This window comes from Cavia porcellus, unplaced genomic scaffold, assembly GCF_034190915.1.
Source record: "Cavia porcellus strain 051 isolate PalLab524CR breed Dunkin Hartley unplaced genomic scaffold, mCavPor4.1 scaffold_25, whole genome shotgun sequence".
Lineage (NCBI taxonomy): Eukaryota > Metazoa > Chordata > Mammalia > Rodentia > Caviidae > Cavia > Cavia porcellus.
The window spans coordinates 18,708,386-18,848,925 of NW_026947508.1; the positions used below are offsets into that span (position 1 = coordinate 18,708,386).

The 140,540-nt window shown below is 54.4% G+C and overlaps 1 protein-coding gene, 1 long non-coding RNA gene and 1 other non-coding gene across 6 annotated transcripts; all 3 read right to left on the minus strand.

Annotated features, from left to right (window-relative positions):
• Positions 1-17,942: 17,942 nt before the first annotated feature.
• Positions 17,943-18,079, minus strand: LOC111757270 (small nucleolar RNA SNORA2/SNORA34 family). The gene has a single exon (XR_002791642.2). It is a non-coding gene; the product is annotated as a small nucleolar RNA SNORA2/SNORA34 family (small nucleolar RNA).
• Positions 18,080-33,380: 15,301 nt separating this feature from the next.
• On the minus strand, positions 33,381-90,713 carry Runx3 (RUNX family transcription factor 3). 3 transcript variants are annotated; one of them, XM_063235786.1, is made up of 7 exons: positions 90,695-90,713; positions 87,329-87,417; positions 58,945-59,216; positions 56,926-57,082; positions 49,560-49,664; positions 40,059-40,217; positions 33,381-36,104 (listed from the first exon to the last, which is right to left on the minus strand). In XM_063235786.1, the coding sequence occupies exons 2-7, from the start codon at positions 87,384-87,386 to the stop codon at positions 35,572-35,574; spliced, it is 1,284 nt and encodes a 427-aa protein (XP_063091856.1). In that variant the 5' UTR covers positions 87,387-87,417; positions 90,695-90,713; the 3' UTR covers positions 33,381-35,571. The 3 variants fall into 3 exon arrangements, with proteins under 3 accessions (XP_063091856.1, XP_003471371.3, XP_063091857.1); XM_003471323.4 differs by lacking the exon at positions 90,695-90,713 and adding an exon at positions 87,698-87,870; XM_063235787.1 differs by lacking the exons at positions 49,560-49,664; positions 90,695-90,713 and having other exon boundaries at positions 87,329-87,876.
• Positions 90,714-133,741: 43,028 nt separating this feature from the next.
• Positions 133,742-137,534, minus strand: LOC134472963 (uncharacterized). 2 transcript variants are annotated; one of them, XR_010043022.1, is made up of 5 exons: positions 137,366-137,534; positions 137,109-137,172; positions 136,368-136,504; positions 135,443-135,765; positions 133,742-135,112 (listed from the first exon to the last, which is right to left on the minus strand). It is a non-coding gene; the product is annotated as an uncharacterized LOC134472963 (long non-coding RNA). The 2 variants fall into 2 exon arrangements; XR_010043021.1 differs by having other exon boundaries at positions 136,368-137,172.
• Between the last annotated feature and the right edge of the window lie 3,006 nt (positions 137,535-140,540).

The window sequence follows — 140,540 nt, forward strand, 5'->3', positions numbered from 1 at the left end:
CTGTATTTCGCTTTCTAGCTGGACGCCGCATGGAAATGGCTTGTGTCGCGCAGCCCTCTTTCATTCCTCTTGCAGGACAGTGTACTATATGCTGAAATGACAAGCTTGAATATTTAAAAACTGCCCAGCACCCCTGCCTCCCAGCCCAAATGTGCCGTTTTCCCGTCCTGCCTTCCATGTGTGCGTGTGGTTTATGGGGCTGCAAATCATTCATGCGGTCTTCGCCGAGCATCTGCTGTCTTCCCTGCCCGGAGCCTGATCCCATATGTCTGGATTTTACACAGTGAATGCAAAACAATCACTCAACAGCACTTTTAAATTGAAATGTTATTATTGAAATGCACAATATTTAAATATTTCAAACATTTTTCAATGAAATATGTGATAGCCTCTGTGGAGGCTGTACACAAATTGTGCTAGTGTAATGTGAGTTTTTTGCTAACTAAGCACAGGTCAAGAAAGAGGACATTCCCAGTGCCTGGGGCACCTTCTTATCCTGTCCTGCTGCTCATCTCCCATGGCAAAGGTCACCATTGCCCTGAGTTCTAACTACGTAGACTAAGGTTGACTGTTTCTGACTTTTGTATCAATAAAATCATAGCATCAGTTCCCTTTCTGTTGATGACATACAAACTTAAAGGGGACAAGTTTGTTTTGGCTCATGGCTTCAGAGGGTCCAGTCGATGGTCACATTGCTCCAAGGCAGAAACATCATGGTGGATGGTTATGGCGGTAGAAAGCTGCTTAACTCATGGCAGCCAGAAAAGCGGAGAACAAGGAAGTGCCAGAGAAAGGAAAAAGTGGCAGGACCCAAGAATATATGCTTCCGGATCATGCCCTAGCGACATATTTCTTCCAACCAGGCCTCAACTCTAATAGTAGATTCAGCTATGAACTCATCAGTGAATTATTCCATAAATTATTTGCTGTTGTTGTTAACACTGACATGAACATCTCTTTGTATGTAGCTTATTATTTCTAAAGTGTTTCTTAGAAATGCATCTCTGTGAATGAAATTCCTGCATCAAAGGATCTCAACCTGCTGTGGTAACTGCTTTCAAATAGGTAGTTGGAATTGTTTGTTTTGGGACAGGGTCTTGCTATGTAGCTCATGCTGGTCTTGAACTCACTATGTATACCAGGCTAGCTTCAAACTCATAGCGAGCCTCTTGTCTCAGCCTTCCAAGTGCTGGAATTACAGGTGTGAGATGGTGACTATTGTCCGTGCTGCTGACCAGCCAGTGGGAGGTCAAGTCCGCTTCGGCTTTATCTCTTAGACATTAATGCTGCACACGGAACTGAAAGTGGCCCTCTGTCTTGAAGAAAACACCAAACAGTAAACGCTGGTCACCATTCTGGGCTGCACTAGTGTGACGCCCGAGGGAGCGCCTGCGTCATGCAGAGCCGGGGACTCCACAAGGGCCCACATGGTGGAGCCTCTGGGTAGCTCCAAACCAGACACGCTTTGAAGTGGCATTTCCTGCCCCCTTGAGGGAGGACAGCAGGGTGAAGTAGAGAGGACAGGCTTTGTTCAAGATGATCTTGAATCCAGTTTTAGCTCGACCCCCTGTAACCGGCTGGCTGAGGTAAGCTGTCCTCCTCTGTGCGCCTCAGTATTCACATTGCGCCAATGAAGAGAGAGCGCCGAACTCCAGGGCAGTCGTGAGGGTTAGAGAGCTAATGGATGAAGTGTCCCTGGCACCACATCCACCCCAGGATAGGCACTCCCTAAAAGTTGGTTCCTCCATCCCTTCTCTCCCATTTCCCTTCTTGGTTCAAGACTGACACACTTAACACACACTGGGTATCGTTTTTCTTAGAAGAGAAAAAAAAGTATTTTTTCTGTTTATAACAGTGATATATATTCACCGTAGAAAAATTTGGAAACTGTGGGAAAGTATAAAGAAGGAAATAAAAATTACCCACAATTTCACGCCCCAGAGCTGCCACTGTTCACATGTGGGTGTGCTTCCAGGGCGTTGGGCCACTTCTCATTTTCAGAGTCCTAAGGCGTGGCTCCAGGGTGTGTGGCAAATCCATCTGACTCCAGCAGTGCTGAGATGGGTGGGCCCCAGTGACCCCGGGCCAGCAGGGATGGTGTCCCCGAACAGAGCCTGCTTTTGCCGCATACGTGGAAGCAGATAAGATTTCAAGGCTCGGTCCTCCCTCCCTGTGAAGGGCGGACTGTCTGTCTTCCAGTCCTCCACAGAGCCCGCACCTCCAGGCCCGCCACCTGCTCATACTGACACAGCCCCTTCCTGTCCCTGTGCCTCACTTCCCCGTGTGTTAACGAGCAGCTCCTTCACATCTGAGTCAACCTTGTAGGGCACCGAGGCGTCTGTGACAGGGATCTAGGGGTGTGTGGATCTTTATTTCTCCATCTAAGAAGAGAAGAGGGCGGCCACCTTCAATTGGTTCAAACCTGAGTCATTTCCTGTCAGCCTCCTCCCTGCTGTGCTGGTCAGCTTTCCCTCACTGCAACAAACACCCGAGAGAACCAGCTGACAGAAACAGAAGGTTTCTTTTGGCTCACAGTTTTGCAGGTTTCAGCGCGTGGTAAATTGGCCTCGTTGCTTTTGGGCCAGTGCTGAGGTAGCACATGGTGGCAGAATCTTACACCTCACAGCTGGGTTGTGGAAAAGAAAGACAGAGACACTGGGGTCTCGTGATCCTTCTCAAGGGCACCACCAATACCGACAGCTTCCTGTTAGGCTCCAAATCCTGAAGATCTACCACCTCCATGAGCGCCAAGCTGGGGTCAATCTTCAACACACGAGCCTTTGGGGGAACATTCTAGACCCAGACCATTGCGTGGGTCCGTAAGTGTCAAGAGATCTGTAGTGAGGCTCAGATCAACATCGCATGTAAGGCCTGGGAGATATGGAATGGAGCTGTGTTGGCATCATTAAGAGACATGGCCAGGGTGGGACTGCAGTGTTACCAGTCACAGCTGGGGGACCCCAGGCAGGTCACTTAGCTGCTCTGGACCTTACTCATCTCTTCACTGGAGTCAGCTAATGCTGTGTTAGACACTACCGCTGTGCTCTGAGATTTATACTGCCAGAATGTACAGATTCCAGAAACGTTAGGCATGATGGGAAAAGTGGACCTGTTCTCTGCCCCTGCTGATCTCTAGAAGTCACTGTAAGTAGTTCAGTCACCTTCCAGATCATTCTCTAGAAACACATAATGGTCATGTGTGGTGGCACATGCCTGTAATCTCAGCACTCGGGAGGCTGATCCCAGAGTTCCAGGTCAGCCTTGGCTACATAGTGAGGTCAAAACCAGCCTGAACTATATAGTAAGACCCTATTTAAAAAAAAAAAAGACCTCAAAATAAAATAAATAGAAATCTACAATGGTCCTTATACTGATAGGTAGAGAGCTGGCTATACTCTTTCTCTCCTCAATTGGCGCTAAGCATTGCACATAAGGCTGGCTGAGGTGCTGCTGTGTAATCTCTAACACCATCAGTCTCCTGTTTCCTGCAATAGTGCTCTCTCTAGAAGATATGGGCACAGTGGGATGGCAGAGCCATCGGCTCCAGGAATGTCAACTGGATCTGAGCCTCAAGGTAAAGACGCTATGACTCCCCAGAGCACAAAAATTTACATATCAGAAACCCAATCAACAGTCTCCTAAAACAATTCAGTTGCTACCTTAATTGAATTATGCAAATTGACCCTTCTGCATATTTTTATCTCTGCATTTTGCAGAGATGCTTTTCTCCCTACCTGGCCAGCCAGCTCAAGTTACTAGCGTAATTCCTGCCATCTTCATTGTCACTCATGCTCAAGTCACCCCCTTCTTCACAAGATAATAGATTCTGGGAGAGGCCTAGGATCAGGGCCTTTGTCCGCGCATCCTCATGACCCCTCGGCTGCCTTCACTTGGAATGTCTTGTTGTCTTTACTCTCTCTGCATTGGAGGTGGTAGATTGGAATTAACTTGCCAGGATTCCAATAACTTCTCAATGGGATTACAAATACAACTTTTTGAATTGTGAGAAAGACTGGAAAAGGGATTGTAATACTTGGATTACAGTACTCAATATTTGGGATTGCAGTAGTCACACACACAGAGCATTTTCTTTTCAGTCACATGTACACACTGTCCCTCAACTCACTTTGTCACATATCACACTTACAAGCCTGGATGTACAAATCCCTGGCACCACACACCTGCTGCAGACCCCTACGGAGGTACTGGTGGACTAGTTCCGCTTTTTTCTTTATGATTTTACCGAGTCGGAAAGACGCCTTCTGGAGAGTGTCTTACTGTGAAAGGTTTCTTCCCAAGGATGAAGGGTGAGGGGCCCTGAGCTCCCTTTTGAGGAGCTGGGCCCTTGCTGGCTTCCACGGTGGCCCTAGCAGAAGACTTAGATGACCCTCAAAGGCCCTTGTTAACCAAAAAGGATTTTAATATTTTATTTAAGGATTTTCAGCCATGCAGAAAAGATGCAGGGAGAGTCCCCCAAATATCTCTGTCCCCACACCTCGCTGGATTAACTACTGACTCTGGGTCCTATTTGTTTTACTCATGTAATATATAATGCACATACTCACATGTGCGTGCATGTGTGCACACATGCATGTGGGCTACTGCAAAGTGAGCTGTACCCCTAAATCATTTAGCACTCATCTCCCAAGAGTATGGCAATTCTACGAAACCCGATACTTAGGGAGACTGATGATCATTGCTAGTATCATCTAATAATAAATCGATTTTCAAGTTTCCCAAATTATCGTCTAAATAGATACATATTATACATGACTTTAAACCCAGGTCACAGTGAGGATGGCTGAGGCTGGGGCTAGATGACAGTACCTGGCCACACTCAGTGCTGTGCAACCATATGTGGCGACCCTGATGAGCTCGAGTAATTTGATCAATCTAGTGGGGCAGAGACAGGTTCCTGCCTGAAAACACAAGGAGCAGCTACCGCTGAGTGCTTCCTATCAACAACAGCAAGACTACAGCGGGGCTTTCCCGAGCGTTGAATCTGTATCACAATCTGAACTGAGTGACCTCAGTCCTTCTTCATGACCCCTACAGGACAGGTGTCAGAAACTGCCTCCTTTTGGGAATATGACCACAGGCTCAGAGAGGCTCAATGAGTTTCTCAAAGATGCACAGCTCATAAGGGCTCCATCCCGCATCTGTTGGCCCTTTGGGTTTGTCTGAAGAGCAGTGTCCCTCATGGCAAAGGTTAGAGGGCAAAGGTTAGAGTTTGACTCAGGCCAGGGTGTGGGGATTCTGACGTCCTGATGTCCCCCGAGTGGGATCCCCCAGGTGCACCTGGGAGGCTGAGGTGGGAACACTGTGAGTCTGAAGTTAGCCTGGACAATTTAGAGGGACCCAGCATCAAACAGGACCACCAGAACCCCAGGCCCTGTTGCAGGCACTATCAGTGACGGTTTGCTAACCCTCAAGTTCCCAAGGGCAGAAGTTGTGTCATGTGGGATGCATGAAGGGGTCTGGAAGGCACTGGGAACCCTGTCTCGGGCCACACAGGGCCGGCTCACCTCTCATCCTCCCTGAGGCTGTGGACCCAGAGTGAGGCTGGCGGGGAGGAAGGCGAGGCCAGGCAGGGGCCCGCACTGTCACCCGGCCATGCTGGCTTCTTCGGACAGTAGAGTGAGGGCTATGGGGTCTGTGGTCCTGGCATCTGACGCCGAGGCTCATGTTCCCCAAAGGAACAGATGAACCTGGCAAGTGTCACAACCTGAGAACAACAGGCCCCAGGCTGTCCCCATAGGCCCACCCTCCCCATCCTCCAACAGTGGACAATTACCACAGCCCTGCCCCAGTGGTGGGCTCAGAGGCTGAAGCCAGGGTTCAGGCCCAGGATGGCCTCTCTCTGGGGTAAAGCCTGGGGTCCACTCTGACACCGCACCCTGAGGCGTTACAGCTTGGAGGACACTCAGGCGGCTGCAGGCGTGGCCTCAGTCAGTGCAAAGCCGAGCTCTCCAGCCCAGGACTTGCCTCTCCATTTCCTCAGAGTGGACTTCTCCCTGTGGCCCACCGCTGGCTGCTGGGTCAGATCATATTTTTGCACCCCTACGCCTCAGAAAAACCAGGTGGACTTAGTGGAGATTCGGGAGGGATCCTTGGCTGCTGCCACCGTGGCAGTGCCTCACAGGAGAGGGGCGGCAGGAGGGAGGAAGACAGCACGGGGAGGGGGCTCTCAGACACTGGGGGAAACTGAGGCTCCCGGGGTGCCTGGTGTGCACGGCTTCCACACTTGGCCGAGCATACGCTGGGTATCTTCCCAGGCCACCTGTCTTCCTTCCTGTGCCAAACCCACATCTGCCTCTGCCATGCTCACTGCGGATGCTCTGACCACACTCGGGGGCCTGGGTGTCTTTTTGTTTTCCTCCCACTTCCTGTCACTCTGGTGATCAGTAGTGGGCTCGGGCTCCACCGCACCCTCCCTGGGCGAGGCCTCCAGCCAGCCCTCATCCCCGAGCAGGCCTGGCTGCCTGAGGTGCTGCTGACTCGGACACTCTCCTCGCCCCCCCACTCTGGGGCCACTTGCTCAGCCCTTTATGCCTTCCGCTCCCCTCTCACAGGTCCCCAAGAGCCTCCTTGGGTCATGGAGGCTGGGAGAAGTGACTGCTCCCAGGCACTGTAGGGAGAGCCCTGCAAGGTTCCCGGGGTGCAGGGAGCTCCCTTTGAGCCCTGGAATGAGGGCAGCCATTGTGGGAGACAGGGAGGGTCACGGGCAACCTTTAGATGGTGGCTGGAGATGTCCCCCAGAGGAAGACATTAAAGTGGGTGCATGCAAATGCATGTGCACAGGAGTGTGTGTGTGTATGTGTTCGTGTGGGCCTGAGCACGAGCCCCTGTGTGTGTGCACATGTGAGTGTGAGTGAAAGAGGCCGCGTCTCATGCTGGTCCCAACTTTTAGACCTTAGGGAACAGCAGGGACAAGGAAGTGGGGCCCAGAGGACCCCCTGCAGGTGAGCAGGACCCTGAGGAGTCTGGGAACCGAGCTTAGCACCCACGGTGGCAGTGTCTCACCCTGTGGCTGAGGCTCCGCACTGTGAAGGCTGTGCATGGCCCCACCTGGGAGGGAGCTCAAGGCTCAGCCCGCAGCTTATGTGTTTTTTTTGTGGGGGGGGGTCTTTTTCCTTTTTATCGGTACCAGGGATCGAACTCACAACCGCCTGCTTGCAAGGCAGGTACTTATGCCGCTGAGCTAAATCCCCAGCCCCAGCTTATGTGTTCTTCCCCCACCTTCTCAGGGCACCCACCTCTCTGTGTGCCTGGGTGTGCATGTGCATGTGTGTGCAAGCCCACACGCGCTGCAGCCACGCCCACCCCACCTCCCCACCCTAGACTTTCCGGAGTCGCCCGTGGTTAGCGCCGCGGGTTCATTGTGTGACGGGATTTAAGGCCGCTCATAAAACACCACTTCACACTGTGTTTTCTTTTTTCCCTTTTATTTCCCGGCCCCCCTGCTCTCCGGTCTGCTGTGTTTGGCCAGATCTATAAAATAAATACATGCACGGCGCAGGGGGAAATGACCCTCAGGTTTGGGGGCCTCTTTAATGGGGTCTGAGCGCTGTTGACAGTTCCACGCTTCCCCTCTTTTACCGTTTCCCTGTGCCCAGGAGCCAGGCGCCGTGGGTCCCAGGCTTCTGCGACCCCCTGCAGAGCTTTTCCAGCAGGCAAGGCCAGGACCCAGCTGCCCCCCAGCTCTTCCTCACCTGGCATTACCTGTCTGGGCACTCCTAATGGTTTGGGTTTGTATTACTTTTTGGTTACAAAAGCAATGTACATTTCACTCTGAACTATGAACAGTAAGTACAGAGGTGGAGATCCTTTGTTCTGTCCCTGTCCTAATCTCCTTACATTTTGGAACTTCTGCGAAGTGGGGGTGTCGCCTGCCCAGTGCACGTCATGAAAGTCATGAAGGTGGAGCTGGGTGTGGCACAGGCCAGTAATCACAGCTCTCTGGGAAGCTGAGGCAGGAGGAACACAAATCTGAACCTAGCCTGGGCAACTTAGCAAGATCCTATCTCAAAAAAGAGTGGGGGTGTAGCTCAGTGCAAACGCCCTGGGTTCACTCCTCAGTTTCACATACACACTAGCACACACACACACGGTAGATGGCAGAAGGGAAAACCCTCCACAAAGGTAAAGTGTGGAGATGCCTCTGAGGTTAGGACCAAGTGACGCAGGGTGACGATGCCCATCTTACTGCCCTTTCTGCCTTCTCCAGATGAGATAAAAAGACCTGGAAATCACTTACCACGTCATTTGTCAGGCTATTGATGGTGACCTTCTTAGCCATTTGAATTTCTTGTTACCAGAGTGTACTGAGGATCTGATTTTGCATTGATGATAATTTTTTTTGGTCTGTTTCGTTTTTATCGGTACCAGGGATCGAACTCACGACTGCACACTTGCAAGAAAGGCACTTATGCCGCTGAGCTAAATCCCCAGCCCTGCATTGATGATAATTTAATAATCCTGTATCAATCAAATAAGATGACTAATAGTCTCCATTTATTGTACTCTTGCTCTGTCACAGATGGGAAGATGATAGGAAGATGATTATTGTGCCCAGGGAGGGGAAGCGAGTTCCCCAGGCTGGTGTGGAAAGGCAGAAATAGATTCTACTGGGCCCAGCTGGGAGCTACCTGTTAGCCCCGAAGTGGACCCTGGTCACAGCCACAGCAGGCCAGGCAGGACAGGGACTCAGGGCAGCCCCCTCACACAGGGGAGGCCTGGCAAAGGTGTTACCAGGGAGAGCGCCCAGCACACCCTGCGCAAGAGCCAGCATCCCAGCTCTGCACTTTCCAGCAAATCCCTTCACTGGTCCACGTTTGCTCACTATGAAAGGGGCGAGGAGCCGCCCATCTGCCTCGCAGGCATTTGTGGATGGTGTTTTGGCTGTGAAAAGGTGGTGTAGCCTCAACTGTGCTGCTAATGCATTCAGGACACGAGCACGGGTGATGTGTTCACTGTCACGTCACGCCCCTCCCTAGGGTGGTACACAGCAGCACACAGCAGAAGTCTGGAGAGCACGATTTCCAGTGCGTGGGGCCAGACAGTCACCCCGAGCTGGATCAGATGTGGGGTAGGGGGATGGAGCCACACTCCGGGGCCACCAGAGGCCTAATGGTGGGAAGTCAATGTGGGATCCCCTGTAGGGGATGCACAATGATTCAGGCTGGACCCCGGGGAGGGTGGGCCCAGGGCAGGTGAGGGGCTGTTGGCTGTGCCTGTGTCCCTGCTCCCAAGAGTGAGATGAGCTTGGGACAGCACAGCAGGCAGCGGAGGAGCTGTGAAGGGGTAAAAGGTGAGAGCTGATGGAGGCCAGGTAGGATCAGGGCTTGAGCAGGATGGGCGAGAGAGGAGCAGAAGGAAGCCAGGGGCTGGAGGAGCCTTGATGGCTACAGATGTGGGACCACGTGGCCTGGCCCAGAGGGGGCTGAGATGGCCACGACAGTGACCTGGAGTGGGGCTCACGAAGGCCCAGGGACTTGTTTCCAGGAGAGACTCAAAGGGCCCACTGGCAGAGAGAGGGCTTTGGGCTGAGTGTCCAGGGTCTCCCACCCTCAGAAACCCCTAAAGCCCAATTTGTCCACTAGCTGTGTCTTCTCTGTTGGTCATTCTCCAGGGCCATCCCACACTTGGTACTACAGAGCTGGCTTCATCTTTACCTTACCACGGTGGGGAGGTGAGCTCCAGTCTGCTGGTCTTCCTGGCTGTGGCATGTTGGCCAGGTCACACCGCCTCTCTGAGTCTCCACCACTTCGCCTAGAAGACAGGAAAGCTAACAGCAGGTGGCTGAGTATAGTCCCTTGATCATGGTCCCACAGTGCCAGAATATTCATCAGCAGTCTGGAGCCTTTCCCCTGAGGGGTGTCTGGGGCCTGTCCAGAAGGCTAGCCAGATGGGCCCTCCCATCTGGGTCACAGAAGGGAGCCTTGCGCCCCCTGGGGTGCTGCTTCTGTGTTCCAGGCCTTGCTCATAGTGTGGGGAAGAAGGACCCGAGACAGGGCGGCAGACAGCCTGGGCCTTCCTGGGAGCACTAGCAAAGAGGCAGCCATGTTCCTCTTGGACTGGTCACATAAATTCCAAAGAATCAGCAATTAGTCTCCTGGCTTCAGCCCCTTCCCCAGCAACAGCAAAGCCCAAGCCCTCGTGGGAGCAGATGCACAAGGGACTCAGCTCTGCGCCTCACAGAGCCCCTGTAGCTTGGCTGCAGGGCGCAGTCCAGGCAGCGCCGTGAGGGGCGCAGGTGGGATGAGGGCCCCTGGAGCTGCAGGTGTGGCGCCAGGTAGGCAGGGAAGCCAGGTCCACGGTGCAGGCGGGAAGTCGGGACACGTGGGAAGCTGGCAGGGAGCGGGGAGGATGAGCAGGAGAAGCCAGTCGGGTAGCACAGGCGGGAAAGTGGCATAACGACAGCCAGGGATGCCTGTGGGACGGAAGCAGTACCCTATTGGTGGTGACTCTCCAGAAAGCCATCACTGTTTCAGGGTGCATCGAAAGTCCTTGTTCTTGGGGTGGGGTGGGCTGCAGCATGGAGAGGTGCGGGGAGGGGGGAGCACCTGCTCCGAGGGCCCAGCAAGTAACATGAAAACGGGCACTGGAGAGACAGCAGCGCAGAAACTCCAGCAGCTGGAGGGGTTGGGCAGGAGGGATGTGGGAGCTGGTTGTGTTTCTCTTACCATGATTTTTAAGGGCTTAAGTACTTTTTTTCCGTAAAGTATCTGGGCCTAGTGGGGCACGCCTCTTACTAATCCTGGCACTCTGGAGGCTGAGGCAGGAGGATCACCTTGAGTTTGCAATCAGCGTGGGCTAGAAAGTGAGTTCAAGGCCAGCCTGATGGTGGACAGAGGAGACTGAGCTGACACTGGGTACCCCACAGAGGACAACATTTCCTTAGCTCACGGTGTTGCAAACCCACATCTCAGAGCTGCCAGCAGCCGCCAGCAGAGCCACCAGCTCACAAGGTGGACAGAGGAAGTGTGCCCGAGAGTGAACTTCGAAACAAAGCCACTCCCGAGATCATCCATGAAGTCATGAATCCTCAGATGGAGTGATCCACCCGAGAGGGCAGAGGCTTTCCAACCCTGTCACCTCCCACAGGCCTGAGCTCCAAACACCACCTGTGTGTGACCCCCCAGCATGGGAGGTTTGGGAGACCCTCTGAACTCCAGCAGTGACCCATGGATGGAGCTCAAGGAGTGTGATTAACGCTGCCCACTGACCCTGTAGGCGCTGAGTCTGCCTGGTGACCGGCTGGACAGTGGCCCTCTCACCCTCAACCTCTTTCCATACCTGTAACCCAGGCAGGCCCCTGGCAGTTTGTTCTCGGCCCTGTGTTGCCAGGGCTCAGTGTCTCTGAAGACACAGGGGCCATTACTATCACTACCCCTGTCCTGGGTCATCCAGGCAGTCATAGATGCTCAGGGTGGAAGGGACCCTGGAGATGAAGAATCTGTCTCTATGTCCTACGACTAAGTAGCCTCTAGGGTATCTCTGTGGGCAGTGTCCAGTGTCAGTGTGATGGCCCCTAGTCACCGGGCTCTCACTCCCAGCTCCTCAAGGCAGCTGGTGTCACCCTAAGCAGGCGTATGGGCAGTTCCTTCTGCTTGTACACTGAGGAGTTTCCTGTGGATTCCAGTCCCCTCTTTGGGAACAGTGGGGAACACATCACATTCCATCCACCCGCAGCTGTTGGGGGTCCCCCTCTGGTCCCTCCAGCCATTCCCCTGGGGATGTTCTGGGGCTCTCTTGTCTCCCACCCCCAGCCCTTTGATTTGTCCAGGTCCTTATTCTACAGAGGTCTGGGAACCAGGATGCTGACATGCTCGCTAGGGGGCCTTGGGCGTCCTTGTCACGCAGGGTGGGTTTCACGATGCCCTTTCTCGATCTCCTACTCTCTGGCCAGCTTAAAGCACAGGCGGAGAGCTCAGTGACATGCCAGAGGAGCCCAGGCTGCACCAGCCACGTACCACGAGGCCTGAGAGCCCGGCCAACCGTGGGGGGTTCTTTTTTTTTTTCTCTTTTCTTTCTATTTGACTTCCTTCCCCCCTCCCTCCTTTTTTCCTTCCTTCCTCCCCCCCCCACTCCCTCCCCTTTTCCCTTCCTCCCTCCCTGCCTTCCTTTCATGTTAGAGCACAAAGCCAAGCCCTTTCCATCTCTCCAGTCCCCGGAGCTCAACCTCGGCAGCACCCCTCCCCAGTGGGACTCTGCACTTCCATGTCAGCACATGTAACTTACCCCATTCACTCCTTTCTACACTACTAGGGCCTGAACCCAGGGCCCCAGCATGCTAGACAAGCACTCTACCAGGCTGGCTTTGGACTTGTGGTGTTCCTGCCTCAGCCTCCTGATTAACTTGGATTACGGGTATGCACCATCATGCCCAACCTTTATTTTTGAAAGCTTTTAGTATTTCAAAAATTTTGATTTTGTTTTTAATTATTTTTTGTCTTTTTTGACACAGGGTTTCACTATGCAGTTCAGGCTGACCTTGAACTCACTTTGTAGCCCAGGCTGGTCTTGAATTTGCGGTGATCGATCTTCCTGCTTCAGCCTTTGAGTGCTGGGATTACAGGCATGCACCACCAGGCCCAAAGGCATTGGGAATTATGGGTTGACTGTTCTGGGGAGCCATAGATAGGTTGTTGGGCTTTACTGGCCGTGTGTGTGTGTGTGTGTGTGTGTGTGTGTGTGTACACGCATGTGTGTGTGTATGTGTATGTGTGTGTGTGTGTGCATGTGTATTCCATTCTGCTCCCTGACCTTCGGATGGACCTGACTTACTGGCCCCTTCTCCTGCACTTCTGGAAGTCACCTTAAGCTACGCCCAGAGTGTCAGGCCAGCATCAGGAAGAACAGGGTCCAAACAGGAAAAAGAAACCCTAGGTCTTCCATACAGGATCAAATGCAGCTACACAGGTTATGGGAGGTCACAGCAGAGAGGGGTCATTGTGGAGATCAGCCACTCTGGGAAACCATCACTCTCCAGGGTAGCAGGACCAGGGGAGCCAGTGGGATTAACAGAGCCCAGGGTTTGGGGTCCTTGGTACCAGCTGGAACTGAGGAGCTGCGCCACTGCTGGGGATCTCCGGAGGCAGGAGGGACAGGAGGATGCTCCAGCTTCTCTCTTCCTGGGTTCCCACCTCCTTCCCCAGCTCCTCACTGTGGCCAAATCTCCTCCAGCCAGCTGTGGAGCAAACCTGGGGTACAGCTTTCAGGTGTTGGGCCCGTGTGGCACAGGGAGGGCTGCATATAGTGAAGAGTGCCAGACTCCACCCTGTGACAATTTCTATTGATGCTTCAGGTACCTAGGAGCTCACTGTATACCTGCAGAGGAAACAGCTACAACCATCTGAGCAGGAGCTTTTAATTCAGCAAACAGAATAGCTACTCCTTTTTTCTGGATTCCTGTTGCATGCAGTATTGTTTTCCATCCTTGGATTTTTAGTCTGTGAATTTCTTTCTGAATTAAGTGTGTTTCTTGTATGCAGCATATTGTTGGATCCTGCTTCTTGATTCATTCTGCCAGTCTATTTCTTTTGACTGATGAATAGAGACCATTTATATTGATGGTTTTAACTGATATGTATTGTGAAAGGGTTTTGGCCCAGACAGGACACTGTAGCCAGGAAAGCCTCAACTGGAACCTTCCCCGCCCCTAGAGATTTACCTGTGACTCTATCTCCCCCCACCCTTAGGAATCTGCCCTTGGCGCCAAACGTGTGCCAATGAAATACCTGTGCATCTCTAATGGCCCTAGGACACTACCCTAAGCTTAGGCTACTTATGTACCCCTCCCCACGTGTCCACCAAATATCGCCGGCTCCCGCAGTGGGGGGGGGGGTTGTTGGTTATCTCTCTCCATGTTCTCAGAAAAAAGGCCTCTTTTGTTTTATACTTCACATCTTTTGGAAATAATCCTATCATATTGATGTATCCTTGTTTTGTTATTTCCTGTTGTTGGTTTCCTTTTTCCCCCTCTGTTTAATTATTTGCCTTGCCAGGTGGATTCATTCTGTTGGGATTCATGGATTTCTAATTCTTGTTATCTCTTTCTAGAATGGCCTTCAGGGGGCTGGGGGTTTAGCTCAGCGGCATAAGCACCTGCCTTGCAAGTAGGCGGTTGTGAGTTTGATCCCTGGTACTGATAACATTACGGAGTTCTAGTTTGGTGATTATGAATTTCTTCAGGTGTTCTTTCTCATGGAAGTATCTTATTTCTTCATCAAGAAAAAATTTTTTTGAGTCAGAGTCTCACTATGTGGTTCAGGCTGGCCTTAAACTCACTATAGTGCACAGGTTGTCTTTAAATTCATGGCAACCCTCCTGTCGCAGCATACTAAGTGCTGGGATTACAGGCATGTGCCACTATGCCAGGCTCCATCAATTCTGAAATACAGTTTTGTGGGGTACATCAATATAGGTGGGAGGGTGTTCTCCTTTAGGGCTGAAAGTACTTCAAACTCTCCTTGGCTTGAGAGTTTGTGTTGAAAATTCTACTGTGATTCTGATGGGCTTTTTTTAAATAAGGGATTTGTCTCTTTTCTCTAACAGCTTTTAATATTCTGTTCTCGTGTTGAATTTCTGGAATCTTGACTGTTATGTGCCTTGGTGTAGATTTTTTGGGATCATGGCTAATTGGAGTCTTATATGCCTTACTTATCTGCAGGTCAAATTCTTTTTCCATGCTTGGGAAGTTTTCTGCCATTACTTCTATGAATGGGTTTTAAGTTGTTTGTGATCTTGTTTTTTCAATTGACTCCAGTCAGTCTTATGGTATTCTTCTTTGTATCATTTAGCTGCTGTTGTATTGATTTTTCATGGTCCCTTGCTCTTCTTAAGAAATCTTTCTTTTCCTCATCACTAACTACAATCCTGTCTAGATCTGATATTCTGTCCTCACCTTGGCTCATCCTGCTGTATATACTTTCAATGGAATTTTTAAATCTTTTTTAAAAATTTGTTATTTTTTAATCTCTTGGATAGCTGTTTGAATCTGTTTTATGGATTCCAATGCTTTTCTATGTTGGGCATTCATGGTTTCTAACCTTTTCTTAAGCTCCTCTATTTTTTTTATCTGTATCTTCTCTACAGTCACTAAACATGTCTTTCACTATGGTTATCGGTTCTGTGGTTATCTGAGAAATTATTTTTGACTTGATTTTTTCCTAAAGCTTCGTGCATTTGTTTTATGACTTCCCTGACACCACTTCAGACCGCCCAGGTGTGTGGCTCTCAAGTCGCTCCAGTTCACTGCCTCCAGGTTTGCCTTTGGTGAGCGAGAAGTCTAGAGTTGCATCTTGCTTAAATGTCTTCTCATTTTCTGTTTTTTTTTTTAGTTCAATTCTTGTGTTGATGCTTGTAAATTGCTTATGGCAAGTAGCTTTATTGCTAGTATTGAGAAACCTTAGGAAGTGACTACTTCTCAGAGATGTCTTCCAGGTGTAGCTGACTTTTGGGTTTTGAGTTTGTTGCAAGATCCGACCTCTTCAATTTATTGGGAACGGAGAAGTTGCTGCCTGCTTGACCCAGCCCCTGGTTCTTTGGCGCTTGTCTGTAGTATTGTTTATGATCCCTAGGCAGTCTCAGTGTTGTCGTAACAGGAAGAACTATTGATTAGAGTAATTTTGTCTCCTTGCCTAAGCAGTACAATCAGCAATAACAATAGCATCAAGCACAGCCTGGAAACTATGGTGATATTCATTTGCCACCTTTAACTGTATGAGCTACATTTGTGGCTATATAGCAAAATCTAAAACAAAAACTATGTACTGTAAATGGGCCCTCAAGATGGTGATTTTACCCTAAGGGGAGAAAATTTAAAATGAGTTAGGGGGAAAAAAGAGAAATAGAAGAGGCAGAGATTAGAAGCAGGCTGGAGCACAGAGGAAGACCATGTGAACCTTGGAAAATTGGTGAAGAAGAGAGGAGGGAAAGAGAGAAGAAATGAAGACAAGAACAGGACAGAACAAGAGCAAAAGACCAGAAACAGTGCTCAAATTAATATAAAAATAGAACAATCAAAAAGAAAACAAAAAGGAAAACAAGAAAGAAACAAAAGAGAGGAAAAAAGAAAAAAACCTCCATTTCAGGGCACGTCTCTGTTGTCACCGGCAGACAAAGTGGGGAGACAGAGCCCAGATCCCTGGCAGTTAACCCAGCAGGCCACGTGTAGATGCACGTACGGGTAGGAGTGGGAAATCCCAGCAAGCCTGACCTTAGTTCCACTGAAGTTCAGGCTGGTTTCTGGCTCTGACGCTGAAACCTGACTTGTTCACCCTGCAGCATCTGTGTGCCTCCTTGACTTCAACCCACCTCACCCTGACACCGCACCGAGATGGAGCCAACCCTCAGCTGCCCTGAGTTCTGAGCTCAGCCGGCCCCTCTCCAGGACGGCTGCTGGCCAGCCACCCTCTCCTAGTTGGCATCTAAACTCAAATAACTCTTACAGTCCAGTGTGTCCACTGCTACGTTTCACTGCTGTGTTTCTCCATGGAGTCCCCAGTAGCCACTGTGCACGTGCAGGCTCTTTTTATTTTATTTTTATTTATTTATTTATTGGAACTCAAAAGTTTATTTAGGTGAGAAAAGCAGTGGGAAGGACTGAAGTCTGGGATTTCTTTTCTGTCCTGAGATAATATATAACTAACTTCCTGGGTGTACATGCACCTCTAAATAATCATTTCATCAAAAGATATGAGTCTACCATTAATAACAACAATGCATTCAATCTTTTTCTGAGCAACTCTATGTATTTGCAGTCACTGTAGTATTAAATTTATTTATAGTCTATTTTCAATGTGGTGATACAGTATTAAGTATGCTTCAGAGAGTACTTCTTCACTGCTAAATTCTTTGTAACTAGTTATTTATTATTTATTTTCAATGTAGTAAAATACAACAGAACAAGACAGAACAAAGCCAATTGAGTAGTGAAATTGGACAGAACTTCACAGCAGGTTACTGGAATAACAGCAATAGGTATCACAGTATATCTTGCTATCATTACAATAGTTGTTCTTTTAATCACGTATAGCAAAATAAAATGAAGTACAGAACATTATAGAACTTATCAAAACAGAATATTGAATACAGCAGTACCATTAATCAGAATAAAGCAAAACAGTAGTAAAAATATTTGTCTTCAAAAAGACAGTAGAAGAAAATCCCCCTTATTTGCTATATTGCATATGGTCAACCTCCCAAGAGATGCTCAGATCTCTGGTTCCCACTTGCTAAAGGGGGGCAGGGGAAGTGGGATGTTTGACTCTCAGCCTGTGCACCGGTAGGCTCACTACCGCTTGGCAGGGAAGCAGGCTAGTTGCTTGATTTCCCAGCATCCTAAGATCCAACATGGTGCGGATCTCAGGAGACGCTGGTAGTTCTCCCCCTGGGGCTGCTGAAGCCTGCAGGCTTTTTAAAAATAATTGTTTAATTTTTATTTTAAAGGGGGTAAAATTAAACACAAAAAAACAGAACAAAATAGGACATAAGAAAGCAATGTAAGAGATACAAATTTCAAAGCTAGACGACCTGAGATCTTCACTATCTATCATATTGTCTCTTGTGTTCTTTCAAATAGTTGTCCATGTCTTCACATACAAAGAATTCATACAAAACAACATAGTATAAAACTGATCTGAACAGAATGAAGAAGGTGTTTTAGGTCTTCAAAACCAGACAATAGGGAAGTCACTGATGGCTGTCGTAGAGTCTTACTGATGGCTGTCGTAGAGTCTTTCGTTCTCTTCAAAGTAGCTGTCCATACTTTCATGTATATTGAAGTTCAACAAAACAAAACAGGTAGGGGGGAGGGGGGAGGGATTGCTTGGTTTCCCGGGCACTCCAGGCCCCAGTAAACGCTGTTGGCTCCCATCCTGGGCCACCACAGCCTGCCACATTCACAGCTGCTCATGGTGGGGGGGGGCGTTGCTTCAAGCTGTTTCTTTCTAATGAATTGACCATTTCACTGCCCAAGTTCTGAAATGGCCAACAGGACATAGAAAGACATCTCTTTAGGCTCCTGCTTGAAACCAACAGTGTCAGGAAGCTGCTGGCCTTGATTCAGGGCCAGGCACCTGCAGGCTTGAGCCCCTCCTCCTCCCATGCAGTGAGAGGGAGAAAGCACCATTTGCCACCTCCTCCTTCTGCATTCATGTCTCTCTCTCCACTCTCGGTGGGCTTCAGACCCCTGCTGCAGCCCTGGGACTCGCTTCCCTCCTCCTTCTCTTCCCCGTGTCGCCATATTCTAGTGTTCAGACACCAAATCTCAAAGAGGCTGTTTCTGTGCTGCTCACCACTCAGCCCAGAAGTGTCCTGAAGCATTTAATTTACAATGAGGAAGAAATACTGATTCCCCTGTTATCCCAACCTAAAGATGAGGGGTTTGCCTTTGGTACAGGAGGCTTTTTGTGTGTGGCTCCACGTCATCATCTTCCAGAAATGTCCACACCTCCACCAGTCAGCTCACCTTTACCCATCAGAGGAGATGTGCACTCCAAGGAAAGGTCTTGCATCCCATGTTGGGTGACAGTGTCCTGTATCCTTTTATCTACCCACTCTCCCTTCTCCACTTAGCATTGATCACTGTATTAAACATGAACTTCCCTGCCTGTCTTACCTGATTGGTTGGGTATGGAACTTGGCAAGCTTGACTTTGCCTCCCTGGTATTAATACCAAGCCACAGAGATGCAGCCTGCTGGGCTGCTAAGTGTTTTGTGTGCATTGTTAGTTAACATCATTCTCTTAACATAATGACCCTTCTCACTTCCTAGCTGCAGAGTGTGAGGGCCAGAGGAGAGAGTCCCAAGGCCACTGGACTAGTGAGGGGCAGTGCTGTGATCTCACACAACCTCTCTGACTGGGAGGCCATGTGGTCTTGCCACAGGGCAGCTGGGCAGTGGCTGATTGCATGAGATGCCTCACGGGAGTGTTTCCAGCTCAGCTGCTGCAGCCTGGTCCCTCAGCTACTGTCCCAGGCCCTGTGTCAGCCCCCTACAGTTGACAAGGTCATTCCCAGGGCCACTTCTCCATTCTGAGGGGCCAGGTTGGGAGACGGGTCTGAGTGCGATGGGCTGATGTTTCCACATGTGGAAGTGGGCTCAGGCTTTGAGCGCCCAGTCATGGTCTGGATGGCCTGACGTGCTGCCTGTGTGTCTGTCTTGCACCACCTGTAGACTGTCCCTAAATCGGCAGAGTGCTTCCCAGTTTCTGAGCATTAGTTCAGTGCGTCATCCCAGTGAGCCTGGGACTTGGGTCCACTGTGCAGAGAGGGACACAGCAAGGCTAGGTAGTGACAATAATGACATTAGCTGTGCAGGTAAAGCACACGATAAATCACTCTGCACATAGAGGCTCACTGAATCTTCACAACGGTCCATAAAACAGATAAGACTATCCCTATTATAAAGCAGGGAAAAGAGACCCAGAGAGGATGATTGCCTTGTTCAGAGGCACACAGCAGTAAAGCAACACAGCCTGTCTCTTGGTCTTGTCTCCTGGCTCAGTTTGCAACCAGTTCTTGAAAACACCCATAACATTTAAAAAAATATATATTATATTCCAACGAATCTATGACATCATTGAACATAGACTCACAGTCCTAAGCACACTGTAGGAAATACAAATTAAGATGCAATACTTTATCACTTAGGTTTTCTTATTTTGTACTTAAAGAATTCCTTTAGATTTACATGCATCATAGATGTGTGCACCTGTATATAATCTCATTCTTGTCGACGCATAAGAGGAAAATTTGTATGAAAATAGGTTTGTGTGAAAGCAAGTTTATGTGAAAATCAATGTCACACTAACCTTCAGAGTCTGCCTCGGTAACCAGACCCTGTGCTTTTTCATAGTATTGCACTCTGTGCCAGCCAAGTGCTGGTGACAAAGCCTCTCTCTCCAAGTATTTTATTGAGGCAGAGCTTACATATAATAAAGCTCTCAAAGCATAGGGCACTTGATACTCTACCCATGTGAACGTGCAGGTCCACAATCCATGGTGGGCTGGAGCCAGCTCACACTCGCTCAACAAAGACTTATTGTTAGATATTCAGGAATTTTGCAAACCCATTTTTAAACCATTGGCTTAAAATCAGCTATCGTGAGAGTATTTACATGGTGGAAATTGGCCAGCACGACACTGGCTTGCCAGCACACGGTTGTGGTGCTCCGACTGGGTCAGGAGAGTGATTTGGGGAACCCCACAAGCTCCTCTGAGCTCCTGGCACCTCTTGATTCAGTGTTTCCTAAAAAGTTCCCCCAGCAAACACAAAGAGCCACTGGCACTGGCTGGGCCATTGTGTGGCAGGGTCTATGAGGACCACTGCTTGACGTGCTGCTTCCAGCCTCCCTGCCTCCTACCCACAACCCCACGCCCACTGGTTTCTATACCTAGAAAGAGCACTGTCCTGTTGTCTCCAGGGGTTCTTCCAAGCCACGGAATCCCCTGCAGACTGGATGTCTAGCATGGGCAGGCAGTAACAGCTCCTCCAGAGAGCCCTGCCAACAATAGCTTCAACGGCTATGGACGACACACCCTAACGCCAGAGACCTCAAAATGTGAAAAATCAGCCCCTGGAATCACCGAAATACGGGGGAGCACCTTTGTGTTATGAGCAGTTCTCCTCAAAGCAGCTGTCTTGATAATTAAGCCTCTTGGAGAAGGTCATCTCATCCCTTCAGGTGTCTGTGCACCTGAGGGCGAGACAAAGTGGGAAACTTCTCTAATGCAGGCTGCCCTTGAGCATAGATACAGAGTGGGCGGCGCCCTCAGGGGCCAATCAAAGGGCAGGACCTTGGACACACCCCCCAATGACTAGAGAGCCGCCTACTCCTGCATGTTCCCTGGGAGCTCCTGCAATTGGGGTTTCATCCCAAACTGTGTTTCCAGAGCTCAGAACACACTGGCACGGAAAGAATGTCCAGGTAATCGTTGACCGAGAAGCTTTGAAAGGCCAGGGGAATCGGAGCCTCGGTTCTGCAGCCTGCCTTTGGGGAAACCACTTTCTGTACAAAGGCCAGCAGCAAATGTGACACCAATGGACAGTGGCTTTGAGTGAGCTTTTCGGGGTTATTTGTGAGCACATCTAAGGAATCTCTTTACAGACCTCAGGACTTAGCCTTCTGTGAACTGGTTCAGGCTGTTCTATCTGGACCCGACCTGCTGGGGCTAAGGCCTGGGACCCAGAGCTGGGCAGGGAGTGGCAGCAGGATCTGGCCAGCTTCAGAGGGAGCAGGGGGCTGCCTTGGGGGGGGGGCAGAAAGAACATCGAGAGGAAAGTGAATCCAGGGCCAGGCTGCGCAGGCCTGGATGCAATATCAGAAGGCGCTGGGAGAGAAGATGTTCCCTGGGAATGCAGTGAGAGGCGGGATTCAGGGGGCAGCGGACTGGGCTAGTCCCATGGAACAGCCTTCAGCCAGTGGCTGCAAGACCTGCGTTCCCAACTCTGCCATGTCCTGACCTTCTCTTGACATTCAGAAGTTACTATTCTATTTTGAACCTCAATTTCCCCACTTGGAAAATAAGATAATGTTCCTAGTTTGGCAGATCATGATGGCAGGTTATGGGAATAATTGAACCGAGCTTGTGTGGTATTCAGCTTTTGCTTGGGGCTATGCATAGAGGAACACCTCACGTGAAATAATTCACAAAGTCTGACCCAAGGACTAGAGCATCACTTGAGAATTTAGAAATGCAAATTCTCAGACTTTACTCAGGAAATCAGAAACTGCGCAGGGTGTGGTGGCTCACACCCATAACTCTCTGCATGCCAGGATGCTAAAGCAGGAGGATCAGGATGTTGAGCCCAGTTTGGAAAATTTAGCAAGACTGTCTCAAAAAAAATTTTGGCTGAAAACTAAAATTTGAGAATGGTGGCACTAGCTCATTGTTCTGCCTATGAGCCAGAAACTCTGCTATCATGCAGAGTAAATGTCTCTGTTAACCCAGCTTGGCTCCGTGTTCTCCAGACTTCAAAATGATTCTTTTTCAAAACAAAATTAACTCCTTTATTGTGTGCAGTTCAATGACTGTCTTGGTTACTTTTCTCTATTGCTAAGACAAAGTATTTGACACCCAAAATGAAGGAAGGAAAGGCTTATTTAGTTTACAGTTTTTGGAGGTTTCAGTCCATATTCAGCTGGCTCCAAAGAAGGGTGACGTGGCTGAGGGGCAACCGTCATGGCGGCCGCAAGCCATAGAATGGAAAGGGCAAAATGGAAGGCATGCCTCCTTCCCTCTCTTATACTGTATGCCAGCTCCCTGCCCCTGGGCAAGTGAGCGCTCACACCACCAATCCCAGCGGTAGACTATGAACCAATCATAAACACTAGATTCAACCACCTCCATGATTGCATGAGGCTTTGGGGAGACATTTAAACACAAACCATAACTGTGATATTCCCTATAGTTACTAAAAGGTCATGTGACCATCACCACTGATTCTAGAATATTCTCATTGCTTCCCCCCAAAAATCCTTTGCAATTTTTAGTAGTCACAGCTTATTCCTTCCCTTTGTAGCAATTGGTAATTTACTTCTGTCTCTAGATTTATCTATTCTGGACACTTTACATCATGGAAGCTCACAACATGTGTAGTTTTTTCTTTCACATAGAATATTTTTAAGGTGTATCCATGTTATTACATGTACCAGTATATATTACATTGATGACACAAGCATACATTGATGTATCACGTTTTATTCCTTTAAAAATTTTTTGGTTTTTTTGGTTGGTACAGGGTCTTGCCATGTAGTTTAGACCAGCTTTGAACTCACTATGTAGCCCAGGCTGGCCTTGAACTCATGGTGCTCTTCCTGCCTCAGCCTCCCAAGTGCTGGTATTATAGGTGTGTGCCACCACATTCAGCATTTATTTATTTAAAACATATATGGGTGTCAGATTTTGTCCAAAGAGTTTTTCTTGGGGCTGGGGATTTAGCTCAGCGGCATAAGCACCTGCCTTGCAAGCAGGTGGTCGTGAGTTTGATTCCTGGTACTGATAAAAAGGAAAAAGACAAAGAAAAAAAAGCTTTTTTCTTCATTTATGTAAACGGTCAAATGATTTTTCTTTTTTTAACATATTGATGTCATGGATTATACTAATTGATTTTCAAATGTTAAATCAATCTTACATACTTGGGATAAATTCTATCTGGTCTATTCAGATAGTCTACTACTTCTTTTATGAATTTAGGCAGATTGCATCTTTGAGAAATTGATCATTTCACATCAGTTTTCACATTTATGGGCATAAAGTTGTTCATAGCATTCTTTTTTACACCTACTGTCAATGAAACCTGCAGTGGCATCTCCTGTCTTTCTGATATTAGTAGCTTATATCCTCTTTTTCTCCCCAAGTCTCTCTAGAAGACTTTCCATAGTATTGATGTTTTCAACAAACCAGTTTTGGTTTATTGATTCTTCTCTAGTGGTTTCCTTTTCCACTTTCACTGATTTTCGGTCTAATGGGTGTACACGGTGCTGTGTGACCGTCACCTCTATTTGTTCTAAAATGCCCAGAGGAGAGCCTGGAGCCATAAGCAGTCACTTTTCTTCTCCCTTCCCACAGCCCCTGGTAACTGCGAACCTACTTTGTACTGCAATGAATTTAACAATTCTGGATAATTTGTATAAATGGAGTCACATAATGAGTGGTCTTTCGTGCCTGGCTCTTTCACTTCCAATGCTTTCAGGGTGCATCTCTGTTGTGACTTCCGTTTTAGTGGCTGAGTAGCATTATTATCACACTGTGCTCCTTAACCCACTGGGTGGACATTTGGGTTCTTCTCTCTTTTAGCTAGTGTTAACAGTGCTGCTGTAAATGATTGTGTACCAACGCTTGGGGGTTACATGTTTTCAGTCACTTGGGGCGTATACCTAGAAAAGAGAATTGCTGGATTTTATGGTAACATTTTGAGGACCTGCTAAAACCAAACAAAATACAACAAAATAGAACCAACCAAAATAAAGCAATGAAAGTGATACAGGATTTCAAAACAAGATAATAGGAAATTAACAATGCCTCTTGTTATCTTCTAAATAGTTGCATAGACTACTGGTTGAGGCCTGCAAAATCAAGCAAACAATGCAAGTGACAAATTGTTTTACTTCAGTTGCTATCATCTCAGCCTGTGTTCCTCTGAATCAGCTGGTTGCTTATGGGGGTGAGGGGCGCTCTTCTTTCCTGCTCCCTGGTGCACTGGCTGGCTCCCGGGTGGTGGTGATGGTGGTGATGTGTGATTTCTTGGTTCTCCTCTGGCCAGTGTGACTTCTGCTGGCTCATGGCAGGCTTGGGTTCCTGGACCTCCCACAGCTGGCATGAGTGCCTGCTGCTGACTCACAGGGCAGGATGTGGCTTCCTGGTTCTCCCCTGACTTCTGTTGGCTCACAGGGGGCTTTATTTAAAATTTTTAGCCTCTTTTTTTGAAAAATTTTTTCAGTACTATAGACTGAGTGCAGGATATTCACACTGAGCTACATTCCCAGTCCTTTTCATTTCTTATTTTGAGATGAGATTTTACTAAATTGTTAAGTTGTGCAGGATTTTCTTCAACCTCCCAGAGTGTTGTCTCAAAATAAAAGTAATTAGGAATGGGGACATCTGGAAATAATTTTTTTAAAAAGGCCAGTGGATGCAGCATACTGGTAAAGCACTTTATTAGTACATAGGAGGCCCTTGGTGAGAGAGAGACAGACAGACAGACAAACAGAGACAGACAGAGAGACAAAGAGAGATAAAACAGTGCTTTTTTCCTCAAATGTTTTCTTTTCTTTTTTTGTCTTTTTCCTTTTTATTGGTACTGGGGATCGAACTCACGACTGCCTGCTTGCAAGGCAGGTGCTTATGCCGCTGAGCTAAATCCCCAGCCCCCAAGTGTTTTATTTGATCTGGGGAACTACTCTATTCAGCCCAAGATGCCAGTGCTGATGAGGAAGAACCACTGGATGCCGATCCAGGGGTCCAACGAGGCAGGACCCCCCCAGGCTCCCCTCTGCCCCTCCCACATGCATTCATGGCCAAGGGGTCTCTGGAACCAAGGAGAGGGACTCGCCCCTGTACCCCTTCATCCCACCACCTCTTCTCTGGTACCAGCTGCTCTCCTCTCTTCCTCTAACTGGGTTCAGTCCAGCTGCTGGGCTCCTCGATGCTCCCCTTCAGCCAGATGCAATTCCAAAAACAACCTCCGGAGCACCTGGGTGTGTTTTCTAGCCTAGACTAATGGCGCTGCTGCCCACACCTGGACCTGGTCCTTTCCTCGGTGGGATCACAGCTTCTCACCACAAGGAACGCTGTGGAAGTGTGGTTTTCTTTCTCTCATTTTGCATTTGGAGCATAAATGTCCTTCTGCATCTTTCTGGCCAAATGTCCATGGTGCCAGCTTGTCGGCCCACTGTCCCAACACCCTGCCTCTTCTCCCTCACCCAGATGCCCCCGGGTCTATTTGCTTCCTAGGGCTGCCATAACAAAGTGCCACAGCTGGAAGCCCAGAACAATACAAATGTGTTATCCCACAATTCTGGAGGCCAAAAGTCCAAAGTCAAGATGTTGGCAGTTAAAAACTGGGCATGATGGCGCATGCCTATATTCCCAGTACTCCAGGGGGGCTGAGACAGGAGGATCATTGTGAGTTCGAGACCACCCTGGGCTACAAAGTGGGCTCAAAACTATCTGAACTGCATAGTGAGACCCTGCTTCAAAAGACAAAAAAAAAAAAAATTGGCAGCACTGAACCCCAATGGCGTGATCCCCAACATCACAAAGTAGGCAAGCTCAGCTTAACTAATCACACCCACACTGACCTTTCCCTAAGTAAATTCACATTCTGAGGTTCCCAGTAGGATGTGAATTTGGAGGGGACATTCTCCAATTCAGCCTACGAGGCAATGCTAAAGATACTGCTTCTCTGTGAGTCCTACTTTGGGTCGTCTGTGACCTTGCATCTGAGGTCCCTTGAAGGATCTGCTCTGTTCCCCCCACACATACTGCTCTGTCATTTGTGTCCCCTTGGGGCTCCCTTAGCACGGTGGTGACCAATGGGTTCACATGAGCTCAGTGCCTGTCCACAGGGAAGATGAGAGCTTTAAGAGCCTCATTTCCCTCGGGAAGCACCCCTACCACTTCGGGCCAGGCTGGGCCATGTCTGCATTGAAGACAAAGCCCCTATCTCAGTGCCCTCAGCTTCTCCAGGTGACTGTCTTTTTTTTTGTTTTTGTTTTTGTTTTTTTCCTTTTTATCGGTACCAGGGATTGAACTCACGACTGCCTGCTTGTAAGGCAGGCGCTTATGCCGCTGAGCTAAATCCCCAGCCCCCTCCAGGTGACTTTCTGACATGCATCTGAATATCATGGGCCACGCTGTGTGAACCACGTGCACTGCAGGCCAGCAGCTCTGAACAGGAAGGCTCAATTCAGGCATAAAATGCCATTTTGGGGGCCAATGTGTGGTCCCAGCCATTTCCCAAAGGACCTTGCAGGGAAGAGATGTTTGAGTCATTGTCAAGGTGTCCACTAGTTTCGGTGTATTGACCAAAGTCAACTTAGTGCAGAAGAAGGAAGGGAGGGAGGACAGGAGAGAGGACTAAAGGAAGGAGGGGAGGAAGGAAGGGAGGAGGGGAGGGATGCAGGAGGGCAAGGAGGGCTCCCACTCCCAGGAATCCTTTCCTCCCAGCCTGAGCTGGGTGCCCCCGCATGCAGCCCACTGCAACCAGGACAGACGCAGGGACTCAGGACTCAGCCCCAGGGTCTCTGGGAGGACTCACCTGATGGGAGTGTGAGGGTGGGTGTCCTCGGATGGAGAGTCCTCTGGAGCCCTGGACAGAACTGTCCCTTCTTGGCCAGCTTGGCCCATGTGCTGTCTCAGACCCTGTTCCCAGACCACCCACTTCCCCGCTCACGAGTTACTGCGGACACCAGTGAGGCCCCGTCCTCCTCACAATCAGAGATGACTACTCCGCTGATGTCACACCACACGCTACCTCAGGAGCTGGCCCTGAGTCCTTATCCCTCTGCTGACTCTGTTAGGGGTCTGAGCTGTGTGTTATGGATTCAGAGCTGTAATCCTGAAAAAGACAATCCTGAGCACCATAATGCTTAATGTTCAAATCTCAAGGCTCAGCCAGGCACAGTGGTGTACTCCTGTAATTGTAGCACTCGGGAGGCTGAGGCAGGAGGATTATGTGAGTTCGAGGCCAGCCTGGGCTACATAAGCAAATTCAAGGCCAGCTTGCACTACACAGCGAGACCTTGTTTCAAAAACAAACAATAAAAACAGAATAAAATCCAACATTTTCTCCTAAAACAGCCTTAACCAAAAATATGACATTTAGCAAAATATGTCAGTGGTATAGACACGGAGAGTGGTGCAGAGGTGTCCACAAGAGCCCAGGTCATTAAGCATATGCACAGCTAGTTTCCCTTGGAAACGTGTCAGGTACATCCAGAGTTAGGCTTTCCCTGGTTCCTGGGCGTTTGATTCTCCTTGCGTGATGCCCTGTCCTGTGCGCTGCCGAACACACTCATCTTTTTGCTCAGAATTCGATTTTCTATAGGAATTGTGGTTTTGAGATTTTGTGGGATTTTGAGGTTTTGAGGTTTTGAGATTTTGGCTTTTAGGAAGTATCATCTGACATCACCATCTGCTGATTCGGGGATTTTGGACTAGGGATCTCAGCATCCGGGATTGCAGTGTTCAGGAGTGTATCTTTCTGGATGGGGGCTCACAGTGCTGAGAGACAGGTACAGATTCCACAGAAGTAGGTGCCACGTGGCTCTGGTGCCTTTGTGTCACCTTCTGCACCCTCTGCACCTGCGTAGTCCTGATTCCAAAGGCCCTTGTGCCACTTTCACAGCTCAGACATCCCAGCTCACGATGGGAAGCCCAGCCAGCGGAGAGTCTCGGGGTGGGGGTGCAGCAGCCGTGAGAAACGGCTTTCCTGAAGACAAGCTCTCGCTGTGGAAGACCCTGGGGACCCTCCTCCTGGGGTTTGTCAAGCTTCACTATGCAGCACTGTGGAACCTTCTGGGCATGGGCTGAGCAGCAGGATGCCTTGCAGAGAGGGAATTAGTGGCTTGCAGCAGCATCTGTGGCAGTGTCCTTGATCACCTTGACATCCCACAGACCAACTTGGGTCACCTTAGAAGAGGTTGCCTAGCAACCCTGGTTTTCCTTCATCACTTCGCCCTGTTTAATTTTTTATACAATGGGAACCCTACCTGTGATATATTCGTTTGCTTCTGGCCTTTCTCCCCAACCACAGGGAAGGCTCTATGGGGCTAAGGATGTTGTCTGACTTCACCCAGCTCCATCCTAAGCACGGAGCAATGAAGTAAGCAGATGCTTAGTTAAACACTCTGACGAGTGACTGAAAAGCAGATTAATGTTCTTCCACTTGGAGCAGACAGAGGAGGGAAGAAATGAGATTTGCCTTGGAGAATCCAGACAATAGGCCATTCCTGGGCGTCACTGGGCTGGGAGAAGGCAGGTCAAGGGGTCTGTCCTCTGGGTAGGGAAGGTCCTCCAGGCCCCTCACTAGCTGGCCTTCTTGTTGGGTCTGACTCAGATCTCAGGGAAACAGCATTTTTAATAAAAGCCCCAGCATCAATAAAGGGGAATGGTCTTGGTGGCCTCTCCTGCCGGGCCCAGCTGTTGACTTTAGAAATCAGGAGGTTGGGGTGTTACCCAGTTCCCCTGTAGTCCAGGGAGATATAAGCTGGAAGGGCCTGGCCCATTTTACATGAAAAAAACAAAACAAAACAAAACTCACCGGGCCCTGGAAAGAGGCCACCGCCAGCCAGAATCAAAGGTCCATTCAGAGCCACAGAACTCCTCACATTTGCCGTTAATGAAAACCAAATTTCTTGTCCCTCTGAGCATTTCCAGGGGCCGTGACTGGGAGGGGTGGCTGCAGAGCCACCCAGAGGGCCCCGCTGTGTTAAACTCATTTTATGATAATACAGCCCTCGTATTTTTCTAATTTCAGGCGTCAGTGATGTAGGACTGAGTTATTTTCATGGGAAAGAAAATAGAACCAGTTTGAGGTTGGAAAGGCTGGGCCTCAGCAGATATTCCCAGGAGTGCTGGGAAGCACCCAGGACTCTCAGGGAGGTCTCTTCTCCATGCACCCCTGGGGTGGGACAGGCCCAGGGGGTCACTCAGGGATACACAGATAGTGACCCGTTTCCTGCTGTGTGAAATCCTAGAATCAAGACTCAGAAAGGTAGGCAGATGCCTCTCAGCACCAGAAGGACCATAAATGGGTGTTTTTGCTTCAAAAAAATGTTTTTGTTTGCAAAGCTGGAGGTGAAGTCCAGGCCTCCTGCCCCACCACTGGGCCACGCCCCCATTTCTGTCTTTTGCTTCTGGTTTTGAGCAAAGATATTCTGGGCTGGGACTGTAGCTCGGTAGCACAGGGCCTGCCTGGCAAGCGTGAGGTCATGAGTTTGATACCTGCTTTAAATAAAAAGAAAAGAAAAGACATTTCCTCATTTCTTTCTTTTTCTCCCTTGATGTCATGAGTCACAAACACAGGAATGTGAGAAATGTCACCGTTCCCTCTAAAGCCAAATTTAGTCTCACTTTGAGCTTCCAATATCTTTATTTACTTACTTATTTTGGGGGGCTGTGGATGGAAGCCATTGTCCCCCATCTGCCTAGCACGTGCTCTACTACTGAGCTTCACTCCAACCTGCTTCCAGTTCCTGCGGCTGGTGGGAAATTAATTAATTTTGAGACACGGCCTTGCTGTGTGGCCAGGCTGGCCTCAGACACACAGTGATCTCCTGCCTCAGCCTCCCACCCGAGCACTGCTGGTATTACTGGTGTGCACCACCACACCTGCTAGTGGGTAGGAAATTGAAACTCAACCTTTCTGGCTATTGCTCTGCCTTTATTGGGATGAGGGTGCAGTTCTGTCCTGGCTCCTCAGTTTCCTCATTTGTGAAATGGAGATCATGGGCTGATCATGGCTGAGCAATGCAGGGTGAGATAAAACAGTTCCTGGCATCCTAAGCCTTAGCTGCTATCATTACAAAGAGAAAGGTAAAGCAGGGGCTGGGGATTTAGCTCAGCGGCATAAGCACCTGCCTTGCAAGTAGGCGGTCGTGAGTTCAATCCCTGGTACCGGTAAAAATGAAAAAGACAAAAAAAAAAAAAGAAAGGGCCCAGCATGTGGGTGAGTACCACACAGGCCACCTGGAGGAGGCGACACTTCCGTGAATGACAGATGTATTGGTGCCAGCATGATCTTGAACTCTGCTGCCTGTTTTTGTTTTTGAGAAGGGGTCTGGCCGCTCTGCTAAGTCTGGTCTCAGACTCTGAGGCTCAAGTGAACCTCCTGCCTCAGCCTCCCAAGTGCTAGGACTACAGGTATACACCATCAAAATCTGCTAGGATATTTATCAGCCTAGGAATTGCCGGGCACTGCGGCACACCGTTGTGATCCCAGGTCCTTGGGAAGGTGAGGCAGGAGGTCAAGTGTTTGAGGTTGGCCTCTTTTACACGTAGTGAGACCATGTCTCAATGAATGAATAAACAGATAAGAAAAAATGTCTAGAAGCTAAGTTTGTTGTACTCCTGACAGATGTGTTTGGTTAGAAAACTTGGAAATTACAGAAAGACAGAAGAAAAGCAAATAGAAAACAGCTACAATGCCATTTTTCCAGTGGTTTCATTCTAGGCTTTAAAGTCTTTAAATTATGTTAATTAATAAACTAAATACAATATGAATCTGGCTAGAAAAATGTTTATTCCTAAAAAGTGTTTATAGATTTATAAAAAGGAAAGTTTTGAATATAGGGGAAAACCCAAACTATTGACAGTGATTGGTTGTCTTTGGTGGGCTAGGATTATCAGTAATTGTGTATTCTTCTGGAGATTTTGTATCATCTATTATTTCTTTTATGACTATGCCTTATCTAGTGTTAAAATGTTATTAAAATGTAATATATCTGGTCATGGTGGCGCACGCCTGTAATCCTAGCACTCGGGAGGCTGAGGCAGGAGGATTGCTGAGAGTTTGAGGCCTGCCTGGGCTACAGAGAGGATTTTAAGGCCAGCCTGAACTGCTTAATGAAATCCTGTCTCACAAAGACAAAAATAGATAAATAAAAATAAAGAAATAAAATGCAATACATAGAACACAGAACGCTTAGACTCACAACCTCTACAGCTTTAGACCCCAGGGGACAGTGTGCAGCTGGCCCAGTTGTAAGCCTTGGGCTTCTCTAGGGTGCTTGTGACCACCTATGTGGTCAGAGTGCTATCATGGGGAAACTGAGGCACGGCATACGGTTTTGCTAAAGACTTGTGGAGTGGGGGTCAGGCTTGGACTAACTTCATAACAACAAAGGCTGTGACTAAGACCCTGTCCCCAGCGACTCTGTGAAATGCTACTAGCTCTGTGCAGGTGAGAAATGCTGAACCTCAGTGTTGCAGCACCAGTGGTGTCCTTGCTGTGACTTTGGTGCTGAGCTGTCTGTCAGACTGTCAGCTCCTCCTCCCATGGCTTGAGAACACCCCTGCAGCGCACGCCTCACTCACTGGGCCCTTGTTCTCTCCATCCCCACCGTGCTCTGCAGCCTCTGCGCACTGACCCTCTCTGCTTTGAAGGCCCAGTGGGTTTCTGCTTCCCTCCCCACCTGCTAAGGGGAGGGCGCTCCGCTAGGGTCTCCTAGGCTGGCCTCACCCCACCCCACTCCTAACTGGCCTTCACGCCTGCCTGCGAGCCCTGGGTGCCTGGGGGGGCGGCTGAGACTTTCATCCTGCCCTTCCTGGTGTCAGCACCTGGGGTTGTGGCTGGTGAGGGACTGAATGAGGTCTGGCTGCCGTCTGGAAGACACTGGCCCAGCGCCCCAGCATCCTTAGGATACAGAAGAGTCTGCTGCGAGCTTCCAAGCATTTAGGGTGCCATCAGGGAGGTGGCCGCACAAAGCAGCTGGTACCTGCCCACCGTTTACTTACAGGGTTCCTCTAGCCTGGGTACAGACAGGCTCCCCATGATGGATATAAATACATAAATTGTGTGCACTTAGCTGCCAAACTCAAAATAGGAAACATGGAATCTGGGTCTCCTGGCTTTCCCAGCTTGGAGCACGGGTGCAGCTGGGGAAGGGGGATGCGGCCCTCATCTGGCTCTCCAAGGCCTCAGAGCTTCCCCAGGGCCACCTACCCCATTTAATGGCTCATTCCAGGTAGGGCTCCAAAGTGGATGACCCCTGAAGTGTGTTCCTCATTCCAGGCGTGGCCTAGTGGGATGTTTGGTGCAGTTGAGAGTTGAACCCAGGGCCAAACTGGGGGCTCCAGGGGGCTGTTTATGGAGATGCAGTCAGGGACAAGGCAGGGGTCCAGATCGAGAGGAGGCCCCTCCCTCCACCTGCCGCTGGCTGAAGCCTGCCCCTGCTGCCATCTGCAGGCCACTTCCTCTCAGTGCAACATCTCTGCCAAGCCTGGAACTTAGGGAGTCCAAGTTTCTCCTTGTCCAGTGGGGTACAGGTGATGCAGGCTTAAGTCAGAGGCTGTGGAGGCCACAGCTCTCGCCCACCAGCCGTGGGAGGGACCATCATTCCCTACAAAGTGACCCAAAGTAAACAGGAACAGAAGCAGAGTGATCAGCTCTGCTCACTCAGCGGAGGACACGCCTGTGGGGGAGATGCGGTGTGTGTGGGGGGCTCTGGAGGACCCCACTCCTCAGGAACTTGCCACCCTGGGGGCCGAGTCCAGGAGTCCAGGCTGGGTGGGGATGGTCAGGGTGTTGGCTGGGAACTTCCTGCTAGGATCTGGGTTAGGCTGAACAGGGCTGAGCCTGGGACTAGGTTCTCAGTACATGTCACTCAAACACAGTCTACGTTACAAAAATTCCCCTTACACATCCCGATGCCCAGGCCCAGGTCCACACGTGGGTGTGGGTGTGTGTGTGGGGTTCCCTGCTGGGGTGAGAAGGGGTTTATCAGGCCAGGTCCCCACACTATCACCCTGCTGTGGTCCCATCTGTCACAGTACTCCAAGGAAATGTGGAGCCCAGGCCCCCAGTGCTGTGCCTGTCCCCTCACCTGTAAAGCAGGGGTGCCTAGTGGCTGCCTGCTCTGGGGCTCTCACGGTTGCCAGCTCGTTCCAGTGTTCATGCACACCAACCCTGGCGGGGCCCTCCCCAGGCCTGGGAGCAAGCTGGGTATAATGCTCTTCCCTGGGCCTGGGTGAGCCAGGACTTGTCTGCTGTCTTTGGGCCGGGAGGTGACAGGGGCATTCCTGACAGCTGGATGAAAGCAGGCCAAGTGGGGTCTCCCCAGCTGCAGCTCGGCCCTGCCCCCTTTTCTTGCCTGCACAAGGGCAGGAGGGCTCCCACCCACTGGCCCCACGCACAGCCCGAGTCTGGGAGATCATTCAACACATCTGTTATATTACTCACAAACCAGTCAAAATTCCATTTTACAGTTAAATAGTACAGAAGACAGACAGTTTACTGTACAAGCAGATTGTGCACGAGACACAAACACACCAAGCAAATGATAGTGCAAAGCGGCTCCACCCCCCACCCCCCGGCTTGGGACGCTTTTCTGGAAGATGTGAGCACAGCAGATTTGGGTACCTCAGCATGACAATATGTCACAAAGGGTCTGCACCCACCACAAACAGGCTTACACAGACATCAAAATCCTGTTCTTTTCTTGTGCTTTCTACCTCAGTGTGTGTGTGTGTGTGTGTGTACCTTGCAAATCAGGACCCATTCTCACCAGCCTGGAAGTCCGTGCCCCCTCACCCAGCCGCCATCACTGCTCACCAAGGGGATGAGAGAGGGCAGAGATCCATTTATGTCCTGTCCTGCCCTGCTCAGGGCTTGGGCATCAGGAAGGGCTACAAAGTACTGGGCACACCAGGGTGTATCCCTCGCTAGCCGTGGGAGGGAGTGAAGCAGGTGGGAGGGATGTGGATTCTGTGGCTACTTCCTGAGAAGGGGCAGAGGCCCCCAGGGGCAGGGAGTTGGCAGGAGCCCCGCCACCGCTCTTTTGGGAAGGTGGCACATTTTGTTTTCCAGTGAGGACAAGAGAAGCTGCAACAGGAGAGGTCTGAGCAGGATCCCTGGAACTTCCTGGCCCGCAGGGGAATGCATCTAGCTGTTCCACAGCTGGGGTAGGCTGGTGAGACATTGGCTATGACACAGACCACCACGATGGAGCACTAGTGGGGGCATTTCCACATCCACAGAGGATGTGGATGAAAGCTATGAAATCACATGGTGTCCAACCTTTTCCACTCAAGAGCTCAGCTCAAAGACCCTTGCGTTCCCATCTGCAAGGTGCAGGGGAAACATCTGGCCTCTGAACCGGGGTCCTGAGCCAAGGCTGGGGCCATGACACAGCCTGCACCCTCCTCCCACATCCCACCCAGCCCAGCAGTGCCCACTCGGTCTCTGGGACAAATGTCTCAGAGCACAGACATGGGGTTCCATATCTGTTCCCCCCTCTCCCGGAGGAGGTGGTTTCCTGACAACTGCACATTGGCAGGAGTGTGTGTGTGTGTGTGTGTGTGTGTGTGTGTGTGTGTGTGTGTGTGTGAGATCTGTGTGTTCACAAGCCCAGAGCACTACCTGCTGGAGGCCTCAGGTTCAAAAATGTGTAACTGAAACTGATTTCTCTAAAATCACTTTTAAAAACTGGTTTTGGTTCAATACTGTTTGGTTTAGGAGAGCAGACAGGCTAGAGTTATGCGGTAGGGACTGGAAGAGTTGGCTGGGTAATGCCAGCAGGTGGGACAGAGCCCCACTGGACCTAAGTGACAGGGCACAGACCTGACTCATCAGGCCACACCTCAGTGCTTTCTGCTGGGACCCGAGGGATTTCCAGGTTCTCTCAGCAAATGGGAACAATGAGACTCCTCCCTGAGAGCAGAGGGGTCACCACGAGCTGGACACGTGTGTGGAAGGTGGTCTGAAAGGCCCTTTCCTGTGCCAGGGCACTGCCACCACAGCCAGCTGGCTCTGGGGCCTGGTGCCCCAGGCAGTTGAGATGGGTCAGGGGCTTCTGAGCCACTAGCAAGGGTGGGGAGCAGAGCTGGGGGCCTGCTCAGGTGCATGCTCAGGCCCCGGCCAGCGGTGTGCTGCCCCATCTCTCAGTGAGGGGACCCCTCTCAAGGGGTGCTTTCAGATCTGACTCAATGGGTACAAAGCAGACTGAGCTGCCCACAGGGCAGGGCAGCTGAGGAAGGTGTGGTCTGGGGACCTCTTCCTTGGGGCTGGGGCTGACCCCCAGGGTGAGACCCCTTCTTGGGATGAAGATGACCCTGGGTCTAGCTGGAGACAGGAAGGTGGTTCAGGGGAGGTGACAGGAGTTTCCCATGGGAGTGTGGGATGAGATGACCAGCATACGGGCTGGGAACAGGGTCCCCATCTGTACAAAGATGTGGCTGGATGGGTCCTCTCTGAGCCACTGCAGTTCTGGGGCTCCGGGGGCCCTGGCTGCACGGGAGCAGAAGTCCCACTGCTGCCTGGAGCCTTGCAGTGGGCCAGTCCTTGTGGGAGCACTGAGTTGCCTCCTCGGGGCGTCAACCAGCCTCAGGTGGGCAAGCGGGGTCAGTAGGGCCGCCACACGGCCTCGTCCACGCGGCCCGGGGTGCCCAAGGCTGTGGGTGAGTTGCTGTGACTGCCGTCAGCCTCCACGCCGTCACCCTGGCCCAGACTGGGGTTCATGAGGTTGCCGGTGGCCACGGGGACGGTGCTGCTGGGGCAGGAGGTCAGCATGCGGGTGGGTGAGCGCTCACCACCGCCACTGCCCCCGCCGGCCACCATGGAGAACTGGTAGGAGCCCGAGGAGGCGCCGTAGTAGAGGTGGTAGGGCGCTGGGTTGGCCTGGAAGGGCCCGTTCTGGCTCTGCGTGGCCCCGGGGTAGGGCGGCGGGAGGTAGGTGTGGTGGAAGCGGCTGGTGGCCGGCATGCCTGTCACGCTGAGGCTGCCGATGCTGGTGCCCGAGGGCGTGGCGCTGTAGGGGAAGGCAGCCGACATGGCGCCCGGGTAATGCATCCTGGGGTCAGGGAAGCGGCTCTCCGTGAGCGTGAAGGAACGGTCAAACTGGCGGGGATCGGAGAAGGGGTTCAGGTCCGAGGTGCCTGCGGGACAGCAAGGAGGAGGGTCAGTTGTAGCAGCAGATGACCCCAGGGCCAGAAGCGTGACCCTGGGGTTCTGTCTCACACCCCGACCATGACACTGGAGCTTCCTGGTGCCCTGCTCTTCGGGCCCTGATGCCAAGACACCCAGTACAGCCCCACTCAGCAAGCAGGTTCCTGGGAGACCACACCCTGATGGAGACCCCTCCTCTGCGGGAGCACGGGGTCAGCAGAGCCTAGGCTGAGGATAGGGTTACTAAGAGAAGACCAGGACGGTGCAAAGGTGGCAGTAGCCCTGTGGGCCTGGGGGCTGGACTCTACCTCTGCAGATCAGGAAACTGAGGCAGAGAGAGGCTGATTCTCCTGATACTGCACAGAAAGGACCGGAACTCATCATGAGGTCTTTCTACTCTTCTGGGTTTCGTGTGTGCCATGGCCACGCCTCTCCTGCCCAGCTACAGCTACAGCTCAGGTAGAATCCTGGCTGGCACTTGATGTAGGTGCTAGGGCCACATCACCTGCCTGTCTCCCTTGATCCCGACCTATGTCACTGCGGCTGTCCTGCAGGCTGCAGTCAGCTGGCCCTGCACTAAGCAGAGTCTACCCTCACCCACCCCAGCAGCAGCATGAAAGACCAGCCGAGGTATTGGGGGTCCCAGAGTGCCCAGCCAGGGCTTCTCCAGGAGTCTGGTTCCTTGGTGGGTTCCAAGACCTAGGTGCTCCAGCCTCTACCATCAATTTCTGTAATCACAGTCCCCCAAATCTTGCCATTTAAATGGACTTTGGGACTGAATTTAACTCTTTTAGATTAGAAGATGGGAACATGGAGACCCAGAGAGAGTGAGGCGAGAAGGGCCACATGGCACAAACCCCCAGGGTTCTGGTCCTGAGCCCCAGCATATATTCAGTAGCTGTATAACTACGTGGTCTCTGGAGCTGGGCAGCTATCCTGGTTTTGACACTTACTATGGATGCCATGTGTCCCTAGACAGGTCACTCAAGCGCTCTGTGCGTCAGTCTTGTAGGACTGTAGCAGTCTGTAAGGACTGAGTTGACTGACACACTTGAAGAGCTCAGCAGGGAGTTGGCACAGGGTAGGCTCTCAAGGCTTTGCCTGTTGCTATAGCTGTGATGCTTTCTGCTCTGGGTCCCCAGGATGGGTCCACTTGGGACCTAGAGAGGCAAGGCCCTTACTCTGGGCCTCCCTTGGACTTTGGCCAGGTAGATGAGGGCTCAGGAGGAGACTGGCCCAACCCCCCTGTCTCGGCCACCAAAGAAGAGGGGCTTGGAAAAGTCCCAGGAGAGCAAGCTCTGCCCTGGCCATGCAGGGTTGGAGCCACCTACGTCTGGGGGATGGAGGCCTGGGTCTCTTGATCCTCCTCTTTCCCAGAGGTGGAGGTGACCCCAGGTGAGCTGTGTTACTTCCCAGAGCTCTGGGCCTGATGGGTAAGCTGGAGCCTGCTCCTTGGCAGGGCGCTGGCCTGGGGGACCACAGGTGTGCTGCTAGCTACGTGGGGAGAGAGTGCCCTCTAGCACCCTCCCTAGGAGGTCCCAGCTGCTCCACCAGCCTTGGAGCTGCATGGCAGGGCACCCACACCCAAGGACACAGGGTAGCGGGTACCTGAGCCAGGCAAGGAGGAGGCAGAGGCTGAATGCTGGGCAGAGCGCAGGCAGCGCTGTCACCTGCCAGGAACCTAAGCAGGGAGTGGGAGGGACAGTGGGGCTGTGCCCTGGGAACAGGAGGCCCTGGGCCTAGTGTGTGGCCAGCTGTCAGAGATGCCTGGCCCTGCCTTGTCCCCTCCTGGGCTCTCCCTCAGGCCCCCAGTAGCTTCCTCAAGGCCCCCCACACCTCACCCCAGGAAACCTGAGCTGGCCGGGCCCCTGCCCAGCAGCCAATCCCAACAGTGGAAGGAAATGTTTATTTTCTTCTCCAAATTGCCCAGCAGCTGCTGTGGTGGCTGAATGGGCCCTTTGAGCAGTGAGAAGCCCCCATTGTGGGCGACTGCAGCCAGGGGCTGTAGCCTGGGATATACAGGGGCTGGGGTCCTGGCACTGCTTGCCAGTGACCAAAGCTGGGGGTGGGGATCAAAGGGAAGTGGTCGTGGGGCATCCTGAGGGCAACCTCAGGATGGGCCCTGAACGCAGAGCCTGGGCTCATCAGGAGAGAAGGCCAGGGAGCCAAGCCCCTCACACCTGGGGCTGCCCTTTGCAGAGGGACTTCCTGACAGACGAGAAGACTGAGGCTCAGACAGGTTAAGTGATTTGCCTACAGTCACACAGTCAATGCAAGGCAGAGCCACAGCTCCTGACCAGCAGTACCCGGCTGCAAAGTTCATGCTTCTCCCTGGCCTGGGTGTTAAGGGATCTTTCTCTCATCTCAAAGGGAACAGACCTAGATAGAGGTGGGACTTCCAGGGGCCAGGGCTGCAGGGTGGCTAACAGGGGTGGAGAGCTTATCTCAGGATGCCCAAGCAGGAGGACTGGGTCAGCTCCATCCCCGGGGACTGGACCTCCTCTCCTCACTGCCCAGGTGGAGGCTTGGGCTCTAGCTCCCATGGGCACTGACCGAACTATCCCTACCCAACCATGAAGGGGAGGATGTGGCTTTCCTTCTATGACAGCTGGTGGACAGGAAGCTTTGCATGGCCCTGCTGGACTTGGGCTTCCCTGGCCTGGCTCCAACACTGTTAGTCTGGCGTGGCTAAAGGCAGAGAAAGACCCAGCATGGTGGGCTTCTTTAACTTGACTGATGCTGGTCTGTGGGGACAGGAGCAGGAACTACTTGCCACCCAGAGGTGCTACTCCCAGCACCTCTCTAGGCCAGACTCCCCAGAGCTCCCCAGGGTTCAGGAGCTGTGTGTCTCAAACTTGCTGGCCATGGATTCAGAGGCTGGGCTGGGCCTCTCTTTCCCTTGGGTCCCTACTTCCTGAGCCTGGGTTACTACGGAGGGGCCTTCTCTGCATTGTAGGGGCTGTGTCAAGCCTGGCACATGGCAAGGGCCCAGACCAGCCCTCCCTGAGCAAGGTCCCAGTTGGCCCAGCTCAGCACAGCAGGTAGAGGGGTGAGGAGGCTGGGGACAAGCAGGAGCCATGCGCAACTCCACCTGGGCTTTTCCTGACCTAGGTCTCCTTCTCAGGCCTGCAGAAGTACAGAACAGGAGGGGGACTCTAGACCCCGGCACTGACAGGCTCTGTGACCCAAGGGTGGATGTAACTCATCTGCCAAATGGGCTCTGGCCAGGTCCTGGTGAACTGAGATCGGGCCTCAGGCTGTGGCCTGGGCTGCAGCTGAGAGCCCCACAGCAGCCTGGCCCGAGTGCCAGCTGCGCACAGCCCCTGCACAGCCCCTGAGCTTTGCTCAGTAACCACTGGCATGCCTGACCTGGTCAGGAGCCAGGTGTCTCTTGCCCGAGGTCAGCCTTGGCCATGCCCACTGCCTTCATCCAGGCCATGGGACACAAACCCAGGCCTGGTGCCTTCCTGCCTCCGTGCCTCCCTGACGGTTCCCCAGCGCTGGCAACTCTTTAAGTGTCTCCAGTTTATCTGAGTGCAGTAATGTCACTGGACATGAACTCCGTCCTGGGCAGGGACCCCAACTCTCACTCCACTTCCTGACGAGTTCGTGGAGGCTGGGGTGGGGCACTGTGTACAAAGTGGGGACGCGCTGCTTCTGCCTCGTGGACCATCGGGCCTGGTTTCCATACAGGTGCTGCAGGACTCACCCCACCTCCGCCAGGAGGGGTCAAGCTCAGGGGCAAGGGCTCTGTCTGCTCTGGCTTATTACTGGGGTCCAATGTATATGTTTACAGAGTGAATGAATGAAGAAGGTCTAGACATCTGAGGTGGGAAAGGCGTCAGCTGCCTTTTCCATAAAACAAAGGCAGTGAGTGATGTTGGGAAGGAGCTCTGGGGACACACGGACCACCCTGCCCCCCTGCAGTCCCCACCGTTCCTTACCTTGGATAGGGGTCTGGGCCTGGCTGCTGAAGTGGCTTGTAGCGCTGATCGAGCCCCGGGGGCTGGGCGTGCTTGGCGTCATCCGCATGCGCAGTCGGTCCAGGTCCCCGAAGCGGTCAGGGAACACCTTGGTCTGGTCTTCTATCTTCTGCCTGTGCCCTGTGGAGCACAAGGAGCCTATGAGCCACTGCTTCTGAGAGCTTGCTTCAGGGGATGCAGAAGTGCCACTTCCTGCTGGAAAATTCTTTTTTTTTTTTTAATGGTTTTTTTTTTTTTCTTTTTTTCCGGTACCAGGGATTGAACTCACAACTGCCTGCTTGCAAGGCAGGTGCTTATGCCACTGAGCTAAATCCCCAGCCCCTTGGAAAATTCTTCTCGAGGTCCAACCTTGGGCCTCCATAGGGAGAACCCTGGGTCACCACTAGCAGCTACCCCTGAGGTTCTCAGGAGACCTCCTGAGAACACAGAGTGGTAGCCATGTGCCACAGTTTCACCCCAAGGACACAGGTGGGAACAATCATTCTTATACCATAGGCGGGACCAGGTCACTCAGCCAGTAACATGTAAAGTCACGATATGAACCCAGTGGTACACCCCTAAATTCTAAGCACTGTTGGGGGGGCCAATGCAGGAGGATTGCATGTTTAAGAGCAACCTTGGCAACTGAGTAAGACCCTGTCTCACAATAAAAAATACAAGAAGGGATGGAGTCTGGGTGAGGTATTGCATACCTGTAATGCCAGCTGAGGCAAGAGGATTGCCACAAGTTCAAGGCCAGCTTGGGCTACAAAGCGAGTTCAAGGCCAGCCTAAAATACACTGTGAGACCCTGTCTCAAAACAAACAAATATATACACACACACCAAACCAAAAATGGCTAGGGACACAGTTCAGTGTGAAGACCCTGGGTTCAATGCTCAGTACCATGATGAAGAAGAAGAAGAAAAGAAAAGGTAAGAGATCAAGATTCAAATCAAGGCCTGTGACCCAAACCTCCATAGCACACTGTTCAGCAGAAGGGGAAACTGAGGAACAGTGGGTTAAGCAGCTCTCAGAGGCAAGCAGGGACAGAAGCCAGTGGTGCAGCGTGCACCGCTTTTCAGTTCTCAGTTTATCACACTGCATTCCGTCAGTGGCACTTAGGAATGAAATTTGCAAAGACCAATGCATACTATCCAGGCTCTCTGACATCCCCAGGCTCCCCAGAAGTCGCCCCTGTGACTAGCCCGGGAAACAGAGGACTCCTGGGAGCTTCCAGGATGCTCTCAGCCTGGGTGCGTCCTTGTCACTCTGAAAGTCATGTCCCTCACAGGGGCTGTTTCTTTACCCCCACAGTGGAGAGTAACCAGCCCACGGGAAGACGGCAAGCACCACCCGAGCCGCGGCTGCCCTGGTGCCTGGGCGTGCAGCTCCCTCTATGTTCCTCTCCTCCAGGAACATTAGTGTCTTCCCAAATGGCCTCTTTTGGCCCAGGGAGCAGCCCTTTTCCCACCCCGCAAGCCCAGGGTTTCCCCAGGGCAGATGCTGGAACACACTGTACCTGTGGAGGGCTGGAGGGCGGCACACTCCTGCCTGTGCTGCCACCGTTACAGTGGCCCTCTCTGATACACAAGAGAACTGCGAACTAGAAAAGCCTGGAGCTTGGCTGAGGTCACGCAGCCAGGCTGGTAGTAGAACTTCTTGGACAGGAGCCCCTTTAGAAAGGTGTGGGAGGAGGCAAAAGGGAGAAATTTGCTTGAGGACTCTGGTTTGGAGGGATGTGTGATTTTTAAAAACTGACTGTTATGGATTGAGAATTGGTGGTCAACTTAATGCCGGCTGGATTACATCAGCATGGCACTGAGTGAAGATGCTCTATCTGAGGAAAGTTGCCAGCATAAACAGGTGGAGAAGGAGAAGGAAGGTGTTAAGGCATTATTGCCTTGTTGTGTTGAGGCACTGTGGGTTCTCTGGTCCTCACAGCGAGCACTGCTTCCTGGCTCCGGAGGGGAAGACGTGTGCTGCCTGGTCTCCAGGATGAACTCGTCACGCTGCTTCCTGGCATGTACCCGACTGTGCTTGTCATTGGAGGAGCTCAGGGCCTCCATGTCGCTGAGGATGGCTGTGGTGCTTTGCAGGACATCCCTGGTCTTTGTTGTGAGTGTGACTTCTCAGTTCCAGTGTAGAATCCTCATCCCACCAGCACAGCTCCTTCACCCCGCCGGCATGGACTTTCTGGGTCGCTGACCCTTGGGTCTTCCCAGCATGGATCCGTAAAAGAGACTGGCATAAGTCCTTGTGGGTTCTGGACCTCCAGCTGGACTCGTGGGAGGCGTTGTCATGAGCTCTGGGTCTTCATCTGCACTCATGGGACATTGCTGTGGGATTTAGGCTCTTGACTAAATATTCTATGTCTCTGGTGTTGAGGATAGATTTCCTGCATTTTCTTGTGTTAACTCCTGGTGACCATTATAAAAATATTATAAACTCCATGACCTGATTCTAATTGTTCTCTGCATAACCCCTGACTACAGCCTGACAGAGGAGACAAGTAGGTGGGACTGAGAACACTGAGCCTCTGGCCAGGTCTCGATACTGGACTCTCGGCAGCAAGTGGGAAAGCATGGGCTGGGGACACTGCTGGAGCTGGAGCTATGTGATGACCACAGGGAGGCAAGCGGCACAGATGGCAATGGGGCAGGTGGGCAGGGTGTGTCCTGGGGTGGCCACTGTGCCAGAGCTCCCTGGTCGAGGCTCAATCTTCAGCCCCAACAGGCCTCAGGGGAAATGAACTTGTCACTGCTGAAGACACTGGAAATGGCAGGGAAGCGTGGACAGGCCGGGGGCCAATGAATTCACAGCAGCCTCAATAGTCAGGCCTGGCTGATGGCCACAGAGACATCAGATTGCACTGACCGCAGCTTGAGTGCGAAGGATCTGGGTGTCTTTGTCAACCACAAACTTGAAATGAGCTAGTGGGGCTCACCAGAGCTGGTACAAAACCTCGGGATTTGTCACTGTCACTGGTGGATAAAGTCCCCTGTTTCTGAGTCACACCTCGTAGTAGAGCATTTACAGACATGCTTGTGGCCAGCGGAAGGAGGGCGGGGTTCACAGCCAGCCTGGGGCTTCCCTCAAGATGCGCTCCCTTCCCTGCCCCAAGCTGTGAACATGGTGCTGCCCTCACAAGTCTGGGTGCTGGCCCATGGGGTCTGCAGACACCTCCCACCCCAGGAACCCCAGGGAGGCAGGGTTAGGGCCGGGGCACTGCAGCTGGGGTGGTGACCTGTGGATTCACACCCAGCTCCCGGGCTCCTTCTCTGACTTCCCTTTTTGCTCTTGTTGTTGAGATGGGGCTGCTGAGGCTGGAACAGGAGCCCACTGCTCAGAGAGGCCTCGGCCTCAGGCTATGCACCAGGGACCCCAACCCACAGCAGGCACTCCCCACTTGGGGATGCTTCCTTGGGGTTGCAGAGCACTGAAGCCACTGCCCAGGGGGGAGTAGGGGAGCCCGGGCAGCTCCACGTGGCCAGGGCGCCAGAGAGTCTCCAAGCCACGGGACCTGGTCCTCACACGGGAGTGGACGGAACGGAAGTGCCTCTGCCTGGGGAGAAGAGACGGCCCACAGAAAAGGCCTCTTTCATTCAGTTTCCACACTGAGACCTGGGCGGGGCCTGGCCCTGTTTGCTAGTCACCTGGGGCCCCACCTCAGTGCCTCAGTTTCCTCTCCACATAGCTTGCTCACTGAGGCTCCCTCCCTCTGAAGGTCCCTGACTTAAGACTACAAGAATTTGCTGCTGGTCAGACACCTCCCACCCGGCCACCCGTACCTCACAGAGGAAAGACGGCAAGGCCCATACTTCAGCTACCTTGGTGCTCAGGTTCCAGAATATTCTCTGCCCCCACTTCAGAGCCCCAGCTCAGGACCATCTCTGCCAGGAACGCTCTGTCCTGTGAGGCCCTCCCCAGAGCTCCTCTGCCAGGAAGCCACATTTCGGCCACCTCTGAACCCCAGTAGCTGCAGGAGCGGAAACACTCAGACTGCGGCACTGCTCACTGAGTGCTTCCTCCTCTGCGGTGCCTGAGAAGCTGACGCCACTGCCTGCTTACCCATGCAGCCTCTTCCTGAGAGGCCTGTGCCGACTTCACAGATGAGGAAACTGAGGCTCGGGGATGCTCTTTGACATGCTCAGGGCACACAGAGGGCGTCTGGAGCCCATCTCTCAGGAAAAGGGCCTGGATTTTGAAAAGCAGCTTCAGCTGTGGCCAGAGCTGTTCCCTGCAGGGCCAGGATGGGGCTGGAAGAGGAAGATAAGCGGCTTCGGGGGGCTCCCATCCCACTCTGGAGCTCAGGGTTGTGAGTGTATGACTGCTGCACCCTGCTACAACCACCAAGTCCCTCTCCTGCTCAGGGCCTCCGTCTCTACATCTGTCAGGCGGGTATTATCCTGTCCAGCCTCCAAGGGTATGGAAGCTCTGGAGACAGATCAGAAGGTTTTGAAAGTACAGTACTGAGGGGCAGGGGCTGGGTGGGCAATGCCCAGGAAATACTCTTAGTCCCAGGGGCAGTCTGGGCAGTGGGGCTCACATCGCACACAGCTCCTCCCGCACAGCTTTGCTGAGTGACCAACACCCTCACCCAGGGGAGGGCAGACCCAGCCTGTGTGTCTTGAGAGCCCAGCATCCCCAAGCCCAAACCTGGGCACAGCCAGTCCCTCTCACGGTCCTGGGCAAGTCCTTCTCTCCCTTCCATCTGTCAAAAAGCAGCTCTGGGGGTGAGGGAAGGTGTGAGAATTAAACATCCCCAGGCCTCTATCTTCATGGCAGGTGCCCAGGGTCCCAGCTCTGGCTTGGCCACCTGCTCCTCTTCAGCAAATCGACTGGCATGGCAGAGCCCCGGATACGTGATGAGTGTCAAAGCTGGGGGAGGCATGGGCCCTTCAGGCTGGGTGACACTCTCTATTCCAGGCTGTAGGCTCCCTAACTACCGTCTCCAGGACATCCCTCAGTATCCCTGTCCAGCCAGCATGGGTCCCATCTGGTGCCCGGTGCCTTGGGGAGAACCAAGAGGCCTTCAGGGGCAACCCCTGCTCTGTGCTGCCTGACATGCATCCATGGAGAGAAGTGTGACCATTCCAGCAGTGTCTATAGCGTGACAGGCACTGTGCCAGGCCGGTCATGTGTGTTATCTCCAAGGGCCACAAGCGTCTGAGATGCTGCTGTCCTCGTCCCCTTTTGTGGACAGGAAAGGGGAGGCACTTAGTCAAGGTCACACCAGGGAATCCAGTCCTGGAGTGGCCAGCTGGCATAAGGTCTGTGCTTCTGAAGACCTCCGAGGGAGGACAGCCAAGTCACCTGGCCATGAGCTCCACCTGGCAGAGGCCCAGCTGAGCAGCTGACATCCAGGTGGGGAGAGCAGGAAATAGAGAAGGAGACACAGAGATGGGAAGGACCGGGGCACGGAGCTGCTGGCCAGGCAAGAGGCTGAGCCCAACGACCGACCGACCGACCTACCGACCGACCGACCGACCGACCAGGCTCTCCCCCAGCTGATGCCACCTCTGGTGAGGCCGCGCCCGACAGGCAGCCACTGTCTACAGGGCTGCGGGAGGGGCGCCAGCCCAGCGCTCTGCGGCCTGTCAGGAGATTTACACCGGACTCGGAACAGCCGTGCAGCCGAGTGGCAGGCGGGTGCTTGGCCCAGGGTGGTCCACTGTGAATCGGCCCCCTGTGAGCAGATGAAAGCCCTCGGTGGCTGGGCAGGGAAACAGGCTGGCAAGGGGCCAGCAGGCAGAAGGCGCTCCCTCCTCTCCGGGGCCTGGCCTGGGCTTGATTAGGGGAACCAGGAGGTCTGAGATTAACCCCTTCTCTCCTGCTGGGCTGAATCCTCTGGCTCCCCTAGGCCTGTGCCCAGCTCAGGGGACACTCCTGGGCTGTAGGGTTCTTGGGTCCCAGGGGCCAGAAGCAGTGGGCTCTCCCCAGCCCAAGCCCCAACTTCCCCACAGCTGTAGCCCAGGGCAAAAGTGTGGCAACGCTAGGGACCTCCAGGCCACCTGAGAGCTCTGGTCATTTCCACACCACGCCAGGTCCCCTAGCAAATAGAGATGACCATCCCTGCCCCATGGAGCATTTAGAATAGTGGAGGGATGCGACCAATAAATGAAATAAAGTGGAGAACTATGTAGCACCCTAGGTGACAGGGCGATCAGGGCACAGTTAAAGCCGGGCGGATAAGGAGAAGCAAGGGTGCTGTGTGCAGCCAGAGGCAGGGCAGCCACTGAGAGGGCCGAGCCAGCGAAGACGGCAGGGTGGGAAGGAGAGAGCCACGCACCCGGGGAGGGGCGCAGCTAGGGAGGAGCAGCAGGGCAAAGGCCCTGAGGCCGGAGTGTGCCTGGCAGGAGGCCAGGGTGCCCAGAGTTGGGAGAACAAGGAGGAGAGTGTAGGAGAGTCAATGGCACAGATTGCGCGGGCCTTCAGGACCACAGGGACAGCAGGACATGTTTTCCTCTCTTCCCTCTGGACTTCGAGGCCCAGGAAGGTGAAAACCCACTGGGCTGGATTCTTGCTGGCGTCCCCAAAAGGTGGAAGAGTGCCTGGCACAAGGCAGATGCCCAGGAAAGTATTTGTGGAAGTCACTCCATGTACATTTTGGGGAATAAAGAGGCCATGGGAAGGATGCTACTAGTTCTCTTCCCCTGGGCCTCGTGAAGGATCAAGAACTGGGGTGTGACCCTTTCAATACCAGCACCTGCTAAGCTGGGTGGATGGGGTCAGCTGGTCCCAAACTGTGGTCACCATGGGTACTGCCAGGCACCGCACCACCTCCTGCCCTGTCTTGCATTTGGCTCAGCAACCTGCATTTTCACCAGCCCCTGGCGACTCTCAGAGACACCAGCATCAAGAACCTCAGAAACCGAGGCCACACAGGCAGGAAGCCACCAAGCCAGCCTCAGACCAGCTGGCCACCCCACTGGAGGCCGGGCATGCTCTGCAGGGCACCAGAGGGGAACGACCCAGCCACAGAACCCACAGCCGGGCCTCGGGGAGCTACAGACCCTGCTCCTGTGCTCCCGGCGGTTCCCCCTGCGCCGCCCCACCTCACACAGGCTCAGACCTCACAGGGCGCAGACCTGCAGAGCAGAAGAAAAGCCCCAAAGGAACTCCTGAGGGCAGAGGCTTGTGATGACACGGGAGGGCTGCTGGCACTTCCTGGGGCAGGCACCGGAAGCTCACTGAATGTCACAGCCCCTCAGAACAAACACCATCCCTACTTTATAGACCTGCACACAGGGAACTGGGGGCCGCTCTGAGCCCCTGGTGGGAGCCCCAAGAGCCCTAAAGTTCACTGAGCAAGTGCTCTGTTTTCCTGCCTCCCCCTGGGCTTGCTGAGGCACAATTCATGGGGATGCAGCCGGCATAGGGGGCCATTCATCGACCTGCAGCTGTGGAGCTGACTGCTTCATTCCTCTAGATGGGTAAACTGAGGCCAGGAAAGGGAAAGGATTTGTCTTCAGTCCAGGCTGAAGGCCAGGAGTAAGTGGGTCCTAAGTGGGATCTGGAGGAAGTGGCCCCTCACCGCTTCCGCTCATCTCCCTGCCGTCAGCTTCCTGTCCTGTGCCACCCCTGCCCCTACCAGTTCACCCCCTAAAAAAAGCCATACAGGCCAGGAGGACCCCAGGAGAGAAGCAAAGGCGGAGGATTCCTGAGGGGACTCTGCAGGGTGGGGCTGAGCCTCCTTAGTCACACGGGGGCCTGGGGCAAAGGATGGGCAGCACTGGGCTGGGCAGGCTGAACAGGAGGCTGGGGGTACAGCGTGGCTCCCTGGGGCTTTCCTAGCACTCCCCAGGCCCCCTGTCATGTGCCTCTGTGGCTGGGGATGTCTCTTCCTGGAGTGGATGTCTCTTCTTGAGCCCAACTGCAGCTCCTGTCTAGCCTGGGCCTCAGAGCACGCATCCCTCCCTCAGTGACCAAACCTCTGTGACGAGGCTGTGTGCCAGGGGCCACCCTGTGACTCCCTGGGGAGACTGCCATGGACTATGATGGGGCTGGGAGTGTGGGGGAGGGTGGGGCTCCAGGGGCCCAGTGACTTGTGAGAACCCACTGACAGACCAATCACATGCTGCCATACTTGCCAGGCCTGCAGGGCACCGGTGTCATCCCACTTCATAAAGAAGTGGTCTGAGGTCCAGAGGGGCCAGTGGCCTGCCCAAGGACACAAGGGATGAAGTCCTGGCTAAAGCAACGGGCCGCCTTGGTGTGCAAGGTGCTGTAAGCACTTTACTCAACAGCATATGAGGTGGCTGGTTCTGGAAAGCCATTTTTCAGACAAGAAAAATGAGGCATGACAGTGCCCCTGCCAAGGCCCCTCAGCCAGGCAGGCTGGCTCAGCACCTGCTCTCTGTACCCTGGTAGCCCCAGTCATCACCATCTTGACTGAGACTGCTAGGCTCACCCACCCAGCTCAAAGATGATTACATTGAGGCCACACAGCACACAGCACTGGCCTGGGGTCCTAAGCCGAGAGCCCAGAGCGCCGAGCAGACTGTCTGATCCCAGGAGAAAGAAACAGGCAAGAATTTGGCCAGAAGTCCTGGCTAATCTAGGGTGGGAGCCAGCACAGCTGGAGGAGGTGGCCCTGAAAGTCCCTGAGGGACGCCCTCCCAGAGACCCCTGGCCCAGCTCCCCGCCTCCTGGGCACTGGGGAAAGACTCACTGAGTAGCAGGACACGCTTCCCCCACAGGGCCTATGCGAGACCCCGAGGGTCACAGGGCCAGGTCCCCTCCACACTGCCATGAGGGAGTGCCTCAGCCCCATGCAAAAGCACGCACGAAAGAGTTTTCTACATTAAAGCACTGCACTTGAAAGGGGTGCAGCCCAGCCCTCGACACGCGGGCTAAGCAGTCCTGGGGTGGGGGCTGTGAAGAGAGGAGCTCTGGGAGAGAGCACGACGGGGCCGTCCCCTCCAGCTTCTCCAGCCTTGTCTGCGACTGCAGGGCTGGCAGCGGGCACAGGAGTTAAACCAAACTCACCTCCACTGAGCGGGCCTCCCTGTACACAGGGGTGCTCAGCACCTCTCTGCAGAATGAAATCTGCTTTCCTGGTCTCCTTCTGGAGGTGTGGGGGCCAGAGTGTCAAGGGTTCTGTGACTGGAGCAAGTCACATGCTAAGATCCAAACAAAGGGTTTCCAAGGAGGGGGCCTGGCCTCACAGCTGGGCCAACACACATCATCCCTTGGCCACCACTGGCAGAGGAAGCTGGTGTGGAGAGTGCACCCGACCTGGCCTCCACCCAAACACACCCTGCATCTGCAGCTTTCTCCCCGAAGTCCATCTCCCTACAGGGAGGGATCACCCAGTCTCAGTTCCCAGCTGGCCTCAGTGGGAGCTAAGCCCAGAGGGTTTGGCGCTCAGGACGGCAGCCCTACCAGGGCTCCAGGGACCCAGGGCCATTTGTCCAGTGTTCCCGCCTGCCTCCCCTGCCTTCCTCCCCGGCCTGGAGCTTGGGGGCTCAGCGGCACTTACGTCTGGGCTCCCGGGGTCCATCTACAGTGACCTTGATGGCTCGATGGTAGGTGGCCACTTGGGTGGGGTTGGTGAACACAGTGATGGTCAGTGTGAAACTCTTCCCTGGGGAGATAAAGGCAGTAAGTTGGCTGCTGGTGCTTTCACAACACTCTGGCCTCCTCCGTGTACTTCCACTAGGAACCCCTTACTTTTCAGAAGAGCAGATTCCTTCCCTTTGAGCTTGGGGCTCTGGGTGAAGTTTAAGCTGGTGGGCTTGGCATGCAAGGGTCCTGGGAGTCAGGCACCACCCCATCACCCCTGTTCCCATGTTTATTCCTTTCTTGCTTCTGGACCTTCTTTGATGCTATTCACACTCTTTAGAGACACACGTAATTTTGCAGTTCAGAGCAAGGATGGGGGTGGGATGTAGCCAGGCGTGGTTTTGCACTCCTATGATCCCAGCACTCGGGAGGCGGAAGCAGGAGGATTGCTGCAAACCAAAATCAGCCTGGGCTACAAAGTAAATTCAAAGCCAGTTTGAACCACATAGTAAGACACTGTCTCAAAAAGGAAAAAAAAAAAAAAAAGGATAGGGGTGTGTGTGTATGCTAACATGCATGTAATATATATACCCATAGGTACGTGTGCATGCGTTAATACCATTTCTCTCAAAGTAGTAATCTTTGTAAAAAAAATTTGAAGACACAGAAAATATAAAAGAAGAAGAAACACCTTCCCACCCACAGTTCCATGAGCCAGAAATAAACATCATTACCATCTGGGCATTTTCTCTTCCAATCTTTTGTGTACAGGTCTGCCTATTTACACAATTCCAGTGGCACTAAAAGATATATTTTTATGTCCTTTTTAAAAAAAATTTAACATGATATCAGCAACACTTTTCTAAGTTATTAAAAGTTCTTCTTGAACTTCGTTTTGTTTGTTTGTTTGATTTTGGACACAGGGTCTCACCACGCTGTTCAGACCAGCCTTGAACTCACTGTCTGGCTTGGGCTGGCCTCAACCTCATGAAATCCTTCTGCTTCAGCCTCCCAAGTGCTGGGATTATAGACGTGTGCTACGGTGCCGTTTAAATTCCATTTTTAAATGTCTGCAAAATATTTCAAGTCATAGAAGCCTCATCTTTTATTTCTCTACCTCCAAGCCTTAGGGTCTCCATGCCAGTGCTAGTTTCCGACTGGCGTGTGTAGCCCAAATTGGGCGAAGACTGATCTGGAAGCTGCAGACTTTTCATGTGCAGACACAACTGTTATTTCCAGAACCCTGTTCTATTTTTAGATAGACTTTTGGCTCCAAAGTCTCCATTCAAAATTCCTGAGAGGGGAAAAAACTTTTAAAATAATAATTTTTTTTACCACTTAAAATAAAATGAAAATGACCTTCTGTTTATAAAAATCTTTGTCTGCATCTCTGCTCATTTCCTTGGAATGGATTTGACGAAGTGGTGAGTGATCACCTCGCATGCGAGGGCCGGGGTGCCGGCGTTGCTCTCTGCTGAGATGACTGTCAGACTCGAGGAGTCACCGTCACCGTCACCAGCAGCGTCACCCTCGTGCCCTCGGCTCCCCACAGCAGTCTATCAAGATGGAAGATCTTCAGACTCTGCATTTTCTTTGCTTTTCTTCTATTATTGGTTAACACTTGCCATGCTGTCTCGGTGACCGTGACAGTCAGCTCCCGGGGCTGAGCTTGTCCCCGTCCTCAATTCTGTCTCTCGCTGGCGACTCCGGTGTTTAGGTGGAGACAGGTCTCCTGCATCGAGAGGCTGACTTTGAACACAGCATTCCTTCTGCCGTCCGCGGTAAACTGGGACTGGCCCAGGCGCTGGCTGGTCGGTGTGGGTTAAGTGCAGGGTTTTCCCCGTGTGGGAACCCAATTTTTCTAGCACCTAAAATAGGTGACATCCTCTACCCACTTACATCCCGAAGCTTTGCTTTATTCCTATCGGGGGAGCTTTGCTGATCCCCACGTCAGACTTCACCTCCTTCCTGTGTGCACACCCCGGACCCCTGCCTCTGAGCTGTCACAGGCTATTCCTCTGGGGGCTGCAGAAGGCTCCAGCGCCAGGCGTGGGGTGAAGCTCAGGCTGGGGCACAGTCCCATGGTTCCCTGTGCACAGCTAGGAACTCACTGGCTGAGAGATCAAGTGAAAATTCTAGTCTCAGAAACAGAAGAAGCCTGAACAAAATTAAACTAGCCAGGAACAGGGGCCAAGCCAAGCACCCGAGGGCTTCTGAGACGCAGGCGGGTTTCAAGCTAAAGTGTGACAGAGCTGTAGCTCCACTGGGAATGAGCTGGCTTCTCTGATGTCTCCTGAGCCAGCGCTGGGGGCCAGGACAGAAAAACTGAAGCACTTGCTCCTGAACAAACCTGAACAAACCTGGCCCCTCACCCTCAGGGACTTATCAAGACTCGTGGAAACAGAAAATGCGGGTCATCCAGAGAAATGCAGGGCAGGTGGCTTCCAATATGCTGTGACACACACCCTGGATGCTCTGGCCCTCTGCTTCCTTCCTTCCTCTGAAGTCACTTCCCTCCCAGGTCTCTCCCTTGAAGCAGCCAGGCATTCCCTGGGGGTGCAGGTGGAGGTATCCCTGACTTCTGAAACCCCCCCCCAGTCCCACCCCGCTTTCCAGCCCCTCTTTGGCTCTGGGCCAAGCTGATGGGGATTGTAGGTACCACGGGGCCCTAGTAGCCTGAGTCTAGACACGAAAGACCAAAGTGTGTCCACTCCCTGTAGCAGCGGCCTGGTCACAGCTACACTTCTGGATCTGAACTGAAAAGTCCCCTCCAGCCTTTTCCTGGTCACTGTATTTCAAGGAGGAAATTTTAGGACTGCAGGTATGGCTGAGTGGCACAGAACTTGCCTGGTAAGCACCAGGCCCCTGGGTTCCATCCCCAACACCAAAATAATAAAAACAATGATAAAGTAGGCATTTGAAACTTGACCTCCGTGGGGAACCCTTGGCAGGCCAGTGTCGGGAATAGGAAGAAAACCTGCAAGGGCACTGCCCCCAGCCTCGAACTGAAATGCTGCCTGTCTTAAGCAGGAGCTCAGGCTGCAAACTGCACAGGTGTTCCAGGCTGCATCTGGGGGAGGGACAGACATTTACACCTGGTGGTCCTTTCAGACTTCTCTAAATACCTTTTATGCTTGTCATGGTCATCGTTAGGAGCCATTCTTAGATCTTGTTACTTAGTAAGTTAAACAAAGCAGCACATTTGCCACAGCTTTTTATGCATTCTGCTGTTTAATGGAGCTTCTTCGCACACTGCAGTCGTCTGGGTTTTATTTCTGATGGAAGCGGCTCAATCCGTAGCTCACAGGGCTCCCCTCTGCCTGCTTTCTCCAATCCCTGCGCTGCGTGAATTTCTCCCTTAGTGCCCATCATTTTTAATAATCCAATTTATTTATTTTTCTTTGTCTTCCTCTACTAGGCTCCAAGCTGCGTTGGGGGCCAGAATTTTTGTTGTGTTCATTGTGTCCCCAGTTCAGAGAACAGGATCTGGCACATAGCAGGGACTCAACAGCTATCTGTTAACTGAATGGAGAGCAGAGATGACAGCTCACTTTTTACAGAGGAGCAGGGAAGTGACGAGGTCATACAGCGTCCAGGTAGAGCCCAGAGGGGTTTAGAATGTGTGGTAGGCTGCCTAGAGACCTGTTCCCTCGGAGCGTGAAGCCACCACCCCTATAAGGTAACAAACCACTCACCACCCCTGAGGTCACCAGCATGCCTCAAAGCTTCCCCCATTCCCAAGTACCTGAAGAGAGCGGAGAGGGTGTCAGGAGGACAAGGTGCCAGGAGTGCAGAGCAGGCAGGCGGGAAAGGTAGGGACCCCAGGAGTGGGAGAAAGCCTCGCTTCTCTTTGCCCACCACCCCATCTCTCTTGGCCTCTTGGAGCAGGAAGTTGAGGACAAAGGAGGTGGACATCTCTGCAAAGAGCCTGGCAAATGTGTCCTCAGCCCCGAGTGGAGCCCAGGGACTTTGGACCAGTGGGCTCTGAGGGCTGGTCCTGCTGGAAGGAAACAGGTGCTGCCTGGGGCACAGAGCAGCCCCAGACATTCCTGCAAGGCCCGGGCCTGGGCCAACTGGCAAGCTCAGCTAGGTCAGAAGGGGTGGCTGGGCCGCTATGAGACAAGCACCACCCACAGTGCTACACAGGTCTCAGGGGACCTCTGGGCTTTCTCAACATTGGCCAAGATGCCATCTAACACTCCCCCAAATAGTGGTTCCTCTGGCCTGCACTTCTCACCTACAGTACTAATGTTCCTTTCTACTCAGTTAATGACAGTTCAGGTGCTCACACGATTTGCTTAGACTGGTAACCATCTCCTACAGGACAATTTGGGGGTTAGAGGTGGTGCACTGTCAATGAAACACTGGGGTGGCAATGTTGGTGTTAGGGTAGCCACATGGCAGGGGGCAGGGAGGTACAAAAGCCCAGGGCTGCACAGGGCCAGCCAGAATTCTTCCTGGGGGGGGGGCTGGATCTTATCAAAATTCTCTAATCCATGATGAACATAACTCAGTTTTATATTACAAATGGCAAAGTTTTTGGCACTTTTAGTATCTATTCAATTTTCCAGCAGGAAAGACAATTTTACTTAAATCTTGGGGCTTGGTAGGGTCCACCTTGGAGAAGTAGTCCTGTCCTGATGTGCACTATATATTAGTCTGCTTTTTCCTCCATAGCAGCTACAGAATCACATCGGTTTTGAAACACTAAGTAGGTAGATTATAGGACTCTATAAATGTCACTGTTGGGAAGTAAAGGGCAAAACAGTCACAGTGTGAAAAGCGCTCTGGCCTGGCAGGGTGGGACCCTGGGTCCTGATCCCTAGGGAGATAGCCATGACTCAGTTTCCCCTCCACCCCTTCTTAGCTCACACACAGTGTCACTGTAAGAACCCTCTGGTGTTCCTAGGTGTCTCTGTTGGAAAGCCATTTGCCTGGAATTCAGACAGAACGGCGGAGGGAGGTAGAGGAAACAAGCAGAGGTGTCTCCCTAATTTTTTAGTACCTGTCAAAGAGTCAGAGGAGGGTCGTGAGTCCCAAACCCTGACTTGTCTCAATGCTTAGTGTTCTCAGGTGGGACTTTCCTGCAGCAGGACCACACCACAGATGGACCTGCACCCTCCTGCCCACTGCCAGCCTCCTCACCTTCCCACTCAGCACCTCACACCTTCTGGGTTTCCCCCACCCCCGCCCAAACCGCATCTGTAATCAGAGAATCAGTGACTGTCACCGCTCAAAGGGACCTCAAAGGCCTCCTCCAGTCCCAAGCATTTGAAGTAACAAAATCTTTAACTTGTATCCCGGTTTCAGTATGTGCCACCTGATACACCTTAGCTCTCCCCAAATCTCATGAGGGAAGTACCATGATCACCACCACTACCGGGTTTCACAAACAAGAAAACAGGGGCGGGCGCAGAGAGGTTAAGTCATTTGCCCAGTGTCTGTCATCCAGCATGCCACTAGCAGAGCTGGGGCTCAAACCAGGGGAGACCAGTTCTAGAGGTCAGACTCTTATTGGCCGCTCCTGAGTTCAACAGGCACTGGCAGCCCCTCCCATTTGGTCTTCTTGCTGCTTCCCAGGCCCAGTGAGACTGCTGAGTGCTGGGATAGGACGTGGAATGGTCTGTAAACTCAGTCCCTGCAATCCCAGCGTCAGCCTGCTAGCTCTGCTTTAGGGGACGCTTTGGAGACCTAGCTCCCTCCCTGGGGCAGTCGGGATGGGCGCGGGACTGTGGGCTTGCAAACCACGAAGAAGGAATCATTTCCAGGGCTCAGCCAGGCCATAGGAGGTCTCGCTAAATCAGAGAATCTCATCTCTTCTCTTTCTCCCATCGCACTCTTCCCAGGAGAGGGGGTAGCTGGGAGGGAGAAGGACGCACGAAGTTTCCCGATGCCTTGCAGAGCTCCTGGGACGCTCTTTGCCTTCTGCCTGCCTCACTGGGCTCCTGGTGACCACAGCAGCCCCCAACACACACCTGGGCCAGCCTCACCCACCTACTGTCAACCTGCCACAGTGACTCCCCACTGGGGCCAGGGCTGAGATTAAGTTGCAAAGAGCCGGAGAGATTGGGGATGACAAAAGGGGCTTGCAGACTAATTAGGAGCAGCAATGAAAGCTTAATTCATAAAAGCAAACATTTTCCATCCATCAACCTGCAACCAGTTAAGGGCACCGTTTGAAAGAAATCTGTGCATGGGGAAGGGAGCCAACAGGAACAGGAAATGTTTGAAAGAATGTAAACTATTTCAGTTTCATAAAAAGTAACAAGTAAACAGTTATTACATGCAAATAATGCCCTGGTTTTAATTAATGCTGAAAAGTCAAAATATGTTTGACATTTGTATGTATACACTGAGCGGCTGGAGAGGACACAATGGTGCCCAGATGCCCGTTAGGCAGCAGGCTGGCGGCTCCAAGGGAACTAGTGCCTTGAGAAGCCTTGTTTATTGGTGATGAAAAGTACAATTCTGCTCCAGCCGGCAGCCCCAGCCCTGAGTGCAGTCTGGAAGCCAGGGCACTCAGCTCACTTCTTTAAGCCAGGCAGAGGGTGTCTGGCGCTGGGGAAGGGCGACTCCTCTGGTTGGCCACTTCTGGCTGGTCTTAAAGGGCTAGTGGACCCCAAGCTTCTGTGCTGCCACTGGACGGGGTTTCCAGGACTCCTCCGCCCAGGAATTGAATGATGATGGGTTTTGGGTCTCAACAGCCTCCCACTCAACAGCCCCTGGCCACAGCCAGTGTGGCGTCTGGTGCTGCCTTCCCGCTCCTGCGGCAGCCGCTGCCGCTGCGGGGAGATCAGACAGGCGGGGCGGCTACCAGCTTGCCTCTGGGGCAGGAGATGGCAGCCCTAACACAACCCACACTGCATTCATCTCTCTTCTGAACCACATTAGGGCCTGAAGGGTTTCAGGAGACCACAGCTGGGGGAGGAGCCCTCAAAGCCAGCAGAGATTCTGCCCCTGGGAGAGAGTGGCTAGTGTGCTAAACACCAAGGGTTCATTCTCTGAGCCCTCGGCCAAAAGACTTTCAAGCTCCCCTTTCTGAGCTTGTTAATTCATGATCTTCTCCCAGTATCTTTTGTGAGACTAGAGGTGCTGAACTGGGAAAGGGGCAGCACGGAAGGCATCTGCAGTTTCTGGACCTGGGAGAAAACTGTCTTTTTCATGCAAGAGATTATTAACTGCCTCACATCCTCAATGAAGTCAGTAACACTCTAAAGGATGACAAAGTGCTATTTTAGAAAGATCGGGATCTAAAGATCTGTTTCTCGACACCAGATTCCTTTGCCCACCTGTGCCATCACCAAAATACCAATGTCCAGGGGCCAGGTCTCCCTCCCACTCACCTCGCCCACTGCGGCCCACAAAGCGAAGGTCGTTGAATCTGGCCACCTGATTCTTCATGACGGCTGAGGCGTTGCGCAGTTCAGCAGAATAGTTCTCGTCATTGCCTGCCATCACAGTCACCACCGTGCCATCTGGCACATCCCCCAGCGCCACCACCTGAGGACACAGGGAGAAGGGGACAGCTTAGAAAGGCAAGAGAAAGAGGGGAGGGGCTGGATGGGCAGTTCCCCTAGGTCCCAGGCGCACTGCGGATTTTTCAAAGGCAGGGAGAGAGAGAGGCTTAAAAACAGTGAACATCTTCCCAAAATAGCACAGAAACAAGACGATGCAATCTCTACCTTCCATTCCCAAGTCCTACATCAACTAGTTAGACTGTGTCCCAAGAAATCGTCCTTTCAATTAAACGAAACTAAGGGCAGAGCAGTGAATTAGCTCAGTCACTCAGAGATGGGACGCAGTTCCTCCGTTCTCCTCCACTACCACAAAAGAGGAATCAACATGCTCCTAGCAACCACGTCTCCAAGTAAAAAGAATATCAACAATAATAACAGGACTGCCCCTTGAACTCCATTCATGTAAGAGCCCTGTGGCGTATGAAATTTGGCCCTGAAATGTAGCCCAGGCCCAGTTTATTAGCCTCTGCGGAGCTTGAATTCGTTATGCAGAGAAAATGCAAAAAAAAAAAAAAAAAAAAAAAAAAAAAAAAAAAAAAAAACCTCCTGTTTTGAGAGAGGTCAGTCCAGAAAACCCCGGTTAAGTAGGAGGGAGCTTCTGATCAGGAGAATGCACCTGCTGAAAACTGCACAATGGGTGGAGATGCCCTCCACCCGCCAACATCATCTCCCCTGGCTCCTACCCCAAGGAGCATGAGGCAGATGCCTTCTGAAAAGAAATCAGATTCTAAATAGAGTCACAGCCATTTAAACGTGGCCACCGCGTGCAGGGGCTGGGGATCCAGATGGTAAAAATTTCAAGGAGAAAATGTTTGGGGTCTGATTAAAAAGGCCAGATTTCCTGTCAACATCCTGTCTTCTTTTAATTTCAAAGATTCCTTTTAAGCTCCAAGTGACAGTAAAACCTCCGATCTGACGATTACAGTCACACGGGCTTCCTCCCCTCCTCCCCGGGAGACACCCCCCTCCCGCTGGTATTTTAAGATGTCACCCGGGGAGACCTCAAAGAGCCACTAGTCCTTTTTTTTTCTTTTTAATTCAGAGTCGTCTTAATGGGGGCAAGGTCGGTCTCAGCTGCCAGCAGTCTCCTTTTCCAGGCACCTTGAGCACACCACCTCCCCAGCCGCTGGCCTTTCCTGCCCTGCCCTTTCTCGCCGCAGCTGTGAGGTTTAGGGGAAAACCAAGGCGTTTTTCGTTTCATCTCGCTGCCCACTTTAAAAAAATGAAAATGAAACGCTCGCGTACTCCTTGACATTGAGAAAACTACTCGTTGAATGACTAGGGGCTGCCAAGAGTGAAAACAACCATAATCTCAGCCTGTCATTCTGGATGCAGAATATCCTGGCCGCAGCCTTTCGGAGTGGAGTGCGGTGCCACCACCCCAGCCTCTGGTGGCTCCAGGGAGCAAGTCAGAAGCTGGAGCTTGAGGGTGTGAGCAGGAAGTGCTGAAGCTGCGCAGGAGAGGTGCAGCAACGGAGGCTAGGCCCAGTTCACCCTCTGCACCCCACCTTCGCTGTAATCACTCTGCTCCCGGGATCTTCCCCTGGGCTGCTCCCAGGCCTGGGACCGAGAGAGCCTGGTTAGGGGAAACGAAGCCTCATCCTTCCGATTCCGCACCAATTTTCCTGTCTAGGGCTCCACGAAACCCAGGTGGAGGGGCGCAAAGCCCCTCAAAGTTATAGGTTGGGGCGCATCTAGGAGGGAACTTCGGAATCCGCACTCAGAGCGCGGAGTGAGGCCGCAGCAGGGAATCAAGCGCGTCCTTTCCACAGTCCGCCGAGGCCCTGGCTGCTGCAGCTGGGACGCCAATGTGCCCGCCATCCCCGCCCGGGGCCCCGCACTCACCTTGAAGGCGACGGGCAGCGTCTTGTTGCAGCGCCAGTGCGAGGGCAGCACGGAGCAGAGGAAGTTGGGGCTGTCGGTGCGCACGAGCTCGCCCGCGTGGTCTGCCAGCACGTCCACCATCGAGCGCACCTCGGGCCGGGCGCGCCCGCCGGGGCCCACGGCTGCCTGCGCGCTCAGCGCGCCGCTGTTCTCGCCCATCTTGCCGCCGCCGCCGCCGCCGCCGCAGGGGAAGGCCGTGGAGGGAGGTGTGAAGCGGCGGCTGGTGCTCGGGTCTACGGGAATACGCATAACAGCGGCCGTCAGGGCGCGGGCGGCGGCGCGGAGACCTCCTCGGCCGCCTACGCCACGAGACGCGGGAAAGCAGAAGCGGCGCGGCCGGGCCTCGGCGCCTTCGCAGGGGGCGGCGCCGGGGACGCTCGCACGGGCTGGGCCCGCCGCGAGGCCGCGCTGCCCCGACGGAGTCGCCCGCTAGCCCCGCATCCCGGGCGCGCGGCCCTTCGGCGGCGGTGCCGGCCCGCGGTGTGGCCCCGCGGGCTGTGCCGCCGTCGCCCGCTCCGCAGCCTGCGCGGCCGCCCCACCGACTCGGCGGCCGCGGCCCGAGAGAAATCCCGGAGAACCGAGTGGCGGCGCCGCGGCCGCCCGCGCGGGGTTAGTACCCCGGGGCCCGCGGGGCGGGGCCGCGCGAGCGACGCGGGGCGCAGCCAATTGGAACGCCAGGCGCGGCACCTCCGCAGCCCGTGGGGGAGGGCCACGCGGAAGGTCCCGCCCCTCCGAGGACACCCGGGGTCTCCGGCCCCCGCGCGGTGTCCGGGTCGGGTCCTGGAGAGTTGAAGCAGCCCGGGCCAGTGGTGGACACGGGTGTGGAAGGTTCCCTGGCCTTTGTCCCAGGATCGCACCTCTCTCTAGGACAGGGCCCCCACCCTTCCTTCCCTTCCCCTCCGGCAGCCACCGGTCTTCCAGAGCGCTGGCTGCGTTGGGCGAGACATGCTGGGACCCTCAACTGGGCACCGCAGGGCCCCTAGGCCGGTGACACCGCGCAGGGGGCGGCCCCAAAGAGTTCTCTTGCTTCTTTCACCCCGAAAACTATTTTGACCCCAGAGCCTCGTAGGCGCCCGGATGCCACGTGCACAGCCCTTTGCCGCTGGGGTCGCAGCGCTGATGGCCCCCTGCGTCAACCTGGAGGCTGATGGAAGGGAGTCCCCCGCGGGCCTGCAGCCTGCTGGGCTGGGCTACCCGGTTCCTCTCTGCCTTGCCCTCAGAACGAGTTTCGGGATCGTGCAGGCCTCGAGGGAGGGATCATTCTTCGTGGTCGCGGCCCATGATTGTTTGAAACCGTGGGGAGGCCTTCAATACGCGTGCCTTCTGGAGTTTTTCGCCACGCATATAACGATTATCTGGGTTGGCTTTTTTTCCCCCTCCACACATGTAGCCGCCGTCCTGCATCGTGGAAGAGGACACAGACAAGCAGAAAACTGCGGAGTGGCTGGCATGTTGACTCCGGCTTCCAAAGACAGAATTCTTATTCTCCATGTGGATGACAAGTGGTCCCTGGGCGTCTAAGCCCACGTCTTTTTGGACCATGCGTTAAGGCAGCGCTGCAGGGACCTGAAGACTCTGCTGGACCCTGCCTGCTGCGATCTTGGCTGCAAGGCCCAACCGTTTCAGGCTTTATTACAAACAGCACTCCCCTCTCCTGCTTCCGAGTCGCAGGAGAGGAACCGGAAAGATCAGACTCCTATTCACCGGGAATCTTGGGAATCTTCGATCCAGATGCGCTCCCTGGATGCAGGAGAAACGAATGCAGCGGTGTCTCCTCCCACATTGGAGTCTGGGCTGAATTTTCGTTACGGAGGTGTTCGACAGGTGCCCAACAGGGAATTCCAAGGCTGAGGGGCAAAAGCAACCTAGGATCCGACGGTGTGGGTGAAGTCTCGCCTGGATTTCACCTCTCGCTATTTCCAACGAAATCAGGCCCCAAGTGCACACCAAAGGGTCAGGCTCGGGCCCAACCCCGACCACCCGGAGAGCCGGCTTTACCCAACGCTGGGCGCTGGGCGTAGTGCCAGCCTCTCAGGTCATCGTGCAAGCAGGGACAGGGAGTGCTCCTTATGGCCTTTTCAGCAAAGCCTCCTCTTCAGAGCTGTCGCCCCGCGGCTAAGGCCCTCAGAAGCGCTGGCTGGAGCTGCAGAATCTGAGAAAAGCAAGGGACTCGGCCTCTGTGTGCACTGGCTATGGGAGCTTTGCAGGGAAAAGCCAGGCGGGCAGGAGCCTGGGCGGGCCACCCATGCTGTCCTGGAGCTGCTGTGTGGCGGTGACTTGCGGTCTGTAGTGTTTGTAAGTTCGATTCATTGAGTGGTTTCTGTTTATATCCGCGCCCTTTCCTTGTCCCTCCGCCTGATTTCTCCCTCTGCCTGATTTTTTTCCTCACCCGTTTTCAAACGGGTTTCCAGGATATGGGACTCTTATGGGCCCTGGCACCTGGCAGCCCTCGGGAAAGAGCCCGCAGTTCACGGTCGCCAGAACCTTGGAGACCCAAAATTCTCGACCTTTGAGCCCCCAGCGGGGGGGTCGCGTGGCTGCTGGCGAAGGAGGCTTGGTAGCAGCCACCGCTAGTTGGCGCCCTGAGTCCTGCCAGCCGCGGAGGTGCCGGCCGTATCCCATGCACAGATGTGCGCCAACTGCTGCCCCGCTGTCCTGGCACAGCGGGCCAAATCCTAGGAGTTGCGTCCCTGTCCGATTCCGGGACATCCGTGCGGCAACTTCTCGGACAAGCAGATGGCTTGGTGTCAGACGAAAGGTCGCCCTCCCCACTTTGAATGGACAGGACTGGAGGGACCTGCACCCTGCCACTGGCACTACCTTCTCCCCGCCAGGAGTGCAGTCCCTTTCTCCCATTCTGGAGGCAGAGTAGGACCCACAGAACTGAGCAGCTGGTAGTCAACTTCCACTGACACCCCGTCTGCTCCCTCCCGCTCCTGGACAGACAGCCAAGTCAACTGAGGAGGAGCGTGCCCACCATCCACCCTGGGCAAACACACTCTAACCTACTCACTCTCTGACTAGCTGGCTCCACGGCCATCTCCCGTGTCCCTCTTGTGCTGCAGGGATGGACAAACAGCCTCACCTAAGAGCATCCCAGTGAGTCTAAGGCAGCTGCAGGGGGATGGAAGGTGAGGACAGTCCCCTCTCCTGCCTCGGCCCAGAGCTGGGTACAGGGGACCCAGCTGAGGTCAGGATAGCCAGCTCCTTTGATGGTGGGGTGGGAGTGGAGGATTCATCTAGCAGTGCCCCCAAGTGCAGTCTTTACTCTGCCTGAGAGCTACCAAGGGTAGGTGTGATTCCAGGTAGTCCCCATGCCTGGAAAAGGATGGGGATCCCACAGCAGTACCTGACAGGGGAGAAGGAAGCCCAGGAGAACCTTCTAAGAGGTTGGTGGGCTGTGGAAGGAGCTTGGGTCCCTTTGACAAGCCTCTTCCCCTCTGTGGGCCTCACACTTCCCACCTGTGAAATGTCCAGCTCTCTTTGGGAGCTGCCAGGACCCAGTGCCTAGTCTATGGCTGGAGAGGGCTAGGACCTGCCTCTAGGTGGAGTCAGCTCCAGGAGGTTCCTTCCAGTCCCCCCTTTCCCCAGCATCTCCTTGTCCCCTTCCCTTAGGTGCTCAGGCTCTCACCTCCCACACCCAAGCCCCACACCCAGGCAGACCCTTCCCTAGGTAGCAGCTGGGCCCCCTCCCAGCGGGTGTCTGTTTTCTTCTTCCCTCAGTCTGTCTGCAGCCCAGGCCAGGACTGTTCAGGACAAGTGTCTCCAGGCCAGCCTCTACTCCACTCTGCTCAGCACCCTAGAACTTGAGGGACTCTGAGCCTCAACTTCTCTTCTGTCAATGGAGGGCTTTCCAGTGCTCCAGATCGCCAAGGAGAGGACGAGGATCCCCCCTGGGAGGGAGAGGCATTGTGATTCAGTGCATTAGCATCCAGCAGTGGTTTGCTCCCTGACTTCAGATCTGTGTGTACACGTGCATTCGGGTATTGTATATGAATATAAATCACAATAGTATGTAACACATGGGTGGGCGAATATCTTGACATTGATCAGGGCAGGGTGGGAACCCAGTTCTGGGATCAGGATACAGAATGGATGGGGAAAAAAGTGTGGGTGCAGCAACTGTGCTTCTCTAATTACCGGGGGTTTCGTTTGTTGATTTAGAAAGAGCCCGACTTAAAGGGGAGAGAGAAGGGAGGGGGAGTGTGATGGTTGGCCCTCAGCTACTGCCACTGACTGGCTGTGTGACTTTCGCCAGGATCTGTACCCCTCGGAGTCCCAGCCAGGGCGGATAACTGAGCTGTGACCACTCACAGGTGTAGTGCTCAAGCTTTGCCCAGATCTGGTCCTCACAACAGTCCTCTGTAGTGGACTTTTACCCATTTACAGAAGGAGCGACTTTAGCCAAGGTCTGCTCAGATCTGCCTGGCTGGGGAGGAGCCAGTGAAAAGCCTGATTTGACTCACAATATGGGGAGCAGAGGATGGAGGGATCCCGATGTATGTATGCGCATCCCCAGCGCTGAAGCTGGTACATTGATGTGGGAAGGGCTCAATAAGCGTAGCCTTTATGCTGCTGTGGAACCAGAGGCGGTAAATGGTAAAATCTGTTTAGCAGCCGTGGACTTGGAAATGAGCAGACACTTGAAACCCAGTTGAAAGGCAGGAAGGGGTTGTCAGGGTCAGTCAGACCTGAGGTCCACCTCAGGTCCACCAATACTGCCCTCTCCTGCTCAGAGCCACCCTGATGAGACAGCAGGATCTCTGCAGCCCCCTTTTACAGATGGTAGCACTGAGCCAAACCACTGCCCAGCTGGAGCCTCAGATGGGCTTGCAACAGTTCTGCAGTTCTGAGGTGCGGGATGCCACCCCCCTGCTTAGCATCTCCCCACAGGCCTCTGAGTTGCCTTCCTGCCCTTGTAGAGTAACTTCCTGCCCCTGGAAGCTCTCTGGTGCGCTCCAGACAGGTTTCCTGCAGCCTCAGATGGGAACCCAAGGACCCCTGGGTGTGCTCAGGGCTTGGCTGCCCCCACCACACTTGCAGACCTGTCCACAGCAGGGGGTTGGTCCTGGGACCCGGCTTAGGGAGGAGAGGAGAGGAGAGGGAGGAGAAGGACAGAAGGAAAGAGAAAGTGCACACTCAGTTGGGTCTTTGTAGTATGCTCCAGGCTCCTCACCTCTTTCATTTGTAAATCGGGGAAATCTTTTTAGTGGACAATTGTGTAGTCTGTGGCTTTGATCATTATTCTACAGCCAATGAGTGCCCTAATACTCTGGATGCCTGCGGTGTTGCCGAGTTCCCCCTCAGTTGTAGTTCAGCTTTCTGGTGCTCTGCAGAGCAGAGATTGCACCTCTCCATTTTACAGATAGGTATGGCGAGACTCTGAGAGGAAAGAGCTTCCCAGAATCCAAACAGAACTCTGGACCTGCCTCGGCCTCTGCTGGCTGCTCACAGAGCTCTGACATCAGCAGCAGCAGCAGCAGCAGCACAGGTAGCCTACTCCGCATCACAGAATTGGAACTACAATCTGAGGACTCACCCACTGGGGGATAATGGGAGGGACCTCGGCACCTTAGACTGCAAGGGGGATCTAGGGAGGGGGCCTCAGCCCTGGCAGTCAGGGAGAGAAAGGCCCTTTGAATGGTTATCACCCCTCCTGTGTCCTGTGCTTTCTATTCACTTGTGCCTTATGATATTCTTGTGGGCTTGGTAGAGTTATCAGCCCTCCCCTTTTATAAGTGAGAAAACAGAAGCATGGGGAGGTTAAGTAACTTGTCCAAGGTCTCACAGCTGGGAAGCCGTGGAGCTGGGATTTCAACCAGGCAGCGGCCCCAAAGCCCACGTTCCTGGGCACTCTGTTCTCATGGACAAGAATCAGAAGCTTGAAGTTACCATCGTGGAACAGAATTGGAATCCTGGCACAAGAATCATGAGCAGGATTCAGAATTTTATAATGTCAATCAACAGGACCTGAGTTATCAAGTCTAAATTTCCACCCATCAAATGACAGGACCAAGGCCTAGGTGGGGAAGGATCTCACTCAAGGCCACTGCCTAGGCCAGGTTCAGGGTCTAAGGCACCCCACTGCAGGCCATCTCAAAACAACTGGTCCTGGGTGCCTTCCTGTCCTCTCCTCTCCTGGGCCGGCCCTCCTCTCCTCACCACCCACCCAGTGGCTCCTGGGCCCAGCCAGTCCCATTAGAGATTTTCCACCTCCCCAAAAAGGTCCTAATGACTGTCAGTCCTTGTGAAGCCGTAATGAATCTCAGAGGCCCATGGCATGGAAGAGAGCGGGCCTTGGCCTTATGCAGAGGAAGATTACGGCTGCGTTTCATGTGGTGGTGGAGGACCGCCTCACACATTCCTGCCAGCAATAAAAGCCACATGGCTTTCCAGCGTCGCCCTTGGAAAAGAAAAAATCGCAACCCTTTGCGGAAAGAAATCAACTATGTACTGTATGCATGGCATGAGATAAAAACGGAACAGAGTGAGGTGGAGAACAGTTGGTCTTTCAAGCTGTCTCAACAGCCACCAGGACTGGCTGAGCCCTGAGGTCGGGATCCCAGCTGCAGTGCTCCCCTCAGCCTTCCACCTGCATGAGTCTGAGTTGCCCTAGCAATCACCAAGGCAGGGCCAGCTTCCTGGGCATCGGGCCTTGCACACAACCCCAGCCCTCACCAGGATCCCAAACTTGGTCTGACACTCTGCCATCGCTGCCTTGAAATTCTTGGTATTTGTGGACAAAAGATCTGTATTTTCACTTGGTGCACCCCCACTGCCCGGTTACCATGTCTCTCTGGGTGCCTCCCCTATGCCCAGGCTGGGAGCAGGGTTTGCTGAGTACATGGTGCCTGCTTTGCAGAGAGGAACTTTAAAACAACCTTGTGAACTGGGCAGAAGTGGAAACTGAGGCTCAGCAAGGTGTCCATGTGCTAAGAGAAAGCCTAGATTTTAACTCAAGTACCCTGGAATCCAAAGTGAGTGCTCTTGACCGCTCTACACTCTGTGGATTTTGTCCTCATCATGCTGCAGGGGTGGCCCTGCAAGGCCAGGTCTTCTATGCCCAGACAGAAGGCACGGCTGAGGCCAGAGATATGAAGGCCCTCAGGGCCTCATGCAATCAATGGCAAATGGACAGGGCAGCAGGGGACCTGGGCCTGGGGCCACAGGGCTGGGAGTGTGACTGAGCTTTCTAACTGTTTGTGTCACTTGTGGATTGGTCAGCGCTCTGTGTACAGCACTGTCCTGAGTCCACACCCCACCCCCCCTTCATCCTGAATATCTGGAAGTCCTTCCTTGTGTCACTTCCGCTGCTTTGTGCCCCATTTTCTTCTGGAATCCTTGTCAGTAGTGATGCGGTTGCACTTTGTACTTTGATGAACTCAGAGGAGTTCAAATCCCCAATGAATCTAGAAAGTTCCACCTGAACAGACCCTAAGGACTGTCCTGCCCTGTAACCAAGCTGGGACTGGCGCTGTCTCCAAGGGCTGCTCCTCTGACCTTGCTGGGTAAGGCTGGGCAGTCTCTTCCCTCTCTGGGCCTCAGAACCCCCTTCAGGGAATAAGCACACTAGGAGGCCTGGCTGTCTTCCACATTCTGGGATTCTGCTCATATTCCCATCAATGGCTGGGGAAACTGAGGCCCGGAAGGGTTAGGGACTTGCCCCAGGTTGCACAGGTGTCATTGATACTGGACCCAACTCCAGGTCCCCAAGTCCAAGTTGACTGACTGAGGCTTAGGGGGAGGTCCGTTTCCCACCCTAATGTTCCATGGGCCTCTGGGAGCCCACTCAGGACAGTCAGATGCTCAGGTAACAAACACCACTCTCTTGCTAGGGAGAAATTCATGCCAACGGCAAATGATAAAGAACACCCAGTGACTCACTCAAAGGCTCCTGCCCACTGGCCCAGCTAGCCTTTGTCCTGCTATGTACCAGTTACGATGGCCCAAGGTTCCCTGATTGCTCAGGTTTAGAAGTTACCACAAGCAAACTGGGTATAGTGATACACAGCTATAATCCCAGCACTCGGGAGGCTGAGGCAGGAGGATCACTGTGAGTTGGAGGACAGCCTGAGCTACATAGCAAGTTCAAGGCCCATCTGGACTACAGATCAAACTCTTGTCTCAAGAAACTAAAAACAAAGTCATCACGAAGGGTCCTTTGTAGTTAAGTGAAATTCTCTGCTAGGTCTTAAAGGTTTCCCACACTTATTTGTTGAGACTTGATGCTTACTGTGGTGACATGGAAGGCAGGACTAGATGGTCCCCACTGGATCCTGGGCACAGAAGCACACACATATACATGCATGTGTACACAAGCACACTCACCCAGCACACATGCTCTCAGGCACACTCACACTCACTGGCAATGTGTGTGCACATATGCGATAAACCCACGCCGCGGCCCGCCTCACTGTGGGAGCTGACTGTGTAAACACAGGAACGTGTGTGTGGAGATGCTCAGCTGCTCAGAGCCGCGCCAACACGCAGAGACTCACTGGTGTAGATGCACACACGGCTGGGCACACAGACATGGGCACAGACAACACTAGTGTGGATAGTTCTACCCATGCGGAGCCAGGTGTCCAATCCGGCTCCGGGCTCCGGGAAGGCCGAACCTCGGCCATGGAAGTTTCCACTTCTCTTCAATTCTGAGTCACAGACTTTCCGTATGCCTAGGCTGCCTGGCTTCCAGATCCTTCTCAAATATCTAAGTTTTAACGTCATGCTAACGTCCCACGGGGTGCAGGGAACCTTCCCTCCTGGGGCGAAAAGGGTGGCTATGATTGGAGAATGGCAGGCAAGGTCCCCCAAAGAGCACTCTCCTGGGGCCCAGAGTCTGGGTTTGGGTTGAGACAGGAAGGCCCTGGGCCTTGCACATCCCCTTCTCTTTATCCCCCCACCTGTAAAATGGGGCAAATGTTCACTGCTCGAAGTGGGTAATGCGCTCCCAGATGCAGGGGGAGCTCAGAAACAGGAGCTGTCACAGGCATACAGCAGCGTCGTGGAGGCGGAGGAAGCCTGGGCACCCTCTGTGAAGGCCCATGTGACACCCGGAGGGCCCTCAGCCTGGGAAGAACATTGAAACTGTGTCACATGATGAGCTATTAAGGCAACTGGCAACCTTGTCCTGGAGAGCAGGCCTGGGGGGTGGGTAAGAGCCTCACTTGCAGATGTGTGAGGAACTCTCGGGTGGCAGGGACCGCGTGGGTGCTGAGGATGGAGCTGGGGCCGGTGGGTGTTGGGCTCCATATAAGAAAGAGAACTATTGAGAACCAGCCAGAAATAGAATGTGACAGGGCCTGGAGGTAGAGAGCTCCCCATCATGGGAGGTATTCAAGTTGAGATCAGGATATTATAATAGCGGCTCAAGTGTCAGATAGGACAGGAGGCTGGACCAGATATGCGTGCTTATTGCAAGGTCAGGCCATGACAAGGACTGCCTGAATGAAGGAGAGAGAAACCCTGAAGCTCCTCTTCTGCCCTAACCGTCTGTGGCTGAGTGGACTGAGGCTCTGCGTTTCAACCTGTGTGTGCTGCCCAAGGCCTATGCAAGCCTCCGTTTCCTCATCTATAGCTGGGACAAACATGCTCTCACCTGCATTCCAGCTCCTTCCACAGCTTGGAGTGCTCATGTCCCCGGGTGCTGGCTTTTCGGTTGTCTCTAGTCTTTCTGTTCTTACCAGTAGAAAGCTGGTAAATGGAGGCACACAGCCAAGCAAAAGCTCGGGTCATGGAGAGCAAGTCCTCTCCCCGCCCCACCCACCGTGGCAGGTGATGCTGCTGGGGAGGAGGCTCTGGGGGAGCCCGAGGTCTCAGCAGGCCTTTATTTTTCTAAGCCAAGTGCTGGGTATAGGGTCTCTATTTTTGTTGTTGCTGTTTTTCTCTTTTTAAACAGTATTCATATTTTGCACACATTTACATTTTGCAGAAAATATTTTCAAGAAAAGAGAACTAGAGAAAGTCTCCTGCCCCCCAAAGCTCTGGAAAAAAATAAAGATAAATTTGTGCAGGGTCACACACGTTGCACAGGAGGCTCCAAGTCAGAGTGTCTTAATTCTTGGCCAGATCACTAACTGTCTTGTCTACCAGCTTGCGATCTGCCAAATCACCTGGTGGCCCCCCCCCCCATGAGCAAGGCTTGTCCCCAGCCCTGCTGAGCACAGCCCCTCCCCCTGCCTCCTATGCCGCCTCTGGCATCTGTCACCAGCTGCACAGGTGAGGGACCGGGATCACTGAGTCTCCGGAGCCCAGCTGGGGATGGGCGCAGCTGGTGCATACCAAGTTCCACTGGTGTTAAAAACTGTGCCCTGCTGCCCCTGGCAGCCTCGCTAATAAGGTCATACACTCACTCATGAACCTGCACAGCTGCCTCCCTGCGGATTAGGTACCATTATCATCACCCCTGTTATTCAGGAGGAAAACTGAGGTGGAAAAAGGTCAGTAACTCGTGCAAGTTCACACTCGTGCAAGTGGGGCAGGGCTGTGGCCCTGGGGCCTACCTCGAGCCCCAGCGACCAGAGGCCAGCAGATGTGGTGGCTGGGGCTGGGGTTGCTGCCCGGGAGGGGCGATGCTCCACGTCCCCTTCTCCTTACTGGGTCCTTGGGCCTTGGAGAAGCCCGCGGCTAGGACCCCGAGTGCTCTTCGTGGTTTGCTATTGGCTTGAGTTTCTCACTAGCAGGAAAGTGACATTTATCACCAGGGTGTCTGGCTGTCCTGAGCGGGCTCCCCACCTCTGTCTTAGGGAGCTCTGTGCTTAGGTGGACGAAGGGCGAACCGGAAAGGAAAGGAGGCCTCAGAAACAGACAAGAGGGGCCGGCACCCTGCGTTCACACCGTCCACAAACATGTCCCGAGCTTCTGCTCTGTGCCAGGGGCTGCCTTCGGTGCTGTGGTTACAGTAAGGGGCAAGATGGCTACAGGGGGAAGAAGAAGACAAGGAAAAATCCGTATGTGGAAAACAGATGGCAGTCAAGGGATGGCACAGGGGAGAGAGCCGTCACTAACGCGGTAGCCAGGTCAGCCAGGAGGGCTGACCCCGAGCAGAGCCTCAGGCCACTCAGGGAGCTGAGAGGGAGCTGCGGGAGAGCCCCACTTTCTCATTCACTTCTGAGGTCTTTTTTCCCCCCACAGCAGCCCTGACAACCAGGAGGGGAATTTACATAACCTCCGTTGCATCTGGGGAAACTGGGAGGCTGCTTGGTTCTCTGCTGGCAGCCACCACCGAGGGCGGGACATTAGCTTGGCTGTCCCAGCCCCACACAGCCACCACGACCACTGAGCCACTGCGAGTTGAGTCGGGCTGTGGGCACTGCTCCGGAGAGGTCACAGGGCTGGACGCGTGGGCAGCTGGGCAGGGGCTGGGCGGGGGTCCCGAGAGAGCGGAAGGCGCCCAGCCCTGATTGGAACAAGGTGGCAGCCCTGGGAGCCCAGCCGGGCAGCATTGATCTTGCCCGGTGTTCCAGCCACTGGGCGGGGCCAGAGCCGGGCAGACTGCCGGCTTTCCCAGGTGTGGGGACACCCCGGGGGGAATGGCTTTTCATGTGGTCGTGGGCCAGGCATACCACCCAGCACGTGGGGGAGGCCAGGGCTTCGGGGGCACAGTGGCTGGTAAGTGGGGGGTTGTTTGGAGACTCAGAATCCCGAAGCCAGCAAATGTCAGGCTCCTGGAGACACAGTCACTCACCAAGGGAGGCTCTGGACCCTAGACCATTAGATTGTGTTGTCATGACAGCACTAGAGCACTTCCTATGCTGTGACCTGGGGATCTTCCTCCTGCCCACGCCCAGGTCATCCTCACTTATGTTGGGGAAACTGAGGCTCAGTACTCACACTATCTCCTTGAGTCTTTGACCTAGATCCTGAGATCCCTAGAATCAGAGCCCTAGATATGAGAATTACAGCTGGTCATTGCAGCGACGGGAGGCCCCTGGAAGACCCTTGAGTTCAGTCACCTTCTGTGGGAACACAGGTCTGCAGAAGGGCGAGAGCTGTGGGTGTCACTGGGTGGTCAGCCGTCAAGGGGAGTCCTAGGCCTGGACTCTCCGCTCCTCTGGGTCACCCTGGGCACCCCTGAATGGGAGGCCTCCGGGGGCCCTGCCCTCCTTGACTCTCAGTCAGGACTTGGACCCGGAGATGTCCCTGACCTAGGGTCGTGTTGCCTGCACACAGGAAGTTCTGTCCAACCTCTAGCCTGCATCCCTCACGCAGCAGGGAGCCTCTCTTCTCACCTGCAGGTGCCTCTAAGAATAGTTCTGACTTCAATGCTGGTGAAGGCTGGGGGTGAGGGAGGGGAGAGTGTGTCCCTCCTTGCTCTGAAATACGGTCTTCTCAGCTGTCCCTGTACCCGGGACATCGTAGCAGAGTTTTCTGTTAACATGTGAAATCGGTAATCTGGGCGGGGATCCGCTGATGCAGGGCCAGGGGATAGCTGAAGGTCAGGGGGATCACTGATTGTCCCTTTTTGATTAGCCTTGATGGGAGAAGACATGAACTGCCTCCCTTCTATCTGTCATCTTCTGTTCTTTCCTTCCCTCAGCTCACTCTAACCACACAAGCTTCCAACATGCCAATCATCCTCCAACCACAGGGCCTTTGCACATGCCATTCCCTTGGCCTGGAAGGTCCTTCTCATTCTCTTTGCGTGGCTAAGTCTCTACCTCTTTAGATCCCTGCTGCCTCCTCTGAGATGCCTCCTCTGAGTCCCTGTGGTAGGCAGAATAGGCCCCCAAGGGTGTCCACATCCTAATCCCCAAACTATGAATGCATCACTTTATATGGCTGAAGAGATGGTGCAAATATGATGAAGTTTAAGGATTTTGGGGGGCCTAAGGCCCTTCCAAGCAGAAAGGGGAGGTGGATGGACAGCGGGTGAGTAGAAGTCCAGGGAGGGCAGCAGGAGGAAGACTTGACCTGACAGTGCTGGAGGGACAGGAGGTGAGGAAGCCAGGCAGCCTCAGAGCGCACCCCGGAGCCTCCAGCGAGAAGACCTCCCTGCCGACACCGCGGGCCTCTTCTCAGGTGGGCTCTCTGGTCCCCTGAGCCGCACGAGGACAGACGGGTGCTGTTCTGAGCTCCTGACTTGGTCTAACCCATGACGGCGGCGGTGAGGACCCTCAAGGGCTCCCTTCCTGGTTTCTAGCTCTCCAGCATTTGGCTCACAAAAACTAATACCTTTCCTCAAAGCCTCCTCTTTTCCCGCATGGGCCTGCTCTGGGCAGGCAGAGAGTTTTGTTTGCCTGACACCACATTCCCAGACACAGCCATCAGATGTAGTAAACTGAATCACAGAACACTCGGTTACACTGCCCTTTAGGCAGCTGGTGAATACATTTTAGTACAAAGCTATCCTGAATGTTGCTGTTATTCATGGATTATCTGAAATTCAGGCAATTTAGGGATTCTGTACTTTATCTGGCAATGCCAACCCTAGCACCTAAAGCTGGGTATGTACTGACTAAGGGCACTGTGAATGTCTGTCACATGAGTGTAACTAATAAATGAATGTGCTAACGTTGATTCCAGCTTGAACATCTACACTGGCTTCCAGACCCCAACAGCATAAAGTGTCAACAAAAGCACTTGACAAAAGCGAGCAGCCTCCCTTCCCATGTGCCGGGTATGATGCTGGGTGCTTTACAGTAATCAACACACTCAGTGCTTGTAGTATCTCAGTGAGGTCATTAGCCCATTTTCCAGACAAGCAAACTGAGGCCTAGGAGGTTTATTAACTTGCTCGGTGACACAACCATAGAAAGGCAGAGCCAGGCTCCAGAAGTTCCAATTGTATCTCACTCTCCACTCCTCCCTCACACAGTAGATCTTCTGTTGGTTCAGTCTCTTTCCATTCTCTGCCTGCCAAACTCCTGTTCATATGCCAAAGCCCTGTCCTAACTGTCCCTTTTTGTGAGACACACCCAGGAGCTCATGTCCCCCTCTCCTCTCCTTCTGCAGATTCTTGTCCAGCTGAACTGTGAGGACTCGCTGCTAGCCCTGCATCCCCCGGACTGGGACTGTGGCTGCCCTGGGGTCATGGAACTTAGAACCGAGCTGGTTTGGGGGCGGCGGAGAAGCATTTCAGAATGAATGACAGAGGGACCAAGGACATGAACGAATGTCTTTCCCACTCTGGGATCTGGATTAGAGTCCACAGAAGGGGATGAACCATTCCCTCAGCTCTTAAAAACACATATTTTTCTGAGTATGAAAATAATACACATTCATTAAAGAAAAATTGGAAAATAATAAAATTATGAAGAAGAAAATTAAAACCACCCATAATCCTGCCACCCAGAACAATCGCGGGTCTTTCGTTTCTAGCTCCTGGTCTTCCTGCTCGATGTATAGCGCCCCCCCCCTTCCTCCCTTTATAATGTTGGGAACATACACGGTACGTGCTGTTTGGAACCTGCTTTTGAAAGTAACCCACATGCTGTTCCCTGGCGTCCTGAGTCCCCTCCCTGGTGGCAGCGGCCGGCCGGGAAGCTGCTGAGCGGCACAGGGGGTGGGGTGCGCAGGGCCCCCCAGGCAGGACCTCCGCGGCGCTCCCTCGGGTGAGCTCCCGCCACCTCCAGGGTGTTGCTGGGTTTGTTATGAAGAAGGCACGGCAGGGAGCACCCTCCACTGGCGCCACTGCCTCCTCCTTGCTCCTCCCTACGGATGAATTCTGGCCCAGAACCCCGTAAGGCCCGGAGCGCCCTGCGGCCCCATCTCCAGCCCAATCCCATGGGCAGCCTTGACGGCCCAGCGTGGCAGGGTCCACCCACACCCGAGGCTCCCTGGGTCTGTCTGTGGCTGAGCCCCGTCGTCCAGCCACACGTCTGGTTATGGTCTAAGGCTCCTGGTTTCCATCTCAGATGTGCAGTTCCCATGGAGACAGCCATGGAGGTCACCACACCTGGTGACCCCAGGCCCATGCAGGCCTTGTACCTGAGCTTGACTGTTGCCAGACCCTGCATGGTCGCAGGGGCCCTGGACAGTAGGGATGACTGTCCTGCAGCTTACGGATGCCAGCACTGAGCATCCAAGACGCTGAACGACCTGCCCGGGGTCATGGAGGATCGGCCTGCCCTGGGAGAGAGGCTGACCCTCCTGCCACCTACACCCACTCCCGGAGGCTACTGTTAATGCCGGGGAGCTGTGGGCCTGGGCCTTGTGGTCAGAGGGCAGCGTCTCTGCCCCACTGTGCCTGCTGCGTGCTGCCCACTCGGCCTCACCGGTAAGCAAGCACAGGCTTGCCTCATTCTGCCCTACGTGCACCCTAGAAGGTGGGTTCCTATCTTGTAACCCCCCTGTGCTTTGGAGAGCAGGTAGTTGGACGCCAGCCTCCTGGGCTTACCGCGGTTCCGAGCATCATGCACCGTGACACCAGCCCTGAGTCAAAGGGTGAAGAGCCCTGCCAGACAGATGCCTCACCGCAGCAGACAGGCCTGGTCCTTAGGGGACGGAGCGGGCCGGGCTGGGCCCCTGGCAGGCCTGGGAGGGGTCTGCCTGCTCCAGATGGAGGCCAGTTCTCTGGGCTCTGGCGGATGACGGGCTATTTTTTAACTAACCCCACAGGAAGGAGAGGCCAGAAATGAGCTCAGGGGGTTAACCGGGGCCCCTGGGGGACCCTGCTATTTGCATGCTTTCCCTCACCAGCCAGGAGAGCAGCGGCCCTGACACGGATGCTCCCCGGAGCTCCTCCACCCTCTGCAGCTCAGCTACTGCAGCTGGAGGGGCTCGGGCAGCTCCTGGTGAGGGTGAGGAACCTGCAGAGGCCACGCTGACCAGGACTGGCCTCCTCACTGTCCCCTCACGGCTTACGCTGGAGCACTGCTGTCCCATTGTCCCAGCACACAGGGGCTGGTAACAGGTGTCCGCCATACCACGATGACAAGGGATTTCCTGGCCAGGGAAACCGGACCCAGCCAGGGTGGTGGCAAAGCAGCCTCCCCGAGGCCACCCCCGCAGGTGTCTCCTGCTGCACCAGGCAGGGCCCTGCTGCAGTGGGCACCGGCACTGAGGTGCCTATGTTCATCTGTGTGATCACCTGTATGTGGGCCTCACAGGCAGGGGCTTAGGTGGGGGGCCGAGCTCTGCCTGCTGTGCTAGGGCAGCTGGTGACAGAGATGGGGCCCCTCTGGGAACCCCTGGGCTGATGCTGGGGGATTGGTGGGGGTTGCAGATGGAGAGGTGAGTGTGGCAGGAGAGGGTCGAGGCTCGGGGATCGGGTGGTACTGGGGCAGGGTGGTATAATGCCCAAATGCTGTCAGGGCCTCCAGGCAGCTGGAAGCTAAGTGAGGACTTGTGGGGAGCTGATGCTGACTGGCCTCCTTGTTTATTGTCTGTTTAAACAATAGTTTAATAAATAACATTAATTGAATCCCTACCCCCCACCCTGCCTCTGTGATACAAATAATATGAGCATAATGAAGAAACTCGGAAAATACAGAAAAACACAGAAGATGGCAGTGCCTGAAATGCTATCACCAGGGTGACAGCAGGGGCGCCTTGGAGGGACGGGATGACCGGTCTGCACTCAGGGGCTCCTTTCCCCGAGCCCTGAGTCGCTGGTGGGCCGGGTGGAGCCAGGCTGCGGCTAAGTGTGCTGCTTTAGGTGCTGCCTGGCTCACTTTCTAGCGACCTGAGAGAGGGTCAGTACTTTCTCCTCCCGCTCCAGAGAAACTGAACCAAAGGGGGTTCAGTTTCCTGCCTCCCCCACAGTAGGTGGCAGAGCCAAGATCCGAATCCAGGATCCAGGCTGGCATGCAATCTGTTCACTGAGCTATTCCTCCCTGTTTAGGTGAACAAGACAGGTAAGGCCCGTGCTTCATACTGTGGTTCCTGGTCTGGGATTTCACCAGCCCCAGGCCTGGCCAGCAACTGAGCTACAGCCCCTCGGCCTTCCCTCACTGAGGCCTGTAGCAGTTTTCATTTATAGCCATGTGTCCAGACCCAAGGCCAGGAGCTATCTCCCCAGGCCCGTGCTCCTCGCGGGCAGGGGCAGGAGTGTGCTGCCCACCTCCAGTCGCTAGGGTCCCCTTCTGCCTGGAGAGGCGAGCTGGAGTGTGGCCAGGCCAGGGAAACTCATCCTTCCGGGGATACTGGAGGGGCCTGGAAGCCCAGCTGGCCTCTTGTCTGAGGCCCCTGCTCTGGGCACAGCCACCCCAGGGCCCAGCACAGCCCAGCTCCGCACAGCCAAGTGCCTGCACCACACCGTCCTCTTTCTGCCCAGGCCCTGAACCTCTGGGAGACCCTCAGAACTGCTGCTCACTCCTCTCACTTGAAACAAGCCAGAGGGTGAGAGGGGCCCAAGCAGAGCTGGGTCGAGCCAGGCTCAGCCTTCCTGAGCAGACTGACCAAGTTGCTCTCCAAGCTCGACTGTGGCCTTGTGCCTCTGTGCCTCAGTTTCTCCACTGATTCTCTGCCCTCGTGAAGGATAGTGCTGCCACACCTTGAACGCCTTCCATGGGGACATGCATGGGGTTCCAGCCTTCCCCCTCACAGCCCCCCAGTGACGGCAGGCGTGTTTCTCAGGTAGGGAAGCAGAAGACGGGTAGCCTATCCAGCAAGACAGTGCAGGGCTGTTCAACCTTCTGGGACGCCTAAGCGCCACTGGCTCTTTCCAGGAAGGCAACCTGCAGAGGTGGGGGGAGGCACCTCCACTTGGGAAAAGCTCGATTAACTCAGAGTCACTATACCATGGCGTGGGACACAGGTTCCATTAGCAGGATGCCTGGGTTGAACCCCAGCTGGGTAATCTTGGGCAGGTATCTTAGGCTCTTTGGGTCTCCGTTTCTTCATTTATGAAATGATCTTCATAACAGCATTAGTATCAGGGGGTTGCAAGGGTTAGTAACAAAGACATGAAAAGCCCTTGCTTGTACCTGGTGGGTAGAAAGCTCAGTTAACAGCATAACTATTTACAAACTGGGTCATCATGATTTATATTTCCCAGGCAGTCAATTACACATTTCTTAATTTCAAGTATGTCCTTTTCCCTTTGTAGGATCCAAATTTCCTTTTAACTCTAGTACGATTTCCTGGGTCCTTGGACAGATAATTTCCTAACACCATAGTGCCTTTGACCTGAAGTAGGTGCCTCAGCTGTCCCTCGAACAGCTTATCCCAAAGTGGGCTGCAGGGGAGAAGCCTTCCGGTGCCTCTGTTCATCAGCACACAAAGGCTCGGAGAGTCCAGCAGCAGACCCTGTGTGCCGCTGTTAAGACCACCGTTCACAACCTCGTTTGGGCTCCAAGCACCTTTATCTCTGCTCAAGGCTGAGCACTCGGGGAAGATACCACCTGTTTCCTGGTTTCTAGAAACTGGGGGGTTAGACCAAGAGCCGCAAGTGACATGGTCTCTGGACTCCCCTCCACTGTCTGACTCGGGCCCCACAGCGCAGACGAGGAAATTGAGGTTCATGGGGGCTCCGTGGCCATGCAGCCAGTCAGGGGCAGATCCGGTAGACAAACCAACGGCTGCTGATTCTAAACCCACTTTTTTTCCTCCCGTATATCCATAGGAAAAGGAAACAGACCCCATCCTACCAGGATCGGCTTTGCCCCATGACCTGTTTGTAAAATATTAAAATCTGTGCATATGTTGACTCTGTGTTAAAGACTTAAAAGCCTCCACATCTGTCTCCTGCCTGCAAAGGCAACGTGGGCTTGCTACGTATAAAACACTTCAAATGTTTTGATTTGGAAAATGAGAAATCCATAATCTTACCCCAAGAGCGAACCCAGTCAACGGCTGGCTCATGCTCTTTTAGATCCGCATGGCCAACACAGTAGCCATTGCTCTCTGCAATTATGGAAGTTGTTACAATTAAAACCCCGGAGTAAGATTAAAACTTTAGTTCCTCCATCATCACCCTGAGCTATTTTTTTCCCCCAGTACGGGGATTTAACCTAGGACCTTTGCAGTAAGCTGTGTCTTTAATCCTTTATATTTTTCGCTTGGACACAGGGCCTCCCTGAGTTGCCCAAGCGGGGTCTGAACTTGTGATCCTCCTCTCTGGGTGCCCTGCCAGGGCCCTGGGGTCACAGGCACGTGGCGCCATGCCTGTCCCAGGCCACATTTGAAGCGTTTGATAGCCACAGCCAGCTGGTGGTCACACGGTGGGGTGGAGTAGGAGAGACACACAACTCCTCCCACCGCACCGAGTCCTCGTGGACTCTGCTCTTCTAGATCCTGCCTACACGTCCTGACTGTGCGCCTGATGACTAATAATATTCTGGGGTGTGTGTCCGTGCGCGGGCGCGCATGCACGCTGGGGACAGAACCCCGAGCCTCGAGCATGCTGGGCGGGGGCTGCACCACTGAGCTGCACCCCAGCTCCTGAAATGTTCGCGGCTGCGTCCGTGTGCAGCTCGCACACAGAGGGGAAGCGGCAGAGGCGAAAACAAGGCGCAGGAGAGAAACAGACGGGAAGGAAACACGCCGCGCGATAGCGGTTTTCTCTGGGTGTTGAGATTACCGCGCTTATTTTTAAATTTCCTAGATCCCTCAGGTGTTCTGGCTCTCCAGGCCCACAGGGTGGAGGTGTGGGTTGGAGTTCTCTTTGCTCTTATAGTCTTACTAATTCTAACATCCTTGGGGTGTCATCTCACCCAGAGGGTTTTAAAAACAATTATTATTTTTTAAAATTGTGGATCCACGAAGATCAGAAGCATGCACAGCACAAAAGAAGGCAGTAAATTGGGGGACAGGCGGAGGGGTGTCTGTGATTTCTAGGCGCCCCTCCTCCCCCGGCCTAGCGTCACCCCTGGCGGGCAGCCTTCACAGGTGTCGTGAGCCCGCCAGGTCCCTTTCGTGGAAGGACCCTGGCTTGGTTGAATGTTCTGCAGTTGCCAGGACGAATCCCTAACGATTGCTGACCCGGCGTCCTGGGGTTTTGCTCTGCACAGTGCCCCGGAGGGGCAGACACTGGTCCGGGACCCCCGGGTGGCATCTCCTTCTTGGCTGTTCTGAAGCTCTACCCTCGGCCTCTGCAGGCCACAGACGCCCGCCCGTGGCGCCCCCCACGCGCCTGAGAACAAGTGCGCCCGGCTCCTCCGCGGCCTGGGGAGCAGGGGGAGATAAACGTGGGGCTGGCGAGCAGGCGCTGGAGGGGGAGGCCCTGCGGTCTCCGGTCACACACCGCGTGCGTGCGCCCGAGACGGGCGTCTGCTCTCTGGCCTATTTCGGTGAGCTGCCTGTGCATCTGGGGGTGCTTGGCCTGCGTTACTGCTGCCCCCGATCCACCCTGGACTCCTCCTGCATGGAAGCCACGTGCAACCCCAGGCCTGGCCGCTTTCCTCCTGCCTCCGCTTCCCCCACTCCCTCCATGGGTCGTGCAAGCTTCTATCCCTGAAACGCTCTCCACGTGATCCTTTCCCCTACCCTTCACTCTGTCTGCAGAGCCCCTTTCTAGGAGGCTTCTGAAAGCACTTGAGAAAGGCCTGGAGGTACAGAGAAGGGTATAAATCACCTCACCTGAGGGAATCAGGGAGGGCTTCCTGGAGGCGGTGTGTTTGGGCTATAGGAAGAGGAGCCATTTTTCAGGTAGGAAGGAGAATTTAATCGGCTGGCTTTGATGACAGACAGAAGACCCTGGCATGAATCTGGGCCTTATCAGTTAGTTACTTGCTACATGAACTTGGGTGAAAGTCACTTTCTTTTGCCGAGCCTCAGTTCCCCATCTGTAAAATGGGTTAATAATCGCAGTCAGTACTACTTGAGTTATCGTAGAGATAAAGCGATGCTTGTAAGGGACCCACCACAGAGGCTGGGGCACGGGGAGCCTGCAGCAGCCCTGGTTCCTGCCCTTCTCTCTCCCTTGTTGCCCTTTCTCTTCCTGAGATTTCCTCTCAGCAGCTACCCTGGCTCTCTGAGGCAGCGGGCTGTTTGTCTCCACATTGTCCCCACGATGCCACATTCAGCTGTGACAAGGATTTTGTGGGGGTAGTGGAGCATTAGAGAACCCACAGCAGGTTCTGCAGAGGTGGAAGGACGTGGGCCAGGGGTGTGGGATGCTAGGGTGGGCGAACGTCTAGGCTGGCTCTCAGGAGCCTGGTGTTTTAGGCAGATTCTCTGGCTGGGGACTTGGGCAAGGGCCACCTCCTCTCAGGGCCTCAGTTTCCCCATGTGTAGACTGAAAGTTGTGATGCCAGCAAATGGCAGAGTGTTGTCTGTTGTGTTCATTCCCGTGAGCCCAGTACCTGGACAGTGCTTGCATATAGTAAATGCTCAATAAATGGCCACTGAATGAACCGGCAAACTAATGAGGCCACACCTGCTGGCAAGTCCATCCGGACTACGAGAGTCTGAGGACACTGGACCTGCCTCCCTAGGGACACTGTCACCGGACAGGGACCACACTCAGGCCACAGAATTTCCTGAGTGCTTGCGGTATGCGGTGCTCTGCATTGCCTGAGGGAGACCTCAGTCTCTAGCCTGAAGAAGCAGTGTGGGGCGAAGCCCAGGAGAGACGGGCGCTGAAGCCAGGGGCCTCGGTGAGGCCGGAGACTCCTGCTGGAGCCCAACTGGCTCCTGGGAAGGTGGGGCTGCCTCTTCCTCTTTCTTTCTTTGAAAGAACAACCAAAAGCTTCCTTCTAAACCTCTAAGTAACTCATGTTTGACTTCAAGAGGATGGAATACACTCAGTTACCAGGAGAACTTCAAATACAGCTTCCCTGCACAGGGCCACTGTGCGTGGGGTCTGAGCCTGGCTGCCACCTTAGTTCCCTCCTAAGACGACTTTGTTCGCAGAGGTGGCTTCCCTCCCCAGTGGAGAGGTGGCCCGGCGAGCCCAGCTCCCTGCGGGAGACCTAGGGGGAGCTCGTGGGGCTGGGGTGCTGGTCCTTAACCATGACAGTCGGGCGAATTGGACCTGGGAGCAGGTGTGCAAGCAAATGGACCCTTCCTCTCCTTCCCTTTCCTTAAACACCTCCTCCCTGCCTCCCTGGCCCTCGCCTCTGGGCCACGGTGAGCAGACTGGGCGCGTGCGGGGTGCGGGACAGGAAGGGACCTGCACTGACGGAAGCCCAGCGAGCTGCACGACAGCCCCACAGGGCTGAGGACTCACAGTGGTGACCCAGTCCCCTAGTCACAAGGGGAAGCACAGTTTTTTGTCTTCCTTTTTAATTTTGAGACAAAGACTCACTATTTAGTTCAGGCTGATGTCATACCTAAGATCCTCCTGCCTCAGCTTCCCAGAGGCTGGGATTATAGGCATTCCCCACCGCACAGGGCTATGAAGAATTTTTTGGGGGGGCTGGCTACCCTGCCAATCATAAGTTACACACGCCCATTCCGCCCACACGTAACTCTGAATCTTTTGCCAAAAACGCTTTTCCCAGACTTGAAAGAAAACCCCAAAGAGGAACCTGAACCTTCAAACTGCCTGCTCCGATTGGCCAGGGGCGCTCAGGCTCATCCTGCAGAGCGTTTCAAAGAAAAACCAGACAGCAAACAGGGAAGTGAGGGGAGAGGCAGGGAACCTCCTGGGCTGACCAGACCTTAGCCTGTCCATCCATCCATCCATCCACCATCCACCATCCACCATCCACCATCCACCATCCATCTAATGTCACTGCATTCATAATTCTCTCTGTTCAGGTAGCAAGAAATGCCAAATGTTCCTGCAAACATGTTCCTGCTCCCAGGAGCACCCTTTGGACACTGGAAGGGTGAGGGGTGATAGGTGGTGAGGCAGGGCACCCCAAAGACCCATGAGAAAGGACAGGGCTCCCCAGAGGAGCAGCCAGGAAGCTGGATTTTTGGAGAAGAGCCAGCTCAGAGAGGAGAGAAGATACTGAGAGGTAACTGTTTCTGGCATTTATGGAGAGTTTCCTGGTCGCCAGGCCCTGTATTAAGCACATAATGTTTACTGTCTCATTAAACCTGGCCAGCAAGCCTCAAGGCGGGTAGTGTTGGTTCTCCCCATTGTACAGATGAGGACGGTGAGTACAGAGAGGGAGATACTTCTCCTAAGGTCACACAGCTGCCTTCTCACCAGAGAGCTTCTCTCCTTCCCCCTTGGGACCCATTGGCAAAGGACCTGACAGTCTTTCAAGTTCTCAGGGACTAGTGCTGAGAAAGGGGACCACACTGGTGCTGGCCCTCGGGCCCGCAGAGGAACAGCCCTTACTGGCTTCCAAATGCCCCGTGTAGGCTGGGGCAGGGGCACACTTGCTCTTTGCAGCCATCCTGTGAGATCAGCGTTTCTGGCCCCACCAGGAGGAGGAAAGGGGCTCAAAGGGGCTAAGCAGCGCGGCAGGTCACCAGCTCCCGAGTAGCTCCAACCCAGGTCTGTCTGACCCCTAAGCCACACTCCAGGTGCATGCTCCAGCCCTGGGTGGTGAAAAGCCAGTTTTCCTGGTGCTGAATTTGACCATTCAGAAGACACACCTCCTTTGGAGCTCAAGGTCCCCATCCATGATTCGAAGAGAGGACCCTCTGCCTCCCAGGTCCGGCGCTGCCCTTGAGCGGCTCAGGGTTCTCGTTCTGGACTTCTCAAGGCGAGACCAGTCTTTGCCAGCCTGATCCCATCAGTCTACTCCCTCCCCTGCTGTACCAGGGACTTCCTCCAGGAGGCGCTGCTCCAAGGTCGGTGATGGGAGGGGGCGCCCAGGCTCCAGATCCACAGATGGCAGAATCCTGCCCCCCTTCCCTTTTCCTTTCCTTCCGTCCCTCCTGGGGTGGGAATGACTTTCTGAGTCTTGGGGTCTGGGAGCTCAGAGAACAGAGCTGCTGGGGGCTGCAGTGGTCCAGGGAAGACTCCCTGAGAGTTTGGAGATTGCATTGAAGACAGGGCGAGACTCCCCAGCAGACTCGGGGTGGCAGACTTGAGGAAGGGCCTGCAGATGAGGTACCCTTGGAGACTGGAGGAAGAGGTGTTGTTCCTGCTGCCCTACAGAACCCCAAGTTCCCCCCAGCTCTCAGGAGCCTGAACTCTCAGAGGTTAGAGTTTCCTCCCCGAGCCACTACCCTCTCCAGAGCCTTCTGGCAAATCAGGATCTCAGGCCCCCCAGCCCCTAGGTAACCTAGCAGGCCTCAGCTTTGATGCGGCCACCTCAAGACCGAGGTGTCAATGGGCCCTCTATCTGACCAGTGGGCCGGCCAGGGGCCGCCGGCAGCCGTAGTGGGTGCGGTGAGGCCCAGACACACAGTCCCACTGTGTGGGCCTGGCTCGTGTCCGTCCAGACCCTGCGGGCCATGAGGGGCTCCTAGGGATCCCCTTCCAGGTACTTTGGACAGGCAGGGTGGTCTGGGGAGATGGGTGTGTGCAGGGCGGCCTCAGAAACCGCCGTCAAAGAGGCCTGGCCGACGTGGCGCCAGGCAAGCACCATCGTGGGCACAGAATGGCTGGTGGTCAGTCCATCCCTCCAGGTTTACAGGGGGAGGAGGGACTCTGAGGGCATGCGCTCGGGGTGACCAACTGTCTCCGGTGCTTGGGATCAAGGGTCTTCCTGAGACTTGGGGCTAAAATCCAGTGAATTCCCTGTCGTTGTCCACAAGCTGGACACAGTGGCTGACCTCACTGATCTGAGCAGCTTTCTTTCTGTCCAGCCAGTGACCTCTAGGCCAGATCTTCCTGGCCATCTTGGCTAGACCTGCCCAGGCCCACCGCGTCCACTCTCTGCTTCGACACAGGCTGAGCATGCCTTTTCCAGTTCTCGGTCTTTGGGGCAGAGCTGCAGGCCAACCCCGCCTCTGCTAAGCAGGTCTCCCCTGCCTGCCCTCGAGCTCCTGTGTCCCCCCCCTGCATGTGCCCGCCAGCCTTCCCAGGATGGGGCAGAGCCATCCGCACCCCAGCGTGCCTTCTTTTCTGTCACCTCCTTATCTTTAAGATTCAGTTCACAGCCCCAGCTCGCCTGTCCCCCCCCCCCTTTGCTCTATGAGGACCCTGAGGTAACGGAAGCTCAGTGACAGTGCTGGGGACCCACCCTGGAGACAGAGAAGCCCACAGGAGCCTGGGCCAGCACTTCTCTCTGATCCGCTCAGAACATGTCTTCCACCCAGTACCCCCATCTCCTCCCGGCCAGACTGTGAGCTCCAGATTTCCTCTGGTTCTTGTGGGGCTTCCACCCTCAGGGTCCCCGGGGGAGAGCCTTTGCCTGTGAGGGTACAGTTTGGGGGTGCTGCCATGGAGAGGAGACCACCGTGGGGTAGGTTCAAGATGAAAGTGCTGGCCTCTAATGGAGCTGTGGATACTCTTGGGAGTCCTCAGGGCCACTGACCGTGATTGCCAAATGGGGAAACTGAGGCCTAGAACAGAAGGAGCATGCTCCCAAATGAGTCACAGCCACAAGGTCTTGGCTTCCCTGTTTGTCAAACAGGAGGACTGAATATTCTTGTCCTCCCTGGGAGGCCAGGAGGCTCCTTGTCCTCTCCTTCCACCCCAGTGCCCAGTGCCCAGTGTCCTGTATGGCTCTGGGTCAAGGGTCTCCTCTCCTATCTCCTCCTTTCTCTGCTGTGGAGTGGGGTGCATATGGATGCTCTGGGCTCGTCCCAAGCCTCTGTCTTACACAGTGAACTAGGGGAGCCCCTGTCCAGTGAGGACTGGGTCCTGAGAGGCAGAGAGGGAGGGCGAGCACTGGCCGTCCCTGACCTCCCTCCCACAGGCCCCTGGGCTTGTAGGATTGGGCCACCTCCAGGAACATGGAACCCTTTTACATTGAGGTCTTTTTTCCAGCAAGAGAACGTTGATCCAGAGAGGCCCAGTGACTTGAACGGAGTCACACAGAATGTAGGCGACACAGCCAGGTGCCCAGACTGAAACTCACGAGAATTTGGGTCCACGGCTTGAGGTGGGTATCGGGAGTGCAAGATGGAACCGTTTTCTAGGGATGGCGGTGTGACCTGCTGGCTTGTCACACCTTGGTCAGGGCCTGGGTGGGGCAGCATTTAGGGGAGGAGGGAAGGAGGAAGAGGTGGCTATGGGGGACGCGGGGAGGCCTCCCCCTTTCTGATAAAAGCCCACGATGCAACAGCCCTGAGTAAGAGTGTGAGAACACAGTAGACCCGGAGCTCTTGGCCTGCAGAGCGTTTAGGGGGTCCATGAACTTGGACTGGAAATAATGACATTTTCCCTTTCACCCACCTTTAACCGAAATGCAGCCCTTTTTTCCACCATGATTATATCACCAGTGGAAATCATAAATATTCAGCCTCTGTTGGGTCGTCACAGATTATCCTGAAATACTGGTTCCTACCCCCACTGCGTCCTGGTGGTGGCCGGACCTTCCTGAAGTCTTACCGTCCAGTGACTTCCTAAGGGGCCGCCGTCACCACCGCACAAACTTGCCATTTTTGCTGGATAATTGTGTCACCATAGATTCAGTTTCCTTTATAGTCTTTTGGATTTTGTTTGATGCATTTAAAAATGTGATCTGAGAAAGCGCCTCCTGAGACTCCAGAGAGGTCAGTGGCTTCAGACAGGTTAACGGATCCTGTGTGGGCAGCGTGGGCTCAGAGCCCTGTAGCGGGGACCCAGAGATGGGCTCTTCGCAGACAGCATTGGCAGCTGGAGACTCTGGGGACAGGATGTGGGAGACAGAGCCACCCCCGGGCCTGTCCTAAGTAGGAATCACAGGACCCCAGGGCGCTGTGTCGCCAGGCGAGCAGCCCACCCTGCCCAGCAGTCTCCTCTGCCGGGCACACATGTGATGGGAACTGCCAGCGTCCCCCCCAGCTCCTTCACGCCACCGGCTGCCACCTCCTCGGCCCTGCTTCAGGAACCCATCCCGGCAGGCTGGTGCTTTAGCCCTGTCTCCCAAGGTTCCTTTGTTTCAAACCCCACATTTCTCCATCTCGCTCGCAGAGGAAGAAATACAGATTACAAAGGCCCAGCAAATGGTTTTTATAAACTCTTATTTTCTTGCCACAGAACTGCCTTTAATTAGCTTCGAGGACTACAAAGGGGACACGTTCTAACAGCAGCCGCGAGGAGGAAGGAGCCCCAGGTCTGATTGTCACCAGCCACAGCCAGGTTTGGCAGGAGTGTCTTGCTGCGGGGGACGCAGGCCCTTCTCCCCAGACTCTTCTGGTTCGAGCACATGGTCTGCCTCGGCCTCCCCAGGGAGGAGGGCAGCCCCACTCCCAGACTAGCCTCTTCTCACAAGCACCCAAATGTGGCTGGAGCACCCCTAGCCAGCCACCTGGGGACTGGCGGAGTCCGTGCTGGCCAGCAGCAAGGCAGGCAGACATGCCGAAGGACAGATGGACAGTCAGACAGACTTCTGCACCTCAGATGACCATCTTGACTCAACAAAGGCAGGACCACCCCCAGACCTTGGAGTTCTAGGTCCCATTCAGCACCCCATTCTAGAGAATCGATCCCTTGAACATCCCAGAGACACTGCCCCCATGCATAGCCCACCCCAGCCTCGGACAATAAACGCCACCACCGGAGGGGTCTCTGTTGAGGGCACAGAGAGGTTCAACAGCTTGCATAGCATCGCTCAGCGAGGTAGCCACCAAGCTGTGGGACTCACACTCGGGGACTCCAGACCCCTAATCTCAGGTGCCACCATACCATCTGGGCTTCTGTCGGCAAGGAGGAAGGCAGCAAATGTGGGGGGGGGGGTGAAGCCAGCGCAAATCCTAAGGGCCACACAGAGACCGGAACGAACATCTCAACCAGAGGTCCCAAGAGGGGCATCCTGGACCTTCATCTTTACCGAGGGACATGGCCCAGAACTCTGGGTCTCTCCAGGACATGAAGAGAGGCAAAAGAGGTCCAAAAACACTTTCTTTTTCCCCGTGAGCAGACCAGTCCACGCACTTTCTGGAGCCTGCTGCCTGTGTGGACTCAGCTGCAGGGAAGCTGCCATTCTCCCAAAAGCTCGTGGCCCCGTCCCCGTGTGCTTCCTCCCCTGGCCCCGGATTACATGGAAACCATGGGGCACAGCCCTCAAGGGGATCTAAGGCACAGCCCCAGGTCCCTCTGCCTCCTACGGCTTCCCTGAAGCTGGCCAGCCCATGCCGCCAGCCCCAGCCCTGGCCACAGATCCACATTCTGGCTGACCAGGAGCACGGCTGCAGGGCATCGAAGGAGCCCCGTCATGATGCAGGAAGCTGTATCTCCCTGTCCTTGCCATCCCGAGACCCTTCTCTGGGGTCTCTGAGGTCCTATGGTATCCATTGCGCCTGTTACACACTGTTCCCGCCAGCTGAGGCTGAAGTCCCACATCAGGAGACCACGGAGGCCACCAACCCATCTTCCCCCCGCAGGCTGTCCGCGGCCATCGGGTTTAGGTAACCAGACTGAGCGCTTGAGGCCAGTCAGGGCGGGCAGTGGAGCGACGTGGTCGGGGCCGGCCACAGCTCGCCACCCGGAAAGCCCGGCCCAGGGCCCCAGGCAGTCATCACTCACCCCGGATGAAGGTCGGCGAGTAGGTCGGGAAGGAGTCGAAGATGCTGTTGGATGCCATGGCCCGCGCTGGGGACGGCCGGCAGTCAGCCCTGCGGGGGGTGGGTCGGGATTGACTTGGTTGGCTGTTGGTCTTTTAAATTTTTTTTCTAGCTACTTTTGAAATTAGAAGTGTGTGTGTGTGTGTGTGTGTGTGTGTGTGTGTGTGTGTGTGTGTAGGGGGTGTTGGTTTTTGTTTGGTTGGGTTTTTTTTTTTTTTTGTCTCTTTTTTTTCTCCCTGCTGCTACCAAAGAGCAAAAAGGAAAGAACGCGAGAGTATGTGTGAGCTAGCGGGTAAAAAAATCCCCAAGGAAAGTAAGTTTCTGTTTGTACCCAAGAATTTAGATTCCCGGTCCCACAGGAATGTCTAGCCACAAAGTTTCAACAGCAGCCTATGCAGAGTGTATCATTAGATGGCAGAAGGGCTCTCGGCAGCCGGGTGGAAGAGCTGGCGGCCCCAGCGGAGCAGGGAGGCCCGCACCGCACCACGTCGGTCGCGGGAATGAATGAATGACAGACACCCTAACCGAGCCCAGGCTGCCGTGGGTGCGAGGGTGGCCAGGGGTGGGGACCAGCGGGAGCCAACCAGCTCCTGAGCAGGGCCCTGGAGGCGGCTGAGGGCCTGGCCTTGTGGTTCTGTGGTCGAGGGACCAGGCCTTCCCAGTGTCAACCCAACCTCAGCTCACAGGATGCAAGAAGCCAGCTCGCGGCCTGGACCCATTGGCTGGGCCGCGGTCACCTGGGCTGTGATGTCACGGCCTCTTAGAAGATTTTGTGGCTGCCTCTCTTTTTTGGAAAAAAAAAAAAACCAAGAAAGAAAGAGAAGGGGAGGAAAAAGGTGATAGTTTTAATTTGTGGGGCTGGCTCCACATTCAGCCCAAGAAACAGAACTGAAAGTAGTTGGAGCGGGCGGCAGGGCGGTGGCTTGGATGCTACAGGGGGACACTCCTTGCTGATGAAGGGCACTGTTGCCCAGGGTGGACCGGGAACCCTGCAGGCCGCTCACCAGGCGTGGGGAGCCGGGGTCTGCCAGCAGGCGGGGGCTTGACGCCTTGGCCGCCCAGCCCCGGGCTTCTTTTACACACTGTCATCGGCCCCAGTGCTGCTACGGGGAGCGGCGTCCTCCTGCGTGGCTGGGTGGACTTCAGGAGGCTTATGGGAGCTGCGATTACATGCAAATGGGAAGCACGTGAAGCAGTCACGGCCTGCAAGCTGGAGGCCCCTACAGAGCCCCGGGCCCATCACCGGGCCCTTGCTGCCCACCCGTGCCTCCCCTTCAGCCTCTGCTCCAGCTCCTTGCTCAGAGCTTTCTGCCTTTAGACCTACACTGGTGCAGTCCATCCACTTGCTGGATCATTCATCAGCGCCTTTTTTGAATCTTTCACAGTCCAGGAATTCAAGGCTCAGAGGAACCCCAAAAGCACTAATGATACAAGAGATAACTCAGGGCTCCACTTCTGTGTTACCAGGAGCCAGGTCAGGCTTGGGGTGGGGCAGGGGAGGGTAGTTCTGAGCATTTCTCCTTGTGGGCTCCATGCTCCCATTTCACAGGACAGACCACAGAGGCCCAGGGTGATAGAGCCAGATTGCCTAAGGTCACGTAGGACTCTGGAATCGAATTAGACCTTCAGCCTTTCCCTACTTGCTGGGTCATCATAGTGCCCTTAAAAGTAAGTCCTGGGACCTCAGAAAGTCCCTTTGCAGTTCCAGGGAGGCCAGAGTAAGGTCCAGCCCCCAGAACCAGTCACAGACTCACAGGAGCCCCTGAGGCTCACACAGAGCGAGTGGCACAGTAGGAAGAGGGACTCATCCAAGGCCACAGAGACTGATTTCACGATTCTGTCCCTGAACACTAAGCTCCCTAGAGCAAGTAATAGGTGAATCCAAGCCGTGAGACCTCGGGGCAAGTCCCTTCTGGACCTCAGTTTTCTTTCCCGTAAAGTGAGGATGACACGTTCGTCAGGGGACAGGCACCGGGTGGGGACGTGGCACTCAGTTTCCTTGGCTGAGCCTGTGACGCAGTCTGGGCCCCGTTATGAGTAAGCTCAGGTGGGGAGCTGGCAATCAGGCAGGGGGGCCAGGCTGCTCTGCCCTGCCCTGCCCACCCCGGGAGCCTGACTGCCGGCCTGGCCCAGACAGTGGCCCTGGCCAGTGGTACAGGTGTAGGGGCCGTGGCCTCGTGCTTAGTCAGAGGCATTCTGGACTCCCCTTGGTTGCAAAATAGGCGGGCCAGAGAATGATGCAATGGGGAAGACCCTCCTTTTCTAGAAATGAAATGCAGGCTACCAGGGGACCGAGGCTCATCCAAGATCCCCCTGCCCCCACCCGTGAGTCAGTGGGACTTGGCATCCTGCTCCTAACCCAGGGGCTGTTTCCATTCTGCCAACACCACCCCCAGTTTCACACGCAGTGCCCTATGTGCTTCAGTAGGTTTTTCCATACCTTTGTGGGCACCCCCAAGTCCCTATTACTTGGCTACCCAAGGGGCTTTCCCTCCTTGGAAGCTGAGTGTAGGCCCAGGAACAGGAGAGAGCCCAGGCAGCCATACTGGGTACCGTGGTGTCTCTATGCCCCGTGGAGTCCAGTGCCTTCTCAGGGAAGAGCTGCAAATGCTTGCTGAGTGCCAAGCTTGCTCATTGTCCTGCAGGGTCTTACAGTCTCTACCTGTTCCCTCATGAACATGTGCTAACTTTGCACAAACCCCAAGAACCTTGTTGAGGAAGCAGAAAGGATGTGGAGGCTGGAACCAGCCATACCTGAAGCCTGACTTTGGTTCTAAGGAGCTATGAGATTATGGGCAAGAGGATGACTCTTCTGCACCTCATTTTTTGACTGTGAAATGAGTCTAATTATAATACTTACCTCCCAAAGCTGTAAACAGAGAAAAGAATTGTGAGTGTGCTTGGCTCATTTTAGATGCTCGGTTCCTGGGGTTCTCTTTCCTTTAACTTCTGACTGCATTTTCTTATGTGCATAGGCAGTCAATGGTCTAATTATTCTTCGTTGGAAACAATTAGATCAGTTTAATGAAAAACAGTGGTTAAAGAAGCGAATCATAAAATCTAAAAATAAAAGGGACATAAACTCTTTATGTTAACTTTAAACCTACAAATGTATACAAAATCACCTTCCTCTTCTTCGTCTAGAAGAAGCCAGCCCAAGAGGCCTCTCATACAGTGTCTGCTGTGAGTTCCTCTAAAGGGGAACATGCATGTAAAAGGGCCTCCAAAGGGACCCACTGGTACTGCCTGTTGGTCACACTGTTCCCTCCCAAGTTTTCACCGTGTCTCACCCATCTCTGGTTCAACAACCATTTTTTTGGCAACTTACCTTCACCAAGTCATTCCGCAGTATTCACCTCTTTTTCATAAAAACAGACATTTCTGTTCGGCCTTACACTATTGACATGGCATCACCATTAGCTGGAGTCCGACCCAGGGAAACAGGAGCCTGGGAGGCGAGTTCAAGGTCACCAGCAGCACAGCGGCCAGAATAACTGAGAAGCCAAACAGAGCCCCCAGATCAGCCACGACAGGAAGCCACTGTCACCCTCGGGGGAGAAGACAAAGCAGAGGTGGTTTAAGGGGGCCCCTCCAGAGGAAGCAGGTCTATGGGGGACGGGTCTAGCGTTTGCAGGGGAGACTCAGCCAGTCTGGAGATGCCACTTGAGATAAAGACCAGGCCAGGTCCTCTGTTTCTCATTGTCCTGTTTCTTCTCGGCGTCTCCCATTGGTCACACATAGCTGGACCCAGCTTACTGGGAGGTGTGGGTGATGCACCCTTCGGACCCCTGCCCCCCAGGACCAAACCCAGGAAAGCACGGAATGAAGGCCTGGATTGGCGTCATAGCCAACGAAGGTCTGCAGCCAGGAAAACGCAGGTGGCCACCTGTGTGCGAGCTGGCATTTTGATCTGGCCTCTGTTTCTGTGACCGGGGAGTCACAAGCACTGAACTTCACAGTTTACAGAGGCAGGGCAGCCTGCATCCCGGATGCCGCCTCCTCCCTTTTCAGACAGGAAAAGGCCAATCCCGGGGATTTGTCCTGAGTTTCAGCCTCCAGGGGTTAGCACAGCCAGCTTGGACCATACAGGTGGCAGATTTGAGGCGAGCACTGGTCTAGGAGTCCAAATTCAAGCTTTCCACCAGCAAATCATAGTGCAGGGAGAAGGGAGGTCTTAGGGAGCCGTATCTGAAGTCTGCTGCTTCCTGTCTATGGGTGGGGGCTTGATTTGGGGGTGCCAGGATGGAGACACAAGACACCCCATTCCACACCAGGGTGGAGGGCAGCTCTGTGGGGCCAGGCAGCCCACATAGGAGCTGGGATACACAGGCCATGCAGAGGGACCGTGAGCCAAGGACCTCCTGCGTGTGGCACAGCCACCGTGAGCTTTCCACCAGCACCTCCAGTCACTCTGGGGCTCTCGGGTCACTGCGCTTGCACCTCAAGCCATGTGACCTTCCCTGCACTTTCCAAGCTCCAGGGAGAAGAAGGGTCTTCCCCAGGTCACCCAGTTTGAAGGCAGGGGCACGGGATTTGAATCAGCCTGTCCTCCACTTCCTTTCTGACTGTCTCCTCTGCCCACCCTCCCCTGCTGCTTATTCTGAAAAAGCACGAAAAGCCTCCCTGTCTACCCTCTTAGCCCTGTGTGGGGCTCCCTTTGCCAGGTCCTGCACTGTTGTCTCAGCATGGCTGCTCCGTCACTGTGTATACTATAGGACTAGTGGCACCGAGGACATCTTTACTAGGTACCCCAACAGCCTCACTCGCTGCCCCTCCTCCATCCTGCAGTCCCGCCTCGGCACACGCCTCGGCACACGTCTTGGCCAGAAGTCCTCAGTTAAAGGCAGATGGGACAGCAGCCCGCTGGGGACAGCACAGGGGGACCCATCGCACTCCCCTGGGCTGGGCGTGGCACCCTCTCTGACAGTTTTCTCCCTGCTCCTCTACCTGGTGCCCCAAAGAAGGAGGGAGCAGCAGGCACACTGAACAGGAGTTCAACTACAGTCTGCCACTGCCCCCCTCACTGTGTTCCCCAGCTACTCCTTGGCTCCCCTTTCCTCTCGTAAGTCCCTGCCTGGCAGATGGGAGTACTGGACCTCAGCACTGCATATGTCAGGGGCTGTGGAGAGGGGCTGTAAGCACCCCACTGCCTCACCTGCAAAGTGGGGACACTCAGACTCAGTCCCCCGTCTTCTCTCAGGCTGATAAGGAAAGGAAGGGACTCCTCAGAAGGGGACATGGTAGATACAGGCCAGACCAAGCTCCCAATCTGAGAGTGTTGCACGGCCATGGGCACTGGTGTATAAAGGGTGTGTGTGTGTGTGTGTGTGTGTGTGTGTGTGTGTGTGTGTAGGGAAAGGACAGGCCGGAGGCTGAGGGCCAATTCCTATCTCCCCCTCCTGGGCCCCCTAAGTCCTGCTGTGAGACCCACGGCTTCTGGACCCAGGGCTTCTAGAGGTGACCAAGGACCGGGGTGTCCTTCCCCAGAAACCGGCCAGTCCCAGGGCCACTCTTGTGCCTTCCTGAGACCTGGAAAGTCTTGCCTGTGAGTTGCTCTTCCCCTTAGAGGAAGAAAGAAACCCCAAAGACAGCCCCCTTTCAGCTCACAAAATGATCTTTCTCCAGGTCATGGGCAAGAACAATCTATTTTTAGCATCAAAATGTTCCGCCAAGGCCCTAGACCTGCTGAGAGGTGACCCTGACCCTTGGCCTGCGGGTGACGCTCCTCAGGTGGGGAGGTGGGGCAGGAGGCTGGGGAAGCTGCCCCACCCATGGGGCTGCCAGGGAGGAGGGGCACCCTCGGGACTCCCAGCTCGTGCCCTGTCCCATCCAGCAAATGTTTGTTTAGTGCTGGGCCCTCTTTCCCTCTGGTGCCTTCTCACTGCAAACCTAGCGATAAAGACTAAAAACGACCATGAACTGGTACGTAGGCAGCGCATAGCATGCATAGATAAGGACCCAGCATTAAAAGCTGCACTAAATTCTCACAATTCTCCTTTAACAAAGCCTGAGGCTCAGAAAGATTAACTCCCATGTTTAAGAGCCTGCATTCGAGTTCATCGGATAGCCGAGGACACAGAAGCCCAGAGAAGCCAATAAATCTGCTCCAAATTCTGGGTGGTAAATCCAGGTCCATGTCAGGGTGTGTGACGGAGAGCCTTTGACCTCTGTGCTTCCAGAACACGTCACCAATGACCTCAGTGTATTCTAATACATGGCAGGGTTCGGTCTGTTGTCTTCTTCTCCCTGGTTCTACTGAGGAGGAAACTGAGGCTCAGAAGAGTAAAGGAACCTGCTTGAGGGTGCACAGCAGGCAAGGGGCAGGGTTGGTATTTAAACCCTGTCTCCTGGGGTCCCCAAGGCTGTTGCTAGAGGCTTCCATCTCAAGCTCGCTTCCCACCCATTTGTGGGCCCCACACCCTTGCTTGAAGGCCTGGACCCCAGAAAAGGCTAGCACTGGGCTGTCATTTTAAAGTGCAGCTTGGTCTTCATGTGTTCCTCCCCCTCTCTTTCTCCCTCTCCTCTTTCGGTTACAACGAGCCCATTTGCAGGGGTGTGCTGGCCAGCAAACTTGCTGACCCAGGCAGAAGGGAAGGGGGTGTCATTATGTGGTTGGGAAATGGTGGAGCATTTCATATGCCACCGACCCAGCATCCCAGGAATCCCGGCGGCCCTCCAGGAAATGAGAGAATTAGCTGCCATCCAGCGCTGTGGTCTGTTCTCCAAGTGCTCTCTCCTGACCCTCCACTCGGTGCCGGGAGCATCCAGAGCAGCACTGTCGGGTGGGTGCCATAAGGCACGGAGCTGCCCGGGGCGAGGGAAAAGCTGGCCCTGAGACCACAAGCTGAGGCTGATATTTGAGGGAGCTCAGCAGAGAGAGAGGCGGGCACTCACCCTAGGCCACAAAGCTAAGCCAAGGTCGCCTGACTGGTAGCCTTGCACCCTTTCTGTGACAAACAGGCTCTGGGGTGACTTGCTGGACAAGCTCTGTCCCCTCACCCTGCATCCCCTCACTCAGGGAAGGGTGGATGAGTCTATCATGGAGGTTTGGTTTCCCCCAAAGGCAGCCCTCAGCGGAACAGGGCGGAGTGGGGACCATCCTCTCTTACACTTTGACCAGAAAAACCCACTCTGTGTGTCTTTTCGTTTTGAGTTTAGCTTTTATTTTTTTTCTCCAAGTTATACATGCTTATGAAATTTAAAGAATCAAATATTTCTATAAGGCTCTCCTTTCTATCCCCAAAGAAAAAGAATTTTCAACTCTTTTATTTTATTTTTTAGTATTTCTTTATTTTTCTGCATAAGTCACTTTCCAAGCTCAATGTCATTTTTCCACATGAGGCCTTATCCACTGAAGCTCCGTGGAAGAGAACCACGTCCCCTCTGCAGGCCCCTTCTTACTGGGCACCGTCCTGCCCTCCCTGCACATCATGATTTCTGTAGATTTCCGGTTGCAGTTTCCTGTCTTACACCTGAGCCCGATTATGGTTCTGATTTCATTTTTTCCCTTGCACTCTCATTTTTCCCAGAATCCTTTAGCTTTTCATTTGCATAAGTTTCTGTGTACTTCTAAACTCTGCCAATCACCTCAATCCCTATTAAGAAACAGAATAACCTCAGTTCTCTACTCATCCTATTGGCTGCTCCCTGGTTGTGCTCCCCAGCGGTCCTCTGAGACCCATCTCTCTCCACCCTCATGCTGGCATTTGCTTTGCCTCCCTCACACAGGAGCCTCTGCTTCTGGATCTTTTCTCTTTCTTAGTTAATTCCCTTGTGGTGGAGCACAACTCCCAGCAGCCTCCTTAGATAGGGTGTGTGGGAGGTAGATGTGGGCATAGATCGTGGATAGTTTGGCTGGATATAAAAATCTTGGTTACAACACTTTCCTTTAGACTTCAAAGGCATTTCGTTGCCTTCCTGCTTTTTGTGCCACTGTTGATAAATCTAAAAGGGCTCTGATTTGACTATCTGAAAATAATCTCTTTTTTTGGTCTCTGAAAGCTTTGAGGATTTCCTTTGTTGCAAGTGGAATTCTACAGTGAAATGTCTTCGTGTGGTTCTGTTTTCTCTATTGTTCTGGATATTGGTCTTTTTTGATCCAGATATGTAAAGTGAAGTCTTAGATCATTTTCATTAAGTATAACTTTGTTCATTTTCCTCTCTTTTTTGATTCTTCTTTCTCTGGATTCTAAAGAATTCTAAAATTCTTATCTGCCTTTGTCTTGTTTTGTTTTGCTTGTTTGATTTTTGAGTACTGGGGACTGAAACCAGGGTCTTCATACTGAGCAATATCTCCAATCCTTTTTATATTTTGAGATAAAGTCTCACTGAGACGCGCTGAGTTGAACTTGGATTCTCTTACCTCAGCACCCTAAAGTGCTGGGATTAGAGATGGGAGCCCCATGCCCAGCTCTGTCTTTATTTTTTATCACTGTATTTTTATAGTTGGTGTATGGGGTATGCGTATGTATATGTGTGTTATGACAATCTTTCTCTTGAGTTTCTCATTTCTGTTTCAATTTGAATTTGTGCTTTCTGTTTTCTGATTATCATATTTCAACACCTTCTGTTATCTCTCAGAGTATCACTGATAGAAGTTTCTTAAAAAAGGTTTAATCTTCCTGCATATGTTTCCTTCAGATTAATTTTTTCCCCATTTTGTTGCATCTTTCCAGGCCAAGCTTTCTTCCTACGGCTTCTGACCCCTGGCCGGGTACCCTACTTCATAGTGGGCTCCTGAACTGTGACCGGCAGCTCTGGGTACTTGTGTGGGGTTGCCTGTCTCTGGACTTCCCAGACCGGGTGGTCTGGCCAGGTCACTTCCTTGGTCAGTATCTCCAGATCCTTCCCTGAAGTCTGCTCAGATCCCTCTTGTAGTCCGCTTGGTAGGCCGGGCCAGGCTGCCAGCGCTCTGGGGCAGGATTAAAGTGCTGGTCCTTCAGGCTAACTGGAGCCTCCATTTGCAGGACAGGAGCCTCCTCCTTTCGCTTGGCTGGCCCACTCTTATCCAGAGTCTGTCTGTTTTTGTTGTTTTCCCTTTTAGAAAACAAACCTGGACTATTTCACTGGGGAGAGGCAGACGATCTGGGGGTCTGACTGCTTCCTAAACGGACTTCTAAATAGGGTCCCTTTCCCAGGCCTTCTCTGCCTGCTCCCGCTGGAGCTGTGCACTGCAGCCGCCTGTCTTGGGAGGCTGCAGCCGGAGGAGCTGCGCTGTCTCGGGCTCCTGCTGGGTGCGCAGGGCTTCAGCCCGGGCTGCCAGGTCTGCGGCTTCTCACACTGGGCCCTGCCAGTCCCTGCACTTTGGTTGCTATTATCTCTGCCCCTCTTCTCTTTGACTCGGTGGATTTTTGCTAAAGCAAAACTAACAGAAAACACATTACACCGTCCAACAGCAGCCCTTCCTAGCTAGGAAGCGGAGAGGAATGTGTACGTTCCGTCCCAGTTTTCACTTTTCTCGATTGTGGGAAAGATGTTTGAGACGAAGATTCCAAGCATATTAAAAACGCTTTGGATGAGGATTCCAAGCATTTCGTTCTTGTCCTGAGCAGACTCCGTTTGTAGAGGATGCTAACCCTCCCCTAATTAACAGTAGTGGTGTGTAAACTGTACCCCAATCAAGAGCTCAACAGGATTTTTTTTTGCACCAGGAATTGAACTCAGGACCTTGTGTTTGACAGGCAGGCACTTGTACCACTGAGCTGTAACCCTGACCCTCAACAAGTTTTTTTTTTTTTTAAATAGAACTTAATAAATAGTTTTTCAGGCTTGGAGAGAAGACTAAGTGACCAAAAAAGAGAGAGAGAGAGAAAGAAGAAAAGAAAAGAAAAAGCCAAGCTAATTCTGTGACAGAGAATGAAGATGGGTACAGGCCACCCCCATTCCCCAGACACTAGGGGCTACCATTGCATCCAGACAGTGGACAGGTCTTGGCCCTTGGAGACCAAAGCCCAGCAATGACACAGAACAAAGCATCTGCAGACAGACCTGGCGAGCTGCGGTACGGAGGTCCCCTTCAGGATCCTGGTGGAGAGAGGATTCCCCCAAAGGGCTCCCTGAGGACTCCCCCAAAGGGCTCTTGATGGAGCTGGGGCCAGGTAAAAGGGCTCACAAGGGTGACAAAGTCCCCAGAGGCCATGAGCAACCGGAAGCCCGAACCTCCACCCCGAAAGGGCTCAGGAAGTAGGATGTGAAGGAAGCCAGCAGCTAGAGAAAGGGGGATCTGGTGACACCGGCGGCTGTCAGCCTCAGTTACACAGGAAGGATGGAGAGAAGGCAGGACAGAGATGGCGGCTGAGTGGAGAGCAACTGACCCCTGAAGTCCGCATCCTGCCTCTCGGTGGCCCTGCAGGTAGCCCAGCCGCACAGCCCACTCCCCTACCTGGGCGTGACGCTGCTACCCAGCACCAGCAAGCTAGAGTCTGGCTCACGCTCCTCTCCCCATCCTGAATCCTCAAAATGATTCTCCTACCTCCTCTTCTGTTGGCAGGCGTGGGGGGTCCTGGGGATGGAATCAAGGGCCTCATGCGTGCCAGGCCGGGGCTGCAGCCCCAGCCTGCCGCCCCTCACTCCGCACCTCTCCATCCCGCAGGTTGCAGCTCTCCACGGCTTCCCACTTCCCGCTCCCCTCCCCGCCCCGGGGCGGCTCTACTGGGCCATTGCTCCGTGTCGCCTCCGTGGGGGGCTGCCCCTGCCCTGTCCCTGCGTTGGAGGCATCACTGTGCCTCTGAGATGTCTCCTTGTCCTCCCAGCTCCTCGGCCTTTCTCCACTTTTTAGCTGCTTCAGTTCCTTGATCTGGCCCCTTCCACCAATCTGTGAGTATCCTGAGGACAGGAAGCGTGTCCCCAGCTCCCAGGGTTTGGTGAGTGTTTATCAAATGCATTCATGATTGAATGACCCAGCAAAAAATGCCCTGCTGTGCTGAAATACTCCAGAAGAGGCTCCACGTTCATTTCCCCCTGTCAGCAGTTACGCAGTGTGTACTTCTGTGCTACCCACTGTGCCCTGAGCTAAGAACCCAGCAGTTAACACAGCCAACTCCACCTTCCCCCTTCTAGGACTTCAGATCAACACTGGGGAACAGACATCCAACAAGCAGCTTCGCATGTTATTAGTTTTCATCCTGAAAGCCATTTGGATGCAGTGACATTTTATTTAAAGTCAGGAGTGGTAGGGAGCCAGTCAGAGGGGCAAAGACTTAGCGGAGGGCAGACAGGGGAGGGCGGGACAGGCAGCAGGGCCAGCTTGCAGGGGTGCTGACCATGGCCCAGTGTGAGCAAGGATTTGAAGAGCCCAAAGTGAGTTCCAGGCCTTGGGGTAGAGGTGTGACAGGACCAGAGAGCATTTTTAAAGTCTTCTCCGGAGAGTTAATGGAGGAGAAGCAGGCGTGGGGTCAGAGGAGCACACAGTGCCAGCCTGCAGCTCCTGCCACCAGGGGCGGAGGGCAGGGGGACTCCCACCCTCCCCCTCCTCTGCACCTCTGCCTCAGGCCCTGGCCGTGCCACCCTGGGTGACAAGGATCCAGGACTGGCTGCTTGGTTTCTATTAAAAGGATCTAATGTCATTACCCACACTGCTGTGAGGTAAACTAAGGCAGGTGTTTTCAGAATGTTTTGTTCTACTGTACTACCCAGGGGCTTCTTCCTTGCTGGTGGCTCTTGCAGGGCCTGGATGCCAGGATTCCCCAGGATCCTGCCTCTGGGGCAGAGCCACCTTTCAAACTACAGGTCCTTAGTTTGCATCAGACCCTCATCGAGGGTTAAGAACCTTCTTGTCCTCGGATGGGCCTGAGTTTCCAGGCTTTGCTTCCTGGTTTTCACTGCAGGGGTTCAGCTCTGGCACACCAGGGGTTAATCTCACCAGTCCCCAGTTGAGACCAGAGTAGGGAGGATGCCCTGGGGAGGATGCAGGTTAGATTACTCCGGACCTAGAATATAGGATGCCAAATGTTATATGGGATAGGCTAAAAAATATTAGGCATATCTTGTTACTCTGTGCATTTTTTGGTGTGTTTGCTTTTGATTTTGTGTGTGTTTTTGTGACAGAGTCTCATTATGTAGTTCAAGTCAGGCTTGAACTCACTATGTAGCCCAGGCTGGCCTCGAACTCATGGCAATCTTCTTGCTTCAGCCTCCCAAGTGCTGAGATTATAGGTGTGCGCCATCACACCTGGCCTGTGGATGCATTTTGATGTGAAATGTTGTCCTTTGATAACTGAAGCAATAAAAAAGCTAGAATTTGTCAACATTGACGACCTCAGGGCTTGTTGCCTTTTCCAGGTTAAGCAACTTATTTGGTACTCATCCGGCCTCCCAGAAGAAATTAACAATGTGTGCCAAGGTACCACTGTGTTCTCTGTTTACCTGAAACTGGAATTTACCTGGCTGTCCTGCACTTGGCCTGCCAACCCTATCTGGGCCTGGCCTGCTGGTGGGCAGCTCTGAGGGGCAGAGGTTGCTACAGGATTCCCTGTCACACCATTTGCATTTAGTACAGGACAGCAATGGGGGGCCACCGCAGGGTACTGAGCAGGGGCAGGCCCCGAGCGCTGATTTGCATTTCGGGAAAGTCACTCCAGGAGGTGCTTGGGTGGGACCTAAGGCAGGCGAAGGCCAGGCTTTGATGCTGTCCAGGAGCGGTGCCAGGGCTGAAACAGGTCAGTGGCTCTGTGGAAGGTGGTGAGCTGGGCTCAGGGTGGGACTTTAGAAGCCAGCAGAATGTCCTGAAGACCTCGTCCAGCCCGCTTCAGCCCAGGACCCCGGTGGCCTGTGGAGGGAGCACCTTGCTGTAGGGAGAGCGAGAGACCGAGGCCTGGAACTCCAGTGACACACAGGGAGTCCGAGGCCCATCTGCCCCCTTCTTGGCCTGACTCCTGCCCCAGAATCCTGATACTTCTCTGCCCCAAGGGGCCTGCCTGTGTGATTCTGGGGTGCACTCGTGACAGCCGAGGACCAGCCTCAGAGGCCACCACAGCCGTCCCACGGCAGGAGAGTAGCTGAGAGTCCCCTCTCCCACCCGCTCTGCAGTCTCTCGGCAGGGTAAGGTGCAGCAGACTCGCTCTCTGCTTGTATGTGGTCAAGGTGTCAGACGGGCTAGCTGCTGTCTGCTTCTCTCCGTGGTTCTCACTGTTCAGCCCGGCTTCCAGGAAGCCTGAGGAATGCGTGGGCAGAGCCCACTCATCCATGGAGTCTGGGCTGGAGTAGAAACTTCCGCCCCACTGCAGCCCCAGGGAATGCAAAACACCCGGTCCTCTCCGGGTTTACAACCTCCCAGGTCGCCCTGCACCCACCACCTCATCTTCACACTCCTCAGCCTGGTGTCCAAGGGCTCCCGGGACACCCTCTGCTGCTTCTGTCTCCTCTGACACGGCCAGGATGGAGCGTGCTGTGCACCCGTCAGCCCCCAGGTGCCTCCTGAGTCCCCTCCCTTCTTCTGCTCTTGCCTAAATCCAGCGGGGCCTCCACACCCCACCTCCGGGGGGACCCTGGCTGCTAATCCAATTTTCTACTTTTTGTGCTTCTTGTAGTTATAAGTCATCTCTCATGGTGTGGTAGGCTCCTGCTAGGAGGTCTCTTGTTAAAGGCTTAATGCACAGTGGTGGTGCAGTTCAGCTCTGTGCCTCTGTGCTCTGTGTCAGGAAACTGAGGCACAGAGAGGCTAAGGACAGCCCACAGTCCCACAGCCAAGAGGAACAGGGCTGGGATAGACCTGAGCTTTTCTGAATTCAGGAATGGGGGTTTTCAGCCACTGTTTTGTCTTCCTGCTGGGTCATCCAGGGTTGTCTATCAAGCAGGGACCTTGAGTGAATGAAGGTATAGGCCCTGGGTGGGTCTACATTGATTCTGACTTCATCAAAATCAGTCTCTTTATTCTTATCTATTATGTCTTCTTTTTTCTATAATATTTATTTCTTCTGACAAAAGTATATATTTAGTCTGACTCTTAAATCCAGTGATTGGCCCAAGCATTCCATTGCTGTTGTCGCAGGAAGACTCCCTGAGCTTGAGAAGGCTAGGATGATGACCCGGTCCATCTTTTGCCTGTTGACTGACTGCATCTGTCAGGATCCTTTTGGTTATCACGAGGGGAAAAAACCCAATTTGATGGGTAAATTTACATAGGACCTCCGTGGTTCTCACTGTTCAGCCCGGTGAACCAAAGTACCTGGTTGTATGGCCAAATACCAGACTAACGGCTGTTTCTAAGGTGGTTTTTAGATGAGAATGACATCAGTAGACTGAGTAAGGCAGTTGGCTCTCCATAATGTCGGTGGGCCACATCTAATCAGTTGAAGGCCTAGGAGAAGAAAAAAAAAGACTGACTCTCCCAAGGAAGAAGGACTTCATCCTGTGGACTGCCTGGGGCACATGCTATAAAGTTACCTCTTTCCTGTGTCTCCAATTTTGGGCAGTCCTGAAGAGCTGGCATGCCAGCCTCAACACCTAGGAGCCAATACCCCTTTTTTTTTTTTTTTTTTTGTCTCTGTTCTCTGCTGTTTTGGATTCTTGGGTAGGATCTTCATGAACTGCAAAGAAAGTGCCCAGCAGTTCTACTTTCCTGCCTCAGCTTAGTACATCACGGGAAGGAAAGAATTTTTTAAAAAATACAGCCAAAATTGTGAGGTAGATGCCCACTGTCCTGGCTTCAACCACATGATTACCCAGAACCAGGTGATATGCTTGTGACCATCCTGGCATGGGGTCGGCCTCCCTCTTGAGGACTCACAGTGGCCCCACATAAGTCCCCTGAAGAGGTGCCTGGACTTCAGGGAGCCCCAGCGAACTGCACACTGCTGGGATTCGTGAGATGCGGGTGGGGGGCAGAGCCAAGCTCAGGGTCCCTCAGGGAGCTGAACACAAATCCCGCAGGGAACTGGCTCATGTCCATCTCTTCCTGGCCCCTACAGTGGCCCTCGAGGCCTTTTTAGTTCTTGCCCCAACCAAAGCTTGAATCTTTCCTGTTGAATTCCCAAGTGGCTACCCAACTCCAGAGACAGGGAGCTCCCTGCCTGTGAAGGCAACCCAGGCCTCTATGGGCCAGCCCACCAGAAGGCTGTCTTCTGTCTGCTCCTCAGTCCCATGCCCGCCCTCTCCTCCTGCTTCCTGTCCCAGCCTGGGCACTCTGCTGACTCCATCCTTACTGCTGCCTTCCAGCCAGCTCCGCTATCCGGGGCTCCAGATGCTGAGGTGAGTGCATTGCTCACGCTCTCCTGCCTCCTCTCAGGGGCAGCTCTAGCAACGTGCCCATTTCACAGGGGTGAAAGCTGAGCCTCACAGAGAGGAAGGCCGCAGCTGAAGGTCAGGTGACTAACACAGGACTGAGCAGGAGGCCTGCTCTGGCTGCAGACTTCATGCCCTTTGCCCCCAGGCTACCCTGCCTTCAACTGTTCCTTAGATGACATGGTTTTGAGGACCCCCTGCTATCTTTGAAGCATTCTTCTGGGCATGGTCCAGGAGATCAAAGCTTCTCGAGGTGGGGTGCCTGGGACTGAATTGCAATGGTTAGGACTCTTTTAATTCCATATTATAGAAATCCTTTGCAAACTGGCTTAATTACTGGCTCGTATAACTGCAAATTTCAGGGTTGTATGGTTTCAGACATGGCTTGATCCAGAACCTCAAGCAACATTATCCCAGCTCAGACTCTCCCCCTCCGTCTGCAGCCCTTCACAACGCTCTCCTCTGACTTGGCCTCATTTTCAGCAAACGGCATTTTACTTCAGTTCACTAAGTGTGATGGTGGTGCAGAGGGGCGTTCCTCCTTGCAAACGCCAAGGCCGGTTGTCATTGGGTTAGTTTGAGTCACGTGCTCTCTTTCAGCCAATGACGGGACACTGGATCCAGTGCTCTGATTGGCCAGGCATGGGTCACGTGCTGAGCTGGGGAAGGTTGTCATTCCTGCCAGAACCATGTGAAATGAACCCAAAGAGGAGCCGGGTTCCCTAACGGAGAACAAAGTGCTGTTTATAGAAGCAGTGAGAAGTGGGGCAGGCGGGCCTGGGGTGCCGGTTAGGAACCAAATCTTCCCTGTTGTTGATAACCGGGGTGCGTTCCTTACAGCTAGAAGGCAGCTCCCACCTCCAGCCTCTGGGTTTCCCACTTTCAGTGACGCAGGTGAGAATCCAAGAGTCACTTTTGCCAGCGTGTCACCTGTCAGTGCACATCCACGCTCTGGCTCCTGGCCCCACACAGTTAGGTCAGAACACGATCGCATAGTCCTCCACCCCTGAGAACCTGTGTGAGGCAGGCGTTATCTTCTTAACGCTCAGAGGGGCGTGCAATTTATCCCAGGTCACACAGCCAGGATGCAAAGAGCTGAAACTCAACAAACAGGCCCGGAGCCCACCCCCAGACAGCTTCCGGGGATCACTGGGACAAACACACACTAAGCGTCCACCACGGATCAGGCGGCAGAGCAGGTTTCCGGGGATTACCTGCTCTTGTTCGGTCTGCAGCAACTCTGTAGGTGGGCGCTAACGTAGCCCATTTCATCAGCGAGGAAACTGAGGCTCAGAGCAGTTAGGTGACGCACTTGGGGCACACCAGTGTGTGGCTGAGCTGGGATTCCATCCAGGATTACCTGATTTTGTGCTCCTCCAGGCTGTGTGCTGCCCCTGCAGCGTCCAGCTGCCCTTGGTCTAGTGATTGCAGCCGGCCGCTGTCCCAGGTGCTGGGGTGCAGCCTAAAGGATTGGTCGGAGCCTCTGCCCTTGAAGAGCACTGCTGCAGGGAGCGGAGTCAGAAGATAATAAGAGAACAAGAACAGAGACACATGGATATTTGAACACCTGATGGATACATGTGTGTGCGTTGAGCTGCTGGGGTCGGTACAGATCCCAGGCAGAAGAAGATCACATGCAAAGGCCCTGGGGTGGGGGCAGGCTTGGCATGTTTCAGAGGCAGCAGGGAGGCCACTGGGACTGCAGTGGGTGAGTGAGGCATAGTGCAGGAGGAGAGAAGAATGGCAGAAGTCAGACCTTGTGGGACCTGAAACCCCTTGGGAGAATTTTATTTTCCCTTCCCAAGGCAAAGGGAACCACTGCAGGATTCTGGGTGGAGGAGTAACCTGGCCTGACTGGTGGTCAGGTGGCTCAGGTAGGTGGTTGCTCTTGAGACTGCTGGAGTGGACTGCAGTGACTGGAGAGGTCAGAGGCTGCTTTCAGAGCCTTGGTGGAAGCCATGGTCAGGTGCCTCTTGCAGCTGGACAGTACGGCAGGGTGGAGAGCATCGAGGATGGCGTGCAGCCCGTGCAGGGAGGGCAGGGTCTCTTAGCTGGGGTACATGTGGGAGGCAGGGCTGGGGATCACATCAGGGATTTGTCTTGGCCAAGAGCTGTTTGAGAGGCCTTGTGGAGGCACAGGGTGTGGTCGAGAGGACCCGAGAAGATGAAGGTTGGGGTGCAGCCAGGTACCTTAAGGAGGGAAGTGTCCTCATCTGACAGCCTTGCTGCGGTCACCTGCTCATGGATCACTGGGTAATCTTGGGAGGCTGGCAGACATCACTATACCCACTTCACAGAAGAGAAAACTGAGCCCCACAGAGGTAAATGGCTTTCCCAAGGCCCTCAGTGAGCCCAGGTCTGAGTGCAAAAAATATGGCATATCAATGCTGCTATTTAACCCAGGACACGTGGCAAGGGACTGAAGATTCAGCTCTCAAGCTGGTTTAAGTAAAACAAACAGAAATAAACAGACAACAATGGTATCAGAGGGAGTCAAAGGACTGAAAAGTCCAGAAGTTGGGTCTGCTTCAGGCACAAGTGGATCCAGAGGCTCAGTGATGCCACCTCCAATCCCTCTGTGTCTCATTCAGTTCTGATGTCTTTGGCATTAGCTACTTTCTCAGGCAGGCTTTTCTGACTCTGCGTCAAGGGATCACTATGAACTTGGCTGTCATCCTATCAGCTTCCACCAAAATGGGAGGGATCCCTTCTCGGCAAGGTGCAGCAACAGTCCGGAAATAACTCTCCTTGGACGCCTTGGGTCAGGTGCACAGCGCTAAACCCACCTGAACCATGAGCCTTTCCCTAGAGTTTAGGTAGAGTGAGGGGCAGCCTGACATTTGCCCCAAACCACAGCGAGGGAGCACGGGGCGTGGTGGTTCTTCACCAGGAAGGGCCTGGTGTTATTTACAAAGGAAAGGAGGGTGGAGGCTGCGGGGAGTCTTGGGAGGGGGCAACCTCAGGCTCCCACTGCAGAGGTCAGGCTGCAGCTTCCCAGAGCAGGGCTGCCGTGTGGACCAGGGCTGCCCAAAGGACAGCTCTCGAGTCCTGGCGCCCAGGCTTAAATAACTCTCCACTGCTTCCTCTCTGTCTTCTGCCGGTCCTTGGAAACAGTCCTGCCAGGCCTTTGTGAAGTGTCCGGTCCCAGGCATCAGGTGCTCGGCTCCTCTCTGCAGCTGGGGCCCTGGATCCTGCCTCCTCAGCCACTCAAGCCCCTCAGCTCTATTTCCCCAGGCCTTTGCTGGAGCCACGGCCTCTTCCTGCACACCTTCCACGCCATCTCCCTGTCCTGCCAGCTGCTGGGCGGCCATGCCATCCTGGCACGAGACGGTGGCCCCATTTCCCCCACTGCCTGGTGTTTTCAGTGTCTTCTTCACCCAACCTGGGGGTGGGCAGGAAATGCTACCAAATAAATACATCGTGAATGAAAACATTGTCACTGAGTGCTGAAGGGGAGGGATGAAAGATCAAGGTGGGAGGGAAGGAAAGAAGGAAGCAGGAGAAGAAGGGAGAGAAGGGGAAAAAGGCAAGGGAAAGAAAGCGGAAAGCAGAGGGAAAAACACCCTGTCTCCAACGGGACCTTCCCCGGGTGCCGCCCCGGAAAAGCCAGATGTGATTGCCTCCTGAGCACCCGTCCTTCCGGACATGCCGCCTCATGGTCACTTCCTGCCATCCCACATCTCCGTCTTTTCCTCCCACCTCCCATTTCTTTCCAACGCGCCCCCTCGCCCCAGGGTGCACGCAGAGAGGTTACTCATTGCTGACTTCTGTGGACCCAGTGGCACCCCCCACCTGGGAGAGGATGCGGGTCAGGCTCAGACCCATCTCTGTCCACTGGGACACACCAACCAGAAGGAGGACTGTTTTCTGGGGTAGAGGGGAGCACACACTGGGTGCCGCCTTGTGTGGGTGTCTCATACTTGGCATTCATCTCTCTGGTGGCCCTGTGGATGGGCATTTGTCTTCCAGCTGCCCACGGGGTGAAACTGAGGCTCAGAGAGGTAGAGTGACAAAATCAAGGTCATGCAGCTATGAAAGCATGTGGCCAGAAGTGGCCGCCAGGCAGTGGTGTGCTGGGAAAGAGAGACAGGCAGGCGGGGTGGGGGGTAAGGCCTGATTTGCAGTGTTGCCAATTTCTATGGTGTAAATCCTCCCTCCAAAGCTATCTGCAAACAGCAATAACAGGTCTGCAAGTTCTCAGATATCTCACAGTCACTCTTGCAAGCTCATAGCAGCTCCACCAGTGGACCCAGAGCACCGCTGACAGCTGTCTGTCCCCACGCCAGGCCTCTGCCACCTGGACCGGCAGAGGTGGAGAACAGGCCAGTGTCACTGGTCTGGGGTGGCGGTGGCTCAGGTAGGGGAAGCACCCTGTCTGCTGGGTCTCTGTTTCTCTCTGTCCTCCGTCCTGCGGACAAGCTCTCCCTCCCGTATCTGAGGGTTCCTCTGTTTCTCCTGTACGTGAACTCTCCCTCCCTGGCAGGAAGCATTTCAAAGACTGTTTTGAAAACAGCTCAGCACTGACTTTACAGCTCTGCTCCTCCTGCTACAGCACAGGACGTGAGAAGACCAGGCTGAATTTCCGGTGTGAAATGCAGTGTGGGCTTGCCGAGCAGAACGGGGGTCAGGCTGTGGTCCTCCAGGACTCAAAACCAGGGTCACCTGGAATCGAGCCTTGGGCAGTGCAGCTCCCGAGGTGCACAGGCCACGCCTGTCCCTGCCCCCTTCCAGACAGATTTTCCGGACCTGTGCTGGGGACAGATCTGAGCTGGGGACAGAATGTTCCACCACATACCACAGTCGTGCCCCATTTATCCTGGCCCTTGCCACAGGGCAAGAGGGGCCTCCCACCCCGAGCCGCCTCTCCCCACTCTGGGTGTTACCTGGGCAGGCCACTCTGCCTCCGTGAGTCTGTCTTCTCATCTGTGAAATGGGAAAGATGAAGCAGATTTGAGGTCTTCCTATGGGACTGAACAGAGGTCGACAGACCCAGCAGAATGCCTGGCAAGCAGGACGGGGTGCAGTGACATCGGTTACCTGTCCAGCGCGCAGGGGCAGGGGCAGGACAGGGAAGAGAGACTTCCCATAGAAATGCTAACTGAAGTCTCCCAGCATATGGCAAAAGCATCATTGCTGGAGCTTCTTTGGATGGAAACTTTCACTGGTTAGCTGCGGAGCCTCAGGCAGGTTGCTTAACCTACTCCTGACTTGGTTTCTGACTCTGTAAAACAGTTTTTATAATCAGACCTGCCACCCAGGGGTAGTGCACGGATTTGAGAATGAATTAATATATAAAAAGCACTTACAGCAGTGCTTAGCATACAGTAAATTAATCAGTGGCAGCTATGGTCCCAATGGTCACTCGGCAGAACATGTGATATTTTTGGTAAATTTAAGGAAGTCTCAGATGGGGACAATCGTTATTTATGTCCCTCAGAGACCCCACCATCAAGAGGTCCCCAGCCAGACTCAGTGGCTTACGCCTGCAATTCCAGTGCTCTGGCAGGCTGAGACAGGAGGATTGCAAGTTGGAGCCCAGAATAGAAAACTTGGCAATATCTGTCTAAAATAAAAAATAGAAAAGAGCTGGGGATGTAGCTCAGTGCAAAGGCCATTGGTCTCTAGCACTGATCCCTCCAAAAAGAAAAAAAAAGACCCAAAAACAAAACAAGACAAAAAAAGTTTTAACCATCTGGCAATACCTTTCTACATCCTCATAGGATAGCGGTGACTATCTACTTTCTCTTGCCAATTCTCAGGTCCTGTGTGCTAGAACACTGGCTTTGTGCTCTGCTCTGTGGATGTTAACCTATTTAGCACCCAGAAGGCCAATCAACTCCCAGGGCTCAGATGAACCTAGCCACACAGATTGGCCATGCTGGGCTTTCTCAACCCTGGATACCATGATTGGTTTGCAGCTGGCCATGTGACCTACACTGGGCCAATGAGAGCCCGACCTTGGCCCATGCTGGCTGCCATTGGTTGAGTGCTGTGTGCCGCTAGTTGTCCCAATCAAATTTATGCTTGATTCTAATTGATTCTCTCGGTATCATTCTCTTTATAAGGAAAGAGGCTACCAGAAATCTGATCTCAGTCAGCTGTGGTGGTGCATGCCTATAATCCCAGCACTCCAAGAGGACCGGGACAAAAAAAATGGCAGTTTTGGAGTCCTGTCTGGGCAATTTAGCACTGTCTCAAGATAAAAATATAAAAAAGAGGGCTGGGGATATAGCTCAATGGGGTCAATCCACAGTACCACTGAAAAACAAAATAACCTATGTAAGTCAGGCTTGGTGGTACATTCCTGGAATCCCAGCCACCATTAGGGGCCAGCAAGCTCAAGGCCTGCACAGACAATTTAGCAAGACTGTTTCCAAACACACACGTACATATGCATGCATGCTCACATGCGCACAACACCAAGGCTCATTTCGGGTCCGGGTTCTGCAAGTGCCCACTTTTAGGTGATGGAGGGAGCCCTCTCATTTAGTAACATACGATTGATAACTGCCAACACCTAAGCCTCTCCTTGCACATGAAAGAAAAGTTATTGTTCCCATTCTGCAGGTATCTGATGTCCTGTATGGTTCTATTTTTTAGGAGACAGAAGGGATTTGTTCCTTCTCAGCTCCTGCCTCAATCACTTGTGACCTAGACAGGTCTTGGCTCCTTACCTCTGAACTTCAGTTTTGCCACTTACATGTGCCAAGCTCTTTGTACATTTTGGGAGTTCCTGGGCTCTTTGCACCCCTCTGTCCATACTTCCCTTCCCTTTCCTTCCTTCTTTCCTCAGTGTGACCCGTAGTCTAGAGACCTGCTGTCAGAACCAGCCAGCCTCCCTCCCTCTGTAATCCAGGGAGGCAGGCATCCTTCAGGCAGCATCCAAAGGTGGGTGAACCCCCCATCATTGGTGCAAGCCTGCCTGGCCTGGCGATGGCAGTCACTTCTGCTGACCCATGCTGTCAGCTTGGAAAGGCAGCTGTTTCCCTCCCAATCTGGAATACATGGCACCTGGCCTTATGGCTAGGAGTGTAGGGTTTAGAGCCAGGAAATAGTACTTTGGAGTTTCAGTAACACAGGGTGGGATTGAGTAGATGGGCAGCTCCAGAGTCAGTAGGCAAGGCAGAGTTGCATTGTATGCTGGGAAGGGGCCCAAGTAAGGAGCCCCTTCTAAGCTCTGGGTCCCATGAGTGGCTGGGGGTGCAGATTTAACCTCATGGGAGCCATCAATTGGGTTCTAGTCCTGGCTCTGACACTCACCTGCTGTGTGGACTGGATAAGCTTCTGTCCTGCTGTAGGAGTCAAAGGAGGAGATCAGGTCCTTCCAAAGATTAGGAAGGACCATCTAGCTCTGACCTGAAGGATGGAAGTGATGGTATTTCCTCCCATTGGGGTGTGAGCCCCAGGGCTCTTACGGGGGTTCACTTCATGCCCTGGCCCTGCCCCTGCCCTCCCAGAATGTCTGTCACAGCCCTACCCCCACACTCTTACCACTGCCTCCCCTGCAAGTGTTCCCGGCAAAGCCTCATGATACCTTTCCTCCTCCATCCTGGGGCTTTCTCTTCCTAAGGAGGCTGCAGCTCCCCAAGGTGTCAGGGATGTAAACCTGAGTCACCAGCTATCTATAAAGGTGTCTACAGAGGTCAGAAGTGGACTTCAGGAGCCTTGGCATGGTCTCCTAAGTTGGGTTCCAGTATTCGCTGGGACAAAGAACACCAGGCTGACCCTCTCCAGCCCTCAGCGTCAGGGTGTGCTAAGCTGGGACGGGCTGACATTCTCTCTCTGTTTTTCTCTCTCTTTTTCTGTTCTCCGTGTTTTCTTGACCCTTCTTCCTTGCTGCCTCCTCCCTTGGCATCTGCTTCATCCCTCTCACTGTATCCTGGTGGCCTTTGCTGTCCGGAGCGTGGAGGTCCAACCCTCCAGATAAGGTTCAGGTCCTCTGGGTCCCGCTCCCAGCTAGCCCTTGCTTATTAGCACCTCTGTGCTCCCAGCTCTGCAGCCCTGACTGGTTGCTCCTGCTTGTAAGGCCAACCTGCTCCCCCTGTCTCCTTCCCCTCCCCCTCTTTCCTTCCCCCAGAGCCACCCACGTGTTACGGCAGCCATGGCACATGGCAGGGATGGGCGGGGATGGGATCCCTTCCCCATTTCCATAGCACTGGCCACACCCCTCCCCAGTGCATGCCTAGGTCAGGTTCAAGGTAACCTCACAATAAGGGGATCGCACCACGGAGGCAATTCCCACATCTGGGAGACTATGAGGCACTGGGAGCAGGACTTAGGGCTTCCCCATCCCTTTCCTCAGGGCCTGGTTTGATATTAAAGAGACATAGCTGTCCTGTAGCACTACGCTGGATGGGCTGGGTTAGGCCCCCAGACACACAGGGATTTGTTTAGAACTGGGTTAGGTTAAAAGAAATAGCATAGACTGGCAGGATTTATCCCATATCAGGTGGGTTAGGCTTGTTTATCTGGGTTCAGATGGAGTAAGCTGAGTTCGTTGGGCTGAGTTTGTTAGAGAAGCAGCTTTATCAGTGTGTTTAGGTGAAGCGGTCTCTGTAGTTACATTATTGGGTTATTGGATTATTTTGTTGGGGGAACCTGGGTTGGCTTTGTCTGAGGCCATTTAGTTGTGTTACGTAAGTTGGGTTGGTTGGGACACTGTAGCTAGAATTGGCCAGTTAATTGCATTCCAAGAAAGCTAGTATTGCTGGGTTGCCGAGGTGCACTGGGTTGTCTGACTGGGATGGACCAGTTGAATAGGCTGGATTAACTAGTAGATTTTGGGGTCCACCTGGTTCGTTGAGTTGGGCTTGGGTAGATGGGTCAAACTCATTGCTTGTGTCTGGTCAGATGGTTGGATTGTTGGTTGAGTTGGCTTGAGCGAGGTTACTTGGGTACAGATGGTAGGATGTATAGGCCCCTTGGGTTTCCAGAACTGGTCTAGCTTAGGTTGAATTGTTGGCTTGTCTGGCTTGGTAGGGCGGCTTGGGTTTCAGGATGGCCTGTGAACAGCCACAATGCTCTGAGCTCTGCTCAGTCTCCACCTCTGAGGCAGGGTGGTGGACGCCTTGGCCACAAATAGCTATGGGGAACACAAACAGTTTGGTCTTCAAAGCCCTTGGTGGTGGTGGCTGTAACTTTCCACCCAGCCCCAACAAGCGTGTCTCTAGGTCTTGCATTCGGGCCCAGCTGCTGCTTCCTCTGCAGGCAAACCGCAGGGTGGGGGGCGGGAGGAGGGAGTTTGGGGGCTCCGAGTCTCCTCACAGGAGCCGGGCGGGCCTTGCCAAGCAGCCCCCAGCCAGGCCCCAGGTGCTCTGCCTGGAGAGAGATTGCCTCAGGGTGGGGGAGCATCCTGCCTGCGCTGGTCCTGGCAGGGCCATGTGAGCCGGGCCTGGAGGAGATGGGGGTGGGCAAGGAGAACGGTGGGGGGCAGGAGCTGAGGCAGCCTGGTGGTTAAACTTCAGGGCTGGGACAGCTCCAGACGTCTGGGACCTTGATCTTTGCACAGTGGTGGCAGAAGGGAGGCTGGGCCGGTCATCTGCTCCTTCCCCCGTTCATTCAAAAGCTACTTCTGAAGCACTCACTGAATGCAAAGGTCTGGCAGGCAGTGGTCAGAGGAAGGAGGGATGTGATGGCCGGAGACGGGCTTCCTCAGGGCGGTGTGACCAAGCTGCCCTTGATTTTCTCAGCCCCCTTCATCGTTCTGCTCAGGGGACCCACCACATGCAGCTCAGCACCTATGTATTAGTCAGGGTTTACTAGAGAAACAGATGTAACACAAGGTATATAAATGTATAAGAAATTACAAGATTGACTTGCAATGTCAGACACAGTGTCGGATGAGGAGGCAAAGGGAGGGTGTCTGAGCTCTGGCTGCTGAAGGGTCCAGTCCAAGGTCTGGAGCTCAAGTGTCCTGTGCAAGTCCTATCAGGAGGCTGATGGGTCTGTGGTGGGACACTGAATGACCTATCCTCTCCTGGGAGGCTGCAGAGTCTACGACAAAGGCTGGAGGGTCCCAGGTGAAGCCCAGTGGTCTGCTCTGGAAGCCAGGAGATGACCTCTAAGCGGACGGCAACAGCTGGAGCTCTTCTGAAGAACCGGCCATCATTTCTTCTGTATTTCCCTTTTTTTGTATGCAGGCCACCAGCCCTGGGGTGGGGTGTCCTTTACACCCATCTCTGTGCCCTCCTCTTGCATGGGACGAGAGTGTTCATGAAGTGGGGACCCTGGCCCCCTGCTGAGCCACTTAAACTTCTAAACTTCTCCAGTTGACACGTGCATCAGCCATTACATTGCTGTACCCAGGTGGGATAAGCCTGTGGGCAGAGGCAAAGCAGTTACAGGGACAGGCAGCAGGGCCTGGCACTTGAGGTCCAGATCCCTGGCCCACCTTCCCTGCCTCCTGGCCTGTGCCACACACGACCCTTTGCCAGCTGGGATGAGCCTCCCTTGGCCCTCCAAAAGGCAGAGCATTGAAACCTCAGGGTCTCCCAGGGGACCCTGGGGCTCAGAGTTGGGGGGCACAATGGCACCTCATGAGTGTGAGCCAGGCATGCTGATAAACACCCAACAGTGCCCAGGACAGTCCCCAACACCAGCAACTCAGTGGCCCCAAGAAATTGCTCTTCAGCAACTGGTTACCCTGGTTTGCCTGGGACTGAGGGGTTTCCTGCTTCCTGTACTTACGCTAGGACAGTTCGGGGGAACTGGGAGCACTGGTCACACCAGGCTCATCCTCTTAGAATGGCTCCTCTGTGATCTCTCCCCACATGGTCTCCAACATACATGAGAATCTATGTGGGGGCTTAGCAGTGCCTGGCCCGGCCAGCACTCAGCTGACCCAGTGGACCTCACTCTCAAGACGCCATTGCCCCTGGGCCCTTCCTCCTGCCAGCTTTGTGCTTCTGCTCCTCGGGGACACTGCTGCTCCCTCCTCCCTGCCTGGCCCGCCCTCCTATGACCTGCCATCGGGAGTTGCTGCTAAGCTGCCAGGTCAGAATTCTCTGATTCCTGTCTCATGCCACAGTTGGATGGGGTGCTCCCTGAGGACAGGGGGAAACGGCAGGTGCACATCTGCTGCCAGCCTCGGGCCTGGCAGAGAAGACACAAAAGCAAAGGTCCGCTGGGTACACTTTGGAAACCCTCTCCAGGTGCCCAGCTCTGCCTTCTGCAAGTCTATCTTCCCTGCCTGCCCTCTTCCGCCCTCCAGCTCATGCCTGGCACTGTCTGCCCATGGCAGAGGCCTGATGGAGCCCTGGAAGTCACGTCATCCCCTTCTCCAGAAATGCCAGGGCTGCATTTCCGGGTCACATGGTAGGGGCCTTGGAGTGCATAGGATTGGGATTGCATTTATTGGTGCGTGCGAGCACATCCTAGTGAATTACAGTCATGGAAGACAGGTGTTCTCAGCTTGAAATGCACTCTGGCTCTGGTGGGCGGCAACAGCCGGAACTGGCAGTGACTGACCCGTACCACTGTCCTGCTGTGTGATGCTGGCACATGTTAACTTCTCTGGCCTTCGCCTTCCAGAGCTGTGAATGGGATCTGTAACAGCACTGCCTACCGGGAGCTGCAAAGGCCTCACCCTCAGTCAGCGCTCAGCGGGTGTCAGCCACTCTGATGGTCAAAATTGTAAGGAGCTGCTCAGGCCAACGGAATTCTGTACCTTTCCTTTCCAGTCCTGCCCCTCGTCCCTCCTGCTGTTTGTGGGTTTGTCCGTGGGCACTTTGAAGAGGCCACACCACCCCTACAGCATCTGCCCGGCTCCCCTGAGCCACCCCTCCCACGTCCCTCTGCAGCCACCGCCAGCTGGGCCCACTAAGCTCGGCTGGGCCGGGCGGCTTGGGTTTATTTACTCTGCCCGATGCTGAATGAAGACTTGCTGGTTGCCCATTTTCTGCCTGGGTTTGTCCTGCCCCGTGCCGGGTTGCCATGTCTTCCAGCCACCCCTGAGCCCCTCCACTCCTGCCACAAGCTCTCCCTCCACACGCCTTTGCTGGCCGCCGGAAATCCCTGTCACAAGGCCGCTCAGGCTCTTCCTTAGCAGGGAGCTGGCACCCGGCTCGTCAGGTCAGCCGTGGGGAAGGCCGCAGACTACCCAGCGGTCAGAGTCATCAGCCTGCAGCTGCCAGGCCTATGCAGAGCTGCCGCCCAGGCCTCTGCCCATTGTTGGAGAGGAGCATCCTAAACGGGGCTGGCAGCTGGCACTGGGGGACAGTGACCTGTCTTAAACTCTCTGCCTTTTGGTTTGATGACTCAGTAAGAAACAGAGACACACCCCAGGAGCCTGGGCACTAGGGCCACTCTGCGGTGAGCCTTCCTCCCTCCAATGTTTCTTTTTCCAAATTTCAGTCATTCCAGTAATAGCTTCCTAACTTTTCTTACCCTAAATTCATCTTGCCCATAATGTTTCTTACTTCATTTTTTGAATAAAACTATGATTCATTCTTTTTATTTAGGTAAATTTAGCATCATTGTAAAAAAATCATATTCGTGACAATTATGGTTTATTAAAGAATTTTTTCCCCTTTAGACTTAGTATGTTAGTAACCGTGCAGATGGCAGATGTTGGCTGATGTGCCATCTGTAAAGCTGTCCTTGGTGAACAGTGAAGAAGTCTCTCCCGTCTCAAACCCCCAAGATGGCATAGCTTGGCCCTTCTGAGCAAACCCCCAGCTCCAGAAATACAGAAAACCTACCACTGTCACGAGAGTTGATGGGCTTCATTCCTCACCCTTCTCAGCTACCATGAGTACCCGGAAGAGAGACCATGTCCAGCCTGGCTCTAATGACCATAACCTCATATGTCAGAGTAGCATTTGACAGTATTCAGAGCCCATGTGAAACCCTCTGGCCATCATGACCAGCCTAGGGCAATGTGACCAAAAAGAATGGAGTGGCAATGGATGGGCAAAGTCTCCAAATGTGATAGCTGGGAAGACCTGAAGGTGGTTTTGTCTTGTGCTTCCCAGGGGCAGGTCTCTAAGGCGAGCTGGAGCTCTGTAGACGGGTACTGCTCAGAGTGGGAGAGGACCTTTTCCCACCCGTGCCTGTAGTTTAGATTGCCATCGGGGCAGAAGTTCCACTCAGGTGATTCCGATCTTTATCTCCTATTTAATGCTTGCTATGTGTCACCAACCTGAGGCCTACAGTCAGGGGCTTGGGTGGATGACAGCGTCCAGCTAGAGTCCATAGCATTTGCAGTGGGCAGGATGCTGAGGTGGCCCCCAAGATTCCAGCCCCGCTGCTGTATATACCCAAATTGTCCTGAGCCATTGAGTGTGGCAGGTCCCACCCACATGATCTTGATTTCATCCAAATGGAGTCTATCCGGGAGTCCTGAAATCAACACAGGAGGCAGAAGGTCCAGAAATGTGCCTGGCTGGCTGGAGGGGTGCCAGACAGCCAGGTGTGGATGCCCTACTTGGGGTCACATGGCAGGGAACTTTAGGAGTTGGGGGCGGTCCCCAACTGACAGTGATGACATTGAGACCATCACACAGCTACAATGAACTGAATTCTACCAATGGCCGGTGGACTTGGAAGAGGCCCCTGAGCCCAGAGGAGATTTCAGCCCTCTGATACCTTGTTGCAGCCTGGTGAGCCCCTTAGTGGTGACCCAAACCTGAGTGAAATGGGCCCGAACTCTCGACCTGCAGCAGGCACCTGACGGTACTCGTGACATGTTACAGTTGGTGCCAGTTCACTGTTACACCCGCTCCTCAGCAGGAGGAGAGGGATAGAGCTTTTGCTTTCCTTATGGGCAGCTTCACCCTAATTGGGAAGGCACTGGGTCCCCTGAACCTGCCAGGCATCACAGCTTAGCAATGCAGCGTCCTGTGGAGCACTGCGTGGTCCCCTTATAATCACAGGTCTGATGGGGGCTGGGCTCACGGCCAGCACCTGACACCAGGAGGCAGATCCGACTGTGATTACCTGTCCAGGAGACACACAAACCGGAAGTGGAGTTTTCACTGACCGTGAGGGGCTTTCTCATGAAGACGAGTCAGTCCTGCCGTCCTGACCGGGAGGCTGCCTCTGCATGCAGCTCTCTGATATCGATTTTCTACTTAGCAACGCAAGGTTTGCTTAAAGTGGCTTTGTTTTTGTTTTTGGTACTGGGGATCAAACGCATGACCTCGCCCTTGCCAAGCAGAGGCATAGCCACTGAGCTAAATCCCTGGCCCTGTTTTTTGTTTGTTTGTTTGTTTTTGAGGTAGAGTTTCACTGTGCAGTTCAGGCTGGCCTTGAACTCACAGCATTTCTCCTGCCTCAGCCTCCTGAGTGCTGGGATTATAGGCATGCACCACCATGTACAGCCTCCTTAAGAAATTTTTTAATTACACTGTTTAATTTTTAAAATCAGCGTGGAGCATTAAAAATGACCCACGTTCCTTGATACTCATTCCATAAAAAGGTGGGCTTTGTGCCCGCTCCCTGTGTCTGCTTCCACAGAGAGCATAATAGAAGTGACCACGACATCACAGCAAAATGAAATGGTCGCTTAGACTTGTTACATCTTGGGTAATTTGTTACGCAGTGAGAGACTCAGGAACAGTTAGTGACATGTCCATATCCTTCCAAAGTCCCCAAGTCTGAGACTGGGGTCAGCCCTGGGTAAGGTGAGCTTTAGTGAGATGCGACAGCCTGTCTACCCTTCTCTGCAAGCCAGCCTCACCTGCAACACACATTTACTGAGCACCTACTGCATTCCATGTCTCATAGGCTGGTTAGGCCCCTGCGGAGCTGGAGAGGGAGGCCCACAGCCTCGCTATAGAGAGGGAAACAGAAGAAGCCAATCAGCCCCAGCCAGGCTACACCGCAGGTGCAACAAACCAGACCCCAAAGTGGCCATGCTGGGTATTGGTTCATTCATTCATTCTCCAGCTCTCACGTGCCAGGCCCTCTGGCCCTGGTGGCTCTGTATTCCAGTGTTGTGTCAAAGAGAGTGTGGCAGGAGAGGGAGCCTCGGGCATGTAGTCAGCAAAGGCACGCTGTCAGTGGAGCATTTATGGATCTTATAATTATTTAATAGCTAACATCTTAAAATTATGCACTTAATACACACCAGGCACATGCATTTAAGTGTTTAAGTTTCAAAGCCAGTGGATGGTAGGACTGTGATCTCTTGAGGCTCAGGAGGTGAAGGAAGCTCTGGGAAGGGACGGAGGGAGGGACAGACCCTGACCTTTCTGAGCCAGACCCCAACCCTTGCCTGTCACCCTGGGGATCAGCACAGCCAAGCCCAAGAGAGGACACTCCAGGTGGAGGAAACGTCGGGAGGAAAGGCTGAGGCTGGACTCTGCTTCCAGAGCAGGGGAAGGCGAGGAGGAGGAGTTGGGAAGAGGCCTGGAACCCCAAGCAGGTGGCTGGATGAGGTGGTGACACTGGTGAAGATGCCCAGGCCTCTCTGGCGCTTTTCAGCAAAGTTTCCCTTTCTTTGTAGGTCCGTAGGATTACAGTGTAACTGCGCCTGTCTTCGCAGATGCTTCCCAGCCTGCAGTGGGGTTCCGTCCTGGTTACTTCATCCTCAGTCAGAAACATTCAGGGCCCCAACCTACCAGACACCCCACCGAGCAGCAGCGGTCTCCTGGCCCACCGGGAGTCACATCCACTGCTGCTGCCCAGCACCGTGAAAGAGAATCGGATTGCATGTCGCTGGTCCTGCAAAAGATCCAAACCCAAAATTTGAAGCATGATTTCTATTGAACACATATCATTTCCACACCTCAAGAAATAAAACAATCCTAAATCAAAACATCATAAACTGGGAACCAACTGTGTGTGTGATGCGTGTACTCATGTGTATTTATATTACATCATTTTGTCCTAACAAGGTTCACGTCTTTAGTGAAAGCCGGTCCCTCCAGAGCCATGCCAGTCTGCAGCGTGTTTTGGGAAGACAGAGCCATCTTTTCATTCTCAGTTCAGGTGTTGCTTTGGCCTGGGTGGCCCCTGTGACAAGTGGGAGTTCTGACACAGCCTTCATGGCAGCCCAAGACTGTGGTCCAGGAGGCCAGACCCAGAAGTAGGGTGCTTAAGCCAGACCCCAACTTAAGATCCCCCAGGCCTGTGTGGGAAGAGAAGCTGATCAGGTGAGACCATGCGGTGAAACTCAAAACGACACCCTGGCACTGCCACACAAGGCACCCAGGCCTGGGGGTGGGGAACGTGGAGTAGGAGCAAGAAACTATTCAGCTGGCACATTTCCTGTGGAAGAAAATGACATTTGCAAGGTGCTTGGTACACGGCTAGAGTGCAGTTTTGGATCTTATTCTGCAGGCAGCCGGAGCCATGGGAGTGAGTGAGAAATGTGATAAACAAGTATGGGGAGCAGGAAGAGTCACCTCAAGAAAGCTTACTGTCTTTGTGCTTCCTGAGGGCTCAGCTTCTTTACTAGGAGCCTGGGAGACTTGCTCTCGGTCAGAGATGGCAAACACCTGGCATAGGTGCCATCCCTCCAAAGTCTGCACCCATAACAGACATTACTAGTCAATCCTTGCACCTTTTCCTGTTGAGCTAAGTTTGAACTATGAAGCGCCCCGGCCAGACTCTACCAATCACACACAGTCAGCCTGGAGCACGGTCTCAACTGGATGAGGACGTGGTGCCAATCAGTGAAGCAACAGCACTTTTGAGCTTCTAGATGCACTCCCGTGTCAGCTTGGCTGTTGATCAAGTCACCACTCAAGGCTCAGGTTGTGGACTGCAGTCTTCAAGGAGGGAAGATGAGGCACTGGGCAGAGGAGGGGCTTCCCCAAGGCTGCTCAGCTCTCAGCAAAAGTGTTACACACACGCACCAAAGACCTGACCCCACTTCGCTGCTACATCCCACATGTTCCAGCCTGGTGAAGGAGGTGACAGGGGCCCCTTCCAGCCTTGCAGATGTCCCCGCAGTGCAGGGGCTCTCTCTTGTCCCCGGCAACAGCCCTGGTGGTCCCAAGATGCGGAGCACAAGAAGCTTCTGGATTATTGGCAAGACAGACGCCTGGTTAGTTAGAAAAACATGTGGCTTGCTCTGCCCCCTCCTGCCCCATCCAACCGCCACCACCTTCTAATTCAATTTCCCTTGAAAAACAATGGTTTCAATGAAGGGGGAAACAAGATTTTCCGAAACTTTGTAAAGTTTTGCAAAATAATTACCCCTCACGCTGGTAGGTTCCCTCCCCCTTCCTCTTCAAATGAACGACTCAGGGACATTTTCACAGGCTTTCAACCCCAGCTAGACAGGCCCTGTCCCCCGACCCCAGCGCCCCCTTCCCCATGAGCACCTCACCCCCGGCGGCCCCTGCTTGGGGGACTGGTCAGGCGCAGCAGAGGCAGGAGGGGGTCTGGCTGTCTCCCAGACCGGGCTGAGACAGGCCAAACCCTGGTGCAAGTTCCCTGAGCTGGCTCTGAGCTCGCCTGCACGGTGCCAGCCATTGCCCACAGATGGGAGCTGAGAACTGAGGGGCAGAGGGAACCCAGACCCCAGGTTTTCCACCCCAGCAGCTCCCTGGCAGCATGCGGGCGGAGGCCTCTCGGGAAGGCAGCCTCTTGGTTGCCAGCCTGCAGCCCATGCCCTCCTACTTCTATATTCCCCAGGGTCCCGGCTGCTATGGTTGGCTCTGCTGGTCCCTGGGGGGCTGGCAGAATCCCCTCCCCTCATTCGGATATGCTGGCAGGCCGTAGGCACCTTCTAATGCCAGCCAGGCCAGCCTGCAAGTTTGGGGCTGTGGCTCCCTCTCTCTGTGTGCTCTGCCTTCCCATCCCATGCCATGAGCCACCCTGGCATCCTCACCTGGGCTCATAGTGATAACAGGTCAAAACTGGCAGCTTCCCAAGGCCTCTTCCCTGCCTGCCTTCACCCCAGGGTGCCCCGTGGCTCCCTGGGTGTCACTCCAGCTCACTCCAAGATGGTCCCTCTGCTGCTCCCCACAGAGGCTTCTCCAGCTCTTTCCTTTTGGGTTCTTGCCAGAGAAGATATGCCAGGTGGCCCCTCTCCCACCAGGACTTCCTGGCTGCCTCTCCTACAGCCATTGTCCCATTGGGTTAAGAAAAGTTACCCCAAACGTGGACACAGGCAGAGAAACAATAAGTTTTACCACTGTCAAACTGGAGAGCAAATGAACCCATTAGCAGTATTTGTTACGGTCTAAATATGTGTGTCCCCAAAGATACGGTGAAACCTGATCACTAATTTGATGGCATTAGGAAGAATCTTGGGAAGTGGTTAGGTCATGAGGGTGGAGCCCTCTTGAGGGGATTAGTGCCCTTGTAGAAGAGGCCCCATAGAGGGCTGAGGCAGGAGGATTGCAAGTTTGAGCCCAGCCTGTGCAACTTAGAAACTCAGTGAGATTCTGTCTCAAAAAAACAAAATAGAAAACTGGCTTAGGATGCAGCTCAGTGTCAAGGCCCTGGGTGTGGACCCTTACGAGACTCAGAGTCTTCAGGCAACTTGACCTTGGACTTTCCAGCCCCCAGAACTGTGAGAAATTAATTTTTGTTGTCTCCGAGTTACCCAGTTTGTGGCGTTTCAAAGTAGCTCAGACTGGCAGTATTTCATGATTTAGAGGCGGGTGACTTTGATTTAGTTTATGCTACTAATGGGCTAAATATTAGAGGGTATAGATGTTAAGGTATAGATTTCTGCCCAGTAGAAATTATTGCTTTTTTTTGTACCAGCAATTGAACTCAGGGCATGTGTTGCCAGGCAGGCGCTGTGCCGCTGAGCTGTATCTCTGGTCCGAAATTGATTTTTGACCTTTTAGGATATTAATCAGTTTTGCATCACACTGAGCCATTTCATTCCAACAGCCTTTCCTCAGGGGTCTCTAAGTCCATTCCTGTGGCCCTCTTTTTAATCAGTATTGTCATCTTACTGGAATCCTCATTCATGAATTAAAAAATCAAAATCTGACCTGTAGTTCATCTATATTTGGGTGAGAGTTAAGCTGTTACTTAATTTCTTAAAAATTGTACTTTGACAGCTTACATACCTCCAGGAAAGGAGGGCTCACTACCTATCAAGGAACCTGGAGTCAGGATGGCTCCCAAAGCAGCTTAGAGGTTCTTTATTCTTATATCTGTGCATTTAGCCCTGGTTCTCTGCCTAAAGAGAATTCTGGGAAGGAAGCCAGGCCCTTTATTCCCACAGCAATCCTTCAGATTTAGTAATTCATATTTTGTATCCAGAAAAAAGAAGATATATAATAATAAAAGAGTGTGATCTGAATTTTACTTCTGTGGGAGAAGAATGGATTTGAGGAGAAGAGCTGCCAGCTGACGCTGCTTTGAACCCAGGGCTGTGCAGTTAGATGAGCTGGAGGTGCAGGGGCCACTCTGAGCCTCTCCTGAATCCCTTCTCTCCCAGCTCCAGAGTCATCTAGCAGGCGAAGCCCTCAGCCCCGCTCAGCTTCCTTACCCATCCTTCTGGCTCTTGAGAAGAAGGTCAGATCCCTGCCAAGACCCGTTCTGAAGTCCAGTCCTGTACCCCACCTCATTCTTATCTCACACAAGACTCGCCTGCCCTCCGCCCTCCACCAGCAATTTCACCCTATTGGGATTCATGAGATTCACACTCTGCTGGCCTCTGCTCAGGCTACTCTGGCTCTGGACTGCACCTAGCATTTCTGGCAGTACTCCTCCTGGAGCACTGTCTCTCCTGGAGGACTGCCTCTCCTGGAGGACTGCCTCTCCTGGAGCACTCCCCCTCCTGGAGCACTCCCCCTCCTGAGGCACTCCCCTCCTGAGGCACTCCTCCTCCTGAGGCACTCCCCCTCCTGGAGCACTCCCCCTCCTGAGGCACTCCCTCTCCTGGAGCACTCCTCCCTCCTGAGGCACTCCCCCTCCTGGAGCACTCCCCCTCCTGGAGCACTCCTCCCTCCTGAGGCACTCCCCCTCCTGGAGCACTCCCCCTCCTGGAGCACTCCCCCTCCTGAGGCACTCCCCCTCCTGGAGCACTCCCTCTCCTGAGGCACTCCCCCTCCTGGAGCACTCCCCCTCCTGGAGCACTCCTCCCTCCTGAGGCACTCCCCCTCCTGGAGCACTCCTCCCTCCTGGAGCACTCCCCCTCCTGAGGCACTCCCCCTCCTGGAGCACTCCCTCTCCTGAGGCACTCCCCCTCCTGGAGCACTCCCTCTCCTGAGGCACTCCCCCTCCTGGAGCACTCCCCCTCCTGAGGCACTCCCTCTCCTGGAGCACTCCTCCTCCTGAGGCACTCCCCCTCCTGGAGCACTCCCCCTCCTGGAGCACTCCCCCTCCTGGAGCACTCCCCCTCCTGGAGCACTCCTCCCTCCTGGAGCACTCCCCCTCCTGAGGCACTCCCCCTCCTGGAGCACTCCCCCTCCTGAGGCACTCCCTCTCCTGGAGCACTCCTCCCTCCTGAGGCACTCCCCCTCCTGGAGCACTCCTCCTCCTGAGGCACTCCCCCTCCTGGAGCACTCCCCCTCCTGGAGCACTCCCCCTCCTGGAGCACTCCTCCTCCTGAGGCACTCCCCCTCCTGGAGCACTCCCCCTCCTGAGGCACTCCCCTCCTGGAGCACTCCCCCTCCTGGAGCACCCTCCTGCTGGAGCACTCCCCCTCCTGGAGCACTCCCCCTCCTGGAGCACTCCCCCTCCTGAGGCACTCCCCCTCCTGGAGCACTCCCCCTCCTGGAGCACTCCTCCCTCCTGAGGCACTCCCCCTCCTGGAGCACTCCTCCCTCCTGAGGCACTCCCCCTCCTGGAGCACTCCCCCTCCTGGAGCACTCCTCCCTCCTGAGGCACTCCCTCTCCTGGAGCACTCCTCCCTCCTGAGGCACTCCCCCTCCTGGAGCACTCCCCCTCCTGGAGCACTCCTCCCTCCTGAGGCACTCCCCCTCCTGGAGCACTCCCCCTCCTGGAGCACTCCCCTTCCTGGAGCACTCCTCCCTCCTGAGGCACTCCCCCTCCTGGAGCACTCCCCCTCCTGGAGCACTCCCCCTCCTGGAGCACTCCCTCTCCTGAGGCACTCCCCTGCTGGAGCACTCCCCCTCCTGGAGCACTCCTCCCTCCTGAGGCACTCCCCCTCCTGGAGCACTCCCCCTCCTGGAGCACTCCCCCTCCTGGAGCACTCCTCCCTCCTGAGGCACTCCCCCTCCTGGAGCACTCCCCCTCCTGGAGCACTCCCCCTCCTGGAGCACTCCCCCTCCTGGAGCACTCCCTCTCCTGAGGCACTCCCCTGCTGGAGCACTCCCCCTCCTGGAGCACTCCTCCCTCCTGAGGCACTCCCCCTCCTGGAGCACTCCCCCTCCTGGAGCACTCTTTCTTCCTGCTGTACTCCTTTTCTGGAGCACTTCCCTTCCTGGAGCACTCTCCCTAGCACTCACCTGATTTCCCCAGTGTCCCCCAATGGGTCTCTCAGTCCCCACACTCACTGAGGAATGGTTTGGTAGCTCCAGCCTCCCCTGCAGGCTGCAGGTCACAGGACAGAGTCCACTTCTGCCCTAGCCTGCATTTTGTCCCCAGGACTCAGCTATGCGTGGTGAGGTGTGGACACCAAGCCAATGGCTCACTGCTCTGCCCTGAGGCGCATCGCAGGAGTAGTTTGCTGAGTGACCAAATGCTGGTGCGATGTTGAGCAGGGCTGGTGAAAGGCCCAACCCCAGTCACAGGGCTCAAGGGATGAGGGACACCAGGTCTGGGCCCCTCCCCACCCCCACCTCTGCTCCAAGTGTGAGCAGGCTGAGGTCTCCAATGCTGGGAACCGCCCCTCCCGCTTGCAGGACATGTGCACATCCCCTGTGCTCTGACGGGGACAGCTTGCTGCAGACGAGGCTCATGACACCTGCTCAAGCCCAGCTCAGTCAGAGCACTGTCATGGTTAAAAATACGCATCACAGCAGAGGCCAGGAAACAGAGCACGCTGCTGAAATGTGGTGATCACAAAGCACACGGCCGGTCCCCACCATTAGTCATCCTGGTCATGTGCTGCACCTGCTCAGGTGACATGTTATGGTGACCACAGCCAGCACTCACAAGGGGCCGACTCAGGCTGGGCCACGGTATACATGAACTGTCACATGGTCCCTAAGGTAGGTCCTCAATTTTCATTATCACTTCATGAGTGAGGAGACTGGAACACAGAGAGGTTGAGTATGCTGCCTAAGGCCACACAGCCTATCTCAGCTGATTTTTCCATCCCCGGGAGGCAACACTGGACACCCACAGTTTAAAAGCCATGGGACTGCTCCAAGGCAGGGCAGCATGGCAGAGAGGAGCCGCTCACAGCCAGGCTGTGGGAAAGCAGCAAGAGAAGCAGGAGAGACAGGTGCACCCTTCCAGGGACCCCTCACTTCCGAACAGGACCCCCTTGTAAGAACAAGCCAGCTGCAGCGCCCCATAATCCAATCACCTTCCAGCCTGCCCCTGAGTGCATGAGCTTTTCGGGGGACATCCAGACATGAATCATAGCGCTGCCAGCCAGTGGCCGCTGGGGGTTGACCTCCTGCAGGCTGTCAGTGTCACCCCTGGAACCCTGGTCATCCACAGTCTGCAGGATGCAGGGGGTAGTAGGGGGGACAGGGGAGCCCTAGGAGTGGCCAAAGGACTTCAGGGCCCTGGGTGTGGAATTGTAGCAGCAGACTTTGGTGGACATGGCTGGGCTCTGGGCTCCTCCCTCTGCCCAGCCCCTACCACACAGGAGGGACCCCAGAGGACATGGCAGCAGGGGCCAGGGCAGGCAGGGAAGGAACTGAACCATGGTCCCCCTGGTTCCTCAGCAGCATGCCTGCACAGGTGGGACAACTTTACATACCACACCATTCAGTCCTTGTGCAGGGAAGGCCATGATGAGCCACAGATGGAGAAACTGAGGCACGGAGGAACAAAGTGGTGTGTCCAGGCATACACTGCAAGGAGCTGATCTAGTACAGGTTTTAGAAGACCCCTGGTGCACCCGAAGTTGGGAATCACTGATGGAACCAAGTCTCAGTTTGTGGGTCAGTGATGCTAGCCCAGAGCAACTTGTTTAAGGTCACATAGCAAGCCAGAGGCACTAGACCAGAGCCTCTACCCCTTGACATGAATTAACAGCACGGAGTTCAGCAGTGTGCTGCCCACCTGGAGCCCTGGGCCCCAGCCACGCCGAGCCACACTGCCCAGCCCCCAGGCTGATTTCCTCCCCAGACAGTCCGGCTCCTCTCCGTTCCGTGGCAGGGAAAATCCACTGGGGGGGGATGAGGGCAGATGCGCGGTTGCTTTGCTGGTGTCTGCGGGTTTTTCTTCCTCTTACCTCTCGTGAGATGGCCTGCACGGCTGAGAGCAGTGTTCCTTGTGGACCAAGGAGAGGCTGAACTTCTGCAAAGATGCAGGGGTAAGGAGGCTGTCACGTCCTGGGCCCCAGTCTGGCTGGCACGAGGAGGCCAGGCAGAGTGTGGGTACATGGGCAGGCACCTGGCCAACAGGCTCAGGCTTCTCCCCTCTCTGGACCAGCTGTGTGACAGTGGCCTAAACTGATCCCCCCAGGTACCCCAGGGTGGAGGAGGAGCTGAGCAGAGCCATGTGGGGAGCTTCCTCCTCTCTGGGTAAGCATGTGGGTCCACAGCAATGTAGGGATCCCATTCTAGAATGTTCCTACTGCACTGGATGACCCTGGTCAAGCCCCTGCCAATCCCCAGCCTCAATTTCCTCCTCTGGACGGAGGAAGAGCGTGACTTCTGGGGGCTCCTCGTGCCCAGTTGTTCGTGATGCTTTTCCTGTTTTTAGAGGCCACGGGGCCGCAGGGTTCAGGAGACTGGGTCAAGGGTAACACCTACTCATCTGACCCCAGTGCTGCTGGCCCAGTCCAGTCAGGCAGTGCCAAGTCTCCCCTACTCTGGACAGGCCGGGGCACCTTCCTTGGGCACCCATGCAGGCTTCGCAGCCCTGCCGTGGGGTCTCCTTGAAAGTCTTTGCTCAGCCTCTGCTCCCCTTGATTGGCCACTTGCCATGGGCCCAGGCCTGCGTGGAGCGTAACTTGCCCAGTGTGGCCCAGGTCTCTACGCTTTGCTCTGTGCAGTCGGCTTTGCTGAAATAAGGCAAGCCCTGCCCTGCACAGAGGCAGGGGGTGCTCCTAGGAGCTGATGGAGAGAGGCCAGTTGGCCAGTCCTTAGCCCCCCACTCCCCACTACAGAGCTGCCTCTCACTTGGCCTCCCACTGAGTCCACTTCCCCTACCTGGGGGCAGCTGAACTCTGGGCACAGGTGGAACTCTCCTGGGGACAGATGGCTCTTCTGGCCTCTGGAAGAGGCAAGTCAAGAAGTGCCAGGTCTGACACCTGTGGCTTCTCCCCAGATGAGATGGCACTGTCCTGCTGTCTGTCCCCATCTGCATACATCTGGAGCAGTAGAGGGCGTGGAAAGGAGGCTCCTGGGCCTGAGAGGCGCCCCCTGTGCCTGCACAGATGGTGAAGCCCAGCCCTTACCTGACTGCGCATCAGGGTTAATAACACCCGGCTGTGGGGTGTGAAGTCTTTTTTTTATTGTTGCCTTTTTGAGACAGGGTCTGGCTATGCAGTTCAGGCTGACCTTGAGCTCAATTTGTACCCCAGACTGGGCTTGAAATTGCAATGATCCTCCTGCCTCAGTCTCCCAAGTGCTGGGATTACAGATGTGTCCCACCACGCACGGCTGGGATGTGAAGTCTTTTGGGTCATCTCCTTGTCTTCCATGCCTGTCTTGACCCTGGCCACAGACCAAGCTCTGGTTCCCGACATATAGCTCTGGCCGCACCCCAGGCCCTGAACTTGGTTTCAAACAGACCCACAACCACAGCCAGAGTTGTAACCCAAGCAGCCATGTCAGAGAAGCCTCAGAGGAAGGGAAGAGTGGCCAGGTGGGCTGGGGAGTGGGCGTCCCCACGTGCAAAGCTCATTCACATGGTTCCAGCCAGGACTGACTACCCAAAACCCTCACTGGCCCCCAGGGACATGGTTGTGGCCAGGCCTCGAGGCAACCCCAGTGTGGTTTCCAGATGCTCCCAGCTCCTGCTACCCTGGTCTCGTGCTCCCCACGCTGCTCTCCTGGCCTCAGCCTCTCAGTGCAGTGGTTGGGCACAGCCCCTGGGGCTACATGGACTTGCCCTTAAGATCCATTTGCCACATCCCAGCCCAGGACTGGAGGCTCGCGGCCTCTCAGAGCCTCTGTTGGCTCATCTGTGCAACGGGGATTGTTGGACAGGGTGTGGGGAGGGTGCTCTTGGAAAGCAGCCCAGTGAGTCCAGGTCAGGAAGTCAGGGCCGAGCACGCTGGCCTTCCCTGAGGTTCCTGCTCCAAGGATGATTTCACCACTCTTTCTCAGTGGGGAAACTGAGGCCAAGCTCCCAGCCTCATACTCCTCTCCTCAATCTCCCCTGGGCTCCTTGGACACCAGCAAGATCCATCAGCATCTCTATCGTCAGCCAGCTCGGAGCCTCAGTTTCCCCTCCTGTAGTAGAAGGGAGCTGGACCAGTGAGATAACTGCTCAGCCCACACAGGAAGCCTCCTGCCACTGACGAAGTCCGGAGCTGCCGGGCTAGGAAGCAACAACAGGATGGCAGACCCGGAGGGACCTCAGGAATGTGGCGTTGGAAGTTTGGGGCTGCTTTTGCGACAGGGCCCCTTCTCCCTCCTTTCTTTTCATGACACTTCACCAACTGTTTCTTCCCTTAATCCAACCCATTGTTTTTCCAGGGTGAAATTTAAATCAAAGCCACATGGTCTCCCAACACGGAGACCTCACCAAATGGAGGCACATCTTGTGTGAAGAGTAGGGACTCTGCGGATGGGGTGCTGATCGAGTCGTAGGACCACAGGAGAGGCTGCCTGCAATCGGCCGCTGGGGGCTTCCTGGTAGCCCAACTAGGGTAGGCGTGGAGGTTTGTAGGCCTAACCGGCTTGTCTGCAGCAGTGGTGAGTTGTCGATCCCTGCTAGGTGGGCAGGAGCCTTTTTCCTGAGCCCTGGGTCTCATCCTATGCCACGGGGAGGGCACGGGAGGTGCCCAGACCTATGAGCCCCTCTGGGGCAGGCTATGGAAGCCTGGCTGCTTGGGTGACTTAAAACATGGAAGCAGCATGGCCCAGTGGGAAGGGACCTGGATTTGGAGTCTTGTTTGTGTCTGATTCTTACTCGCTGTGTAACCTCAGGTGAGTTATTCAACTTCCTGAGCTTCAGTTTGCTTGCTGGTTTAATGGGGCTTTTTCCAGAACCTCTGTCTTGAGGCTGGAAGAGAGTGATTCAGGCAAACAGCCGGTGCGAGGCAGGTGGGGTACACACAGAAGCGGCTGTGCAGGTGCACGGGGGCACCACGCCAAGGAAGGGGGCAGCTGAGAGCAGGGAGGGGGCAGTGGGGGTCCAGCACGTGGTTGGAAAGAGCAGGCTGCCTTCCTGAGGACCTGCTGGAAAGGAGGGCCCGATGCCTCTGAGGACCTGCTGGAAAGGAGGGCCCGATGCCTCTGAGGACCTGCTGGAAAGGAGGGCCCGATGCCTCTGAGGACCTGCTGGAAAGGAGGGCCCGATGCCTCTGAGGACCTGCTGGAAAGGAGGGCCCGATGCCTCTGAGGACCTGCTGGAAAGGAGGGCCCGATGCCCCCAACGGCTGCTCTCCAGGGCGCTCCCAGGCCTGACCTGTTTTTCAGTCTTTCTCTTCAGAAGGTGGGAGGGTCTCCTAAGATGGCAAGAAAGAGTCACTGCCCACGGCCTCCAGATACCATGAGGTGAGTGCCCAGGGCTCCAGGCTCATGTTGGCTAAGGCCCAACTGCTGTGGGTGTGCAAAGGCATCCCCCTAAGTGCGTGTGTGCAAGCATATGGAAACATCACACAAATACACAACGTCAGATGTGCACAGAAAGCCAGGCCCAAGGGCCCCACACAGGCACGCATTTCTACAACAGCCCAGACCCAGACGTGGGATACACAGGTGCAATGCGTGTGCACACACCTGCACGCACACGTGCACGTGCACACGTGTAGCATGTGCCCAAGGGCTGCAGAAGCCGTGCACACAGCATGTGCACACAGCCACAGCCTGGTCCCTGCCCCTGGAGCTCATGGTCTAGCAAGGACGCCAGTGATGCTGTTGGGATCATGACAGCTCCTATGCACTGTCATGAGAATCCTCAGGCTGACCCACTGGAGTTGGGGCGTCTCTATGCAGACAGGGAAATGGGTTCCCAGGGGTGGCACCGCTTGTCTGAAGCCCCAGAGCCAGGGTTGGGATGGCTCCCTGCCTCTTCGGGGCCTGCTGCTGCCTGCTGATTCAGCTGGAGGAGAGGTTGTGGCGTGAGCCTCACTGGCAGCCCCCAGAAGTCACCGGGGCCTCAGCTCTTGCAGTCTGCTCCCCAGAAGAGCCTCATAAGATGCCCGGGCCCCTTTCGAGACCACTGTCATCACCGGGGCTGAGGCCCTAGACTGTATTTTCTCAAATCCTCGAGGCCTGGATGAGACAGCAGCAGAGAACCCCAGGCTTAGTGTCCTGGCTCCCGTCGACCTTTTCTTCTCTGTCAGACATTGTCTCTCTTACTCCCGTGCCCTCGCCCCAAGGGATCCAGTAGGTGTGGGATGCATGTTTGATGATGGTACAGGTGATGGTAATAGATTGGGCTCACACAGAATCTCAGCTCAAGTCCCCGCCCTCTCCAAGCCTTAATCGATGACTCTTGGTGAGCTGTGGATGGTCCCCAAAGGCCGCCCTACCACACGGGAGGTGACCTGACTCCCAGACAGGGGGCGGGGGGAGCCATTGCTCTCCAGGGTGTCTCCCGAGACACCCCCAGCTTAGTCGCTGAACCTGCACCCAGGCCCCGTGGACCCCCGAGCTGAGCTGCCTGGGCATCTGCCTGCACCCATAGGGAAGGACTTCCCAGCCTGCATCCTGCTGTGGGCGAGCAGCAGGTGCTCAGCTTCCATTTCTTAGAATCCCTGTGAGCTAGGGGGTGAGCTCATTTACGAGAAAAGAAGATGGGGGGCTCTCTTCTCACCCCGCTCTGCTGGGGGGCGGCAAGTGCGTCAGCAGTCCCGGCGCTCAGCCTGCCTCCGGAAACGCCACCCAGGGCGCAGTCACGAACCAAGCACAGCAGGGGGGCAGCCGGGTGCCGAGGGAGGTCAGGTGACCCTCGAGGAAGCAGGGCTGGGGCCCGAGGCTGCACTAGGGTGCACAATGAGGTCAACTTCCCCCTTCCCGGCCGGCTCCCCTACTCCGGCTCTCTGACTGACTGTCTCCCCAGCTGACTGTCTGGCCATCTGCTGTCCCCAGGCCCGCCCCAGGCTCTGGGTCCCTGCGGGCTCCCCCGAGGCTGCGTTCCATCAACACCAGCTTCCAAGGGGCTCCTGCCCAAGGGCCCTGGGGTAGGTGGGGACCCCTGTGGGCTGGTGGGGAGAGCCTGGGCCCTGCCCCTTCTCCCTCACCTCCCTCCTCCACTTCTGCTGCAGCTATTTAAAGCCCTCCACGGCCGTGGGAAACTTCTTCAGATGTGTGGTTTCGGCTCCTGCAGCAGGGACCCTGTCTGCCTGTTCTCAAGTCTGGTGACTCATTCAGAGTGAGAAAAGCCTTTTTGTTGTTTGACGCTCACTGGAGGCCCTGTGGCCTGAGAACGCAGCCTGACAGGGCCCTCCCTCAACAGGACTCCTGGAAAGACTCGGGAGTACCCAGAGCCACCCTCTGACCCAGGGCCTTCCAGGGAGCCCAGGACTTGCGAAATCCCAGGAGCTTAAATGTCCTGCCCAGGCTAGGCCCTCCTGCCCAGAGGATGCCCATCCTCGAAACTCAGCCCCCTCCTCCTCCAGGAAGCCGTCCTTGACCAGTCTGAGACCTGGTCAATTGTCACCTGGGGGACTCAGTCCTCTGAACCTCAGTCTTTTCATCCATAAAACAGGAATTGGGTTCGTGCTTGCAGACCCATACAAGTCTCCTGCAGAGTGTGGCACACAGTAGATGCTCAACCAATCCTCTAACAGAGTGCCTCACAGGACAGTCCCAGCTCAGCCTCCCCACAGCACTGTGCAGCAGTCACTAGCGATTTCCCATTTCACAGCTAGAGAAACTGAGGCCTGAGGGAGGACGGCAGGAGCTTACATGTAATCTCACAGCAAGAAAGTGCAGGAGCAACCTCAAATCCAGGCCGTGCGGTACCAAAGCCTGCACCGATCACCATGGCACCAGCCTGTCCCCGCAGCCCAGCAGGAGCCATGACAAGGGTCTGGGCTCCAGGAGGTGGGAAGAGCAGGCCTGCCGCAGGCCGAGTTGCTCCCCTCCTGCTGTTGAAGCACTGCCCTCCCCCACCTGCCTGGATGTGTCCTCCCCAAACCACAGACCTCTGTCTGGTCACTTCCTCCTGTCACTGTCCACGACAGGCCGGGTGAGGGGTCCTGGTGGCACCAGCTCCTCTCTGTGCATTTACTGCCATGCCAGACAAACCACGCTCTTCTGCCTGGGTCCCCCATCAGTCTGGTCCTCCTCACGGCCTCTCCCCCTCATTCCTCATCCTGACCAGGCAGCAGAGGCCCCGGGTAGGACTCAGCTTGAAGGAGAAGGGTGGTGGTTGTTCCAGCAAAGGGGCCACCCTCTCTGCCCATGTGAGAGACCACAACAGCAGCCACCACCCCCACAGGCCAGGGCCGTGGCCAGGGGCTGCAGCCACGTTGGCATAGGGCACAGGAGGAAAGCACAGATGGCTATGGAAGAGGCTGTGCCAGGCAGGAACCAGGCAGAGGACAATGGCTGTGCCAGCTGGAGGCTCACGGCTGGCTTCGCTGCCCAACGTCCTCTTTTGACGGCAAATGCTCTATGCCTCGAGAGGCTGTGGTGCCCACCACCCGCCATCACTCTCTCGTGGAAGGGCTGTCCCAGCTGCTTCAGAGACTACGTGAGGGGCAGTGAGAAGAGAGCCAGAGCTCAACTTCAGGGAAGCAGGGCAGGAAGCCAGGGGATGGAGGAGAGAAGCCTGGGCCGCTGAACAGGCCCTGGAGGAGTGGGGGCCCTAGGGATGCCCGGGCCCTGGTGCTGACCCTCAGCCCCCTAGTCCTTGTCGTGACTTCTTCCCCAGCATCAGCCAGTCCACAGACAGGACACAGGCTTTTAGAGAAGGCTGACGGCTGCAGATCAGAAGATTGGGATGTCGGCAAAAGCTTTGGCTGTGTCCTGTCACTGGGTGAGTCTGCCTTCCACTCGGTAGTGGGTGGCGGCTCCAGACAGTACTAGCTCGTGAGAAATGGGGATTGCGGCCTAGGAAGCCCCCTCCCTCTCGGGAGACACCGGACTTCTATCGCCACTGGGGCTTGCCACGCCAGTGGTCCTACAAACAAGGACAATAGCAGTCAGAAAGAGAGTAGTGTGACCAGAACAGCTGCTCCTGCTCCAGCCTTTGCAACTCCATCACCCCACAGAGGCCAGAGATGTAGAATGACTTGACAAAGATCACATAGCTACACCACGGAGGGTGCAGGAGCTTCCCTTGATGGGGGCTGGGCCTGGGGGTTCAGGCTGGGTGGGGACAGACAGAAAATTGAGCAGCCGAGTCCTCCGCTCCCAGCCCATCTTCTTGTCTAAATGCTCAGCCACAGGAAGAGTCATCTCCAGCAAGCTGCAGCTGCAGGCCTCAAAACACAAAGCCACAGATTCTCAGAGCACTTGAGGTCCTGGCTGGCCCCAGAGCCGGCTGTCTCCCACTGTACAGAGGGGAAAGCTGAGACCCAGTGAGGGTGGGGTCTGGACCAAAGTCCTCAAAGGAGACCACACCAGAACAGGGCCCAGAACCCAACCATCCCACCTCAGGGACCAGCACCACAGAAACAGATGTGTCCAGGCCCCGTCCAGCTCCAGTGTGTCTGTGACAACACACGCCTGGCAGCCACATCCTCCTGCTGCGGTCCACCTGTGCTTTTGGGTTCAGCTTTGGCAGCGAGGGAGACCAAGGACACAGCCCTCTGCCACTCAGGAGAGTCCTAGAGGAGGCCTGGCCAGGCCAAAGCTGATCGCCGTGCTCTGGGCGGCCTTGGCAGGATGCATGGCTGCTTCTAGAAGCTCTGGTCCTGAGGAGAGCTGTGTGCAGCTCGCCCTCAGCATTTTGCAGTCAGTGGAACAAAGGCTTCTCCTTAGAGACCTCCCTGTACCCTCCTACCATGCCAGAGGGTGGACATGTGAGAAGCCAGAAGCCCCTGAGCTGCTAAGAAAAGACAAAAAGCATAAAATGCATCTGTCTATTTATTTGCTTATTTTTCTTTTGGTGCTGGGATCAGAAAGTTAAGTTCTGCAGGGGCAGAAACCTCCCTGCAAGTCCAGGTAGAAGTTGAGATGATGCTGACACAGTGGGGAGTGGAGATCAGAGAGGACAAGGTACCTGTCCAGGGTCACACAGCAAGCGTGGGTGGTGCCAGCCTGCCATCCCCCAGCCAGCACATGGCTGTGATTGGGTCTGGCTTGCCCGAAGCCCCAGGACTGTTCGTGTAGGCAGGTCTGGGAGTCTGTCCGTACCACCGAAGCTCCAGGCCGCTGAGGGGAATCCCAAGGCCAGACAGTGCAGGAACCACATGCCCCCTCCTCACCCGCTTCCCACCCCTGCCTTTTGCAAATGACAGAATGTCTGCCCAGGGGCCCCGGCTGGATTCTAGACAAGCCCAGACAAAAAAATTTCCCCTGTGGTTTGGAGTGGAGCTTGGCCATCATTTCCTGTGCCCTGTGAGGGGTGTGGGCCAGACGGGAGGCCGGGAAGGGGCTGCACCTGCTGCAGGGGAAAGGGAGGACCTGGCATGAGAGGCTGCTTGCTGAGGGCGCCCGGCCTGGCCAGGACAAGGCTGCGTGTGTGACTTCCGGCCAGTTCCTCTAGAGGACCCAAACCCTTCAGGCAACTGCGGTTTTAAACAGCCCTTCCAAAGGACCAGAGGGACACCTGTGAGGCTGCCACAGGTGTGTTAGGGGAGCGGTGGGGCTTTAGCCCACTCAGATCTAAAGTTACATTCGAGCTCCATCACTCAGCTGCGGTGCAGCCTTGGGCAAGTACCTCCTTGAGCTCCACCTCTGCATCACTAGTGATCACATGATTTGAGCCCGTCCTTTCTGCCACAGATGTTCCAGATGATCCCAGACATGGCCCATCTACCCTCTGGGATGGGGACTCTCGTGATGATGCCTTGTGGGAGAGGAGGGAAAGAGTTCTGAGTGATCCCTGGCCGCTGGACTTGAGATCTTGTGGTCTTCGGTGGTTGCCTACAAAAGCGACCCCTGTGACGGTTAAATGAGGTAATCTGAGACAGGCTCCCTGTGCGCAGCACAGTGTGTACTGTTTTGTTATTGTTGCCTTTACTCATTGCTTCTCTGCTTCGTCATGGCTTGTCCAGTGCCCCTACGCCAGTCCCCACCCAGCCCCTCTGTCCTCCAGTCCCCGTGGCTGGACCCTCGATGCAGGGCTGGGACAGAGGCCACATCCCAGGGCCACACGCAGCCCTCGGAACGCAGGTCTCCAGCTGTCCTCTGGCTCCTCCTCCTGGGTCAGTTGCCTCTTGCCAGCTCGAAGCAGGGGCACTGGGGCCTTGAGGACAGGCTTCTTGTTTGACACACACCCAGAGGTGGTCCCTTTCCTGGGGAGAAATTGAGACACCTGGGGAAAAGATAGCACCCCACACACACGGCGAGAGTCCAGGGCGGGGCGGCAGAGTGAGGCGATCACCACTGAGGTGGGTTTGTCCCTCTCTGGGGTTTGAAAGGGGGGCAGAGAAATAAAAGGAGCACCCCCACGCCTTGGCCTGCCCGCCCTTCATCTGGCTGGTTTGGCCTCAACATCCGCTCAGGCAGCAAGGCACCTGCCAGACACACCTGTCAACAGCCCCCCAAAGGTTGGCATGCTACCATCTGAGCCCACCCCACCTCTGACTTCTGCTTGGGCCCCTCGGTCCGGACCCCTCACCTACCCTCATCCCTCAGGGTTGGGGCAGCTGGGAAGCCGACTTTGGTTCTTCAGGTGAGAATCACACCCACATCAGCCACCCGCAGGGAGGGTGAGTCAGGGTCGGGGTCTTCCGGAGTGAGTTCCGGCTGCACAGGTGGGATTTCAAATCCTGGCTGTCGTTAGGAGTCTCCCGTGACCCGTGTCCAGCTCATCCCCCAGCGAGCTCCAGGAAGAACCGCTCTCGGCACAGGGCTCTGAGACCCACTGCACACATGACCCAGCGTGCACAAACTGTGCATCCCACCTTTAAATTCTCAAGCCCCCTTCTGCCAGGTGCCAGGATTCCTAATGTACAGACAGAGAAGGCAAAACTCAGAGATGTCTGGTGGTGCCCTGTGGCCGCACAGCCAGGAATCTAGATATGTTCCCTCCAAAGCTGAGTTCTGAACCTCTGGGCCACTGCCCATCCCCCCAGCACCCGTTCTCCCAGCCCATAATGTCTCTGGGCTCTTCTAAGTGGCAGGACCTGGATGTGAGGGGCAGGGGGCACCTGGCATCATTCTGCCCCCGTGGGCATTCAGGAAATATCTGTTAGCAAACAATCCTATTGCCACCAAAACACTACTGCAGGTGTGTGCGCACAGAAACATGTCAGTGAGACCACACAGGGCAGGTTAACACTGGTGGAGGAGGTGTGGATTGGATTTTTTTTTTTTTTTTTTCTCTTTCCTGGTATTTTAGTTTTCGGTCTTGGAGATCATGGGGTCTGGCGCAGGATTGGTCTTCCATGGTGGAACTGGTCAGTCCTCTCAGTGGGGGACAGGACTGGCAGCCTCAGCTTCGAGGACAAGTGGTCAGGAGTGAGGATCTCGAGGGGCCAAGCAGGACTGGAGAATCCGGCTCCCCTGTCTGCCCAGAGTATTTCCTGGGAGCTGCCGCTGCCTCACCTGCAGAGTGGGGCTCTGCGGGGTCTTTGTGGAGACTGAATGAGACCCTGTCCAGCAGTCCGTGGCAGCACCAGCTCTGGGCCACTCCAGGAGGCATGATGGCGGGCAGCCCCTTGCTGTAGGGGAACCTGCAGAACCTGCAGTTCAGGAGGGGAAGTGAACAGACAGGGACAGTGTGCCACCCCTGCCACATCCAGCTGCTGCTTCTAGGCTCAGTGTTCCCGTGCAGAAACCAGGGAGACCACAGATAGACCACAGCCACAGGCCTCCCTGAGAGGTTTTAACACCTTCCTGGTGTGGGGCCGACCCCCTCCCCCCGCCCCACCAGCCCTGCCCTGGCAGGCTCAGGCCCCTGGGAAGCTGGAGGACCTCCGGTCTGAGTCAGCCTGCCACACCTTGGAGGTGACTCAGATGGGAGGCAAAGCCCCGAGCCACACCCTTCTGATGGAGGGCAGGAGCTTCACCCCAGGCCTGGGTTCTCCCTGCCCCACACTATGGGGCTGGGAGACTGAGGACTGGACAATGAGAAGGACAGAAAAGAGCAGGCCAGAGCTTCAAGCGTCCAGCCAGGACCCCAGGGAAATCTCAGAGTCCTGGAGAAACTTTGCAGGGCTCCAAAGCCAAACGAAGCTGGGACATCATTGTGATCAGGTGGGAACTTGGGGAGATGGGACACCCCATCTTTCCCATTGCTCAGTTGCTTGTTTGTCCAATGAATACATAGAAGGCACCCGCCCGCACCAGGCGCTGGGCAGGCTGGGAGGCCCACATGAGTCAAGTCTGCTCCCCAGGGGGCTCCAGGCTGCTGCAGGAGACAGACACAGAGACAAATAATTAAAGGCATGAATGAAAGGCTTTGAGATAAAAACACATGGGGCTGCTAAATACGGACAGACCACTGAGACAATAACCTCAGCTGTGTGGGCCTTGAATCTGAGGAGAATCCATGGCTCTCCTTGGAGAGGGGCCTGGAGACTCCTGCGCTCCCGACCTCTTACCTGGGAATGTCACCTTCTTTAAAATACGTGATAAAAGTTTGGGACCTGAGCATGCGAACAGCTGCACAGCCAGGCCTCGACCTGCAGCCCACGACCTTAGGCAGTCTCTCCTCTGAGCCTCATTTGCTCACTGGCTACTTGGGGGTCGAGATTCGAAGACCATCACAGTAGTGATACTTGCTGGATGTTAACCGCGCCCAGGCATCCCGCCAAGCACTTTGCATACCCTGCCTCCATCTCCCTCTCTGCATCCGCCCTGTGAGGTAAGTGCTATTAATAGAAGAAACCTCTTGTCCAATGAGAGCAAAACCACTGGTTGTTAATAGGAAAAAAAAATATTTAAAGCAGGAAATCTTATGATACATAAAATAAGCATTTCATCAAACGTAAGCACAGTTTATTGAACGTTCTTGAAACGTAACGCGCGTACTTTTTGTACATGGTGTTTTGGTGCAGGACCAAGGCTGCCTTTGTGACCAAGACCTCTGGTAGAAGGTCTACTTTGTTTTTCTTGCAGTAAACAAATTTAGGCAGTAGCGTTCATGGTTCTTGATTTTTTTTGGTTTCTTAGGGTGAGTGAGACCTAGGAGAGACTGATGAAGCAAACCGAATGCAAACTCCCTCTGGATTTTTAATAATCCCCCTGACTTTCAGCCTATGTCTAATTCAGCAAAAACTTCTGGATTTTAGCTACTGCCATGGGATCCTGCCAGCAGATGCCTGAAACCACAATAGTACAGAACCCTGTGGATGCCACACTTCAGCACACAGCCCCACTGCCACATGGTGCCAGAGCTGGCCTGTCCCTCCTTGCTCCGTGCTCTGGTCTGTGCAATGCTGCTCTTGCATTTAGGGGCCTTCGTTAAGCAGAGTAACATTGCTCAGCACAGTACGGTCAGTCTGATCACCGATACTGCTACCAAGCCAGAGGGCAGCCCACATACACAGCCTGGGACCCTGGCAAGGGAGCCTCATGTCCTGGCCAAGACAGACACTGGACTCTCCTTAGAGCAGCACACAATTTAAGACTTACGAAATGTTTGTTTCTGGAATTTTCCATTTCGTATTTTCAGGCCCTGGTTGACCTCAGGTAACTGAAACCGTGGTGAAACCAGCGATAACGCAGGATGACTACACTGTCTTCCCCAGCCCTTGAGAGCCGTCTGATTCACACCTAATTCAGCAGTCTTTTTGTTTTGACAGTTCACTTTTCTGTGTGCCTTTCCAAGGTCTTGTCTTAGTTTTCAGTGACATGACAACACTCTTTCCTGATCTCACCGAGTCTCAGTGGCTCTGCAGTTACAACCAGAGGCCGCAGTGGGCAGCCCGAGCAGCTGTGTGGCTCTAGGACAGCCCACTGTCTGCCCCTCACAGAAAGGAGTTGGCTGAATAGGGGCCTGGACGGCACCTCTATTATTTTGTCCCCATTTTACAGGCAAGGAAACTGAGGTGCCTGAAAGCGCTTCCCCTGAGCCACCCTGGCCTGGCAGGGCTGGGATCTGAATCCTGACCAGTCTGGTTCTGGTTTTATCTCTGCTCTCTGCTGCCCCCTTGGCTGGAAGCTCTGGCTTCCCCACTAGGATTAAAGGGAGCTGGGAGAGCACAGAGCAGTCAGATCTCAGGGTCTGGGTCCCCAGGCCTGGTCCTCAGTGGGTGCTTCTGAGCCTCGGTGCGGGTGGCTGGCACAGTCAGCTGTTTCCTGTGCTTTTTGCCCCTCACTGCTCTGAGACAGAGAGGACCGTGTGGGAGGGGACAGGGAGAAGCAGACCCATGCCTGTGCTTGCTGTGCTCAGGTCCAGCCGTGTCACCCGCACTCCTGGGCTCCTTCTGGCTCACACACACTGGAAATCCTAAATGCATACAAGACAGGCATCCCGGTGCCAGACACAGCCGAGTTCACATCCCAGTTCTCCTGGTGGTGTGTGTGACCTGAGCCCCAGAGCCCCCTCGGAGCCCTATCCAGGCTCAGGGGACAGACTCCTAGCAGGGCTGGGAAGGGGGCGCTCCCCAAACCCCTGGGAGATGAGGTCTCTGGCGGGGAGGGGCACAGCACGGACAGGGGACCAGGCAGGCCACTCCGAGCAGCTTCCGACCGTTGGTGGCTGTGGAGAGGGACTCGGTAAGCAGGGGAAATGAAAAGAGGACAGACGCCATCCAGGCCACAGCACACAAGTGCCGCCTCATCCACAAGCCATCCCCTCCCAGGCTGAGAAAGGGGAAGGTGGCCCAGACCGGGAAGTGGTTGCTTCTGATGACCACCTCACGGGGACCGCGCCAGCCCGAACAGGAAGTGGTCGGCCTCTTCCCATCCCTGGCAGCCAGGCCCAGCCTGAGCGCACACTGAGACCCAGCAGGCCCGAAAGTCCCTGCCCTGGGTCTGTTCTGAGAGCAGGGCTTTATTCTTAGAAACCCAGCTCCAGCCAGTGCCCTGATTCCAGCCAGGGGTCTGCAGGAACCTGGGTTTCTGGCCAGGCTCTGCACTTCTAGGCACAGCCTTGGTCAAGTTGCTTGGCTGTCTGGACCTGTGACTCCTCTGCCCGGTGGTGCTAATCCCCACCTGCCACCTCAGAGGGGCAACAGAGCTTCCTAAAAGCCCAGCGCTGGAAAGTCCCCAAGGGCTTTTTACAAAGGTTGGAGAGGGGGAGAGTTCACCCCAGGTCCCATGCCTGGCAGCTCAGGATCACCCGAGATTTCAGGAAGGTCACAGATTGGGAGGCAGGACTCCATTCAAGCCTCACCTGGCTCCTTCCTACTGTGGGACCTTGGTTAAATCAATCAGCTTTTGAGGGGGCTTTTCCTGTGACCAGAAAAAAAGCCTGTCACCAGGGGTTCTCTTGGGACCACCGAAATCAGTGCCTGTGGAAATGCTTTGCAAACCGTAATGTGCCGTGCACATATTAATGGAGCTGGCCTGGAACCCAGGTCCCGTGGTTTGACTCCTCCACTGTTCTCCTACCCTAAGCTCGAAGTATGCAAGCCGAATGGGGGACAGCTTCTCAGTCCTACCTCTGCTTGTGGGAGGAGGTGACAGATCTCTCCCTCTCCACTGACTCCCTGAAGGCTGCACCTCCAGAGGGGGTGGGTGTGAGCCGCTAGCCAGCGATGCTATGGCCACTGACACCTACCCCTTTGCAAGTAATTTCTGTCCACTCAGCCCCACATTTCCTGTAGATCA

Excerpts from the sequence above, each read along its gene's own strand:
- Runx3 (XM_063235786.1), bottom strand. The coding sequence starts at position 87,386 with ATGGCATCCAACAGCATCTTCGACTCCTTCCCGACCTACTCGCCGACC. Across the intron at positions 49,665-56,925 it reads TGTGGGCCGCAGTGGGCGAG|GGAAGAGTTTCACACTGACC; the intron begins GTGAGTGGGAGG and ends TTATCTCCCCAG. Across the intron at positions 40,218-49,559 it reads TGGACCCCGGGAGCCCAGAC|GGCACAGGCAGAAGATAGAA; the intron begins GTAAGTGCCGCT and ends TGTGCTCCACAG.